Source organism: Pipra filicauda, unplaced genomic scaffold (assembly GCF_003945595.2).
Source record: "Pipra filicauda isolate LSUMZ 115617 unplaced genomic scaffold, ASM394559v2 scaffold327_size997775_pilon, whole genome shotgun sequence".
Taxonomy (NCBI): domain Eukaryota; kingdom Metazoa; phylum Chordata; class Aves; order Passeriformes; family Pipridae; genus Pipra; species Pipra filicauda.
In genome coordinates, this window is record NW_024104451.1 from 343009 (window position 1) to 458491 (window position 115483).

Genomic DNA, 115483 nt, shown 5'->3' on the forward strand with positions numbered 1-115483 from the left:
GGTGCAGGCAGTCTCCCTTGCCCCATGGGAAGGAGCAGAGAGCTGCTTCCAGGGTTTTGGCAGCAGGATGGTCCCAAGCTGGAGCTGGGCTCCGGTCTGGTCTGCGCACTGCCCTCCTGCCCATGGGCACAGCCAGCAGTGGGGCACAGCCAGCAGTGGGGTACAGACAGCAGTAGAGTACAACCCAGCCTATCACTGGGGATTTGGCTGCTAATCCTCTCTGGAAGAGATGGCTGTAATTTAGCAATATTGGCTCTGGCTTTTCCTATTAACTTCTCCCAGGCTGCCAGATGCTCCTGGCCAGCGCATCCAGCAGTGAGGGACTGTACTCCCACACCTTCCCGAACATCTGAAGGGGGAAAGTGGGGTGAACTGCCCAGAACTGGGGAGGTGTCAGGTTAAGTGGGGTGATGCTGGGGCTCACTTCTTGTCAGGGGTGAGACTATTTGGGAGCAAGCCCTGTGCCCCAGGGTAGGGTGAGTATAAGACACGAATCACTTGGAAAAAACAGCATGGGGGCATTTCTCCCAGGATTGAGAGGCAGTTGGGACTGGCAGGAGAGCAGGCATGGGGAGCGCTATCAGGAGCAGACAGGTCTGCGAGGTACAGGAGCTCTTCCTCGCCTTTGAGGAGCCACCTGTGTGGGGCCAGCCAGCTGTCAGCAACCACCTTGCCTGCTCTGGATGGAGCATGCACAGTTCCTGCTCCCAGCACAAGCAGGTTCCCACCCAGCAGTGCCAGTGAAAGCAGTGATCCAGTTGGGTTTGGATCCGGCAGTTCGCAGGCCCCCTGGTGTTCCTGATGCTCCCTCCCACTGGTTCGTTGTCAGGGAGAGGCTGTCCTGTCCTGGGAGCTGCAGACCTCCAGTTTCCATCAGACGTGGACCAAAGGCTGATACTCTCGAAGGCTGGAACAAAGCTGTAGGAGTTCAGCAGCTGCAGATTGCCTGGGAACCAGTGGGGAATGAGTTAGGTGGCCCCCAGGAGAGAGACTTCCCTGCCCTGCCTGTGCCCTGCCTGTGCTTATCCTGCTTGTGCCCCTCCTGCCCCGGTGATGAAGTGTGATGGTGGCTTTTGGGAAAATGTGGCAGACTGGGGTCTTTTTATTCAGGAAAGGCTGGGGCACCGTCCAGCTACACTTGGGGCGCTGGGATCTGCTTCTGTCCAGTGTGGTGTCTCTGGGTCAATTTCTGGCATGTTCTCTGGGATATTTGGTGGGAGATAGGAATCATGTGAATCCCGCATCCAAATCCATGAGTACCATGCCAATGTCTGGACTTCAGTACCGAGTATTTAGAACCAAATGGGGCTGTAGCAGAGGTTTTGCCCTCCCCATGTGCTGATCCCAGACTAGAGTCTTTTTTCATTGTCCCTGGCAAATCCTTGCAGCACAGCCCTCACCCCAATGTCACTCAGCCCATGTGTTGTATCCAGGGAAAAGTTTTCCTGGATTTCCTTCATTCAGAAGACATCCCAGGAAGGCACCATCAGTAAACACAGGGTGTACTTGAATATACTGGAGGAGCCTCTGCTTGGTGTGACCTGCATCCCTTCAACTTCCCTGTCTCTCTCCATAAGCAGAGAAGGGAATTGTGCCCACCTCTTCCCCAGTATGGAACACAGGTATGAAGCACAAACTGCTGAGGACCCTTGGGAAAGAAAGCATCGTTCTTCCTACACCCATTCCAAACCTTCCCTGTATGAAACTGAGTCTCAAATGTGTCTTAAGCTCACAAACATTTACTGTCATCATGTGTGAAGCTGAAAGAGGCCCAAGAAGTCTACCAGCCCACCTGGGAAGAGAACCCCCCTGACAGCAGCAGAGTGAACTTCATCTTGTTGGGTTCATCCAGGAGATTGCCCACAGAGGTGTGTGGGAGCCACAGGCACCAGCATGGGAAGAAGCTCATGAGTATATGAGCACTCTGTAACCAGACATGCAGCAAGACCTAGTAATTAGGCTGCTAATTAGAGATGAAAGATGACTGGGATCCTGCTCACACAGTGAAGGTCATTATCTTCCTTAGGCCTGTGGCCAGCTGACCATCACTCCTCAGCTGGATGTCCCCCCACGGACATATGCCTGCTCAGCCACCAGCCCTGGGCCACATGGGAGGCTGGGGGACACTTCTGCAGGCTTGGCTCTGCAAGTTGCTATAATTCTGCATGGCTTGGAGCCTTTTCCACCTAATCAGATCCTTACATCATTCTTGGTTTGTTTTCTGCCATTCCAGTCTTTAGGTTTCACATTTTACTGTTGTTCATTGAGTCCTAGAATCACTGAGGTTGGAAAAGGCCTCCAAGTTTAAGTCCAAACATTAACCCAGCACCACCGTGGTCACCACTAAACCATGTCCCTGATGTCACATCCACACACCTTTTGAACGCTTCCAGGGATAGCACTTCTGGTGCTGTGCCCAGAAGTGTTAGAAGCTGAGATTTTCACATGGTCACCTGGCTCCATGCAATGGGACACTGGGGACTGTAATCGGTCATCTCAAATCCATATCAGATGGCTTCTTTCTTTTTTTTTTTCAGGCATTCCCTTCATGCCTCTGATTCTTAATAGAAAAATCCATACAGTTTCAAGATGCTTGCACTGAGAAGAAATAGCTTGGGCAGCTCAAAAGGTTATGCAGGACAAAGTCAAGTTCTTGGACAGAAATGACCTTTCCTGCTGGTGCAGTCCCCCGGGTCAACACTCCTGCTGCAATTAGCACTTCAGCCTCCTCTGGGGTCCCCAGAGCAGAGGGATTTGGGACAGGCAGTGCAAAGGAATATCTTTCTCACCAGGGCAGCTGAGGGATGCAGAAGCCATGGGAGGGGATGAGATGTTTTGTTCGGGGTGCTGTGACATCACCCTCATTCCTCCTGCCCCAGAGAGGTGATGTTGGCAGGATGACGACGTTGGCAGAGTGGGTTAAAGGAGCAAACATCACCTCATCCACCTCCCTCTTCACACCTTGTTCTCCATCTTTCCCTGCTCTCTCTCTCTGGTGCCATGGTGCTCTGTTGGGGGTTCTCAGATGCTCTCAGTGGGGCAGGCTGGCATCACTCATCTTCATTCAGACCCTCCCATCTTCAAGCTGGCAGTTAATTATGCTGTCAGAGCTGTCCCTTTAATCAGAGCATGGCAGACCTGTGCCAGGGGCTCCCCTCAGGAGAACTGTACTTTCCTGGCAGCCTCAGGATGGGAAGACACAGGATATCCCATTGCTCTGTCTGTCACACAGTCTGGGGCAGAGCTTCAGCTGTGCTGTGTTTGCAAACAGGATGGGACTGACACTCTCCGGGGGCAGGTAGCCCAGGATTGCATCCAGCTGGTGGGTGCAGGAAGGAGAAGATCCGGTGGGCTCAGGACATGCACCACGGGCTCAAGCTGCTACTGGAGCAGGACCTGCCTGGCCCTTCTTCCTGCCCCTCACACACCCCAGCACAGCAGGAACCCCTCACGAGTACTGTCACTCTCTTTGCCAGTGGCAACTACCCCCATTGCTGACTGGCTGGGGAGCCCCCTGCTCCCTGGATCTGCTCTGGCCACTGGAGCACCAGTGCTCTTTGCACCTCATTACAGCTCTTCTGGGTGGCATCAGGCACCCTATGTCTCACCCTGGATCTCCAGTTCCCTGGCTGGAAAGGGGGCAAATGTTCCTTCCTTCCAGTCTCCCAGGGCTGCTGCAATGCTTCCCACTGTAATCCTCCTACCCCTACAAGGCAGCAGGTAGGATGTGTCCTAACTGTGACACGGGTCATTAATCTCTTTGAATAACTAAAAAAAGGCATTTTCTGCCCCTTTTATCCCTGTTTTTCCACCATGCGCATAACTATCTGCAGTATCCCAACTGTCTGAAGGCCAGCAGGTACTGATGGCATTTCGGGAATAGGTCCTTGGTAACCTTTGGGAAGCAGATGATGAAGGCAGTGGGAGGCCTGCTCATCCCCCAGGACTTCAGGGGTCCAGACATGCAGGGATAATAAGGGCTTGATCATCAGACCTGGTGACAGTCTCTGACAACATCTCAGTCCCAGGGACTTCTTTGAGCTTGGGAGTCTACTCAAACAGCCTGGAGGAAGATGGCAACAAGAGCTGGAAATGTTTTCTTTGGATGGAAACATTTGACTGAGCTCACCACCTTGTTCCCAGCACCCAAAACATGTGAAGGGTAGAAGGTGCCTAGGAGCTGGAGGCGAGGAGCTGTGCTCCCTCTCCTGCAGGGTGCCAATTTCAGCAGCTCTCCTGACCCCATAGGCACCCCCATTCCTCCCTCTGGGCCCAGTTTTGCTGGGGGGGGGGTGATGGAGCCGAGGAGCACACAGGGAGCGTCTCACTGATCCCAGCTGGCAGCCAGAGTCCGGAGCTGCACAAAGGGCCTTTTCATTCCCTGCATAAACAAGCGAGAGGCATGAAAGGTTGTTATCACAGAGCATCAGCACCAGCAGCAGCTCAGGCAGGGATTCCCAAAATAACCTCTTCCCAAAAGCGCAAAGATAGGCACACCCCTTTTTCCATGCTGCTAGGCTTTATGGAATAAAGGCTTTGGGTGCCCCCAGCACCTCTGCAGAGTCTGAGCTCTGGCTCACAGGCAGCTCTGGAGCCCTGTGCCGGGCAGGGCCTCCTGTCCCAGCACGCACGTGCACCTTCACCTGGCATTGATAGTGAGGAAGAACACAGCTCCACATCAGCTTTTGATGCATCCCCGTGTCTGTCAGTCTGATGAAGAATCCTTAGCAGTGATGGTTAATAACTGGAGATGGGCTTCTCTAACACCAAGATTGCAAGGGCTGATTAACAGTTTACTTTGGGCTTGAAAGGTGGTGATCCAAGGTGCTCTTCCTCAGAGGAGGTTTCCTTTCCATAGCTGCACCCAGAAGCCGAATCCTGAGCTGCACCCCTCTTATCTATCTCCTTCAAGGAAGAGCAGGTTTCCCTGTAGAAATACATTCCAGAGGTACTACTTGAGGATGTGCCGATCGTCTTTGCTTTCCATCCCATAAAGCCAAGCAAAGTCACTGCAGAGGAGAAAACTTGCTGGAATAAAAGAGCTTGGAAGCTGTCAAGGAGATAAAATCATAGAGTCCCAGAATGGTTTGGGTTGGAAAGCCCCCTACACCTTCCACTAGACTGGGTTGCTCCAAGCCTGGCCTTGGACTGTTCCAGGGATGGGGCAGCCACAACTTCTTTGGGCAACCTGTGGCAGGGCCTCGCCACCCTCACAGGGAAGCTCTCTCTCATTTTTATGAGCCTAAACCACTGGAAGGGGCTCTGAGGTCTCCCCACAGCCTTCTTGTCTCTAGGCTGAACACCTCCAGCATTCCCAGTCTGTCTCCAGGGCAGAGGGGCTCTAGCCCTTGGAGCATCTCCATGGGCTCCTCTGGACTCACTGCAACGGCTCCATGACATTCCTGCGCAAGGAGTCTTAGAGCTGAAGGCAGGACTGTGGGGGGGGGGTCTCACCTGAGTGGAACAGAGGGCCAAACTTCCCTCCCTCTCCCTGCTGCCTACTCCTCTTCTGATGCTGCCCAGGATGCAGTAGGCTTTCTGGACTGCCAAAAATCTGGCAAAAGCCTCGTGTCCAAACCTGTCTTAACACTGAACCATAAAACATCTGCCAGCCCTTGCAATTTATGCTGGGTTCTCATTCATTTGTGTTTTCTTATGCTGTTTAAAGTTGATTCTGCTGGACAATGGGAATCTGGTCAGGACATCCTCACTTGGGTTCCAAAAACCACCTGACTCCCAAGAGAAAGAAGGTTTTCCATGGAGCTTCCCAGGGCTTGCAGCTTCCTCCATTCACATTGCTGTTGCGTAAGGCTCAAAGGTCTCCCTTGTGCACCACTGGGCACCAAAGGTCCCCAGTGTCTGATGGACAGGCAGAGGGCCAGTTCCACCCAGCTGCATGACGGCTGCTTTTGGGGTTTAAAACAACTGTTTCTTCTGGAAATGTATTTGACATAGCTGAAAAAAAAAAAAACTGAACAAATGGCAGCTCCTTTAAATTTCTTTAAAATTTCAGTTAAGCTCTTGAAAACCTTTTAAAGTTTATACTTCTTCAGTGTTTTCTGAGGGGAAAAAACAATTCTTTCTGTCCCCTCCCCACCACTCCATCTACCACATGTGACTAGAGCAGGTATCTCCATTGCTCCCATGACAGCAGCAAGAATTTGACAGGGATGCGGGAAAAGTCATTTTTTGTTATTGAATAGCCAAGAGAGAGTCCAGCACAGCTGGGGTGACCAATAGCTCACAGGGGATTATTTTGCCACTGAAGCTCTTTCCCTCATCTCAGGGGACCGAGGGCTGTGCAGCCAGGTATGGGCATGGATTGCATTTTCCATGTCTTCATGACTGTTGGAGAGTTTCAGGCTTTTGCTTGGTGCTAACAGGAAGACAGTTCAAGCTGGGCTGTTTGCACCAGTGCAAGAAGAGAGTGAAGGATTCACTGAGGAAATTTGTTCTATGTGTTCTTCTTCCAGCTCCTTGGTTTCCCAAGGGGAATGTTCTCTGTGGTGGGCAGCAATACCAAGGATATCTGTGCTCAGAACCCTGCCAGTGTGGTCACCCACTGACTTATGTGATCTAAATTCACTTAAAGTGGAATTTAACATTTACATTTCCTAGATTTTCCTTTGGAGAATGACAGAACCTCCTGAGCAGCCATCACTATTTTCCCTTTGAAGGCCTGAAAGATGAACACAGACACTCACAGCAGCCTGCACACACCTACAGTTGTAATTGTTTTTTCAACAATACGGTGCAGCTTTTCTCCTATATAAGTTCCCTATAAATTCAGTGTAGCGTGATACACCAGTGATGTCCTGTGCAGCACATGATGTCCCTTGCAGCACAGTCACCTCGACAGCAGGTAAAGCACCTCTTCAGCATTGCCCCTTAAAGATCCACAGCAGTGAAGGGCCAGAGGGGAAAGCCATGCCTTCATGAGGGATCCCAGCAGACAGCTAAAATATCATTTATTTGTAAATGAATGCCCTCCCTCAAGTTGGCTCCCATGCAGTGGGGTGGGGTTTTTTCCAAGAGGTTCCTGCTATTTACCCAACTTTCCAGCTGGGCTTCTCCGCAGCACAAAGCGGCAGGACCTGCCTGAGTTTGTACAGTGAGTCAACAGCTCAGCAGGGGATTAGAGCCCACAATCCTGCTGGCATCGCTGCCTTGCCTCGAACCACTGGACCATGCAGCCTCATTTTGTTCCTGGTACTCTCCGCTGGTATGTGGTTTGTCAGGAAAAAAGCCTCAGTGTGGCTGATAAAGGAGGCACTTTCTAACGCAGTAAAACAAGGCCTGCCTCGTTCCAGTACTTCATCCCAGCTGTGGTGGTGAGGGGTCAGGCTCTCTGTGTGAGCGGGAATGGCAGGTTTCCCAAAGGCCGGTGGGGAGGAGGCTGAGGAGCAGCACCCAGAGGCAGCAGGCACAGAGCCCTGGCACCCACCGCTACCAGACAAGCAACTGCATACTGACACACTGTGACAAGCCACCCCAGGCCAACCTGGCTTGCAGAGAACAAGCAGAGGCAGCCAGGTTGGAGCTTTCCTGCTGGGAAGAGTCCCCTGGCCTCCTCTGTGCTGCTGGAGACCTGCTTTTCCTGGAGTCCCACACAATGCTGCAGCCTTCCAGCCTCAGAGGCCCAGGACAGTCACTGAGGGCAGATGTGCCACCAGGTAACAGAGCAAAGCCAAGCCTCGGCAGGGCAGTCCAGGGCATAATGTGCTGCTGGGAGCCCTGCATGGCGCACAAGTGCAGAGGGCACTGGGTACTGAGCTGGAACTTGCCACAGGCTCTGGGAATGAGGAAACCAGACTCATTCCTCCTGTTACATCCATGCAGAGTGGCCACTGCATCCCTGCTGTGCATTTGGCGCATCCCTGTGTACCCAGCGCATCCCTGCAGCCAGTACATCCCTGTTGTATGTCCAGTCCGTCCCTCACCCACTGCTTCCTTGCTGTGCATCCAGTGCATCTCTACTGCGCATTCAGTGCACTCTGCACCCCGCGCATCCACTCTGTGCAATAGTGCATCCCTGCATCCAGTGCATCTACGCTGTGCATCCAGTGTGCCCATGCACCCCGTGTATCCGTGCTGTGAGTGCGCTCGTGTCTGTCGCAGCAACAGCCCCCTGTTCCATCTGCATCTCCTGGGGGGCGCTGCTCGCCCTGACAACCCCAAAATGCACAAGTCCAGTGAGTCGATGTGAAGATCTCCAGGGCCTGGCTTATGGGTGTGCCCCCCAAACAGGCTGTGCACAGCAAGTGGGCTTCCCGGGATGCTCCGGGAAGGACCCTGGGAGCTGGAGAACTCGTCGCATGTCCTGCGCCCGGGGCCCGGGGGTGAGGGCGGGGGTGGCAGAAGGAGGCTCTGCAAGGATGGGGAGTCTGGGACGACACTCCAGGTGTCTCTGTGGGCCCCTATCCGTGGGCGGAGGATCACGCGAGACGTCCCTGGGAACTGCCTCGGTGGCCCCCAGTGCTTCGGGGGCGGACAGTGCCCGGCACATCCCCACACTTCCCGCAGCCCCCGCAGCTCCGCTGCGGCCCGAGGGCGGCTCCGGTGCGGCGGGGGCGGGGCGTTCCCGCCCCCTCCGCGGCGGCGCGTCCCGCCCCGCCCCGCGCTGCGCCGCTCCCGCCGCACGGCGGGCAGGAGCGGGCAGGGCGGGCAGGCAGCAGGCAGGGCGGGCAGGGCGGGCAGGGTTGCGGGCAGCGGCCGCTGTGGCGTGGGGCCTCGCCCGGTAGACGGCGGCGGAACGGAGCGGGCAGAGCAGAGGTGAGCCGGAGGAGTGCGGGGGGCGCGGGGGTGCGGGGCTGGGCAGCCCCAGGTGCGGTGCTGTGCCTGCGGGGGAGAGGCGGGCAGGTTGCGGGCAGGGCTGCAGCCCCACCGCCGGGAAAGCTGTTCCAAGCCGGGCCTCCCCTTCCCGGCACCGGCGCATTCCGCACCGTGTCCTGCCGGGATGCTCCCGCCGGGGCGCGGCTCCCAAGGGGGGTCCGATGGCATAGGGTGTGGGTAGGACCGCGCTTCCACCCGCCAAGGAGCAGAGCGGAGTGCGGGGAAGCAGCAGAGGCAGCCGGGTCCTTAGGGCAGGATGAGCCGGCCCCGGGGATCCGTAGCCCCGAGCTGCTGTAACACATTGAACTGCCGGCCTGCGATTTGAGGGAGATGATTTACATTAGAGGGAGAATTGGAGAGAGCCAGGAACAACTTGGAATGGGTCCTCGCATATTTCTGTGGTTATTTTTGGAGTACTGTCATATGGCAGGAGGTGGGCTCTAGAGGTATCCTTGAGCTCAGCATTTTCTCCATAGGCTGGTTACCCGGGAGATCGTACTAGAAGACCTGCGTGGCCCTTTCCCCATCAGTGGTTTCTGTATTTCCTATCTCGTTTTCTCTGGCTGTTTCTCGGGATATTGTTCCCCTCTAGTGTGCTCAGCCCTCAGCCTGTCACGGTGGGAACCCTCCTGTGGGCAAACAATGGTCAGGGTGTGCGTGGCTGGATAGTCACAATGTGCTGCAGGCGATAGCAAAGCTATATTTGATTCATCTGTGGATGGTGTGAGGTGACTCCTGATCAGCTGGTTCTCCATTGCTGTAGATGAGGTGTGGCTTCTCCAGCATCCTCAGAGAGATCAGCCCATGCATAAGCCTCTTCCCACACTTAGCTGGCACTTTCCCTCCAGCTTTCTCATGCTAGACTTGTCCAAGGGGATTTTTGCTTCCAAACCACTGGAGATATGGGAAGCACATTGTTACACGGTCTGCTCTTGAGGAGTCTCTGCATCCTTTTGTGTCCCACGGGAGGACTCTTGGTGTCAGGCGCCTTGGACCACGGCTGTGAAGGCTGGAGAGCTGCTCTGCTGGCCTTCAGCTGTATGTCCTTGTTGCCATCACATGAGTTTGGAACTGAGGGAAGGTCGGCTGGGTTTGGGCAATGGTCCTTGAAGAAGGGAATTGCTCTTTAATTCTGTTGGTTTAGAGTCTGGTTTGGTAGGCATGAAGCCTGTCTATGGGGGGCTCCCCAGGGTGCTCTCCATGAGGACCCGTCTCTGTTGTGTGCAGGGATGCAGGGCATGGTCTGGAAGCCGCGGCTTGGTCCTGGCTGTTGTAGCACATGTCCAGAGTGTTCCTCCCTACAAAGGGATAAAGCTCCATGTTTGGAGTCAAGGACCATGGTGTGGCCATCCCTTGATGTGGCGTGAGCCGCCTCCCTCCCACAGCCCTGCTGAGAGGAGACTATTCTCATCTCTTCTCCTCTTGGCCCCGGGGATGGGGCAATGTCAACTGCTTTGGCCAGGATTTCAGCTGGTGACACCGCCATAAAAGCAGCAGTTGCTGTTTCCAGGAGAGCCCTGGGCAGGGCTGTGGAACACAGAGCCTGTGTTTGTGCTGGGGTAAGCTGGCTTTGGCTGCAGGGGGTGGGTTCTTCTCTTGCTGCTTTGGTGTCTTGTTGATGCTGTGCCTAGAACTGTACAGGATTTTTTATTTTTATCAGTTTCTGAGAAATTAGCATTTTCCAAATCTCTTAGGTTTTGGTTTGGAGGAAGCATCTAGAAAGGGTTTTTGAAGTCCAGTGTTGTTTTTCTGGGCTTAAAGACATGAGTGGAGCAGAGAGCCCATGTTCCTGGCATTTGGAAGGGGAAGGTTTTGGTAAATCCCCTGTCCAGTGCAGACATGGAGCATGCTGGGCCCCCTTTCCTGGGCTGCTGCCGTGGTTGCCACCACCATAACAACCTTTCAGAGTAAGTGTCTTCTGGTGTGTGTTTTCTGTGTGGCCAAGAGGGGTGGCTGGGTCAGCTGAAGGAGTCACTGCAGTGTAGAATGGGGAAAATCGTAGAAGTCAATTTTCTTCCCCCAGGCAGTTATCTCCCTGATAAGCTCTGGGTGATGACCTTGGTCCTGGTGAGGAGCTGGATCTCTCATTGATTTACAGAATAATGTTTTGGGCTTTCTGCCGGCAGCACCAAGCCCTTGTCCCGTGAGTGACTCCAGCATCACTCCAGGCTGCCTGCCTTCCTCCTTGCTCCAGCACTGCTGAGGACTTCTGCTTTCCTAGAGGAGGCTTTCAGAGACAGACAGACCAGTCAGGTGCCTGACTAATTTTGTCCCTAAAAGGAGAAATCTTTCCCATAACTAATTAGGATTTCTAAATTAGGAAGCCACAGAGAATGACCTGTTCATTAAAGGGCAGGGAGTGAGCTTGGCTGGTCCCAGGCTTGCTCCGAGCTTCCTGCTCAGACTCGCAGACATCACTTGAGTGTCCTTTGCCTTAATTCTCTTTGGCCGTGGACTTGGGATATTTCCCTGCTGCCTTGGGCACAGTGCTATGGTGCCAGAGTGACAGCTGGGATGCCGATGGGGAAGCAAGTGTGTGCAAAGAAATGGGCTGAGTATTGGGCTTAAGCTTTGCACAGAGCAGCGTGGGAGGCTGTAAGGCCTGTGTATAGTAGACTTTCATGGGGTGCCTGCCACTTAGAGGTCTAAGTTGAGCCTGGAGCTCTGTTTTAAGCAGAGATGGCAAAGAAGAAACACAAAACAGCGGCAGTTCCTGAGTCCCTGGATTCTGGAAGCTCCTGTGCAGGGAGACCTGTGCAGCTACAAATACCTGACTCTCATACGGGCACCTAAAATGTGCTTGTGCTGAGGCTGTGACAGTGACGGCTGCATGGCTTATTGTTCTCATTACAGCAGTCGGTGGCTCTGAGTCAGCAGGTTTGGATTTGTCGGAGCTGGGGTGGTTGCACCGAGGAAGTCTGTGCGGGTCTGTGGTGCTTAGTGAAGGGTCTGACCCCGATTCTCTCCTTCTGTCAGGGGTCGTTGGCTTTGAGCCTGGACCCACAGTCACTGTTGGCTTATGCTGTCGCTTGAGCCTGGAAGGGGTTGTATGTGTGGAAGCTGGAGAAGAGTCTCCCTTGGGAACTCCTTCCCAGCCCCTGCCCTGTACTTCTTGAGTCTATAAAGTCTAGCATCACTGCTGCTGGTGAGGCACCATGCTGACCTGTCCAGTCCTTCATCATCACCTTGACTGAATTACAGGTGGTGGAAAGGATGGTGGAAAGAGACTGTCTGATGGAGGAGGCATGTTGCAGTATTTCCTTAAGCCTGAAGATCCATCCTTTCTCTCTTTCCAGCCCTTGGGTGGATGTTTGTGGGTTGTCCAGGACCTACGTGTGCCTTAAAGTGAAGAGTGGGAGATCTGAGCAACCATGTCCTTCACCATGGGAGCAGTGTCTGCTTTCTGCAGCATGTCTCCTGTCCGCACAGTGTGTCCCTGGTACAGAGCAGGGTGCTGGGCCCAGCCTCCATGGATGTCCCTTGTCTTGGATGACAGCTGCTTCCTCCGCCCTGCCTTGCTCCAAGGAGGTGAACTGTTTGGGGGTGCGTAGTGGCACGGAATCATGGGTTTGGGTTGGAAGGGACCTTAAAGCTCATCTCATTCCAATCCCACTGCCACGGGCAGGGACACCTTCCACTAGACCAGGTTGCTCCATGCCCCATCCAACCTGGCCTTGGACACTTCCAGGGATAGGGCAGCCACAGCTCCTCTGGGCAACCTGTGCCAGGATCTCCCCACCCTCACAGGGAAGAACTTCTCCCTAATATCTAATCCCAAGACAAGCTGTTGGGCTGAAGTTTTGTATGACTGGGACAGGAGTCAAAGTTCGCTTTCCTTGCACTTGGCAGGGAGCTGTGGGACTGTGTGGAAAGGGTCAGACATGTACTGGGAGAAGCAGACATGGGTGACTTGGTACAAATTCTCATGTCTGCTTGTCCCAATACACAGCTGAGGGGGCTCTGAATGCAGCTGACAGTACCCTGCCTGGTGTGCGCACGCCCATGAACATGCTCATGTAGACTCCTCAGGGGTGGGAGCAGCAGACAGAGCCTTAAAATCTGGATTATAATGCTCTGGAAGAGGATTTTCTTTTCATCTTCTGCTGATGGTCTGGGTTTTGTCCTCTGTAGGGCAATCCTGGCTCCCCAAGGGGCTTAGCAGTGTCCCAGGCGGGGTCTGCCCTGTGTGGGAGCTGCAGTGTCTGGGGGCAGCTGGCTCTGGGTGCGCAGCATCCCGGGTCCAGCAGGATCACAGTGCCAAGAGGAGACTGGGCTGATTCTTTTGTGCTCAAAACATGAGATAAATGAGGCTGAAGCTGCAGATCTGCAGCTGCCAGCAGGTCAGCAGTTTTGCTTGGGCACTTGGCCTCTTTGTAGTGATGAAATGAGGTAGCAGGTTGGTCCATCCCCTGTTCAGAGACCAGCCCTCTGCCCACCAGCTGTAACTGGACCCTGTGGCCATCTCAGTACACTGAGATATGTCCCTGATGCCTCCTCAGTCTCAACGCTCCTTTGCAAGGTGCTGGCGATGGGGTGGAAACCAGGAGCAGGTGCTGTGCTAGTGTAAAGCTCATCCTGCGTCTGAGATGATGCTGAATGAGGATTCACAGCCAGGCCCTGCTGCCAGGTTCCTCCCACCGACTCCTTCCTCCCTCTGCTCCTACTAACCCACTGCCAGGGCCCCTCGCTGCCTGGCAGCAACAGAGATGTCTGCTGGTATCCTTCCCTGAGCATCAGATGGAGAGGAAAACACAGGGTGGAGTCAGCTCTCGCACAAAGGAAATGTTGAGGTATCATTTCTGCCTTCGATGCATTTTTTAGGTGGCTGGGGAGAGATTAAACAGGATCTTAACACGTTCGCAGCCCCCTTCCCACCTCGTTTTCCTGTGAATCTGTTGCTGTCGTGGTATCTTTCAGATGATATTTTTAGCTTTGCCTTTTCCTTTTTCTGCCTCCTCTCCTCGTATCAGGCTTTTGCAGGGAAACACGTTTCTATGGGAGAGCAGAATGAGCCATTTCATGAGACATTTTGTTATGGGCAGAAGGGCCGGGAAATCTGATTGTGTGTTTGAAATGACACATTCCCCTTTGTAATCAGCTAATCGGACTTGTCAGGGCGAGTGCCAGCAGCGAAGGCCAGGCCGGAGGCGGCTGCAGGGTGGGAGGGGGATGGACCAGCCTTTCGCATCCTCCTCAGGCCCATCCACAGGGGACCATCACCCAGGTGGCCACATGTGAAGGACACCTGCAGGTTTTTCCCCTTAATGATCCTATGGGAAGCACTACTCTATGCATAAGAGAAGCAACTGGATTTTCTAATTAGGTGTGCTATGGATCTGGCAGTGTTTGTGCCGGCAGAAGCCTTGCAGAGCACAGGGTGGTGTAGTACCTGATAGAACTTTGGGGATCTGCTTTAATGGTGCTGACAGGGGCGTAGCAAAGGTCTCAGGGTGGGAGAGGGGTGGTCGTACAGCTGGGTCTGCTGCTCGCTGACCGTTTTTGACAAGGTGCCGTTTTTGACAAGGATGCAAACCTAAAGTTGATGGTGAACTTTGGTGGGGGAAAATTCCAGCCTGAATCCTCAGCAGTGTTTCCCTTTAGGAGATTTACTGCAAGTCCTGATAGATGAAGGTCCTGTGGAGTGAACTGGCCAGAACAAGAGAAACCTCCTGTGAGGACTGATCTGGCTCTGGGTATGTGCATCCGTATGTGGGGCAGGGGCTGTTACCTCTGCCAAATCACTGGAACTGTTCTTCAGGGAACCAAAGAATGTTTTCCAGTGCTATGGTATGGTAGCATGGCATCTCTGGAAGTGTCCAGGGCCAGGTTGAACTGGGCTTTGAGCAACCCGGTCTAGTGGAAGGTGTCTAGTGGAAGGCTGTGGAACAAGATGAACTTTAAGGTCCCTTTCAACTCACGCCATCCTATGATTCTATATGATGATTATAAATCCCTGTTGGTCACCTTGGTCTCATGTGTGACCTATCTGTAAGAAATGCAGGTGACTTCAGGTGACTGTGGGAAGTACCACAGGATGCAGAGAAGATGCAACTGCCCATGCTGTGTTTTGGGAGCATTATCTGCCCCCTCAGTATTGCTGTAAGAGCTTTGGAGCTCAATCTCACCCTGGTGCGCTGCTGCTGGCTGTGGGTGTGGGCAGGGCAGCCTGGAAGCCCATGGTGGTGTGGTCTATGGGCCTCTCCTGCTGGGCGCTGGCTGGGCTGTTCCCTCTAGGCTCACTGAGCTGCTGTGATGCTGAGTGGGCAAAGCTGTGCGCAGCTGGACTGCTTCTCCATATGTGCTGCTGCACTCCCTGCTCCGGGTGTGCTCCTGCTCTGGTGCTCGTGTGAAGGGGACAGTGCGAATCCATGCTTGACCCATCAGCATGTTTGCAACATGCTGGCCCAGATTTGAGTGAGCTGGGCCAGTGCAGGGCTCCCTCCTAAGCCCAGCCAGCAGCTGAGCTGGCCCATGGTGCCAGCTGGGCTCTGCCCTAGGCACAGACTGGAGCCTTCATCTGTCTGCTGCCGTGTCCCAGCGCCTATTCCCCAGCCAGCACTCACACTGACCCATCAGGACCAGGCTGGATGATTGTGATGATGATGTTGTGACAATGTAGGTCACTGTGGGATGTTTTCGAGCCTGGGGCAGTGTCTGTGGCTGCGATGGTGTACTCACTGGCCTGGTGCTGGCAAAGCTGCGTGGCAGGAGGTCAGGATACAATCCAGCATGGATTTTCTCTTGCAGGAGTGTGATGGGGAGCTACTGTTTGCAGGCAGAAGTGAGCAGGGTTGGGGAAGGTCTTGCTCCCACTGCCTGTATTCTCAGAACACTTCATTAATGATACTAATTGATGTCTATAGCTTGGAGCCTGCCATAATAGTCAGTCCCAGTGAATGCTGCTCACTCAGGGAAGCCACAGTCAGTGGCTGATGGAGAACACAAGGGCTTTGTGTGACAGCATCAACACAGGCAGGTTGGGGAGTGTCGAGTGCGACTGCCCTGCCTTTGGTGGCTGCATCCTCCATCCTCCCTTGCAGGAGGAACAGGGTGCAGGCTTGGGAGCCCCACGTGTCATACCTCTTCTTCTGGGTCTGTGGAAAGGTGGCTGCTTTTGTACCTGGCTGTGAACCTGCCTGCCCATCTCTGCTTGGCTTCTGTTGACTCGCCCTTGAGCTGGGATAGGAGACAGCTGAGCTTACAAACCTGAGAGCAACACAGAGTACCCACAGAAATTGCTGGGCTTGACAGAGAAGGAGCAGGGCCACAGAGGCCAAAGGAGGGAGAGAGCTCCGCAGATCCTTGTGTGTCTGGCCAGAGCCCACAGGGGAGCTGCCCAGCTGTGGGTCAGTTGCTGATGTTGCCATGCTGTGTGAGGACTTGGTCCACATGGAAAGTGGAGCAGCTTTTGTGCCTCTTTGGGAAAGCTGCTGTGGGTCAGTGTCAGGGCAGGCTGTTGGCCACACACAGCTGTTGTTTGCTTGTGGAGAGTGAAAGGATTTTTCTGAAGCCATGGGAGAGGTGGGAGCTTTGCATAGGTGTGTCATCCTGCCTGCTTTGCTTCTGCACTGGTGGGAGGCTGGGCCTTGCCTGTCCAAGTATGTTTGAAAATTAAACCTTGGAAAAGTGGGAGGTATCCCTGCTGTGCTGTGAGACCGTGCTTCCTCTTCCATGTCACTGTAGTGCCTGCTGGGCAGATTCTTCTCTCCTGTTAGATGCAGTTGTCATATAAAAAGTGGCCCTGAAAATGCTGTTGCAGGATGGGGGCTGTTCCTGTTCAAACTGCTCATTTTCCTCCTGGTGTGCCAGACCCGCCAGTGACTCCATGGATGAGGGATTGGGACTGCCTTGTGTAGGTCCCGCATCACTGACCTGCATCATTGCCTGCAGCCAAAGCCCTGCTGACCAGATGTTACCCTTGGTGTCACTGTGGAGGCCATGCCACGAGCCGGAGGGATGGATGACAATGGGGTGGTACAGATGGCCTGAAAGGAGAACACTTGGGTCACACCCAGGGGATCAGTGTCACTTCTTGGAGGTGTGTTGGCTCTGCAGCACTGCTGTAGTAAATATTTGCTTTTATCCTGGAATGAACAGAGCTGGCCTTCACATCAGGCTCTTGGAGAGCAAAATGACATCTGACACGATCTTGAGCTTCCATTCTCCAGCAAGGAGATCTGTATGGAATTTAAACACAGTGCTCGAGCTAGGCAGGCACCCTCTTGTGACAGCTGTAGCTGTCCTTCTGAGAACTTGCTATCATCTTCTTTTTAACCAAATCTGATTTCTTCTTTGCAGGTTCTGAATTGTGCCTGAACCGAGCACTGAGAGCAGCCCCCGGAAGCAGCGTGAGTTTATCCTGAAAGCTTTTGTTCTCCTTTCCAGATCCCAGATGAGGCTGAGTGGGTTTTGCAGTGTAGAACGGGCTGCTCAGCATGGAGGCTTGTCTGCCAGGAACCCCCAGCAGGACTGGAAATCTAGCCTGCTCCCACCAAAGCACCACACTGCTGGGCTTGGGCTTCTGGCTTTGTGTTGGGATTGTTTCCTGGTTTAGTTGGAACTTGGGCCCCTTTGCTAACAGAAAGGCTCCTATGGGCTGCCCAACTCCTTGTCTGCTGACGGAGCGGCTTTGGGATATTACTTGTGGTGTTGAGTTTCCATGCTCTAGCTTTCCATGCCATCTTTTGTATGGAGGATCTGAGGAAGGCGGTGTGTTTAAAAACTAGCTGTGGTGTTTTGCTGGCTCAGGTCTTTGGGCTCATGAGGCTGGGCACAGCTGGCGTGACTTGCCTCTGGCACTGCTGGGCAGCTGGGAGCAAAGTACAGGAGAGGTCTGAGCTGCAGGATTAAATAGCTGTGATGCCTGAAAGAGTTAAGGGCTTGTGGTCCAGGCTTTCTCAGAGGCCCCACGGTTCTTCTGGCTGGAAGGGCTGCTCTACTCCAGGGCCCCACTGCACAGCACGGTGACATCCATGTGAAACCAGATGTGAGGAGCTGCTTCTGTGCATCCTGCAGCCAGTGTGGGGCTAGTGATGGTTGGGAGGACAAGGTCTGGCTTTTGCTTTTGCTGTCTGACCTGTGAGGTGAGCCTGGGCAGAGCTATACTCCAGTATGATGCTTGCCCAGGACTGAGATGGGAGCACGGTTTCATCATCTAAAAATGGGGAATGAGGAACTCCATAGCTGCACCCTGCTGTCCTGGCTCTTTCCCAGGCAACAGGGCCATGTGGCAGTGGAACCCTGCTGCCCGTGGGTTTGGCTCCTGCCCACATGAGGCAGTGGGTGCAAGTTCTTCCCCCAGAGGGTGGTCAAGCACTGGAACGGGTTCCACAGGGCAGTGGTCATGTCATGGCCCCAAGCCTGACAGAGTGTAAGGAGCATTTGGGCAACGCTTTCAGGCACATGGTGGGATTGTTGGGGTTGTCCCTGTGCAGGGCCAGGAGCTGGACTCGGTGATCCTTTTGGGTCCCTTCCCACTCAGGAGATTCTGTGACTCTGTGGGCACAGATGCAGATAGGGGATCCATGTCCCTGCTGAGGGCTGTGATAGGCTGCTGTGATGGGCTCCTCAGGGCTAGACATGTCTCTGACTCTGAACAGGGCAGGTCCTCATGTTTTATGAGCAGTTTCTCACCATCTGGTGTCTCACCAGCTCTCCTCCTCCAGGCATTTTGTGCATCCAGTGAGATGCCAACTCCACCCGTACCCTGGAGTGCATGTCTGTGGGGAGAGTAAGGAGAGTGACTGGGTTTCCTCTCCTGTCTCTGTATGCTGAGGAGTTTGGGTGCTGGATGACCAGTTTTGGAATTGGTTGAGGCAGAGGTGCAGGCCCAACTTCAGTGGTGGATTACATGTGCTCCTGCATTGCTGTGTGCCTCAGTTTCCCTGCAGGATGGGGTCAGGGTGCTGCGGGCTCCATGCTGGGGCTCAGCACGAGGAACACTGCATGGGAGGCTGGGCACCAGCCACCGCTGACGTGGCAGTGTTCGGCTCCTGGGTGATGCCCTGCAGGAAGCTCTGCCCTTACATGGGGATGCAAGTCCCCGTTGCAGTTCCCCACACTGGGGTGGCATGAGGAGCAGGAGGACATGTGCCACCTCTGCAGTGAGCCCTTGCTTTTGCTGTTGGCCTTGGTGCCCCAGGTGTAGCTGGGGGCAGCGGCCTAGGTCTGTGTCTTTGGTTTCATGATTTCCCCTTTCATCTTGTGAGCTGGTGCTGGGGACTTGGGGCAGCTGTAGCACAGCAGAGCTACTCTGTGTCTGTGCATTCCAGGCAGGCTCACCCAGCCTGTGCCAGTCACCTGCAGGTCCCAGCTCCCTAGCAAGTCTTGGCAAGCAGATCCTTCCCAGCACACCCCAGGCCAGCTGCTGCTGTGTGCCGAGGGAGGTGTCCCCCTGCTTCGTGAAAGATTGGTGACACTTTGGTCACGGCACAGTGATTGTGCTGGCAATGAGCTTCTCCTTTTTCTGTATTCCTTCAGCTCCATCACAGCTGATGCTGTATCCTACTTCCTGGATGTCTGGAAGGGCTTGCTGCTGGGATCGGGTAGGCAGCAGTGAAGGGAAAGGGGTGGTTCCTTGGGAGCTTGCTCAAAAGAGGTGGTCATCCCTCATTTGGACTGATGGTTGTTGTAGGTCTCTTCCAATGAAACTACTCTGTCCTCCTCAAAACTGGTGACAAGGTGTGATCATTACCCTGGGGAACATGGCTCTTCATACTTTGGACCCAAACAGGTCCCTCCTGGGACTGCAGAGCAGAAGAAGATAACTGTGGGAAGAGCCCTTGGCCCTTTGGAAGGAAAGAGATGATGGGAGAAGGCCAAGCCTGTGCCTGAGCTGGGCTTTCTTTGGGGGCTCCCCTTCATCCAGGTGCTCTTCACCTCCTTCATCCAGGTGCTCTTCACCTCCTCAAGCTCCTCTCCTCTTCCAACACTGCTTCCCAGGGTGTTCTTGCACAGAGAGCAGCTGATCTCTCCTGGCTGCCACATCCCAGCACAGGGTGGCTGAACCCCTGGTCTCTGCCTTGCTCTGAGGGCAGTGGCTGCTGAGGCAGCAGAGGACCTGCAATAGGATGGGAGCAGCTCACTACTGTCACCAGTGGAGGAAGAGCATTCCCTGGTGGTGGGTGGTCCGTGTGGTCTGCCACACCCCTGCCTGCTCGTGTATCTGAGGTGCCCTGCTGATGCCCCGTGGTGGTCAGCAGGAGCTGTGTTCACAAAGCCTTTGGTTCAGTCTCCCTCCTCTGCTGCACCAGAACATTCCGGGGCTCTGCTCCAGTGCTGTCCCTGTGTGAGGGTTGGAGTAGGAGGGGAGGGATGTTCTGCACTGCTGGTGGTGGTCCCAGGGTCTCCCTGGAGAACCTGGTCTCTACCTGGGCTGACTGCTCCACTTGGCTATGGCACCTCTTGGACAGCCCCTTCCCCATCCCAAAAAGCACAGGAGGCCAGCAGGGCAGGGCCAACTCTTGGGCACAACTACCCTGTCCCCAGGCAGAGCTCCTAGCACCGTCAAGATGTGTCACTGAGGTGGCTTAGCCCCAAAGCTCTGTTTATGGGCGGTTTCTAATGGCTGCAAAGTGCAGGTGGGCACAGAGCAACTGCTGGGGTACCTCCCCAGCACCTTGGGCAAGATTAGATTTTTATTAAAAAAATTGGCCCAGGGCACTGCACAGATCACCTTAGGCCTGAAAAACACTGTCAGTCTGTTTTATGGAGTAGTTGAGAAGATGAAGCTGTTCTGTGCTCCATGCCCCCCGCCCCCACAGAGCGGTGGGACCCCAGCAGGGGGTGGGAGCTGGCAGTGCTGCTTACAAGGTATTGGGGCAGTGCCCTGCCTGTCCCCCACCCTGCCTTGGGGCTGCTGGTGCACTTTCCTCTTGATTTGGGGCCCATCCTGGCTGCAAGACATGCCTTGGTCAATGAGCCTTGCTCTGTGCCATCCCAGCTGCTTTGGCTGGGGCTGAGCAAACAGATTTGTGATATGTGGCAGTGTGTGCCCTGAAGGCTGGTGGGAGCTCCCTCAAACTTGGGAAAGGCTGGCTGCTGGACAAACACCCTGCTTGCCTTGGCTGATCCTTTTAACCTCTTCTGCATCACACCACTTAGGAGCTGAGCTTCCCCCGTGCTGTGTCATGGTGGGGTGAGCTGGGGCGCCCACCCATCTCTGACACCTCTGCCCAGCTGTTGGAGGCTCCTCTTTCCAGAGCCGTGCTGGGATCTTGCCCCACCTTTGACACACAGGGCTATCTGCTTGGGCAACAGGAGATGGGGCTTTCCAGGGAAGATGCAGCTTTGTTGTTCTGATGACCACAAGCTCCCCCAAGTCCTCAGCAAGTCTCAGAGTGACGGAGACCTCTGTTCCCATGTCAGGTAACACCCCTCTCCCACCAGTGCTTTTGGCCAAGAGTATGAAGGGCTGGGATGGGCTCCTTCCTTGCTAGACTGGTGATTCCACTGGGGCTGGATGGAAAGGAAGAGCTGTCTGTTCTTAGATCCCTGTGGAGGAACTTGCCACCTGGGACTGGTGTTTCAACAGCTTTTTTGGCACAGCAGGACCCAAAGGATTTGAAGCTGTAGGCAGCATCTGAGCAGACATGGTGTGGGCTGGGGACCTGCATGACTTGCTCCCAAGGGTAATGCACAGGCTGGGCCATGTTCAGGAGAGCACCTGGCCCTGCTGCAGGTATGCTCTGGGCCACCATCTTCCAACAGCCGGGTACTGGTGGTGGCACCTCTCTGGGCTTCTTCCAGCCAATTTTCTTGACACCCCTTGCTGCTCTCTTCTTTATTCTGTGACAAATTTTCCTATCTTGGCTTTCCTCTCTGTTGCTGAAGGGGTTGAACGGTGTTTGGGCCACTTCCCATCCTCAGCAGCCTGAAGAACAGGTGCCAAGCACTGCTTGGTAGGAGCCAAGCAGGTTCTGCTCCCCTCATTGCAGCTGAAGGGTGCAGGTCTTGGGTACCAGGGCTTACCTTCCTCTTGGTGCCTCCCTAGGGGATATTCAGTCTGGAGGGGTCAGGTGTTTGTCATGCCTCAGTGCACAGCATCTCAGGCTCCTGAAAGTGTCCTCAGCATGGCTGGTGCTTGCTCTACTCTGGCATTGCTCAGGGACCTCTGGGCTGGTTCTTCGTGGAGCCATATGCTGCCCTGAAATTCGAGTCTTGGCTTTTGTCCTTCCCCCTCTGTACAGCAGGCAGGATGCTTGGTGGGGTGATGGGGATGCTGGTGAGGCATTGGAGGGAGCTCTGTACTGCAGTGAGGAGTTTTGGGAGCCTCTGAGGCCACTGTACTTGCTGGATGGAGAGTGATGTTGGGTCTCACTGCCACTGGTGTCACCTGGAGATGCTTGTCCAGCTCCTGTGTGCATGTAGTTATTCAAGGTAGCTGGCACTGAGATAGTGTTGTCACTCCACATGTGGCTGCTCCACAGGTCCCACTTTCCTCCAGCCAAAAGGCTAGTGTTTCTCAGTACACCCAGTGGTGGTGGTGGTGGTAGGCAGGGTGAGCAGGAGCACTGCTACTTCCCAGGACTCTGGTGTGATGCTTCTTGTTCCTCACTGCAAGGTTGTGTTTAATGATGAATTTTGGATGGAAAATTTGGAATGGATGAATTTGGGAGGATGACGGAAGCAGAGGGCTGCCATAATCCTGCTACAGATTGAGCATGGCTTTTGTGCAGAAGCCTGCTCGGCTGCAAGTGAGAAGGCCAGTAGCCGGGTTGCCAGGGAGACAGAGACGTTGATGAGGCAGATGCTGCGGCCATTGCGGGCAGTTTGTGTCCCACCCTTTTGCTGCCACCAGTAACAGTCCCAGTGACGGTCCCTGACTTGTTGGAGGGGACACAGTGCTGAGCTATGTGTGTGCTGCCCTGTCCCAAGGGGCCTTGATGATGGAGCACCCTCACCATTGGCTCCTGGTGGCTGTGGCTGCAGCAGTGGATGCCCTGAGGCTGGGGCAGGCTGGGTAGAGTTGGATGGATGTGGATGCTTCAGCAGTGGATTAGGAGTCCATGCTTCAGAGCCATGTTCAAGTAGGTCCCCCTTGTGCTGGTCCCAGTGAGATGATGCTGTCTGGGGGGTAGGTGGCCTTGCCACCACTTAGCTCATCCACCTGGTGACTGAGATGGGCAGCTCCATCTCTGTGAAAAGTCCAGGCTACTCTCCTCCTCTGGAAGGGACCCGTCATAGACCATCTTCAGGTCTCTGAGGAATGACCAGGAACTGATAAGCAGAGGCACGCAGGGATGTACCAGCCCAGGATTGTGGGCGACGTGTTGCCTCTCTGCCAGGGCTACAGTCCTGCCTGTGTCCCCACATGGCCATCACCCATCCAGTAGCTCTTCCGGGCAAGACCACCATGCTCCTTTCCTTCACACCCAGCCCTGGGCATCCCCTGGCAGCTGCCCCCTCTCTTCCTCCTAGTCGCAGGAGGAGCATCCTGCCCACCATCTGAAAGCCACATGGGAAGTGGTGAACATCCATCGGGATGGCTACGAGGTGTAAGAGGCATCTTGTTCCCCTCATATGGTGGTGACAGCTCTGAAGCCTCGTGCTCCTGGGAGCTGTGATGTCACTATTCCATGCTCAGCAGCCCTGCTGCCAGGCTAGGCTGGGAAGGACAGAGGGCTCAGCCTGGGTTCGACCTGGCTGAGCCTGGAGACACCACTGGCTTTGTGTCCCTTGTCCTGGCTGAGGCTTTCCCAAATCAGCTGGGAGGCCAGGAGCCATGCCATCCTCTGTCCAGGTTTTCTTGGCCTGGTCCATGGTCCAGGACCTCCTGGACACAAATTACTCCGTTAGATAGTGCTGTAGTGGGGCCAGCCCAGCTGTGGGATCCCAACTCCCAGCCCGGCTGTGGTGATTGGATCTCAGCTCCTAGGCTGGCTGTGGTGCTGGGAGTCCCTGTTCCCAGTATGGGCCTGGGTGCAGCACCCTGGTTTTTTGGGAGCAGGGCTTTGTGCTCAGGGTGTCTGGGTTAGGACCTTCCTCTCAGAGCTGGAGGCTCTGCCCACCTTGGGGCTTTGCTCACCTGGAGCTCTGCCCTTGGGTGGGGTGGGAAGGAGGGGCTTTGCTCAGGTTTCTTTTTGTTTCCCATTCATTTATTTATTTATTTTTAAGCTTCTCCTGCAGCCCTTCTTTCTGTTGTCATTTAATTGCCCAAGTTCCCTGAATATTTGTCACCTGCCTGGGGATAGAATTTGAGACACATCAAAGGTAGCTGAGCTTCTGCAGGCAATGAGTGAACATCCTTTGGGAGCTGGGGAGAGATTAAACAGCCAAGAAAAACAACTGCTCTGCTCAGGATTGTCCAGGAGGTAAAATGGAAAGGTTGGGGGAGGGGGAGGGACAACCAGCAATATTTGCTTCCCAGAAAATGTCTGCCCAGTGCCTGGGAGGAGACTGATGTGATGGGTCCCTCCAGGGGGGAGGCCTAGCGGGTTCTGGATGGGGGAACATGAGGCTGGAGCAGCTCTGCAGTGGGAACTGAGTGTCTCTGTTCATCTCTCCCAGTTGACCCTGGAATGGGTTTGTCCAGCTGTTTGTCAGAATTGTGTCTGTGCATTGTCTAAATGACTCAGCTTCCTGCCACCCCGCTGGCAGGGCTGAGAGCTGGGCCAGGGATGAAAGGGACTCCAATGAAGTGTCAAACCTGGTGTCACACTTGGGCTGGAGTCCTGTCTGGGGTCAGTGTGGGCAGAAGTGTGGGGAGGTGGGAACGGTCTCGTACCCACCTGGCTGCCTGTGGGCACTGGGGGCTGCTGCCAGGGCTGCTGGGGGCTGCCTCCACACAAAGGATGAATCAGACTTGAACTGCCAGTTAAAAAGTGAAAAAAAAGGAATTTTCAGCTTTGTCTTTGAGAGTAACACAAAGCAAATGGAATAAATGCCAAACAGTGGCATTGTTCTTAGTGTCAGGACTGGATCAAGGCTGCGCTTGGAGAGGGGTCAGCACCTCCGTCTCTGGCAGAAGCCAGTGCTGGCTGCATGTCGTGCACCACTGTGAACCTTGGCAGAGCAGTCTGCCAGGCTCCTGGTGGCTGCCCTGGACCTGCTTGGGCCTGTGACCAGCCCCCTGAGCCCTGTTGAACCTTCATTCAAAGAAGAATGTGTTTCTGGGGTTTTTTTCTTTGGTTTAAAATCCCTATGGCAGTGGTCATTTTGTAGCATAAAATATCTTACAAAAAAGAAACCAGACAAAAACCCCACCACCTAAGATATTCTCCTCCACTTCACTGAAAAACCTTTGGTTTTGATGGTGCTGGTGAGTGAGCTGACATGGGATGCTGTGCCCCAGCATCCAGTGCGTCAATACACCAGCAGGGAATGTCTCCCCTGCTGTCAGCGTGGCCCTGGGAATGTAAGGGAAGCTGGGAACTTTTGGGGAGCAGCCTCTGGAGACCCAACTGCAGGTATTTCAGGCTCCTTTCATGCACAGGGTCACTGCCAGCAGTGCCAAGGTGTAAGGGGGCTGCTACCAGAGTGGGAAACTCATGGAAGCCCCTCCACTTTTTTAACGAGGCCTTGGGGCAGTGTGCTGGTGGGTGCATTGATTTCTCGCAGCGCTGTTGATTAGTTAGATTTTGGGGTGCCAAGTCAAAGGGAGAGTTTGGTTTTATTCTCTAGCTCTGACCTGTGAGAGGTCAGACCTCTGCTAGGGACACCAGTGCTGGGAATAGTTTAAAGAAGCCCCAGAAGGTCTATTTTCCAGGTATGATTTTCCATGGTTATTATGGCAATTTCCTGCTCCTCTTTCCAGTCAGGCAATCTGTCTTCCCTTGGAAGTGAGATGAGCAGCAGCATAAATTGCAGGCAGTGTCCAAAAAGGTGTTTGCAAGAGCAATTCTCTTTGCTGAGCTCCTGCCTGTTTCACTTATTGATCTGTTGCTCTTCTTCCTGCGAACTTGTGGCATTTTCTTCCCTGGAAAGAAATTTTGAGATGTTTGGAGGGATTTTCCCAGGCATATTGGCCTCTGTCAGTTAGTTGGGAAGCAACAGTGATGCTGAGGTTTGTGATTTGCCCTTTGCAGCTCAGGGACTTGCAGGAGGAAGCCAGGTGTGAAGGATGATGCTGACCAGAGCCCAGGGAGGGCTCAGACACGTGTCTCTGGGAAAGCAGGTTGTGTGGTGCTGGGGGAGAGCCCTTCTGCCCTTCCAACATGGGGTTACAGCACTGATGGATGAGGAAAGAGCAACCGATGTCATCTACCTGGACTTGTGTGAGGGATTGGACACTGTTCTGCGTGGCATCCGTGTCTCTAAACTGAAGACGCGGATTTGACAGATGGGCAACTTGGTGGATAAGGAATTGGTTGGGTGGTCACACTGAAAGGGTTGTAGTCAAGGGCTCAATGTCCAGGTGGAGCTCAGTGGCAAGTGGTGTCCTCAGGAGTCAGTGTTGGCACTGGTGCTGTTTGATTCTCTGTCGGTGACACGGGCAGTGGGATCGATGCGCCCTTGGCCAGTTTGCCGATGACACGGAGCTGTGGGGGCGGTCACGGGCTGGAGGGAAGGCACCTGGGCAGGCCAACAGGTTCAACAAGGCCAAGGGCAAGCTCCTGCGTTGGGGCAATCCCAAGCACAAATACAGGCTGGGAGGAGAGTGGATTGAGGGCAGCCCTGAGGAGATGGACTTGGGGGGGCTGATGGATGAGAGGCTGGACAGGACCCAGCCATTCTGTCCCTCTGCTCTGCTTTGGTGAGACCCCACCTGGAGCAGTAGGACGTGGAGCTGTTAGAGTGAGTCCAAAGGAGGCTAATAAGATGCTCCAGGAGCTGGAGCACTTCTGCAATGGAAACATGCTGTCCAGCCTGGAGAAGAGAAGGCTCCAGCAGGACCTTAGAGTCCCTTCCAGTGCCTAAAGGGGCTCCAAGAGTGCTGGAGAGGGACTTTGGACAAGGGCCTGGAGTGACAGGACAAGGGGGAATGGCTTCCCAGAATGCCAGAGATTTAGACTGGATATTGGAAAGAAATTTTTCCGTGTGAGGATGGTGAGGCCCTGGCACAGGTTGCCCAGAGAAGCTGTGGCTGCCCCATGCCTGGAGGTGTTCAAGGCCAGGTTGGACGGGGCTTGGAGCAACCTAGTCTAGTGGAAGGTGTCCCTGCCCGTGGCAGAGGGGTGGAACTGAATGATGTTTAAGGTCCTTTCCAACCCAAACCATTCTGGGATTCTATGCTCATTCTCAGTCAACTGGGCTGGCTGCTTGAGGTGTGCTCAAATGGCATGAAGGCATTTCCATGCGTCCTTTTCCTTTCCCTATCTAGCACTTATCAGCCTGTGAAAGCAGCAGTTGGATCTGGAGTGGGAGGTCTTTCTCATCTAAAAGCGTTGCTCCCTTTCCTGAAGGCCTTTGTTCCGAGGTGGGCCTGGGGCTGAGCCATGGGGCCCAGTGGGGAGCAGGGACAGACTGAGCGGAGCACATTCCCGGTGGAACCAGGTTCCAGTGCTTTAGTGGGAAGGGGGTAGCTGGTGGGTACTAGGTAGTGGTTTCTGGGCTCATGTCTGCTGCCAGAGCTGATACAGCAGAGCTGGTGCTGCTGGCAGGGACATGAGGGCGAGGTGGCTCCTGAGGGATGCTGGTCGCTAAGCAACCGGCAGAGGTGGAGCTTTCTGGGTACCATTCCCAGCACATCCCTGCCTGCATCCCTTCCTGAACCGCTCCTTGCCTGCTCCAGCATTGCCCACATCCTCCCAGGCAGTATAATGGGAGCTCCTACTGCCTGCACCACACTGTCCTGGGGCAGAAGAGCACCCTAGGGTATCTCTGGGTATCGCAAACCTTGATTTGGAGTTTCTCTGCCCAAGATCACCAACACCTTTCCCTGAGGAAGGAAGGTGTCTTGAAGCTCTGTTGACTCCTGTTTGAGGCTTCTACCTCAGCGCTGCTTTTCTGCCTGGTTCTGGGAAGAAGGGCCAAAAGTGGGAGCCTCAAGGCTCCTGCACCCTGAGACTCCCTGCAACTGGGCTGGGAGCTGTGAGTGTGGCTGTGGAATGCTGTGGGAGCCTGTTTCCCCTCCGGGGCAGTTGTGCTGTTGAAGCCTGGATGCCTTCGGTCCTCCTTAGGCAGTGGTTATGTTGGGACAGGACGTTGAGGCTAATATGGGAGGGCTGGGTGGTGCAGAAGGGTTTGGGGAAGTGTCAATGGCTGCACTGCTCATGTGTCCCTGCTTGGAGCTGTCCCTCAGGGCAACCGCAACCCTGTCTGGGTATGTTGTGGTCTTGGGTCCTGTTTCTTTATGACTTTCCCAAGGATAGGTGTTCATAAGGCACTTGGAGAGTCCTTGGTTCAGACGACATCCCACAGCAAGGGAAGGAGCTGTTGGTGGCTGCTTGGGGGCTGGCGGACAGGGAGGTTGCTCTGAGTGGTGGCTTAAAACCTTCAGTGCCTCCACAGGGCTGGTTCATCATGTACCATTGCATTGGAGGATGTTGAGCGCTGAGTGTTGAGCAACCTGCTCTACCAGGCCTTCTCCTGTCCAGCCAGTGCTTCTTGCTGGACTTTGCTGGAAGAGCTGAAGCCCCAGATGCAGCATAGGATCATAAATCTCTCCACTCCTGGTGTGCTCCTAACTCTGCATTCCTTTTGAAAGGTCGGTGTTTGTCTGGAGGAGGCACATTCCTGGCTTTACAGGGCTGCCTGGAGTGACAGAGGCGACAAGCTGGGCAGCCTTTTTCTGTGCAAGAAGCCTCAGTGGACTTCCAGACCTGCCTGGGTTCTCTCCCAGAGCAATGCACTGTATGATTTCAGGCACAGGGGCTGCTGTCAGATCCTGCCATGAGGATCTGTCCTTGATGCGCCTGTTACTCCTGAGTGGCAGAGCTGCCACACTGCTGGTGAGATCCTGTGGTCTGGGATGAGTTTTGGGGTCCCTGTGAACCTGCAGGCTGGTGTGGCTGTACTGGCAAAAAGGTGCTGCATGGCAGTGTCCCCAGTCAGGGAGGGGATTGGTGAGCAGCAGGGATGGCTCTCAGGGAGCCAAGGCTCTACCTGGGAGCAGGGGATGGTTTTCCACCACTGGTGACAGGGAGACACTTCTGCTTGTACTACCAAGTGGGTGTCACAGGGAAGGAGCTGAAGTGTGAGGCAATTGGACTGAAAATGGAGAGCTCTGGAATAGCATCAACCCCATGGCACCTCCTGGGACTCCGAAGTTGCTGCCCTGGCTGAGCTGGGCAGGTGCAGGCAAGGCCCTGGCGGTGCTGAGGGCATCAATAAGGCTTGGCTTCTTTAGGGGAATGCAGGTGAGACTGGAGGGACCCATGGGTGCCAGGGAAGGTGGAGAAGTCCCCAGAGCACTAAGCAGGCAGGCTGTGCTCTGCCCTGAGGATGATGTTGCGGCACCCAGGCTCAGTGGTGGCACATGACATGCTGTGGCAGTGCTGCTGGTCCCATCCCATGTGCTCCAGGGGAGCCTGTGGGTGCAGGGAGAGAAACCAGGGGACAGGGGGACTGGAAGCTGCAGCGTGCCCTGGCTCTTTCATCTCACAGTCGCATGGTGTCTGGGCTGCCCTTCCATGTGGAGAGGCACAGGCTGTTAGCAGGGGCTGAATCACTGCTCTCCTGGCTCACCTGCTACGAGATCTTGCTTTCCACGTTAGTGAGGTTGTGGAAGGTGTTTCTTGGCTTCCAAGGAGTCACAGCAACTTGTTCCTGAACCTATTTACTCAGCTGGGGCGCGTCATTCAAAACCTTGTTCAAAATGGCCCCAAATTTCCTAGGTCTTGCAAAAGGACTGTGTCCTGCTGTGCAAAGGGGAGCAGGAAGGAGAATGCTCCGCCTTTGCATTCTGGCAGGCTTGGAGGAGGAGGAGGCACCTCAGTTCTGTCCCCTTGGGATACAGCAGAGGTCATGCTCCTCTTCCCTGTTTTTTCCTGGTGCCAAAAGGGCTGGGGCCAGAGCGCAGCGGGAGCAAACTGGAAGGAGGGTTGGGTCTCTCAGGACAGACTCTGCCTCAGCTGCTCTCGGTGCTGCCAGCCGAGCTAAGTGGTGGTGAGTTGCCATCTCTGCCTGACTCCAGGCTAACTCAAGGGACAACTCCCGTCAACTTGTTGGCTTCTTTTTCCCCCCTCCAGCTTTCTCCTGATTCATTTTTGACATGCGGCACAATGCCTCTGGAGCCGCAGGGATTCTGATCTCAACTCCCAGGGTGTAGTTTTGTGAAATAAGCTCAGGCTACTTTATTAACTCTGGAGCAGGGGATGGCACCGTGGGCAGTAGGTCACTGTCCATCCCCCACAGGAGATGCCAGGGGAACGCAGAGCATTTGTGAAGAGAGGCACTTTACTGCCTGTCAGCTGTGTGTGCAGAAGGCCAGCATCCTGCTCTGGGGTCAGATGTCTCTGCGATGCCTGACTTGGGCATGATGAGCAAGCAGATGTCTGGGCTGTTGGCAACTGCTGACATAATATAAATACATAATTGCCCAAACAAGGATTGAACACTTGTCAGTTAAGGCTGAACTGGCTGCAGCAGAGCAGCTTCACCAGCCCCACGCAGGGAGGTGGGGTAGCCTCACACTGCCGGCTCCTTCCATGTGGTGGATTCCAAAGCTTGTGGAGGTGTTACACAGGACCACTGCACTCATTTGAGTGTGTTCCCACAGGATCATCCCATCTTTGGTGTCTTTGCTTTCCTTTTTTTCCCGAGTTGACCCAATTCTTCACTGGGCAGCTCCAGCCTGGCTGTCATACTCTGTGTCAGTGATGAGCCACTGTCTGCTTCAGTGGTGCTCAGTGGCTGCCTCAGCCCTGGATTTGGCTCCTTTTCACCAGCTTGGCATCCATCGGGAACTCCAGGTCTGGTCAGTGGAGCTGAACATACCAGCTCAACCGCCTGAGCTTGCCAGGCTGGCTTGGGGCTGGAGAGCAACCACCTGTTTGGACAAAAGTGTCTGAAGTCACTATCAAAGCTCTACAGTGAATTAAGGGACTCTCCCCAGGAACGGACTGATCCAGACAGCCTGGATGAGCCCTTCCTGCCCTCCATGGCCAGGCAGGCTCTGGACTAGGCCCATCACCTGTGCAAGAGGGACAGGAGTGGATGTGTCTCTGCTGAGAACAGCCTCCCATGGTCAGTCCACTGGCAGGTTCAGACCTCATTGCTCTTCCCTACTTTAATTACAGAATCATTAAGGTTGGAAAAGACCTCCAAGATCATCAAGTTCAATCTTTGACTGATCACCACCTTGTCACCCAGCCCAGAGCGCTGAGTGCTGCGTCCAGTCATTCCTTGAACACCTCCAAGGATGGTGACTCCACTACTTCCCTGGGCAGGCCCTTTCCAATGCCTGACCACCCTTTCTATGAAGAAATTCTTTATGGAATGTTCAACCTGATGTTCAACCTGAACCTCCGATGGCACAACTTGGGGCTGTGTCCTCTTGTCCTGTCACTTATTCACTGGGAGCAGAGCCCAACCCCCACCTGGCTCCACCCTTCTGTCAGGGAGTTGTAGAGAGTGTAGAGGTCCCCCCGAGCCCCCTTTTCTCCAGGCTGAGCCCCTCCAGCTCCCTCAACTGGCTTCTCATCCGGCTTGTGCTCCCAACCCTTCCCCAGCTCTGTCTCCCTTCTCTGGACAAACTCCAGCCTCTCAATGTCTTTATCGAAGTGAAGGGCCCAGAACTGAACACAGGACTTGGTGAGGAGCTGGCTCCTCCTGGTACTGTGCTGCCATGGGGTGGGACAGCCGTGGGGTGGTTGGCAGGACAAGGTGGCACAGCTCACCTGGGCCAGTGAAAAGCCCACTCACAGGCTGGGAAGAAAGGTGTCAGGTGAAGACGGACTGCTCACACTATCCTTCATGTTGCTACTGGGATGTTCTTGAGCTCATATCGTCCTGCTGGGCAGAAGAACATTGTGTTCTGTTAGTCTGACATCTCCTTTTCAACCGCTCCTGGCAAAGAGTTGGGAGATAGCAGGCTTGGAGGTGATGGGCAAAGGGTGAGTTGGGGCAGTGGGGCTTGTCAGACTGCATGTGTGCAAGGGGGGACATGGATGGACGTGTGGTGTGAGGCTCACGGAGGTACAGAGGGACGATGCCTGCAAGCGCCTTGTGGCTGCAGGGAGGATGGGATGAGGTGGTTGATGGTATCAGGGGAGCAATAAAGCTTCTCCCAGCACCCCAGTGCTCCTGTAGGAATTGAGTCCTGCCTGCAGGGTGCCCGTGCTCTTGTGCTTCAGTCCTTCCTGTTGTGTGCATGTGTGTTTGCTGGGCAGAGGAGCCAGGTGTGTAGGAATTGGAGGCAAACTGCTTTACTGTAAATGAAGAACATCAGAAGAAATTGTGACTGTCTGGAAAAAGACCTGGAGGCTGAAACATCTGTCAGTGTGACTGACTTGAGGAACAAAGAGAAAACAGTGGGATGTAGAGAGGGGGCTTGAGGCAAGTGTGTAGGGATGAGGGGTGTGAGAAAGTTTTGCACCAGACGATAAATCTTGGTGCTGCGATCCCAAAGCTGTGCTGTCCCAGCTAAGAAGGACCTGCAGGAGCCAGGCTGAGAGGAGAAGTGAACCCCAAGGTCCATCCAGCTACAGGCAGCAAGGGCAGGTAGATCAGACCCTCAGGGAACAGCCAAGACACTGAAGGCAGGAGGAGGAACCAAATGCATCCGGTTTGAGCCCAGCAGCGCTCTGTGCCCAGCTGCCTCTGCCTGCTGGGTTCTGCTCTTTCAGGCTGAGCCGAGAAGAGCTGCTGGGCCTGGCACAGGGGCTGCAGGGACCTCCCTGAGCAGCTTTGCCGTGCTGCACTGGCTCTGGAGGTCTGCTGCTCTCGAGGGCCTCCACATCACCACTGGGAAGGACCAAGGCTGGAACCTGATGGACCCAAGCAGGCACTTCCCCATTGGGGTGGAGGCAGGTCCTGCTGATTGGATGGTGGCTACAGAGAGCTGTTGTCCTGGGCTGAGTGACCCACCCTGAGTGTTGCCTTCTCCGGGTAAGGCTGAGCTGCCACTGATACTGGAACTGCAGGGTTGGTACTGTGGAGGAGTCATGGTGGCCTGGGGACAGTGGGGAGCTGTGAAGCTTGAAATAGTGGGAAAGCAGAAGGAGCTCTGCCCTGGCTGCTCAAGACAGGGACAACCACAGCCCAAAACTAGGGGGAAGGAGGTTTGGTGAGATGATGGAGAACACCTCTCTAATGGGATGAGGATAAAGCCCTGGTGCAGGTGACTGTGTGTGAGAGGAATTGCAGAACCACAGAATGGTTTGGGTTGGAAGGGACCTTAGAGCTCATCTTGTTTGGAACCCACTGCAATGGACAGGGCCACCTTCCACTAGACCGGGTTGCTCCAAGCCCCATCCAAGCTGGCCTTGAACACTTCCAGGGATGGGGCAGCCACAGCTTCTCTGGGCAACCTGTGCCAGGGCCTCACCACCTTCACAGGGAAGAATTTCTCCCTAACATCCAATCTAAATCTCTCTTCTTTTAGTTTGAAACAGTTGCTCCTTGTCCTATCATTATTTCTCCATGTAAAAAGTCTCTCCCCCTGTTTTTTATAAGCCCCTTTTTGTTATTGGAAGGTGATTTAAGGTCTCCCCACAGCCTTCTCTTCTCCAGGCTGAACACTGACAGCCCTTTCAGCCTGTGTCCATAGCAGAGGTGCTCCAGCCTTCAAAGATCTCTGTGGCCCTGGGAGAGGAGACTTATCCCACTCTCCTCTCCATCACAGTCACTATTAAAGGCTTGTCAGGCCGGTATGGGTGGAGCTGCTCCCTTTGTTGAGCTGAGTCCTTTAAATGATCTTTTGAAGCATCATATCCCTTCACAGTGGGGGGCTGCTGCTGCTGCCCCCCCGGGGCTCGCAGAGGCATGGGGGGGCTGGTGGTGGCTGGATGAGGTTGGCAGAACTCCCTTGTAGGAGGTTGCAGGGCCCGGGGCTCCCGCATCAGCTGCATCCAGAGCCTCACCTGTGAGTCAGTGTGTGGCTTATGATGATTCACAGCAGCGCCGCAAGACAGCCACGGGCTGGTGCAGGGCTGGGATTAATGGTCTGGAAGGAGGGCAGTGTGGGAGGAGGGAGAGAATATGTTTTCCCTCATCAGCATTTCCTAAGTCTAACTGTCAGGTATGTCAGCCCTGAGCTGGAGAGATGTTCTCAGCTTGCAAAGGAAGCTCCAGCTGTTGGTCCCCTCCCTGGCAGCACCTGGGCACAGGGTTTGGTGCCCTGGCACCTTGACAAGCTGTTGGCTGCACCCAGCCATCACTGTCCTAACGTGAGAGCATCATCCCTGCTTGGCTGGACCTCCTGGAAGCTCATGACATGCTGCTTCAGGCACAGGCAGCCCATGCCATGCCCTGACCCGACCTGGCAGGAGGATGAGGTGACATCCCTCCCAGAGGGAGGCATCTCAGGAGCTGGGGGCTCCTGATTGAGCAGGTGTTTCTGTAATTCTCATTGAAGGTGAGGGTCTCCTCCCTCCCTTTTCCAGGGATGACCCAGCACATCTGGCACAACTGTGAATCATAGAATCCCAGAATCCAGCCCCTGCTTTCCTTCTGAAGGACTTTTGCAGACCATGTGTCCTGCAGCAAACTGAAACCTGATGGTGGGGGGTTTTTTGTGTTGCATTTTGCAAGTCATTGAGGAGTTTTCAGTTTGTCCCCAGTTTGGGTGTCCATAGTGTCCAGGCACTTGGTTGCCAAAGGCTGGATTCTCACCAGTTCTGTGGGGACACAAATGCTATTGCTGTAAATTTGTACGGAAGTGAGACTGGTGAAGTATTTTCTTAGCAGAGTTGAGCCAGAGCCGGGTAGGAAAGGTTGTTCAAGTCTGTGAACCTCTTGCCCTCTGTCTCCACCAAGGCTGCTTTGGGGCAGCCTGAGGTGTGGATCTGGCCGCCCACGCTGTGGCCCTTCCCAGCGCCTGTAGCCCAGGCTCCTGGATGCTATTCTTGGCTCCTGCTCAGCCCTGTGACTTGTTCAAGCTCCTTTGACACCTTGTCGATTCTTTTGCGTATCTGCGAGATACTTCAGAGGATGGAAATTTCCAAGTTCCAGTTTCCCTGCAGCAGCTGGGCCACACATGTATTTTAGGACTCAGGTGTGGGAGTAGGCACTGCAGTGCTGGGCACTGTGGGCACCTCTGGAGACTGGGCTCAGGGTGGCTTTGGGACTCAGACCGGCTGAAGTGAGGGTGCAGGGAGCACTGGGTGCAGGATAGTGACACTGCACTGATGTGTGTAAAACATACATTATGTATACATCCTGAATAGAAATCAGGCAGGGAAAGCAGCCTGGGCAGGGCTAATCGCTGCTGAAAGACAACCAGGCTCCCTGGTGTTCCTGTCCTAGTGGAACCAACCTTGTCCTGTGGGTCTGTGCCCCTGACTTGGCTCCTTAGTGGGATGTGTAATCCCAGGATGTGCTGTGTTGTGCGTGCTTTTGTTATTCGGTACCATGTGGGGACACTCTGGGGTTTTTTAGGGTCCTGATTCTGCTTCAGTCTGTCACCAGTGGGGATAGGGCTCATGGCTGTGTAGCCACAGGGGTGCTGTTGGTCCCCTCTCACCAACAAATGCTCCTTGTGGCTGAGAGAGGGTCAAATGGGGAGAAACCAGAGGGAAGCCTGCATTGGTGTCTTTAGGTGTTCAGAAAGCATGAGCCAGGCATCCCAAAAGTGGGGAACTGGGTTAAACTCAACAAATATTCAAATAACAGCCCCTCCAATGCTTGGTTTGAGGTAGGTGCCAAGGACGGAGCTGAGCTGATGTTGACAGGGACACGTGGTCCAAATAGGGTGTTTTGGGAAAAGACTGTTTTGGGCATAGATCAGCTGTGCCATGCCATAGCCCCTGACCCTTCAAATCCTCCCTCCTCCTGCTTGGACTGGGGAGGGCATTAGGAGCACACGTGGCCATGGTGTCCCCATGTGACTAGGGTGCCAGCAGGTGCCTCTGATGGCAGGAGGTTATGAGGAATGATGAACCCTCACCTGGATTTAAACCCTTGAGGATTAATGACATGTTTTCCCCTATGCCTGTCCTTCCATGCCCTCTCAGGGGGCTGCCAGGCCAAAAGAGGCAGCTGGATGCGGGATGAGGCCGGTCCCAAATACCAACATCCAGTGCTGGGATGTGCCCAGTGCTATGTGCCCAGTTCGGATGATATTTTTCAATTGATTTTCCCACCTTTCCAGTGCCGGAATTGGCTTTGCCAGCCCTCCCCTTCCCCCACCTCAGCTCAATTTCTACCAAATAATCAGAAACATGTTGATGCTTGAAATCAGAGGCTCTATCTGGGATGGAAGAAATGTTGAATCAGCTTGTAGCTTGAACTGCTCTGTGCAGCAGCCACCACCCTGCCTTCCTCCAGGTTCCCGAATGCCTCCAAAAGAATACTTGGCAGCCAGCTTTGCCAAGGTGGTGGTGGGAGGGATGAGACCGGTGCCCCTCCACCCCCACAGCATCCTTCACTGGGATCCAAGGACTTATTGGAATGCTGAACTAAAACCTAGGCCCAGCTTAGCCGTGACCTCTTCCAGGACTTGAGCTGTGTCCCACTGTAGTCCAAGGGAGCTGGCTCCGTTTCCCTGCCTGAGTCACCAAATCGTGCTCCAGGCGGCAGTGGAGGATGCAGATGGTCCCCTCCTATACTGGGTAGGATCACAAGGATATGAGGAAACCGTGTCATGGGGTCAGCAGGAGCAAGGAGGGACTCTCCAACAGCACTGTCTTTGCAGGAACTTGGCTCAGTGCTTGCTTAGGGGGCATCTCTCTGGCAGGGGGGGCGCGAGTCTGGAGTCCTCAAACTGCTCCCTGTGCCAGGAGGCACTTTGGTGTGGTTTTTTTGTTGGGTGAAGAGGTGCAGGATCAGGCTCAGGCCACGAGCCACATCTCCATGGGATAACTCAGGCATTAGCTGGGTCCTTGCTGAGCCCACTGGCACGACAGCAGTTTTGGGGGCTCTTCTGGGGGTGGTCCTGTGGCTGATATCTTTATGCTGGCCCGAATCCTGCACTGAAACGCAGATGAAGATCTCTTGGGCTCTGTCTCTCCCTCTGATGTGCTACCTGAGTTAGCCTGTGCCACCCTGAGAGGGGTTAATTTGTTTCTCCTTAGATAAGTGAGGGAGCTTGTCCATGGGGTGACCTTCCCCTGCTCCCAGCAGAATGTGCCATCCTTGGCCACTGACAGGCTTCTGCCAAGAGGGTGGAGCCAGGCTCTGCTCAGCAGTGCCCAGGGACAGACCCAGGGGCCATGGGCACGAACTGACACACAGGAGGGGCCCTCTGAGCATCAGGACACACTTTTCCACTGTGAGGGTGGCTGAGCACTGGTGCAGGTGCTCAGGGAGGTGGTGGAGTCTTCAACTGTGGAGAGACTCGAAAGCCGCCTGGGCACATCCTGGGCAGCTGGCTCTGGGTGGCCCTGAGGGAGCAGGGACTGGGCAGGGTGACCTCCAGAAGTGCCTCCAACCTCACTCAGCCTGTGATCCAGTCCCCTGAGCACAGCCTAGTGGCCTGGGCAGTGTGCATGGGGTTCAGCACAGTGCAGTGGGGTCCTCGATGGGCTTAGAACAAGCACTGATGCCACAGGGCCCAAGTGCCAGCAGGACCCTCTTTGAAACCTGTTGCTGTTCAGGTCTCCCCAATCCATTTGCACCCTGTGGGTCTCACTAGTCATGGAACCACTGAGGTTAGAAAGGAGCTTTTAAAATCATTGAGCCAGTACTGCAAAGACCACCACTAAACCATGTTCCCAAATGCCTAATGTGTCTTTTAAATCCCTTCAGGGATGGTGACTCCTGGTGTGCCAGTGACTGACCACCCTTTCCGTGAAGATTTTGAAGCCAAGAAGGGCATTTCTGTAGGCACTTCCGCAGTTAGTTGGTAGTGGATGCAGTGGGTCCCTCCCACTCTGACACCACAGGGCCTGAGCCATCATTGCTTCTTGCCAGGGATGGAGGGAAAATCCTTCCTGCCCTTGTTTTCCTTAGGCTGCCTGATGGAACCAGCTCAGGGTTGCTGTTCAGTTGTGGATGCTCAGAGATGGGTGATGTCAGCCCTGAACAGTGGAGAGCAGCCAAGAACTGATAGCCCCCAGCCCCAAACCCCTATGGCTTCACCCTCATGGAGAGGGGGTAAGGGGGAGATTCAGGGCTGGAAATGCCACTGAGGACACTTAGGCTGCCGACGCTGGGAGTCCCTTACAGGGGCATTCGTGAGTGCTGCTCCCATGGGAGCTGCAGAGGCCAGGGAAGCTGCAAGCCCCACTGGTCCCTGGCCTGCCGAACTCATGGGGATTGTACTGCCAAGGTCGGGGTATCCGGTTAGGGTGCAAACAGACCAGGCAATGATTTCAGAGGAGGGGAGCTTGCTGGGAATTATGGGATTACTGATTCTTCCTTGCTGCAGATTTCTGTGTTTCAGAGTGAGATCCCCCTGGGCTGTCCCAGTTCAGTGGCTCAGGAGTCCCTGTGCAAGGTGACCAGCCCTGAGGAGGGCTCATGGGGAGGTCCCTCGAGGCTCTGACCTAGTCCCTGCCCATCTGGTTCCCCCGGGGCAGATGTTCTTGGGTGAGGGGACAGTCCTTGAGCATCCCAACCCATGGGTACTGCTTGGAGAGCTCATACTGATGAGCAGCTGGGCAGTTGGGGCTGAACGGCGGTTTCTCCCTCTGCATCCGGCACTGTCACCCGCACGGGTGGGGTGACTGTATCCTGACAGCCGGAGCCTGCCGGGAGCCCCTCCCAGCAAGTCCCCAGACTTTGTCTGGCTTGTGCTTCTTCCCCTGTGGTTCTTGATGGCTTGGTGTGCCTGGGAGTTTCCATCAGTATGTGTCCAAACTACACTGTGGTGGGTCCTACCTGGACACTGCTGCTCCCAGCAGGCTACCCACACCTGGTCAACATAACCCAGCCCCTGCCAGCCCCCATGGGCTACCTGGGTCCGGGGTGTTGGGCAGCACCTGCTGTCTGGCCAGTGTCCCTGTGGGTGTTCCTGCCTGTGCTCTGGCTGTCCCCGCTGCCTGCTGATGGCAGGATCATTCCCTCTGCACAGCAGGGTCAGTGCTGGGCTTCCTGGACCTCCTGTGCTGCTGTGTTGCAGGGTATGAGCACCCCTGCAGTGCGTGGTCCCAGTGCTTGCTCTGTGGTGTTGTCCCTTCCAGGGGACAAAGGAGGGATGAGGAGCTTCGTGCCCAGGAGACAGGGATGTGCTGGGTGTCACACTTGGCACTTCCCCCTGGACAGGGCTGATGAAAGAGCTTTTGTTGAGCCCCCGCTTCTGGGACATCTCAGAGCAGACTGGTGCTAACACGGTGCTTGGGGACGTGGTTTGGAGGGTCACAGTGTTTGCTGCCACAAGACCCATGGAAGGGATGAGTGGGATGCAGGACTGTGCCAGGTTAACTTGGGGCGAAGATGTACAGTGGATCCAGTTCCCATGGAGGAGCTGAGCTCTCCTTCCCTGCCAGGGCATACACGGGGAAGGATCCTTGCAGGAGCGCAATCTGGTGCCTGGCCTGGGATGAGTCAGGTGTTTGCAGGCAAGGGAGGTGATGGGGCTGGTGCCAGCATCCCAGTGGGACCCTCCCACCATGCCAAGGGCACTGGTGCAGGCCCAGAATGCCTGGGAGTGGGGAGCCTGGCAGAGGGCTGGGAAGGCAGCCCAGCTCCCAGCCCAGCTGCGGCTGCAGTGCACATCCATCCGTCACTGCGGGGGAGGGGGGGGGCGGGAAGAGGCGGCTCTGTATAAAGCACTGCCTCGGATGCAGCACAGCCCAGCAGGATGAGCCATGCTGGAGCCATGGGGAGCTTGCACCAAGGTAGGGCCCCACCACGGACACGGCCACTGCACAATGCTCGGCACTGCTGCTGATGCTCTGGGCTTTAGCCAGCAGTGGGTGCCCTGGGGAGAGCTGGGTGGGGTGCGAGTCGTGGAGCCTGGGAGGGGAGATGATTGGACTTGCTCTAAGCGGTCTTTTCCAAACTTAGTGGTTCTATGACAGGGCATTTTACAGCTGGGAAACCACTCAGGGCACTGCAGATCTCTGCCTCTGCCAGTCACCGGTGAGGATAAGTGGGGTTCGTTCTTCAGGAGCTGGGGATACTCTCTGTTTCTGATCCCCCTGCTTCACCATAAACAGCTCATGTGATTCTCTGGCCCTGCTGCAGAGCAGCACAGGAGAGCTTCGCTTCGCTGCAGAGCATTTTGGGGATTTGCACGTCCTGTGCCAGGGGATAAGTGCTGGGGGGCAGCGGGGCTCAGGTTGGCAGCAGGGCTCAGTAGGGGCAGTGGGGCTCAGGGTGCCATATATTGCCAGGACTTTGGGGCTATTTTCCCTGTTTGCTCTTTCTGTGTCCCCAGAGGATCCCCAGGACTCCTCGCCAGGCTCCTCTCAGGTTTCCAGGATGGCTGCAAGGCACTGCCTGTGCTCCTATCCTGCCTGTCCCCTGCCAGCTCAGCCCCTGCCTCATCAGGGGTGCTGGGTTCCACAGCCCTGGTGAGCACCTCTGTCCTTGGGGGCTGGCAAGTACCTGGACCCCCTGACCTTTGTCACACAGCCACTGCCACCCCTGCAGGGTGCTCCTCATCTCCGTCCGTCTCTGCAGCAGCCATCTGTCCCACAGCACAGTGGGGAGCTTTGCTGCCAGGATCAGCCCTATGGGCCCTCAGTGGTGGTGAGGCAGGAGGGTGCTGGGGTGTCATCCAGCTCTGTGCACCCTAGTTATGCTAGAGCCTGCAAGGCCCCATTCAGGCACTCAGCATGGAGCTAGGATCTGCTCAGGACTGTGATGGTCCAGAGGTTAAACTTCAGGGATGGGCAGCAGCCTCGGCAGATAGTGGGGGGGAAACAGAGCCAAGTAGCAAAGGGGGATGGTCAGCCCTGGAAACCATCCTGGCAACTGGGAGTGACTGGGCAGGGGAAGGGGAGAGCAGGCTGCAGCAAAACCAGCTTGGAGGTGGCAGGGAAGGGAAGGTCCTGAGTGGGGAGCGTTTTGGACGCTGGAGGCAGGATGTGCTGGGGCAGAGCATTTGGGAAAGCTGTGAATCCATACTCTGGCTTGAAGGGGGAAGAAGAGGAAAACACCAAGGGAAGGAGGAGCAGGCAGGGAGATGAGGGGAGGAGATTCCAGGCTTGATCAGCAGGTCTGCCTCTGATCCTGCTAAGGCTTTCTTTGCAGTTGCCATTCCCACGTGCCTGTTCCAGTAGCCTGGAGCTCCTTTCAGCTCCAGCCATTTCCCCTTTGGAGAACAACCCCCAGTCCATAGGGGTCCAGCGGCAGCAGAATTGAGCCAGCCCTTGCTGGAAACTGGGCTTGTGCTGAAAACGTGGCCTTGCTGAAAACTGGGTGCATGGCACTGGGGCCAGTGGGTGCCGAGGAACCCTTCGGCCATCATCCTGCACAGGGAAGGGTCTGGGGGGACGGTGTCCGCTGCCTCCTGCCTTCTCCAGCTACTGCCAGGCAGCTGCCAGCCTCAGCATGGGAGCTGCTCCAGCCTTGGCTGCACTCCCGAGGGGACGTGCACGAGAAAGGCTAGGTACTGGGAAGGGCTGGGACAGCCTGGTAAAGGCTGGCACCCAACGGAATTGGGTCCTGCTCCTTCTGTGGGAAATATTTAGAAAAAAATTATTTGGGACAGCATCTCTACTTGTCTCTACCCAGTTCGCTGCAGTTGTGGTGTATATCTCTTTTAAAGGTTTGTGGTGGAAATCGTCAATGAAACTATCCCTTTGGCAGCACGCTGGGACCTGTGTCCTTTCTCAACCCATGGTCCCCCACACCAGAGTCTCCTGCATAGGGTGGGCAGCAGAAGCTGAGTTCTGCATCCAGAAGGTGCTGTGTGATGGGCAACACTCCACGGCTGCTGCGTGCTGTCTGAGGTTTGCTTGCCACCTCCACATCAGGGGCAGCTCCTGTCTGAGCCACAGAGCTGCTCCCATGATAACCAACATCTGCTTCTGGAGCTCTTGAATGCCACAGAAAAGGCCATGGGGAAAAAAGTGGGGAGAAGGGGCTGAGGCAGGTTGCAGTGGTTGCCTCACTGTGAATCTCAGGTCCCTTCAGAGCCTGCAGGTGCCCTCAGGGTGCTGAACACTCCCAGCCTGGCACAAGGGACAGTTGGGGTGCTGGTGGTCATGTTGGCCTTGGTGTCCTCCCACAGCCCCGGGAGCAGATGACCAGGCTTCCATGGAGGGTGGCAGCATCCTACTGCTGGCCAGAGCTCTAGGGGCTGGTGCCACCATCCCCAGGGGCTTGGTGCTGCCAGGCTGGTGCTGACCTTCAGTGCCAGCCAGCCCTGAGCCCCCTGGCTGCCAGTAGCATTGGGGTGAGTGGCAGTGCTGGCAGAGCCCTGATTCCATGCTTCCGACCTCTCCACTCAGCCCCACTGTGGGCAGGGAACCCTGAGCAGCAGCACTGCCCACACAGCTGTGGCACCCACACCCACCAGCCCCTGAATGCAGCATTGTGGCTGTGCCCAGGAGTGTGGCGGTGCCAGTGTGGCCCCTCCATTGGGGCTGTGCAGCTGCAGGGCTCAGCTGCAGTAGTGTCATGCCCAGGGCCACTGCCCCACTGCCAGCCCCAGCTCCCTTGGGGCAGCTCCCTGACCCTCATCCCCCAGCAATGACCCTGTGTGGGGACTGGAGTCTCCCCACCATGGCTGCAAGGTGAGAGATTGAGGGGCTCCCTGCTCCTCCTGAGCCCATCCAAAGTTTGGAGGGGGGCTTGATCGTCCCCGCTGTGTTCCACACTGCTGGGGCAGGAGCAATGCCACAGGGATGGGCTCAATGGGCCCTTTCTGGGCTGGGATCCATCGGAGCTGAGGTTTCCTCTGTGGCTGTATAGAGCCCTGTGTCTCTGCCCAGGCACAGAGACACGTGGTGCTGCAGGAAGGAAGAGCGTGCAGTGGGAATTACTGGGACCAGGGAAGGGGGATGGTGGCCAGGGTTCCAAAGCAGGGTGGCAGGAGAAGCAAGGTCATGGTGTGAGCAGGGAGATGGTCCCTGGGGGTTTGCCAGCTCCTTTACCAGGGGTCTGCCACCCCGGCACTGCTGTGTTGTGCTCTCACGGGCTTCAGCTGGTAGTCAGGGTCCCTAGGTCAGGCTCCTTGCTTGGAACTGGAGCTTAATATGCAAAAGTAGGTCTGGCTGGGCAAGATGGGATGAATTCCTAGCCTACTACCCTTAAAAAAAGGCCTCATTTCCTCAGGGATCAATGCTTCCCACTGCAGAGGGAAAAAGTAGTTTGGAAGAAAGTTTAGAAACCTTGAGTGAAAAACCCAGCGTGTTTTTGGCCTGAAGGGATGGTTATCATTTTAGAGATTTCATATTGATTAAAAAATTCACACACTGAGATCCAGGCAGAAGCACTTAGGAATGATCCACCCAGGGATTGGAGCTGGGAGCATGCAACTGCTTGAATTTGCAGTGGAAAAACAGCAGCCCTGTTTTCTCTGTGGAAAAAACCAAACCACTGGTGACCCTTGAAAGCTTCTGGTGCCCTTGGCCAAGCAGTGGGGTCTGTCAGGAGGAGCTGAGCTAATGCTCCTCAGGGGCCTGTGGCAGGTTGTCCTGCCTGTCATGGCCAGAAGAGTGTGGCCCTGGGGCAGGGTGGTGAAGTCCTGGGCCTGTTGGTGTGAACAGAGTCCCTCTGTGGTGACCACACAGCCAGCATGGCCAGCAGCAGTGTCACTGACCTGTGTGCATGGAAGGGGGATGCTCCCAGATGATCCTGCACTGCCGAATTGGGTGGCAGGAGGCACAGGCTGACTCCTGTGTCTTCCCTGTCACCTCCTCTCTGTTCTCTCTCACCCCTGGAGTCAGTTTTAGCCATTTTTATGGGTAAGGTTTCACATTTTCCCACTGCTGAGGACACCTGAAGGGCGGTGGAGGGACAGGAGCTGTGGCGTGGGATGGGTTTGCTTTGTAACAGAAAGTCAGCAAGTCCGTGGGTGACACCGAACTGAGCCTGAGCAGTGCAGCAGATTCACCAGGGATGTGGCATCCAGAGGGACCTGGGCAGGCAGGAGGAGTGAGCTCATGTGAACCTCATGCAGTTCAACCAGGCCAAGTGCAAGATCCTGTATCTGAGTCAGGGCAACCCCCAGCATCAGCACAGGCTGGAGGCTGGGTGGGTTGAGAGCAGCCCTGGGGAGAGGCACTTGGGGGTCCTGGTCAGTGACAAATTGGATGTGACTTGGCCATATGTGCTGGTACCCAGAAACCAGTCGTGGGCTCATCCCACACTGTGGGCAGCAGGTGAGGGTGGGATTCTGCCCCTCTGCTCTGCTTGGGTGAGACCCCACCTGCAGTGCTGCCTCCAGCTCTGGGATCCTCAGCACAAGGACATCAACCTGTTGGAGCAAATCCAGAGGAGGCCACGAAGATGCTCCAAGGGCTGGAGCCCCTCTGCTCTGGAGCCAGGCTGAGAGAGCTGGGGGGGTTCACCTGGAGAAGAGAAGGCTCCAGGGAGACCTGAGAACCCCTTCCAGGGCCTGAAGGGGGCTTATAAGAAAGATGGAGAAAGACTTTTTACCAGGGTCCGGAGAGACAGGATAAGGGGCAATAGCTTCCCACTGCCAGAGGACAGGATTGGATTGGATATTGGAAAGAAATTCTTCCCTGTGATGGTGGTGAGGCCCTGGCACAGGCTGGCCAGAGAAGCTGTGGCTGCCCCATGCCTGGAAGTGTTCAAGGCCAGGTTGGACGGGGCTTGGAGCAACCTGGTCTAGTGGAAGGTGTCCCTGCCCATGGCAGGGGGTTGGAATTGGAATGGGGATCAGAAATGTCCTGTGTGGGCTTACACACTCCACTAAAGTGCAGGTTTTATGGTGCTGCAGGCATTACTCAGGGCTGCTGGTGTGGCTGTTCCGTGGGCAGGGTGGGTGATGTGACCCCAGGGAGATGCTCTGATTGAGCCGCCTCGTCCAGCCACAGCCTTCGGACACTCCAATGGGGGCGATCCCAGCAGATCTGGCACAGACTGATGGGGAGCTGGTGGGGCCTGAGCAGCCTGAGTGACGGGTGGGTGATGGTCCAGAGGGTGCTCCATGACCTTGGTGCATGGATCATCCCAGGAGCTCTTGCCAGCCCACACTACATTGGCATAAAAGGTTTCAAAAACATAAATGTTCTAAAAACATGTTGCTGAGCACCCCGGCATGGAAAGTGCCTTCCCCTCGCTGTTCCTGGCCCTGGGTTTGTTTTTGCATCATGCACTGGACAGGCAGCTGGGGCTGGAGGCAGGAATCTCGCCGCTCCACAGGGTCCCACGCTGACCGTGGGAACATGTTTGTCATTTCCTTTGTCAGTGCAGGCTTTCCCGTGACTCACAGCCTTGTTTTTCCTCCCACTCCTAAAAAACATGAGTGAAGGTACCTATGGGTGCAGCGCAGGGGGGAGCAGGGGGTCAGGGCAGCCTCACTGCCCGCTGTGAGTGCAGAGATGGGGCATGAGCCAAGCCCTGCCTGTGGTGGGTCCCTGTCACTGGGCAGCAGATCCATGAGCGGACAGGGAGCCGAGGTCTGGCAGAGTATCCGTGCAAGAACAGGGAGCTGGGATCTGGCAGTGGATCTGTGCATGGACAGGGAGCCGCGGTCTGGCAGCGGATCCATGAGTGGACAGGGAGCCGGGGTCTGGCAGCGGATCCATGCATGCAGGCAGTGGGGCAGAGATGGGCTTGTCCCAAGGCTCCCGTGCAGCCAGGGCATCCCAGCTGCTGGCTGCCTAGCCAACATCGTCCATGCCCGTGTGACCTCAGTGACCCCTCCTGTCTCTTCCTCGGGTGGCGGTGGCAGAGCGGGGTGACCAGCAGCCATGACAACGGAGACGGGCCCCGGGTCGGAGGTGAGGAATGCGCAGGAAGAGGCTCCGCAGCAGCAGCTGGAGGCGGCTGCCCACGGCCCCACCGCAGCCCCCAACCCCACTGGCCGGGACAGCGACGCCAACGAGAAGCCCGGGGCACAGTCCGATGCCCGAAATATGGAGCCAGTGAGTGGGTGACAGACGGGTGCCACGAGAGGCAGGAGGGGGAGGCGCAGCAGAGGAGAGGGTGTGCCACCGCTCACTGCTGTCAGTCACTGTGGCCTTGCTGCGGTGCGGGGGCTGCAGGAGCCCAGTGAAGTGGGCACATCCCTTGTGCCCGAGGGGAACGTACTGGAGGGGAGCCCCCCCAGCCAGGGTGGTGGTGGCTCTGCCAGCTGCTTGCACAGCTGCCCAGCTCCTTGCCCACAGCTCCTTGCAGGCAGGGCAGGACAGGCAGAAAGAGCCATGCGGCAGCCTGGAATGCTGACGGGGCTGGGAATGGCAGTGCAGGTCGGGGCACAGGGAGGGAGCAAGTGGTCCCGTGTCCCCTGCTGAGCTGCCCTGGGCAGGGCTGGGAGCAGCGGCCACACCCGCTGTTGGCTGCAGAGTTGCCGCGGAGCTGAGCTGTTGGGCAAGGAGGTTTTGGGTGCTGAACTGGCCCCAGGTGTCCATTTTCCAGGGACCTGGCTTGTGCTGGCAGTGTGGGTTGGGAAAACTAGGCTTGACTGAGGACTCCTAAGAGGTCATCAGCCTCCCTGCCACCGGCTGCCCTCTTCTGCCTGCTGTGGAGGGCTTTCCCCCTCTGTGTGTCCATCCTGGCGGTGGTGCCAGGTAACATTCTGTGTCTCCCCATTCCAGGGCACAGACATGGAGGACAAGGACTACAGTGAGACAGATGGGCTCTCTGACAAAACAACCCCCAGCAAGACCCAGAAGTCACCCCAGAAAACCACCAAGAAAGTGAAGAGTGCCCTGTGCAGGGTGACCCTGCTTGATGCCTCCGAGTATGAGTGTGAGGTGGAGGTGAGTCTTGGCTTTGAGGGGCTGTGCTAGCACCAAGGAGGGGACACTCTCAGCCCAGGGAATCTGCCCAGCCCAGCGAGTCCCCATGTCAGGGCTCTTGCAAGTGGCTTTGTAGTACCTCTCTCCTAGGGAAAAGTATCCACAGAAATAGCCATTTAAGTTGAAATTTCAACATAAGGAAAAAATCTGGAAAGACAGACCCCAGCAGGGAATTTCAGCCCAGTGAAGGCAAATTTGGCAGCTACTCACAACAAAAAACAATGTCTAAATTGGAAACTTTATGGCTGGGGGTAGAGCTCTGCCTGACAGTGCGTGCACCACACACCCGGTGCCAGCCTGGCTGCGGCACCTCCAGGTGTGTTGGCTGTCCCATGTGTGCACACGGGTATCTGTACACGTGTCAGTGCAAAGGAGGTGACATGCAGGGGCCCTCCTGGCTGCCCCAGGTGGTTTTGTGTCCATCTTCTCTGTGTTCATCTTCTTCTCCCTTGCTGTCCCTCCCCATGGAGCTGGTGGGCCAGTGAGCACACGGCGAGGTAGTGTCACGTGTGTGCATGTGCACATGAGGGTGAACACATGTGGACATCCTTGTGGCTGCATCTTCGTGCATGCAGGCAGGGCAGGGTGCACAGGCAGGTGGTCCAGCACCCTGCTCTGGGTCTGAGGCCACCTGCTCGTTAGGCATCATCACAGGCACATGGCATGGGCACACACGGGTGTACGTGGGTGTGCACTGTTCCCTGGCAGTGGGTGTCACGGCAGGGAGAGACAGAGGGGACAGACACCAGGCAGTGCCTGCAGGGAGGAATGGAGGGGAGAGGTGCCTGGCAGTGCCTGCAGTGAGGGACGGAGGGAGCAGCTGTTCCATCTCCAGCACTTCCTTCTGTCTCCTGCCTGCAGGCTGGGAAGGCAGTGGTGCTCCAATGTGCGCCATGAGCCCGGAGGGAGGGAGGGACATTTTTAGGGACTAGCAACTTTGCTTAAAAAGGAAAAGCTGAGGTTGTTCAGAAGCAGAAATCTGAGAGCCTTTTCCAGGGAGACCTTTGCCCTTGCTCTGGCAAGTAGGTACACGGGTGTTTGCTGTCAGTAGCTTGAAGCTGGCTGCATGGAGAGGATCTGTATGCAGGTCCTGGCTGATCCAGGTCTCAGCTGCGTGGGATTGATGAATGTAGGGAGTGTGGCTGCCTGAGAGGAGGGAACACCCCGAGGAAGCCGGGGGGGGATGTCCCTGCCCATGGCACAGGCAGCAGAGCCTTTGATCTCTGTGCTCCAGCAGCCCTGGCTGTCACTTTAGTGGTAAAATTGTTCACAGAGCTGTAGAAGGATGAGTTGGCAGCAAGATAAAAGACTTCCCAAAGGAGGAAAGGAGCAGAGCACCTCAGGGAGCTGACAGGGCACAAGGGTGGCTCATGAGCCCCAGTGGGGTCATCTTTCCCCTGGCTCTTCCCAGAGCACTAGCCAACCAAACGGGGATGCCAGGAGAATCTCAGGTCACAGGTGCTGGCAGAGCAGAGCAGAGCAATACCCCTTGCCACATTGCCCAAGAATGGGGTCAACTTTTAGACAGGTGCTGCTCTCCAAAAAAGCCATCTGGGGCACAGAGGACAGGGTTAGAGGTAGAAGGTCCAGTGCTGCATTTCTTCTTTTTTCTGGCAGACACTGTTGGAGTAGTTGTGCCTTTTCCCTGTGTTTTAATTAAACCTTAATTCAGTCAAAATCAAATGGGGGAGTAAAACTGTTGAGTGTGACACCCCAGCATGTGCCATGGGTGAGCCCCTACCTTCAAACCCAAGTTGGAAGGAGGGAGGAGACCCAGGAAAGTTGATGGCAAGTACTGGAAAAGCTTTGGAGGGCAAGCAGGAGCCTGTGCTGTGCTGCTTGCTGTGCTGTGCTGCCATCCTAGGGGGCATCTGGTAAAGGTGCTCCAGTAAATGGATGTCTTGGAGAGGGGAGATTGGAGATGGGAGCTGCCAGGCTGGAAATCGAGGAGATACACACGTGGGAAGGGTTGTTCTTCAGTGTCCATGAGGGAGCCTGGGCCTCACTGCCACCAGTAACAAAGAGAAATTCAGGGGAATTCCCATCCCTCAAAGTGTTCAAGACTGGGTTGGATGGGGCTTAGAGCAACCTGGTCTAGTGGAAGGTGTCCCTGCCCATGTTAGGGGGGTGAAACTAGACAATCTTTACGGTCACTTCCAATGCAAACCCATTCTGGAATTTGTTTATACCGAGGGTGCCCTCCGTTGCTGCACATGGCCTGGGCTCTTAGTGGCTCTCATTTGTCCGTGCTCTGCTTGGGAATCCCACCACTGCTGCCACCAGCAGCCCATCCCTGCAGCCCAGGGACCACCTGGGTGTCCTTAAAGTGGTGCAAAGCCCAGGTGATCCCAGGGCTACAGGGATGGGGCATGGTGAAACCCACTGCCAGATGAGAGCACCTTTTAGGGGTCACCTGAAGGGTCTCCCTTGAGCCAGCTCACCATCAGCCTCTCCATGTCTCTGACAGAAACACGCCCGAGGCCAGGTCCTCTTTGACATGGTGTGCGAGCACCTCAACCTCCTGGAGAAGGACTACTTCGGCCTCACCTTCTGTGACTCAGACAGCCAGAAGGTGAGCACGGCGGGGTCCCTCTACAGCTGCCCCTTGCATGGTGGGGACCCCCCTGACCAGCTGTCTCCTTGTTGCAGAACTGGTTGGACCCCTCCAAGGAGATCAAGAAGCAGATCCGCAGTAAGTGCCCAGGGAAGGTCCATCCTTCCCAGCCCGGGGGTATCCCATGGAGCTCCAGGATAGCTCAGCTGTGGCTGTCCTACAGTGTGTCCCCTTCTCACCTGCTCTAGAGAGGACCTTTGCCAGCTGGCCTGGGGACAGGGATGCTGATGCTCATTCAGCTAAGTGTTACCCACCTCTCCTCTTACTCATGAGAGGCGCTGGGGGGCAAAGGACCTCATCTGTGCCACCAGAGCTGAGACATGGTGCCTCTCTGAGCACCACTTGCCCTGAGCAGGGAGGAGAGGGACGGGGGGAAAAAGTGGGGGTCCTTGCTGGGACAGGTCCTGGGACCTTTGCCCATGATGTTGCATTGCTGGGATGGCAGAAATGACACCTATAGTCCAAGGTGTCATTTTCTGGGACAAAGGAGGCTTTTGCTGTGACAGTGATGCTGTGATAATGATCAGGAGCTGATGGCTTCTGAAGCTGTGATGCTTTTCTCTCCCCAGCCGTTTGGGAAGGACTAACCAGGTCATGCTGGTATCCCGAGGGCTGTGCTCCAAGCAGCTTCTGCAGCCCTCTGTCCCTGCCTTGTGCAGGCTTAGGAAATGCATGGATGCTTCTACACCCTGTGTGCAGCCCTACAGGTGCTGTCCTGACTGCCCTCTCCCCTCTCTAGGTGGGCCCTGGAACTTTGCCTTCACTGTGAAGTTCTACCCTCCAGACCCTGCCCAGCTCACAGAGGACATCACAAGGTGGGGACCACACACCTCCTTCCTGGGGAGCCCCGGCCTGCATTGAGGGGCACACGTCTCCCTCCCAGGTAGCCCCAGCCTGCTCAGGAAGCACATGCCCTCACCCTACTCTCACCCTCTCCCCCCTCCTGCAGATACTACCTGTGCCTGCAGCTCCGTGCAGACATCATCACGGGGCGCCTGCCCTGCTCCTTCGTCACCCATGCCCTGCTGGGCTCTTACGCTGTCCAGGCCGAGCTGGGCGACCACGACACCGAAGAGCACGTGGGCAACTATGTCAGTGAGCTCCGCTTCGCCCCCAACCAGACACGGGAGCTGGAGGAACGCATCATGGAGCTGCACAAGACTTACCGGTGAGCTCCAAGAGGGGATGGCACTGGAGAGATGGCCCTCACCTGGTGGGGCACCTGCCTACGTCTCCCCCTCTCTGTTTCCCTGCAGCGGAATGACCCCTGGGGAAGCAGAGGTCCACTTCCTGGAGAATGCCAAGAAGCTCTCCATGTACGGGGTGGACCTGCACCACGCCAAGGTATTGGGGCCATGGGGCTCCCAGAGCCATGGTCAGCACCATCCCACCCTGCTCCTGCACACCCCTCTTGCCCACCCCTTCCTCCTAGAGTGAAGGCTCAGTGAGGACATGCTCCTGGCATGGCTCTAGGTGGCTCTGAGTGTCCCCGTGTTGGACCAGAGGAGCTCCAGAGATCAACCAGCCTGGTGTTCAGGGCCCCCGTAGCTCCTAGCAGGAGGGAGCACGGCACTATTGGCCAGGCTGGTTCTTACTTCGCTAACTGAACTGTTCCCTCCTGTCCCCTTCCCTCCTCCAGGACTCAGAGGGCATTGACATCATGCTGGGCGTCTGCGCCAACGGCCTCCTCATCTACAGGGACCGGCTGCGCATCAACCGCTTCGCCTGGCCCAAGATCCTTAAAATTTCCTACAAAAGGAGCAACTTCTACATCAAGATCCGCCCGGGTGAGGTGGGTGCCAGGTGCCCATGCAGCCCTGGGGCACAGCAGAGTGCTTGTCCTGTGGGACTGGGGCTGATGGTGGGCACTGGGGCTGATGGTGGGGATGTCCTCACCTGGCTCCAGCCTCTGTCCCAAGGGTCCCACATGAATGACCACACTGTCCAAGAGAGCACATCGCCTGTGGTGTGGATTTTCTTGTCTATGCTCTCATGACTTCAGCAGCTGAGGGACCCCAGGTTCCCATCCCTACCTGACATACACCATGACCCTGCTGGTGTGGGGAGTTTGCCCAGGAAGGGAAGTTGAGGGCCATTTTTGGCGTGTCTTCACAAAAAAAAACATCAGGAGATTTTTTCATTCATTTTCAGACTTTATTTTTGCTCTTCTATGTGCACTGGTAGGAGAATGCATTTCCACCCAGGTCTTCCAGCAGGCTGGAACGGCAGCACATCTGAAAGGGAGAGTGATACCCTCACACCAAAACAGCTGTAAAAGCTTTTGTTTCTTGGAGGAATTCATCTTGCACTGAAAAGCCATTTACAGCTGAGGGAAGTGCTTAGGCCAGAGGCGTGGGCAGTGATCCCATCACCATGCTGGTGGCATGGACCTTCCCAGCACAGCTTTGAAGAAGACTTTTGGGGTTTTTTTGTATGGTCATGGCTCCTGCCAGGGGAGCCTGAGGGCTTTGGCAAGGTCCTATCCCATCATGTCCCCTAGGGCAGGATCTGCCTGTAACAGCCTATATCCGTCTCTCCCAAGTATGAACAGTTTGAGAGCACCATTGGCTTCAAGCTGCCCAACCACCGCTCAGCCAAGCGGCTCTGGAAGGTCTGCATAGAGCATCACACCTTCTTCAGGTGAGGACACCTTCTCCAGGCTTCCCTTCTGGGAGGCAGGCATGCTTCTGCTTCTGTTGCCGTGGGTACATGTGGGGCACAGTGCCGGGGGGCCTGACCGGGGTTTGCTGATGCCCCTCTTCCCCTCTGACCCCTAGGCTGGTGTCCCCAGAGCCACCCCCCAAGGGCTTCCTGGTGATGGGCTCCAAGTTTCGGTACAGTGGGCGGACGCAGGCACAGACGCGACAGGCCAGTGCCCTCATCGACCGCCCAGCTCCGTTCTTCGAGCGCTCCTCCAGCAAACGGTACACCATGTCTCGCAGCCTTGATGGAGGTATGCCCCAAATTGGGGAGGGGGAGGGAGATTGGTCCGCTGGCGGGAGCAGTGGGGTGCTGCTCGGCTCGGTTCTACTTTGCCTCATTGAGTTGAGCAGGGTCACAGCAGCATTGGGCTTCCTTCTAGGGGCTGTCCCCAGTTGCATCCCCATGGCAGAGGGTCTGTCCCCACCCCAAGTGGTTGCTCAGATTGTGTGTGAGCAGGGGGATATGGCAGGGTTGGGGTTGGGCAGCCTGGGGACACCTTCCCCCCGGCTCCCTGTGCCTTAGGACACCTGGGACCATCTGTCCCTGCTGCAGGGCGTCTGGGGCTCCTTGATCCCCAGGTAAGAGCTAGCAGGGTAGGGGCAGGGGGTGAGGGAATGGGGGAGGAATGGGGGTGGCAGGGCTGCAGTGACCCGGGCTCTCCCCCACGGGCAGAGTTCTCACGTCCAGCCTCCGTCAGCGAGAACCATGATGCTGGGGCGGAGGGTGAGAAGCAGGAGGAGGACGGTGAGTTTGGCAGCAGGAGGCAGTCTGAAATGGAGGATGAGGAGGTGACCACCCCGACGAAAATCAAGGAGCTGAAGGTACAGCCGAGGTGGGCAGAGGAGGGTGGGGGTGGAGGGGTAGGCAGACAGGGGACCAAGCACAGGCAGCAGGGCTGGGCTGCAGGCAGGAAGGGTCACCTCGGTGCGCAGTACCCTGCAGCCCTGCCTGTGTCAGCTGAGCCCCAGGCTGGTGGGACCCCTGGGATATGGCTCTTGGCCCCACTCGTGGAAGTGAGGCGGTCAGAGGGGTTTGGTTTAACTGAGTCCCCAGAGCCCTCCAGGTGATCTAAAGGCTCCTCCCCAGGCAGAGCCAGATCTGGGAACAGTCCCGGTTTGGGACAGGGATGGGGATGGGGACAGGCCAGGAACATGGGTGCCCGCTCATTCCCCCCACTGCCCGTGCACAGCCCACCCACTGCCTGCCCTGGTCCTTGGGCTGTCCCAGCCCATTTCAGCCCCACTTCGAGGGGAGAGGGTGTCCCTACCAGCCCATCAACTTAACTGTGATGTTTGTGACAAATTCCTTCGTAACCTGCTGGTTACTTTTAACCCTCTCTTTGCTGCCAGCCGGAGCACGAAACAACCCCCAGGCACAAGCAGGAGGTATTCTCTGTCTGGAGTATCTTAGTCCTCATTGGTGCATCATATTGTCCATCCTTCCCAAAACAACTCCATGTGTCACCCTATTTACTGGAATACAAGATGCGTCAGGCAGGGGGTTGGGTGCTGGAGGAGCCCAATGAACAGACAGCTGGGGATCAGCCCAGCGCACGTGGCATCTTCTATCCCACTAAGTAAGGTGGTCCTGATCCTACCTGTGAGCCCTCCCAGGGGCAGGAAAACCCTTGACCCATTGGGGTGACCTGGCTTCTGTTTGTGTTACTGACCCTGCCATATCCTTGCCTTGTGTCTCCTGTGCAGCTGGTCCCATCGCTCCCGCTGCCACCCTGACCCATGCTCTGCTCTTGCCTGACCCAAACTGACTCATCACCGCCCTGCCTAGTGGCTCCACTCTCCTGCAGCCCCCCACTCCCCATGAGAGCCAGGCTGGGGCTCCCCACAGCGCTGCAGCTGCCATCCCACCCTCATGGGGCAAAGGGGCTCTGAGCTGCCCCAAGGGGCCAGCACTGGCACCCACCCAGTGTCTGTCCACCCTGAGAATGGGCTGAGCAGAGAACAGGGAAGCTGAGCCCTCTCTGTACAAACTGCCATGTCCCCGGTGGCCCCATCAGGAATGATTCATCCTGGCCTAAAATCCACAGTTGCTCCCTGGGAGTTTCCCCTCCAGTTACAGTGGGATGTAGATCCTCGCTGCAGCTGTTGATGGGAGCAAGCATGGCTACATGATGTGGTTGTCCACGCTGGCACCACACAGCCTCACCATCCTGCTCAGCACCACAGGGGCAGACCCCGCCAGGGCAGTGGGCAGTGGGCACTGGTCCCAGCCCCCCACCCGCCTCATTGCTTCCCCACTGCATGTGCATGTGCTGCGCCCCGGCCCGGCACACCCTGAGCCCAGAGGTGGGCACACTTGAGCTCTCCATGGCTCACACATGTGGGCCCAGGTCGGGAGTTTTCCTGAGTTGTGCTGAGCCTTTGGGATCTGGAAAATTTGGTGGACTTTTTCCTGAGACTCTCATGGGTCTCTGGGCTGTTGCTGACGAGGTACTAGGGAGGTATTTAGGTGCCTCCTTTCAAACCTCAGAAGAGGTTTGAATTTGAGTTGGAAGCAGAAACCAGGGTTCCTGCTCGGAGCTGGTTTGCCCACCTCTGTGGCAGGACGAGGGGGCCACCCTGGCGCCTGGGCCCTCGCTATGTCCTGCTCTAACACCTGAACCCCACCTTGCACTTGAACAGTCTGAGCTGTCCTCTCTCCACAGCAGGTCAGACCCACCCCACCCCAGGCTGGTCCATGGGGATCCAGGCTTGGATCCATGCTGGACATCCCTGCCCAGGCCTTGACCTCCAGCCCTTTGGCAGAGCCCATTTCAGAGCAGCTCTGCTGGAAATGTTGGTCACCTGCCCTGCTGGGACAGAGCCTGGGGCTCCCTTTGAGCCTGGTGCCAGAGAGGAGCAGAGGAGACTGCTGGTGTTTCCAACGGGGCCCCATCCCTTGCTGATCCCAAGGGAGAGCCCACTCTCCTCTCCAGGAGGCTTAGTTTGTCCTCAGCCAGGAGGACGTGGAGTCCTGAAGATGCTGCCAGGACATGCCATGCCCTTCCCCTGCCATGTGTATTTGGCTCTATGCTGCCTTTCTGCTGCTTCCTGCAGTGAAAGAGCTGCTCCCCCTGCAGTGAGACCCGCAGACCAGGGGTCTCCAACACGCTCCTCATTTGGCTACTGAGACTAAATTCTAGCCCAGTGCCCCTGCTCATCCCTTTGGCCTTGGCTGCTGCTTTAATCACTGCTCCTTTCCTCTCTCCTTCCCAAGTTTTTAGACAAGCCAGAGGATGTTTTGCTGAAGCATCAGGCCAGCATTAATGAGCTGAAGCGGACCCTGAAGGAGCCCAATAGCAAACTGGTTCACAGGGACCGGGACAGGAGGCTGCCTTCCTCACCAGCCTCTTCCTCACCCAAGCATGAGGATGAAACGCCAAAGGGAACACCTGAAAAGGCCAGTGAGGTTTGTTCTGCTGCTTCTCTTACAGAGGGGATCAGGATCCAGTGGGGAGGTGTCCCTCAGCTCTGGGGCTCTGCTCCTGTGCTGCCCCGAGGAGGGACGGTGGGAGTGCCGTGCTGGGGACACAGGGTGCAGGGAGGGGTGTCTCTAAGTTTTGCATCACACTAACCATTTTTACACTGCTGGCGGGAATCTCCCTGTGTGCCTGGGCATTGCAGGGGACCGAACAGCTCTTCCTCTGGGGGTGTTTTGGGAGTACCTGTGGCTCTATTGGCCCATGAGATGGGGTTTTCCTCACCCCTCACACCAGCAGCCTGCAGGGCAGTGCTGGTGCAGCTTCTGCCTGAGGGTGTCTCGAGCAGAGTGGGACCAGGCACCTGCACAGAGGTGCCCTGTTGTGCTCTCAGCAGCAGGACCTGGGTGGTGCGAGGAGGTGGAGGGTGAGTGGTGCCGTGCTGGCATTCTACATTCACATCTTCCCCTTTGGGTGTTCTGCCTGCTGGCTTTGCACTGGGACCGTGGGAGTGATAGGAGGGTGCTGGAGTTGGGGTGCCAGGACAAAGCCCCCAGTGCTGCATGAGTGATGTGGATGTGGCACAGTTGAGTGCTCTGTGGCCTGGGGTCCTGCTGGGCTTGGTGCAGGCAGTGTGTGCCAAGAGTGTCCCCACTGCCACTCTGGATGCTCTCTCCCTGCCAGGGACCCTTCCTCCTTGCTCTCCCCTCCAGGAGCATCTCTGTGCCCACAGCAGTGGCATGGCTCTGGGCAGGGTGGGTGCCACATAGAGAGGCTGCTCTGCCCTGGCTGCCCCTCACCCCGAAACAGCCTTGCCATGGGGCTGGGCTGCGGGGAGGGCTTGGGGCACTGTGGGTGGCTGGGCTGGGGTCTCTCTGCAGGGGATTTGGGACATGCCTGTGTGCCTGCTGGTGCCCAGCACTGACCGGAGACCCAGGGCTGCAGGGTGGGCTTGTGCCCCCCCTCATCAAAATGCTCGACTGTGAAGAGGAAGAGGGACTTCACCCCACATCTCTTTTACTGTCAAATATATCAAGTGCAGAGATGTGAATGGAGCATCTAAAGCTGGCACAGCTGTGACCTCTGTCTGTCTATCTGTCCATGCATCTACCCATCCATCCACCCACCTACCCACCCTTTGTTCCTTCATTCCTTCTCAAATTCTCTCTTTCTCTCTCTTTCTTTGTCTCTGTCTCTCTCTGTCTCTCTCTCTCCCCATGGGTGCTGGGGTTTCCGTGCTGGCACAGACGATGGAAGAGGACACCCTAGACGATTTTGCATCAGAGCATGGACCTTCCCTAAGCATGGAGTCTTTCACGCAGAAAAGCCTTGTCTCCTCTCCTGAGGTTGTCACTATCCTCTCTCCCCCCACTTCTTGCTTTCACATTCTGCCCCTGTCACTGTGGGAGTCCCCAGCCTGCCAAGGGGGCTCGTGCCCTCTTAGCAGAGCAGCTGTTTGCTGCCCCCCAGGGTGGGTCCCCTCTCTGGTGACAGGCAGGACCCCTCACAGGACAGGGCTGTTGGTGAAACCTGCTCCCCTGACTGTTCTGGCTGGGATATGAGATGGGGCCCTGGAAAGACCTCCCAGTGCAGCCCTGCTGGGTGTGGGGCCATGCTGGAGCCCACTGTTGAGGGTCCCAAGGCAAGGGTGACCCAATGACACAGGCACTCTGTTGGTGGCTGCTCCAGGTCCAGGCAGGCAGCCTCAAGCTGTTCTTAGCAATCCCTTGTGCTTTCCTTCCACTTTGGCTGCAGTCAGAGTTCCCTGGGCCCAGGAAGCCTGAAGAAGGGCATCTTTGGAGGCATCAGGTGTGTTGGACTCATCCCTGTGCACAGCAGGGTCATACTGCCATCCATGTCCTCACGTGGTGCCCATGGGTGAGGAGCGTGGGCTCTTGGCATTGCTTGTGTGCCAGTTTATCTCAGATGAAGGGGTGTTTTCCTGGACCTTCAGAGACCAAGAGTGGTACCTTCACTGAGCAGAAGCAAGCTGGTGTTTGAGCCTTGGTTCTGGTGTATTGGCTGCAGGCCCCAAGGGTTGGCCCAGTGGTGCTGGGGAGCACGTCCGACCTGAGCGGCCCAGGGAGGGGCAGAGTCAGTGTGGGAGAGGGGGCAGATGGGGCAGGGGCAAGGCTGAGTGCACTCTTGCTCCCTGTCATCGCCCGTTGTCTGTGCAGAAATTGCCAGCGTGGGCAAGAGCCTGAACCTGGGCTGACTGGAGCAGTCCCCAGGAGACAAGATGGGTGTGAGGGAGGCTTGGGCACAGCCTTGGGCTTCAGTAAGGGCTCTGCAGCAGTGTCTCCTGTTCATTGCTGGCACTCTCTGTGTGCCAGTATTTCAGAGCTGGAGGACAGAAACAGCAGCAGTGAGGTGCACACACATCTCTGGATTCAGAGTCTTGTCCTCTGCTCCCCGGAAGCCCTTGGGGTGCCAGGTATCCATCTACAAGTGCCATGGTGGCCTCACCGGTGATTTCTCTCCAGGCGTCAGTGACTGAGACTCAGCAGTTGATATGTGGGAACTTGTCCTCCCCTGACCGGTGATCTCCATGAGGAGTTCATGGCCCCAAGAGGGTGATGGCATGAGGACAGCACATCTGCAGAGCTTGGATCTCTCATGACAGCCAGAAAGTCCCTCAGTTCCCATGGGCTTCAGGCCCACTGAGGTTAAGCGGTCTATCACCCCTAGCCATACGTGTTGACTCTTCCCTTCATCCCTCGATCCCCACTGCTGCTGCAGGACTGGAATGTTGTGCTGTGAGGTGCCAGGAGCCTCTCCAGCTTCAAGTGGTAAAAGCAGCCCAGTGTGTTGTCTCAACATCTCAGATTCCCTCATTCTTGCCACAAGGCTTGTGCTTTCCTCTTGGGTGAGCTGAGACTTCTGAGAGCAAAGAACAGAAGAGACATTGAAGGATCTGAAGGGAGAAGCCTCCTGCATGCCCTGGGCTCTCCCAGGTTGTGGCCCTCATTGGCAGGGGCAAAGGCTGTCTCTGCTCCCTGATATCACCTCTTCCCACTCTATCAGCTTACTCTCCTGTGATGCATAGGCCACAGTGGGAATGGCCTTCCTGTTCCTAGAGCAGATGATTTGAGGGGAGAGAGGGCAGGGAAGTGTGAAAGTAAATTATCGCTTGGGAAGTCAAGGTTGGTCTATGGACAGACCCTTCCCAGTATCATCACTTCTGAGCCTCAGCTCTGCCTTGGCACATACTCTGTCTTGCCAGCCCATGGACCTCCAAAGCTCCACAAGTTCTCTGCTTTGTTGGAGGACATGCCCAAGTATCCAGATATTTGCTCTAATAGTCCTCAGGCTCTGGAGACACAAGGGCTGCCACAAGCTGTGGAACCAGAGCTGTGGCCAGAGCTGGCATTGAGCCCTCCAGAGCAGAGTTCAGTCAACTACTCCCGCACACCACAGAGTACCTGACTGTTCCCTTGGACTGGGCTCACCCAAGAGTCTGAGGAGAAGGAAGCTGGTTTAGAAATAAATCTGAAGCTTTGGGGTATTCCTTACTGGTGAAGAGGTGCTGTCATGGATGAAGACACTGTTCCAGGCTTCAGCAGAGTTTTTGATCTATCTATCTCAGGCCTTAACTCAGAGAAGCAGCCCAAAGAAATTCATCTTTGCCCAGGGAAGGTCTCCTCCAAAAGACTGGTTTGCAGCTGGAGAAGAGGTGTGAGAGGGCTTTGCTGAAGAAATTTGTACGTATGCCCACAACCTGTCCATCCTTGTCCTGGCTGAGAGAAGGTTCAGCAGTGGGACCACAGGGCAGGAGCAGGAGAGAAACTGCTGCACCCTCAGGAAAGTGAGCAGTCTCCTAGCTGAGTTGCCCATGAGCATCGCTGCTGAATGGAAGAATGTGCTGAGGGAGTGCCAGAGACCAGCCTGGGCATCCCAGCAGCCCAGCAAGCTGCCCGGTTAGGGATGATGCTGCCGTTACAGGTCAGACCTGGCTGTGAACATCCAAGGTGCAGCCTGGTGCTCGTGACAGGCACCAACGTGCTCTATTGTGATTTCCACAGACTAAGAAGAAACAAAATCTGCATTGGAGGCAGGTCTGGAGGAAGGGACCTGGAGAGCAGATGGTGCTTGAGAGCGCACCGTGATGGAATATGGGAGAGGCTCATGCGAGCGATGCTGTGGGGAGGTGGGAGGGATGGGTCTGCTTCAGACCTGGCTGCTCAGCAGGGTGGCCTGGCCATGGCAGGGTGCAGTTGCCATGGCAGAGTCCCTGGCAAGGATCCATCTGCCACCGGTGGAGGAGGGTGCCCTTCCTGCCCTGCGAGGAGCACAGCTGGCAGTGCACAGGGCCAACCCCATACTTGTCCTGGCACTGCAAGGAGCCAGCACCTCCGCACCCTCAGAGGGCTGGGTGTTTACTTGGGGACTAGCAGGCTGTACCCCAGCACAGCCCCCTGTGTGCTTCTCTGCAGGCACTCAGGGGGATTTTCAGGGGCTGCCAGGCTCTTGGCAAAGCCCAGGGCATGGGGACAGACAGAGGGGCTGTTGCAGGGTGCTGCAGGGCAAGACCTGGGGCACTGTGCTGAGGGATCTGTGCTTCCTTTGGCAGCTGGTAAAGAAGGCAGGAGCTGGGAATGGCATTTTTCTGCCAGAGACTTTCACCTATTTCTTTGTGGAAGCCCTACCACTAGTATCTGGTTTTCCTTTCTTTCTCTTCTGATGTTATCTTCTCTTACCTTCCCTCTGGCTCTGCTCCCCTCTGCCCGTGTGTTTCCCATTATCCAGTATAAGTCACTAGGTTTCCATTTTGGGTGCAACTGCTCCAAACATTCTTCCTGAATGGGTCATGGCTCACATTTCCATGGATTATTGTTCCTGATTTTAGCAGGGAGTGGGCAGCCAGCCCCCTCACTGGGACTGGAGCGCATCCTGGTGCCCCCAAGGGCCATCCTTGCCTCTGCTGCAGGCAGCTCTGCCCGGGCAGGCTGTGCCGTGGGCAGTGCCAGCCCCACGATGAGCCCCCAGCATTGCCCCCATGTGTGCTCCCTGGGGCAGCTGCGGAGGCCGCTGGGCTGCCTCATGGTGCACACGTTCTCCTGCCACTATATTCCTGTGGTTTATGTTCTACTGGCTGTTCCAGAAGTGGCTGGATTTTAACAGTGCTTCGTTCTTGGCACTCGTGAAGCCTTCTGCTGACCTGCAGGACAAACATGGGATGTACTAGGTGTCCATAGCAGCAGTGACCTGGTATCCCCCCACCAACCTCACAGATACATGGTGTGGTGTGCCACATTCCTGCTGTGTCCATGCTGCAGGACGCTTCACAGCCTTTGCTTGGTCCTTGCTGCAGCCCCCATACCTGTCTCAGCTGCCAAACCCGTGGTCTTTTACACTTGAGAGGTAACCTTTTACAGGTTACATTTTCTGAACTGCTTGGTTTCAGCATTGCTGGAAACCTCTGCTCAGTTATGGCTTCTGGAGATGTCCCTGATGAGCTGGAAAGGAGGGATGGACTTTGGGGGGAATCTGAGCTGCAGCATCTGGTAGGAAGGGGAAAGGGCCTTTCTGATGGCTCAAGGTGGTTTCTTTCCTTGCTCATGCTGTTGGCAGTCTGACATATTCTTAGGGCACGTGGATGAAGCTGAGAGTGAAGCTACCCAAAACACAGACCCTTGCTTCCAATGAAATCTCACCCCTGGGAATTGCTATAGCCAGCTGAAAACAGGGGGTGCCAGCTGGAGACAGTGGCTTATTCCCTATCATGGCATCAGCCCCTTATTTTCAGTCCCTATCTCCATCAGCAAGTTGCCAGGATCTTTGTATAGACCCTGTTTCAACTATAGCATTGAGAACACTACTACTAATACTACTAATTAGAATTATAATAATAATGACGTAGCCATTGCTGTGTGAGGCAGACCAGCCGTGCTACTTGTGCCAGCAGCAGTTGGGTGCGGTGTGTCTGATGCATTTAACTCTTCTTGCTCCAATTGCAATGCAGGGCTCAGAGCATTGGGTATTTATAGAGAGAGAAGCCCCTAGGCTGGAAGCAGTAGCTCTGAGGAAAGTTCTGGGAGTCAAGAAGGAAGAATCACGTGCAGGTACCTCGGAGGTGAACACAAGTGTGAGCCTGTTGAAGGTGGAGGTGGCAGTAGGGAAAGCCAAGGAAGTGACAGGCCAGGAAGAGCCCTCAGCTGCAGCCCTGGACACACGGAAGAGAGCCAAAATGATTGCCAGTCCCGAGGATTTTGAGTCTGTCTGGGAGGATGAGATCTATGAGAAGGAAAGCAGAGACAGCCCAGAGACAGCACATCTGCCCACTGACAGCACAGAGAAGGAGCCCCAGGGTGAAGGAGCAGCCAGTGGTGAGCCGGGGCTGCCCAAGCCCTGTCAACAGCCTGAAGAGAGACAAAGGGCCAAGATTTTAGGGCCAGAGCATCCCAAGGGAGAAGGCAAGGTGCTCTCCAGTGAGCATGCTTCTGCAGCCTCCAGGAAACAGGAGGCCAGAGTGCCAGGCACAGCCACAGAGCTCCTGAAAACCAAAGTGAAGGCTGGAGATGACAGCTCAGAGACTTCTGCGACCCAGAGGATCATCTACTTAGGAGATCCAGAGGGAGAGGAGAAGGACAGTAAAACACAACTTACCTTGGACACTAGTGAGTGGCTTGGCTTGGAGGAAATATCAGAAGCCACAGTGAACACGTCCAGGGAGGGATCTGGGCACGCAACACCTGCAGCAGAAGGGTTCCAACCCCCTTCTTCAGCAAGTCACCAACACAGGGCAGTGTCTGGAAAACCTACCGGAGCACCAGAGCAGCCCAGGATGGGCTGTGACGGGACCAGCCTGGTGGGACGTACCCTCTCAGGGTGGGAGAAGGAGTTGTCCCTGCAGCCAGAGAAAGCATCTGCTGGGATGCCCAGCTATGGAGCACCTGCAGGAAGTGAAGCCCTGCTGTGTTCCCAGGAGGTGGAACCAGAGGAGACAGAGCTGCAGAGCCCAGTGAGAGGCCTAAAGCCATGTGGCCTGGCAGGGGATGGCCACGGGGCTGAGGAGCGCAGAGGGAGCCCAGCACAGTGCACAGCAGGGGAGGAGCTCTTGGGAGCAGATGGTGACAAGGAGGAAAGTGCCAGAGTGGTTCTTCAGATGGAAGAGATAGAGACCAAGTCTCCTCTCTCAGCTGTGTCTTGGCCAGGCCATGCTCACACTGTGGGGTTGGAGGGAAATAAACCCAGTGCTCCTGCCCCTCCACCCATTCCCCAGCAATCCAGCCCTGTCCCTGTGGATCCAGCTCCAGGCACCAAGCCCAAGGGCACAGAGCTGTCCCAGAACACCAGCCCCGTGAGAGGGGTGGGCATGCCCAAGGGTATGGGCCCCTCCGTGGAGGTGGCACTACCCAGGGAAACTGATCCTGAATCTGCAGAACAACACCAAGATACAGGATTTACCTCATGGAAACCACAACAAGGAACAAGTCCTGGTGCAGCAGAACCACCCCAAAACACAGATATTGCAGCAGAGTCAGTCCAGGTCAGAGACACAGCCACCAGGGAGGTGGCTCAGGACATGGACCCTGCCACAGCACAGAGCAAAGTCCCTGCCCCCAAAGTGCCACTGCAGGAGGAGAAACCCATGATAAAAGAGTTCTTCCAAGGTTTGGGGCCCACATCAGGGAAGCTGACTGGAGATGAAGGCTGTGAGATGGAAGAACTGCCCCAAGATAAAAGCCCTGGTGTGAAAGAGCTACCACCCCAAGCAGAAGAACCAGAAAAACAGACAGAGGCCATCATGAGAGACCTGCCCCAAGAGGGTTCCATGGCTGGGGAGCTGCTCCACATTGCTGATCCCAAAGCACAGGAGCCACACTGGGACTCAGAGTTTAATGTGGGACAAGATCTGCAGGGCAGGAGCCCAACAGTAGGAGAAACCACCAGGGCCAGTGACCTAGCTCCAGGGCAACCACTGCAGAATGACTCTCTTCCCAAAGAAGCTGCTGACGTCTCACACTTCCAGTCCCCTGTATTAGGATTGTGCCAAGGAAGTGAGACGTTCCGGCTCTCTGCCTGGGTGGATGAAGGTGGAGAAGAGCTGCAAGTGAGTGGTGGGACACATCAAACAGAGCCTGAGTCGCTGGTGTGCGTGGCTGGGCAGGCAGGTGCTGTGTCCCAGGGGCACAGAGATGTCAACGTGGCCCCAGGAAGCTGGGAGGACAGCAAGAGCTACGGGAAAACCTCTGTGGCCTCTAAGATAAAGATGTTCGAGCAAAATGAAGTGGAGCGAAGGGAGGCCCAGGAGGGACAAGAGCGGGTGCCTGAAGCTGGGACATCAGCGAAAGCGAAAGGGAAGACAGGTCTGGCACAGGACATGCCTTTGAGCACCTGCCTCGCCTCACCACCAGCAGTGGAACCTGTGTCCAGTGTGAGCTCCTTGGCCCTTGGGCAAGGGGCTGGTTCAGGAGACATCTCCCAGCCTCACTCCCCGAAGGAAGATCTCTCTGTTGATCTGGAGCACAAAGAAGACAATGCTGATCTGGCCTCCCCCGACTCTGGCTGCGAGCTCACCCTGGCTGAGGCCATGGTAACTCCAATGAACTGTCCGAACGGGACATTCATGCGCATGTTTTGTGGCTCTCTGACTATGTCCAGTGGCTCCTCACACATCCATTGACTGACAGCAGGCGCTTTGCATCCCTGTCCTTTCTGTCTGTGTGTGTGGTCAGGCTTACTGGCTGCATGCAGACCTGCTGCCCGGTTGGTTCATCAGCTTTTGTTTTGCGATCCCTGAACATTTTGGCTCCCTGGAGAATGCCGCTCGCTAAACCCAAGAGCAGGCAGCCAAGCTTCATGTCCAGGAGCCGAAAAGGGCGACGGTGGGTGGCTGAAGGAGCTGCGACTGTCACGGGCACGCACCCCTCGGCAGCAGCGTGTCCATGCTTTCAGCTTCACCCTTGCATTTCCTACGTTGATACCCCTTCTTGCTTGGCTCACCAGCCTCCCCACCCTTCCCTGTCTTCAGCAAGCCGGTGGCTGGGTGATGAAGTAGCTTTCCTTGTTCTTGTGGGTGCTAGATCAGCTCCTGCAGAGTTCATTTCCTTACAACTAACCCTTTTCTCTAATCCAGAGCAAATTTCAGGAACTAAATGGGAGAGAAAAGGATTTATCTGACCCATCAGTAAAATCCATCCTGAAAGAAGAGAATTTAAAGAATGCTGTTCCAATGGTCTCCCAGGTCTCAGTGCTGTTTTACTAAGTGCTTCTCTCTGCAGTATGAGTGCAGCCGAGGGCTGTGCTGCCAGCTCCGCTCCTATTGCAGGGCTGTTCTGTGTGTATTGATACAGACACACACACACACGAATGTGTCTGCGTGTTCCTCCTGGGGCTCTTGGACACCCTGTTTCTCATACCTCTCAACCTCCCAGCTCTGCTGAGGGAAGGGTGTGCCAGCACAGCCTGGCCCATAGGGGAGATGGCGCTGGCTACAAACACTTGGGACCAAGGTCAGGAGGTGGGTTTCCACTGGGATTAGTGGGCTTAGAGGTGTTCCTAAGGGAGAACTGAGTCTAGCTGGGTCTAGATTTCCCATGGCTTTATGGCAAAGCGTGGCGAGGGGATACATACCCTCTGATGGTGGAGTTGAGAGGTATGTCTATGTCTAGAGCAGAGCTGATGGAGGGAGGACATCCCTTGGCTCTGACCATGCTGTCAATTACACTGACCAGACACTTAGTCAGGTCACCCCTGAGACTCCTCTGAGGCCTTTGGAGGGGGAGGTGGTATCAGTGGGGAAGACTCACCCTGGGGTGATGCTCTGCAGGGCCAAGTGGATGTTCAGTGGAATTAGCACGCTACTTTCCTTCTCCCTCACTGTGCCTGGCTGATGGGCCCTTTTCTTTCAAACTCTTCTCTCTTTCTTTCCCTCGTTTGTTTTTTTGAGTCACCGATATACAATAGCCCCAGCATCTGAGCTCCTTCTGAATGTCTCCTAACAGACCCATTGTTTTGCATCCATCTGCTTCCACTGGTGCACTGATGTGCCTCCAAGCTGGCCGAGCTTTCTTGTGTGACTGACCCTTTTTGAGATGATTAATTAGCAATAGATTTTTGGCACCATCAAATTGAGTAGCCTTCTGTCCCCACCCCGCTGCAAAGCCGCCGCTGTCAGAAAGGTTTCGGTCTCCATGCTTGAGTTGTGTTTGACTCTACTCTGTGATGTTTGCTGCAGCCTTCCTCCTCCTCCTCCTACTCCCCTGCCCCTGCCAGCACTGCCAGCGCTGCCACGTGGTGTTCATGGGCTCCGTCTCTCTCCGACATTGTGTCTCATTCAGAGAGCGGGTGTGAGGGAGGGCACCGAGGAGAGACCTAAACCACCTCGGCACAGGGCCCCCGAGAGCGACACCGGCGACGAGGAGCCTGACCAGGAGAAGGACTCAGTCTTCCTGAAGGACAACCACCTGGCCATTGAGCGCAAGTGCTCCAGCATCACGGTCAGCTCAACCTCCAGCCTGGAAGCAGAGGTGGACTTCACTGTGATCAGTGACTTCCATGGCACAGCCTTTGAGGACATCTCACGAAGCCTGCCCGAGCTGGACAAGGACAAGAGCGAAATGGAAGACGAAGGCCTGGTTTCCTTCCAGCACACTGACAAAGTAGTTCCTGGACTGGAAGAGGATGTCAAAGGCAGGGAGAAGGTCTCCCAGCCTAGCCCAGATGTCTCCCATCTAGAGGTACCCAGGAACACCATTCACCAGGACGGTCCCAGTGTCATCGTGCCTCCGTGTTCCTTGTGCCGGTGCCTGGCACTGCCTCCCTGGAGTGCACTTCCAACTGGTTTGGAGGAGCATGCTGGCTTCCAAACCCCTCCAGTTCCTGGCCCGGTGTATTTCCCCAGTGCATGCTGTGTCTGTGGTGCATGGCTCTGTTGCGTGCTTCCTGCATCTGCTAGCCAGGAGAAGTCACTGTCACCTCTTGGTCCCCTGTGTTTGGCTGCCCTGTCCCTTGCCCCACGACAGCATGTCATGCCATGGGAAGGGCACGTGGCACTAACCATTGGCACTGGCCTCGTGTCTTGCATGAATTCAGTGACCAGTTTGTGTAGTGAAGAGCCATGTGCTGCCCACTAACCTCTCTGGTCATGCTGAGGCTGGGAGGGATTTACCAAGTGCCTCATGGGAGTCACACCAGAGCTCCTGGAGAGTCACTCCTGTGCTGGGAGGGATTATAACAGGGCTAACAAAAATGCATGTGCATGCATGTGACAGATGAGTGTACACACAGGGAGAGGATGGTAGAGCCAGCTGCAGCGCAGTGAAATGTGGCCTTAGCTCTGTGCTGGGCCAGGGCCACTTCCTGCCTGGTCAGCCTGGGGCAGACTCCAGCCCTGGCAGGTATGTCCCTAGCCCTGCCCAGAGCTGCCAGGGTGCTGGAACCAGGAAAAAGCTGCAGAATTAAAGGGAGCTTTCTCTGAGACAGCCCAAAAACCTTGTGCAGAGCATCTGATGCCATAGTCATGGGAGATCTGCTCCACGTGCCCCACGGCCAGTGTGGGCAGGGGGCTGCTGGCTTGGGAATGCTGAGCACTGGCTAAGCATCACCTGTGCCCTTGGTAGTGCCGGTTTCCTGTAGTGGGGAAGTGCTGGAAGCCTGTCTCTGTTCCCCTGAGGCTCTGACACCCCAGGTGTAACCAGAGCCTCCCAGAGCTGGTGCAGATCATAAACTGGCTGCAGGACATGGGTGAAACAGATTTGATGGGTCTCACCTACCTTTTGAAGACCAGTTTGAACTAACCCATGGTGTCTCTATAGATCTATCCAAAAAACCCCAGAAAACCCCAGACAGAGGGCATCGGGTCTCATTTGGGGTGTGTGGGTCACAGGGCACTGTGGGTGGTGGCTGTCTGCCCAGGGCGGCAGCCTGGCCCCTGCTCTTTGCAGGGTAGGGCTCAGTGGGACACTTGCAGGACATCAGATGTGCATGACAGGGTTGCTCTGCTAGGGGGCCTGGTGTACAAGGAGCATAGAATCAGAATGGTTTGGGTTGGAAGGGACCTTAGAGATCATGTTGTTCAAACCCCCTGCCATGGGCAGGGCACTCAGAGCTGCTGGCATTGTGCCCCAGGGCCTGACTCGCTCTGTTTCTCCTGCAGCCATCAGCCCCAAAAACAGATGCTGTGATGGTCGGCCCGGGGCTGGGTGTGAAGAAGCCTGAAGCAGATGGCTCTACTCCCCACCGGGTTAGCACCACAGACACAGTCCAGGTGATGTGGTGGATCTGTCTTCCTGTGGCCCTGCTCCCCAGTGCCAAACCTCAGGCAGCTGGGAGGGTGGGCGGGCTGAATAGGGTGGTTGGGGGCCTCTGATCACCCTTGGCTTGCTAAAGTCCCTGAAACACTAACCAAAGCCCACCCAGAGATATTTTCTGTGTCTCTGGCCCCATCTGCCATGCTGCTGGACAGTGCTGGCACACGGGAACATCTCCAGAGGGTGACAGCCACCAGCTGCGCTGTACGTGTCTGTGGCCTCATGGCCCTCCCTGGCATCCTCTGGCAGCAAGGGACAGCCACACTGTCACTGTGAGTGTCACTTACTCCATGGCACCTTCAAGCTCACCTGGTTTCCTTTGCCCCAGCAGGTGGACGGAGGCACCCCAGGCAGCAGGGACACCACTGCCACTGCCCCGGCTGGCACCACAGAGATGGTGCTGGTGACCTCAGTAAGTGGGACTGGCCTCTGGAGGGGCAGAGGAACCACTGTCTCCTGTGGTCCCTCTGCTCCAGCAGGGGCAACTGGGGCCAGTTGTGCTACGGGGCACTCTGCCCCACCAGGGGTGTCTGTGCAGGGTGACCTGCCATGTTTGCCCCCATGTTGTGTCTGAGCCAACGTGCCTATCTGTTCTTCTTTCAGGATCACAGCACCAAGGCTGGGAAAGGGGCCACTTCCACCACAGACCTTCGCTCCCTCTCACCGGTGAGGGGGGGACATGGTGCCACCAGCCAGGCCAAGACTTGGGGGGAGGGTGGGGGAAGGAAGGCAGCCTTGTGGGGCTGTGAGGAGCCCTTCCCATCTTCCCAGCACTGGCACCCTTGGCTGATATGTTGGCACTGGGAAGAGCAGAAGGATGCTCAGAAGGATGGGGAGCAAGACAGCAGGGGACCTCAGCCTGTGGCCTTTTTCCTATGCCAGATACACACCTTGAGTATCTGCCTGAGAAGGATAACTCCCCAAAAATACCCGGCCCCTGGTGCAGTGGGCTGCGATACTCCTAGCCCTGGGTGTCCTGTGCAGCCGCCCAAGGCCAAACACAAAGTCTTCTGATTCCCGGTGGAGCTGATGGCCACCAACACCCTGCCCAGCAGCAGGCCTTCCTCTGAAAAGGGAGTTCTTACTCCATCACCTTGTTTCAATGAAGTCCAGGCTGGCCAGACGCTATATGCTGCCCCAATTTCATCTCTTGTGTGCTGCAGGGAGAACACAGCCAGCACTGGGGCCAGGGCACCAGCGCAGCATTCCCAGCCTTCCCAGCCCTCAGCACACACAGCAGGATGAACAGAGCTAGAGGCAACCTGAGACCTGTGTGCTGGGGTGGCCCTGGGGGTAGGTGGGGAAGAGCAAAAAACTGCCATGAGACCCTCTTGCCACTGCAGAGGCCCTTTTTAGGAGCTCTGGGCCTGGTGTACCTGTGGAAACATCTTCCTTTCCCCCCAAAACCTCTTGGTCCAACTGGAAGCACAATGCAGTACCTTTTCCCCTTGCCACTCTCCTCTTCCATGCTTGGCTGAATAGGTACATCCCAATGGGAAGGTCCCAGCTCTTCAGGAGCCAGCACTGGGGGCTCCTCTGTGACAGCCCCCTGATCCCACTGCTCTGTGTCCCGCAGATCTCTGGCGGCTCCTCTGGGAAGGAGATGCTCACCAGCATATTCAGTGCCACTGCAGAAACCCTCTCTACTTCCACCACCACCCATGTTACCAAGGTGAGAGCAGCTCTAGAGGGAGCAGCCAAAGGGTCCTGAAAGTCACTGGAATTAGAGGATGGGTGGATTTATATTGTGACTAGTACAGCAGAAAGTGCCCCTCTCCTCCTTACAAGCCAAAAGGGGTGTGCTGTCCCATGGGAATGGGGAGCCTGCACAGTGCCCCGCTCTGAGTGCCCTGTCCGTGGCTCAGCCCTGTGCACTGCCTGTCCCAGCCAGCCCGGTGTGACCACAGGGGACAGCAGGCAAGGACAGCCAGGTGTCAGGCGGGCATGCAGCCCAGTGTGGGCCATGGGCAGTGAAGGAGACAAGGCTGCAGCAGAGGATCTCACCCATAGCCATTTCATCCCCAAATTAAGTACACACTCTTCTTCCAGGTAACAATCGCAGAATCATAGAATATGCTGCGTGGGAAGGGACCGACAAGAATCAGTGAAGTTCAACTCCTGACTCTGCACAGAACACCCCCACAATCCCACCATGTGCCTGAGAGTTGTCCAAATGCTTCTTGAACTCATACAGGCTTGGGGCTGTGGCCACTGCCCTGGGGAGCCTGTTCAGTGCCTGATCACCCTCTGGGTGAAAAACCTTTTCCTGATATCCAACCCAAACCTCCTCTGACGTAGCTCCAGCTGCTCCCTCAGGCCCTGTCACTGGTCAGAGAGAGAAGAGGTCAGCACCTGCCCCTCAGGAAGAGGTTGAAGACCCCAGTGAGGTCTGAGCTCAGTCTCCTCTTCTCTAGGCTAAACAAGCCGAGTGACCTCCAGCCGCTCCTGACATGGCTTCCCCTCAAGACCCTTCACCATCCTTGTGGCCTCCTTTGAATGCTCTCTAATGGCTTTTTATATTGTAATGCCCAAAACTGCACACAATATTCAAGGTGAGGCCGCCCCAGTACAGAGCAGAGCTCAACGGGCTGGCATTGCTTTGCCTGGTGCCCTTCAGGACACAGTTGGCCCTCGTGGCTGCCAGGGCACTGCTGACTCATATTCAGCAAGTGACAGGACAAGAGGAAATGGCCTCAAGTTACATCAGGGGTGGTTTAGATTGGATATTACGGCAGTTTTTTTAACTGAAAGGTGGTCAGGCACTGGAACAGGCTGCCAAGGGCAGTAGTGGAGTCATCATCCCTGGAGGAATTCAAAAGATGTGTAGCTATGGCACTTGGGGACATGGGTTAGTGGTGGCCTTGGCAGTGCTGGGCTGATGGTTGGACTTGATGATCTTAGAGGGCTTTGCCAACCTAAATGGTTCTGTGATTCTATAAATGATAGCAGAAGCTCAGTGAGGGACCTGAGCAGAAGGAGGGGTGCTTGGTACCTGCCACCCAACCCTTTTCCTTCCTCTCACCTGTGGCCAGCTCTGTCTCATTAGTTCTCACCATGCACTGAGTCATGGATAGTGGGAGATCTGCTGAATTACAGGGTCAGTTCCCAGGATGATGCTGGTGTTGTCCCTCCTCACGTGGGCATAGCTACGCCCGTCCAGAGCTGGCTAGTGGCACAGCTGGGGTGAGTGCTTTCTTTCTCCTTGTGCAGACTGTGAAAGGGGGATTTTCTGAGACCCGGATAGAGAAGCGCATCATTATCACAGGAGATGAAGATGTGGACCAGGACCAGGTAGGAGCAGGACACCCTGGCTTTGCCTAGCTCTGGCTGTCCCCAGATGCTGCACCGCATAGTTCTACTTCTGGCTCGTACTTCCTTACTCCTTCTCTCCAAAAACTGACCCTTGAGGCCCCTACCTTTTCCAGCAGGGCAGGTCCCCATGGGTGCAGCGACACCCAGCCCAGCTCCCACAGTGACACAGCAGTAAAGGTCACATCCCAGCGCAGAGCCCAGTGAGGGCATCACCTTTTTATTGTCTTAAAACACATTTCCAGGTGCCCTTTCTTTGTTGAAATACTCCAAAGTAACCCAGGTGTTTTCTTTCTTCCACCACAGTCTCACTCCAGGTGATGCCTCTGTGAGAGGAACAAAAAGTGACACACTTTCACGATGAAATAACAGAGACTGACAGAAATCTCTAGGGCCATGGGGTCATTTTCCTGTGGCCTAACCCTTTGGGATTTGTTGCTTAAGAAGAAAAATTATAAAGTAATTAAAAGGATCTAAAATAATTTTTAGAATTATAATAATAAATTCGATAATTCTTGTAGATTTTTCTAGTGTTTTGCTGCTGTTCCTTTGCCCAGGCTTCAGCAGGAAGCCTGGGATGAAGCACATCTCTACAGAAAAATCAGCAAGAGAAAGACAGCGCACGAGGGGTCCCCATCAGTGCTGGGCCCCAGCCTCTTCTGCCAGGCTGCTGTGGGTTCAGCTCTGAACCCCTGCATCCTTATCCTCCTGGAATCCCACTCAGCTCCCTGGGATCCCACTCAGCTCCAGCTGCTTTCTGGTTGCAGTCAGGGTACCCGATTGCAGGGGAGTGAGTATAAATGCTTTAATCCTTCTGTTTTCTAGGCACTGGCTTTAGCAATCAAAGAGGCAAAACTCCAGCACCCTGACATGCTGGTAACCAAAGCTGTGGTATACAGAGAAACAGATCCCTCTCCAGAGGAAAGGGACAAGAAACCTCAGGTAAGTGAAGCTGCCAGGTGTGATTTATATCTGTTGGGTAAGGAGGGTAACTGCTTACATGTCTCTGGTCCCCACCAGCAGCAGGTGTTGGTGCCCCTCGGCACTGAGTGGCAGCTCTTGGCATGGTGGCTCTGGGTATGGCCACCTGGTTGTGGTTAGAAAGCAGATGCCATTCCACCAAAAGGCACCTTGCTCTCCTGCTCAGCACAGGGCTCGCAGTCATTTCTATGTAAAGAGAAAAGGACGTGCTTGTCCCCCTGGGGCAGGGAGGGAAAGAGGGGACAGCAGCTTTTTTGGATGAGCTGAGAAACTTGGCTACAGGTTCTGCAAAGCAATCCGAAGTATCAGACAAGCATTTCCAAAAAAGAGGTTTTAGTCCCATTCAGATCCCCAGGCTGTGTTTTTACACACACAGGTGTAGGCAGTAGCACCTGAGGTTTGCCCCAAAGCTGTCACAGCCCCAGACACTTTTCTTCAGGGCTTGGGGAGTCCTGCCCCACTCCAAACCCTCCGCTCTGACCCCATTACCCTCCATCAGCTCCTCGGGGGTGGCACAGCCACCAGACCCCCATGTCAGAGCAGTGGGAGGCAATGGTGCATGGTGGAGAGGAGAGGGAGCCTCACTGCCAAAAACTGTGTGAGGGGCTCTGGCAGCAGCCAGGGTGCAGGTGCATTTGGAGAGGCTCCTTGGAAACGGGTATCTCTGTTTCTTTATCATATGAATATTTTGATTGTCAGCTTTTAAGCCTGGAAAAGCAAAGAGCTCCAATGCAGCTGAGAAGGTCAGGAGAGCTGCCTAATTGTATGTCCTGTCCCACAGTGCAGACAAGCAAGCCCAGACACTCCCTTGTCCCATAGGAGCCACCCAGTTTTAGTTGAATGGCTTAAAGTGAGGGAGCAGTGACTCCCCCTTATCACCCCCATACACCAACACCAGCCCAATGACTGAATGCCTGCTAATTACCAGAGCTCCTGCTAATTAAGTGCAAACTGTGGCCCCAAGTGTTTGCAGTTACTGTCCAGTGCCCTCATACAAAGAGGAACCTTCATGGATTTGCACTCCATGGATTGGCACTCCATGACTGGTCCTTTCCATCTGCCTTGTACAGGAATCTTGACCAACATGTTCCTTAAAGTCAACATCTGTATTCCAACCTGGAGAACAGGGGAGAAGGAGCCTTCATGCTGGATTTGTCAGCAAGACATAGACATCCTAGCTGCAATGTTCATGGCGAAGAGACAAAAATTTTTAAAAAAGGAATAGCAAATATATTATATATATATATACATACATACATATATATATATATATATATAAACAGGAAACAAAATGCATCCTTGCACTGCTGCTATATGCTGGAAATGAATAGCAAAAAACACCACCAACAAACAAAGTCAACCCACTGCAGATAAATTGAAGAATTTCGTGGATTGGTGATCAAATAAGATTTAAAAAGTAATAATAATAACAATAGTATCGGTAACAATACAATAAGCCACCATCTTGCATGTTACATTAAAGGATACACAATCATGAGTTCATTTGTTGCACACTGAATGGAAAGGAAAACTGCTTTGCAACAAAGCAAGAAGTAAGCAAACTGAAGTAAAAAAACACAAGCAGAAGCAAAACTATTCCCCACCTCTGGAAAGAAGAGAGAAAAACTCTGAATTTATGACCATAGAGTTATTTTCCAATTCACAAGTGTCGTTTTGCCCTTCTCCTCATTCCATGCTGGTTCCTCTGCATTTTTTTGGGTTCTGTTAACTCTTCCCCTTCCCTTCCTTATCTTCTCTGTGCACTTGTCCAACCTCTTGTTCTCTGAAGGTATTTAGGAATGGATTTCATTTCAAACAAAGAAAATGATATGTATATGGTTTCTCATCTCTAAAGAGCAACCTGTGGGGTTTCATATGGATGTGCATTTCAGTTATGTATATTATTATATATAACAAAGGGGGAGGGAGGGAACAATGCTGAAATAATTCAACAGTGCTGGTAAATATGATGCCGACATTTTTAAATTATTAACTCTTTGATTGACTGTGGTTGGTGTATTTTGAGACTCTTAGATCACACATGGGACTCTGAGTCCTGCAAGAAGAGAACTGAGAAGGTTTCAGCTGCTGCTAGTTGGGGGGGGAAGATGAAAGGGCAAGAGACAGGAATGTCCCTCCAGCTGATCTGCAGTGTATGGTGGTTAGATTTGGAGGGGCAGCAGTGACTCGGAGGGGTAAGGAAGGGGGTTGAGGCTCCAGCTGCAACAGCTGTTGGCAGAACGGTCTCCTGGCCCCCAGCTGGAGCCATGGGATCAGCAGGACTGTGTTCATTGCTCCCTTCCAGCCCTGCCAGTCGTGGGGGTGGTTTTGCTTTGTTTCTGGATCCCAGTAATGAAGTTACTTGAGCTTTGTAGTAGTGTCAAAGGCAGAGAGGCTGTTTCTGCCCTGTCTGCCCTGCTACCTGAGGTGTGATGGCAAGGGCTGCCCGAGGCACTTGGGCTGGGGACAGCAATGGCAGGGCCGTGGCAGTCCTCCCCTGACCTGCCTAGGAGTGGGCAGTGGAGCGACCGTACTGTGTCCATCACTGCAGAGCGTCCGCAGCATCCCAGGCTGGATGGGGGAGCCCAGGCCCTCTGCATAAGCAGGTGCGTGTTGAAGAGGTGTCAGTGGAGCTGCTCCCAGCTCAGCCCAGCTCAGCCTTCAGCCACAGGCTCCCCCCATGGCTGCCTTTGGAAGGGGATCATGGACCTAGCCCAGGCCTCTGTACACTGTGAACCAGGCAGTTAAGGTAGACTCAAAACCAAAACCAGAAAGGAAAGGAAATAAATGGGTTTCCTTCTCGAAATCATCTCTAGCTCCTACAGAAACAGAAGGGCCCATGATTCTGCACCATTTTGCCTTTAGTCTCCTACCCGTCACACAGACCATGCCCAGAAATAGGCATGTTTTGTCAGGTCCTGCCACAGCTTGGAGGATGCCATGGACAGACCCTGCTCACCACCTTCACTGTCCCAGGTGGGAGCTGCTCCCTGGCAGTTGCACTGACCGGTTGCTCACCAGGACGTCCCTGTGAAGTCTGTTCTCCTGGCAGAGTGGTTTCTCCTGCAAGCATGGAAGGCATGACCACAAGCAGGTAGGGCTGCCAGCTCTTGAGGGTCTCCCCAGCTTCCAGCCAAGCACCTTCAGCTACTTTTAGAGAGCAGACCCCCCCAACCTAAAAGAGTTAAAGCAGTTGCGTAGGCTACTTTTCTCTCTGTTGTTTTTCCAATGCACCCAAGCCAGCCATGACCACCAATGGCACTGTCAGAGGGTAAGGGGGTGCTGGAGGGCCAGTGGTCTGCCCACTGTGCTGGTGTTCAGCAGCACACAGCATCTTTCAGACCTGGAGGAGCCCACCCAGCTTGGACACTGCCCTTGGACACCTCCACAACCCCCTCAGGGCCACTGGGACCCTCGAGACTTGCTTTTGGCGTTGTGCAGAGTCAGGAAACCGAAGGTTCCTGTGGAAGCGAGAGGCCTTACACAGTTAGACTTCACGTGTGCTTGGACTGAAGTGAGTTCTGTTTGCAGTGAGCAAACCCAGCCCCTGGCTCCCACAGCATGTTTATGGGTGGCAGTGTCTAAAACTTTTCTAAAAAAAAAGGAAAGAAAAAAGCTCACTGCTTGTTCCCTGGGTGAGGTGTGGTTTTCTGATGCTCAGCTCAAGCCCACCCATCACTGCGCTCTGTTTTTAATAGCTGGTCACTGCTTGTTTTCTTCCAGGGGCCTTTCTGTTGAAAGGGGTGGGAGACATGAGTGCCTGTTTTTATCCAATCCCACAAATTCATTCTGAACGTGGCCTGCGATTGCATGAGTAATATAACAATAACAATAATAATATTTATTTTTATTTGAGAAGCACCTTACCAACCAACTGCAATGCTCTGTTGTTCCTTCACTAACTCTCCTTTTCTCTTCCCTTGTTCTCCCTCTCCCCCTTTGGTCATACTCCTTTTCAGTGCTCAGTGGTGTATGCGTGTGTGCTCACTGTTCTTGTATTCAATAAAAGTGAAATAAATGTGTTTGATGCTAAATCAACTTGGGGCCTTGGTGACCTCTTTCCTACTCAGAGGACGGAGAAGTGAAGGGAAACCTTGCAGCTGGGGTCACTGCACATGGAAATACAGAACTCTGTCTAAAGAGAAGATCACAAAATCATAGAATCCTCAAATGGTTTGGGTTGGAAGGGACCTTAAAGCTTGTCTTGTTTAAACCCCTGCCACAGGCAGGGACACCTTCCACTATCCCAGGTTTCTCCAAGCCCTGTCCAACCTGGCCTTGGACACTTGCAGGGATGGGGCAGCCACAGCTTCTCTGGGCAACCTGTGCCAGGGCCTCACCACCCTCACAGGAAAGAATTCCTTCCCAATATTCCATCTAACCCTGCCCTCTGTCAGTCAGAAGCCATTCCCCCTTGTCCTGTCACTCCAGGCCCTTGTCCAAAGTCCCTCTCCAGCTCTCTTGCAGCCCCTTCAGGCCCTGCAAGGGGCTCTAAGGTCTCCCTGGAGCCTTCTCTTCTCCAGGTGAACACCCCCAGCTCTCCCAGCCTGTCTCCAGAGCAGAGGTGCTCCAGCCCTTGGAGCATCTCCGCAGTCTCCTCTGGACTCACTCCATCACTCCACATTCCTTCTGTGCTGAGGACCCCAGACGTGGAGGCAGCACTGCAGGTGAGGCCTCATGAGGGCAGACAAAGGTGCCACCAGGTCGGGAATTGTGGCTGGTGGAGATGGAAGCAGCTTCATGTGGGGGCTGCTGACCCTCATACAGTCAAAGGTACTTTTGAGGTTGCTCAAAATGCAGAGGCAATGTGAGCTGCCCTGCTCTGGGGGACACTGACTCTGTCTGTCATCCTGGGAGGGAGAACAGGGTGCTGCGGATGGTCTGTCCTGCTGTGGGGTCTGCGTGTCACTGCAAGGGTCCCCGTGTGTCTGTCCTGTGGGGGCTCCTGGTCCATCAGACCCAGGATCTTGTCTGTCCGTCCTGCTGCAGGGCTGGGAGGACAGGAGGAATGGCTGCCAGCTGGGGGAGTGGGACCCGTTTTGGGGTCAGCGGGGAGTAGCCGCCAGGCATGGATGGTCAAGGGGTCAAAGTGGAACAGCACCGGGCAGGGGAGCTGGGGATGGACGGGGGGGAACAGGGACCGGGCAAGGGCTTAGGAGCCGAGCCGAGGGACAGACGGAGTGATAGGGACCGAGCCAGGGGTGAACGGAGGGACAGGGACCGGGCTGGAGGTGAGCGGGGGGTCAGGGACAGAGCCTGGGGGGCAGGATCCAAGCCGGGAGATGGATGACGGGGACAAGTACCGAGCCGGGGGGACAGGGGAACGGGCAAAGTGATGGATGGGGGGAAAGGACCGAGCCGGGGCCGAGTGGGAGGCGCCCCGAAGGACACTGAACACCTCCGCAGTGATCGGCCGGAGAGCCCCGGCCCGGGGGTCGGGCGAGGCCTGGTGCTCTCCCACCGCCTTCCCGGAACCACCGCCCCGGATTTCCGGGAAGGGCCGCTCCATCTCCGGTTCCGGTGGCGGGGGGCGGCTCGTCCGGCTCGGCCCCGCCCGGCCATGGCGGCCCGGTGGCCGGACGCCGAGCTAGCCCGGCAGCTTTTCTTCGAGGGCGCGGCCGTGGTAGTGCTGGACGTGCCCGAGGGCACCGAGTTCGGCATCGATTACAGCGCTTGGGCCGTGGGGCCGAGATTCCGCGGCGTGAAGATGGTCCCGCCGGGGCTGCACTTCGTGCACTGCAGCGCGGGCAGGGCGGGCGGCGGGCGGGACACGGGGCCGCGCTCCGGCCGCTTCTTGAGCCTGCGGCGCCGCGAGGTGCGGGTGCTGCGCTGGGACCCCGCGGGCGAGGCGGTGCGGCCGGAGCCCCCCGGGGAGGGCGAGGCTCTCCGGGAGAGCCTGCGGGAGCTGGACGCCTTCCTGGGCCCGTACCCGTACGAGACGCTGAAGAAGTGGGTCTCACTGACCTCCTTCATCAGCGAGGCGGCGGCGGAGCAGCTGCAGCCCGAGAGCGGCGAGATCTGCGCCTTCGCGGAGGTGCTGCTGGAGCCGGCGGGGCGGCACACGCGGGACCGCGCCGGGCAGCACCGGCCGCCGCTCGGGGCCGAGTGCCAGAGCTACGCCGAGGGGCTGGCGAGGCTGCCCCGCATGCGGCCCCGAGCCGGCACCCAGATCCGCTTCACCGAGCTGCCCAGGCAGCTGTACCCCGATGGGGCCACTCCCGAGGAGATCACCCGGCACAGCATGGACCTCAGCTACGCCCTGGAACGGGTGATGGAACAGCGCTATCCCGGCCGCCCGCTGGAGCTGCTCGGTGAGCACCGCCCGGGGCACACCTACTTTATACCCTTATTTGGGTTGTAGCCCATTTGGGGGTATAAAGTCATGAAGGCTGAGGGAGTTGGGCCTGTTCAGCCTCAAGAACGGAGGACTGAGAGGCGACCTCATTATTGTATGTTAATATCTAAAGGAGTGCCAAGAAGGTGGAGCCAGGCCCTTTTCGGTGGTTCCCAGCAATAAGATGTGAGGCAACAGGCAGAAACTGATACCTAGGAAGTTCGACCTGAATGTGAGGAAGAACTTCTTTCCTGTGCAGTGACAGCACACTGGAATAGATTGCCCAGAGAGGTTGTGGAGTCTCCCTCACTGGAGATATTCCAGACCCATCTGGTCACAATCCTGTGCCACATGCTCTGGGATGACCCTGCCTGAGCAGGGAGGTTGGACCAGATGCCCCACTGTGGTCCCTTCCAACCTGAACCATTTTGTGATTCTGTGACTGTGAAATGAGAGCTCTGGGATGAAACCTGTGCTTGTTCCCTGGTGCCCTGAGGCATCTCTCTTTGTTGCAGGACAGAAGTTGGTGTAGTTTTTAGCAGCAACAGGGCCTGTTCCAGTTGCCTGGGGAAGAGACCTCATTGGGGTCTGTAGCTTCTTCGCAAGGGGCAGAGGGGCAGCATTGATCTCTGCTCTCTGTGATCGGTGACAGGATCTGAGGGAATGGCTGGGGCTGTGTCAGGGGAGGTTTAGGCTAGATATTAGGAAAAGATTCTTCCCCCAGAGGGTGGTCGAGCACTGGAACAGGGACCCCAGGGCAGTACTCATGGCCTTAGAGCTTGAGGAGTGTTTGGACAACACTCTCAGGCATATGGTGGGGTTGTTGGGTGTCCTGTGCAGGGATGGGAGTTGGACTCGATGATCTTTCTGAGTCCTGTCCAGCTCAGGACATTCTGTGATTCTGTTCTACAACTCTTGTGGTGTAAGGATGTGATGCTGGAGGTCAGGAGCTGTCAGCCTGCTTCTGGCCTCTGGGTGCTGCTCTTGGAGCCCAGATTGCCTCAGGTTAAGTCAAAAGCAGCAGTCACAGGTCTGTCATCTGGCACTAGCCTGGCACTTTGCCTGTTAAGTCAATCTCTTGAGGACAGGTCTTACAGAGTCCTGGGAGTGTTGAGTGGGGCCGAACACCCCCAGATCCTTGTTCCTGATGTGTGGGGAGGGGGTATGGTTCTCCCAGCCAGTGGTTCCCGGTGCAGCAACTGGTCCCTACCAGGCTGGCACAGTGGCAGCTCAGACGTGTGCTCTGTGTGCTGTCCGTGTGCATGTGTGTACTCTGTGTTTGCTCCATGTGCTGCCAGAGACTTGCCATGGCAGCGTCTGGGCTGTGCCAGTGCTGTGATGTGGAAACCCCCTCAGCCAGGGCTGCATCTCCCAGGGCTCAACTACTCCTCAGCCTTTTATACAACCTGTGATGCAAATAAATACTGAAGCTGTGGAGGTCCTGCAGCGGGGTTTTGTTCTGTAGTAGGATGGAGGGAGAAGCCCTCCCAGTTTTACAGCTGAGGCTACTGAGCTTTTGTTTTTCCCTTCTGTTTTTTCTCTATTAATGTTATACAATTTATTCTTTTTCAAAATTGTCGAAGACAACTGTAGAATAAACAATGAGTTACCATAGGAAACAGTGGCAAAATAGCTGATGCCAAGCATCCAGTGAGATGGACTGTGGGTCTTAATTCAACAAGGCAAACACATCTGTGAATGTACTGCTCAGTGTTCCATGGCAGTGGCGTTTGCAGTCCCATGTGGCTCTGGACACCCAGGCTCAGGAGGACTGAATGCTCACAAAATAACAGCAAGGTCTGGCTCATTGTTTGGGTTTGTAAAGTCCTGTGAAGTCCCTCTACAATGATGATAATCACAGTTACAGGTGACCTGCCCCATTCTTCTTTGAAGAGCAGAGCAATGGTCAGTGTTTAGAGTATCAGTCACTGCTGGCAGGATGTGCAAAAGTCAAACCAGCACTTATCAGTCATTTACAGAGCTTTGAGGAGGACACATACCTTGGATATCTGTCTTATGTGTGTTTTGTTTTCTGAATCCACACAGGTGAGCTGCAGTTTGCTTTCATTTGCTTCCTCATTGGGAACGTGTACGATGCCTTTGAGCACTGGAAAAGACTCCTGAACATCTTGTGCCGATCTGAAGATGCCATAGGGAAGTACCAAGACCTTTACATCAATCTCATTTCTGTGCTGTATCACCAGCTCAATGAAATCCCAGCAGATTTTTTTGTGGACATTGTCTCCCAGGACAACTTTTTAACCAGCACGTTACAGGTACATTTGTGACTGTCCCCTGAGATATAGGAGTGGGAAGCAGGGCATACAGGGCATCAGAGCAAATCTGGGGAAAAGCTGCAAAAGGAATCAAGCTGCTATTGAACTGTGTGGGAGATAGTGAGCCTGTCTAAGCACACAAGGATTTTCTTTTACTTTTTCCCTTGTTATTCATTGAGAAATGCCATTTGCTTCTCATCTCAGCATTTGGTCTGCTCAAATTATGCCTTGAAGAGCCTAATGCAGTGTAAAATTGAGTTTGGCAGGGAGAGGAAATGTTGCAAATAGTGCTGGAAGCAACGTGCCACAGTGCCATGGGTTTGGAGTTCTGGACTGGCACATCTAATGCAACTGGACTGCACCAGCAGACTTGTCCTAGAAGGTTTTAAGACCTTTGCCTACATTGAGCTTCAAGAAAGGCTGAGCAAGTGCAAGATGATGTCTGTGTATTTTTGCCCAAAGCCATTCATTCTTTAAAAACAAAACCAACAAACCAACACTAAAAACTCCTGCTTAAAGGACTGATGATGCTGATTTTTGAGCAGCTTGAATGGTTTGCTTAGTATGCAGGGAAGCTGCAGCAAAACTTGAGCTTAGGGCAGTGATAGTGTTTTAGAAGATTTTCCATTCCAGTTAGCCTTAAGCAAAGCTGAAGATTTCCTGTAGTCAAGTTCTTATCCAGAGGGAATTTATGATTATTCCAACATGCAGCAAATGCTGCTTCTGCTGAGACAGGCAGGGGCAAATATGTGATTCAGCAGTGAAACCAGTTACTCCCACTGGCTGTGACCATACTGTGGCAATGCAGCAAATTGGCTAAACAAAACTTAGTTTAAAAAAAAAAAGCCAAACCCAGACACACTGATGAAGTTCAGCAATGGAAACAATCCCTGCAGTAATTAGGGGTAGTAGTGCTTCAAGTGCTTGATGCCTTCTCCTTTCCCAGAAAGCAGGTGCATTCCTCTCCTTTTAACTCCCAAGTTCTTGCTATAGATTTGGGGAGGGTTGAGGGTGTTTGGTTTTAATTTGCTGGGTAAAATGGTATGGGAAACATTGCTTTAATCAAGTGACTTTTTTTAATTTGGATTCTTACAAGTCTCACTTTTTTAATTAATATTTTATTTCTCTTGGTAGATTTTTTCCGTCACATCACAGGACTGAAAAACCCAGCTCTGTTTGCAGTACACTCAGAGCAACTCTGTGCATTGTCACAAAGTCAAAGTACTACAAAGAATATGTCACCCAGCCATTCTCTCTATCTGAGGGGAATTTGGGAAGCACCCTTATTGCTCGTTATCTTTCCTTTTTGGCTGCCTGAGTCTTGTCCGCCCCTGGGTTCCATCAGTCTGTGTTTTACTTCAGCAGCAGAAGCTGTGCTGGCACAAGGGACCACCCTTAAGCCTTGGCAGGAGTCATCCATTCCTAGTGACAAAGAACAACTTTGCCTTGCTAAGTGAACCTCTCCTCACTCAAAGTTCTCTGCTTCTCTACTCTCCTGGGATTTCCCTGGAATAGTGCAAGGGAACCCCTGGGACTTGCCTTACCCAGTCACTTGGCACACACCCCTCAGAGTTAACTGGGTGTGGGCAGGTGCGCAGAGGTGTGTGGGGAAGTGTATTGTCTGTGGAGCTCCTGCTCAGCTCTGAATACAGCAACTTTTTATTTTTGGAGTTTGATCCAAGGCGAGGAGAATACAGCACAACCACCACTGACTGTGCAGCCCTAACAATGTTTAAAGAAAAAAAGATCTTGATCAAATAGCTAATTTAATGTGCAGTTCATGGAGGAGAAGTGGGAAATATAATCTTTTAATGTTTTTTCTTTAACAGCAGCCTTGTTGTGTACAAGTTCTTTTAGAAAGAGGTAATGTCACGGTACAATGAACAAGGAAAAGACAAATGATCACTCACAAAGCAACAAACTTTGCTGCTTGTTGTCGGTGTTTTATCCAGCTGTCAGTAGCTCTCTCCCAAATATGAGGCTGCATTTTCCCCAGAGGAAATTTCTTCTTATGGAAATTAATTCTGAGTCACAAGTTCAGCAGAGGAGCAGAAGCAGGTTGATGAGAGATGAGCTCTGGGGCTAAATGCCCTGTTAATCTTACACAGATACTTTCACTCTCCAGGTGCCAACCGAAACTGTGACATGTTAATACATTTGTTCTTGGATGATGGAGTGGAGAGGTTAGTCCAGATTTCAGTGCCCTGTCCCCAAGGCTGTGCTGGGGATAACTGGACTTTTCCCAGAGAGCTCTCATTCCTCTCTTACCTTCAAGGTCTTTTTATTGAGTTTCCTCTGTATCTAAGGTGTTGGTGATACCATATTACAAAATTACTTTGAGAGATCTGTAACCATGGAAACAATGGGTACAATTACCTGTTGGCCTTTTGGACACATGCTGGAAAATCGGCTACTGATAATGCTTTTTTTTTAATTCCTTCTGCTCGGACATTTTCCTTAGCTCACACTTAAGCATATTTCAGAATTCCATAATACAAATTCAATTACATGCATATACGTGCTTCAAACAGAGTTCTTACCTGAGTGCACCTACTCAATGTCGTGAAGGCAGGATGGGATGGGTTTGGGGCTGTGAAATCAGAGGTGTGGGCTTTGGTTAGCTAGCTCCAAAGCAGGAGTGGTTTCAAGTTGGTGCATCCCTTGCCAGTGGCCTAACCTGACTCTCTTCCTGGTGCTCCCGGGAATGTTGATGATGTCCTTGTAGGAAAGAGATGCCCAGCTGGTGCCATATCTGGGCTCTTTGTGACCTCTACTCTTTCTTTTAGGTGCTCTTTTCCTGCATGTGCAGTGCTGCTGTTGATGAGACTCTAAGGAAAAAGGCTGAAAAGTTCAAGGCTCACCTAACGAAGAAGTTTAAATGGGACTTTGAGGCAGAGCCTGATGACTGTGCTCCTGTTGTGGTGGAGCTGCCTGAGGGGGTGCAAGTGGACTGAGCCAAATGCTCCCTTGGCAGCAAACAGCTTTAAAAATAACTCATTCCTTCTCTTCTCCAGCTGTGCCAGCTTCCTGAATGCAGTTTCTGAAGCTAATCTTTCTGCTGTAGAACACGGGAGGATGCTGAACTTTGCGAGGAGATCAGTTATTGGAGGAGTTTGAGAGTTGTCACATGGACACCTTGGTTTTTTCCCCAGCTCCTCTGTAGCAGCTCCTCATAGAATACAAATTCAATACAAATTCAAAGAATCATTTAAGTTGAAAAAGACCTTTTAGGATCATCAAGTCCAGCCATAAATCTAACACTGCCAAGATCATCCTGCACTCAGCTGACTGGGCTCGTGTTACAGGGGTGTGACGACGACTGTTTCAGTACTGTGTCAGATGCTCATGCTGCTCACTGTGATTTGTCTGTTGTGGAAGAGGACTCAAAGCCTCAGCAAAATTCCTCCCATTGCATACCCCTAACACTGAGGTATCTTATTCCTCCCATTCTGTTAAAACCTTTTGTATTTACTGCTGATGCTCTGTTTTGCCTGAGGTAAAAGAAAGTGAACAGTTTTGTGACGAGAAATAGTTACTGGACTGTAGTCACCCAGGTCTTGAAGAACAGAGCCTGCAAGATTTAAAGATCAGATTTCCACATGAACTGGAGCCTCTATTTTGTTGTAATTGGAAATCTTATATATTTTCCCTGGTGACAGTCTCTTCTTTGTCCCCAGTTCCCAGGGACAGGCTGTAAGAAGCTTGCGTTGTTTCTGCAAACCTGCACAGGGTTGTACCAGTCAGTTGTTACTTCCTTGGCTGTCACCCTCAGGAATTCATCTGTGTGCATGTTGAACAGGATAACGCTCTTTGTTAGTCTTTTGTCATTTAAAATAAATCTCAAAAGAGCCTTGTCTACAGAAAACATGTGAATGAATGGGGTTTAGTTATTTAGTCAAAGCTTATAGTACAGTGACACTGCCTTCCCTTCCTCATTGGGATGTCCAGTGTCCCTGCAGATGATCTATTACATCCAAGGGTGGAAGAGGATACACGGTGTGGCAGAAAGCTCAGTGTGTTCTTGGGAAGAAGGTGTGTGACAAAGTGTTTCCAGATCATCAGGAAATTCCCACAGGGATGGGCCACTGGAAGCCCTCGTAACTGCTGGGGGCCTTCCCTCCTTCCCGCAGAGGCTCTGCACTCCATTCCTGTGGTGTCCAGGTCTATCTGAAATGGATTCTGGATTGACCACAGGCCCTATGGGGAGGTTACTCTAATTTGGCAAGTTACTCTAGTTTGTTCTTAAGTCTTCTCTTCCATGCTTTCTTGTCCTTAACATCTTGAGATCTTTTGCATGGCAATGTGACTGTGCTCTCCCTGCCTCCTTGCTCTGTGTTTGGATCCACAGGCAGAGCTCTCTTTCAGGTTGCTCCCAGTTTTGATGGACGAGGCCTTTTTTGGTTTGTTGGCTCTTTGCACCGCCCCAGTGACTGGTTCTGATGCTTGGCAGCAGAACACAGATCCCTGATGTTGGTAGGGAAGGGAGCAGGGAGCCTGGGGCCCTGCCTGCCTGGAAGGGAGAGAGGAGCAGTGCCCTGTGGCTGCACAGGGCTGACCAGGCAGTGTCAGTGGTCACAGTGGCCTGGCAATGCTTCACTGCTTTGCTGGACAACAATTTGAGTATGTGTTTGTTAAATCTCAAAACCGCTAACTGAAAATTAACTGTTTGTAGTGGTCAGGTTTCCATGATGAACTACACTTTTATCAACTGAGAAAAGAGAATATAATTGTACTTCCATTGTGTTTTTTTTTTTCTTTTTGTTAGATGGTAGTAGGGACAGCTAATCCCAGAATGGGTTGGGTTGGAAGGGACCTTACAGACCATACAATCCCACCCCCTGCCATGGGCAGGGACACCTTCTGCTAGACCAGGTTGCTCCAAGCCCTATCCAGCCTGGCCTTGAACACTTCCAGGGATGGGACAACCACAGTATCTCTGGATAATCTGTGCCAGGGTCTCACCACCCTTACAGGGAAGAATGTCTTCCTAATATCCCATCTAATCCCGGCCTCTGTCAGTTTAAAACCATTTCCCCTTGTCCTGTTTCTATCTGCCCATATAAAACATTGCTGTCCCTCCTTTTTATAAGCCCCCTTATATCTCATTATCTCTTATTATTATTTCTTATTAGACCACAAAACAGGTGGGGAAGAGTCAGGCCATGGGGACACTGTCCCTCTGTTGGACAGGACACAGAAGCAGCGAACTTTCAGCTAAATGCAGGTTGGGATGTTCAGAATCCAACTCCATTACGTGACTCCGTTGCATACTTTGAAGGAAAAGGGAAGCAAGCACATGGGAAGAAACTTGTTGGATGTTTGCAAGGGGGGGTTATAAATTTGGGAGGGAAAAGAGGGTAGTTATTCCTTTTGGAGTCATCAGGAAGGAGGCTATAAAAGGCAAGTGGTACCATGTAATATTGGGATATTTTCTTCCCCTTCTATAGCCTTAGGCCAGCTCTGGTGATGATGCTGCCCCTTCCTCCAGCTGAGGTGTGTCATTATCAGAAGGCAAAAGAGGGATTGTGGTGTGTGTAAATACACCTTGCTGCAAGCTAATGAAGTGTAATTTGTGATGTGTTTGCAGCTTTGCTTCAGCACTGAATTCAGGTCAGGACATGCAGCTTTCCCTGTGTTGTGCAGTGGCACTGAAGCATGAGGTACATTGGACTCCTGCTTCTGTGGAGACTTGTCCAGTTGCCAGAGCTGTGCCAGTGAGGAAATCGGCATCATTCCTGCCCTGTGACATGTGCCTTCACTGCAAATTGGATTGGAGCAAGGGCCCTGCTCAGCCCCAGGTGAGGCTGATCCCTTGGGAACCAGCAGGGGCATGAGCTGACCACTGGGCACCCCCAAAGCAGCACTGCACCCTGCTTTCCCTGTGCAAAGCCCAGAGTGAGTGCATTGAACCCACAAAACTGCTCTTCCATTCCTGTTTGCTGTCCCCACGGGCTCAGTGACGTTGGACAAACCAGAGTTTTCAGTCTCAGGGATAATTTTCCAGTGTGGGGCCTCTGTGTTGCCCGGAGGGTTGCTTCTTGTTTCATCGACCCTGCAAATTCAAAAATGAGGAATGTGCTGCCTGAGGCTGTGGGAAGCTGCCTTCCTGTCCCAATATTGCACTACTCCCTCTTTTTTTGTTAGGAAGAGAAATGGCACATCTTGCTCTGATAGTTCATGTGGCTTCATTTGTGATTTCCACTGCCTCCTGCCCACTGCCAAAGCAACAGCCAGACCACTTCTGTCTGCTTTCAGGTGGATTGGCACCATGGCACTGGACGACATCTACAGTGTAGTTCTGCAGCTCAGGTTGGGTTTGTGGCAGCAGTGCCTGCAGACCTCCAACAGCACCAATTTGTGTGCTATTAGATGTCACCCAGAAGTGTTCGTCGTGTGCTCTAAATGGAAACTAAAGGTGCAAGAGGGCAGGTGGGAAGGTGTAGAAAGTGATCAGTAGCTTGTTAGTGCTGTAGTTTTAAAGCTGAAGTGAGCCCAGGGTTAATGGTTATTTGAACCAGCAACTCTTCATTGGGGCTTTCGCTTTTACTGCTCAATGGTGAGTTGAATTTTTGATTCTTCTCTCAGTGTTTTCTCGTGGTAACCCTCCCTGTCTCTCAGCATTGTGGTTCAGCTCAGGTCTTTTTCTGCTTTTATTAGGTTTTTCTGTTGTTTGTTACTATTGTACCCTTATTTTTCTAATCCAGAAATAACATGGTAGATATCCATTTGTGCCTCTAACAATAACCAGGAGGTAGAGGTTTTTCAGGGTCTCTTAGACACACACCACCTTTACTTGGAGTAACGTTTATTTCTGCTACTGCTTTGGCAGCTGGACACAGCCTATACCCGCTGCTGCAGATGGAGTGGCTGGCACCAAGCTCCTGGAATATGGAAAAAGGTGGAGTGGAATGCCTTGATTCCTTTCTCTGAAAAAGGAAATCATCTTCCCCTGGAATTGCTGTTTATTGTCAAACAGCTACGACAGTGGTGTGTTCTGCAGCCCTGTTACTGTAAAAGGGATGTGTTGTGAGTGGTCATTCCTTCCCAGTGTGCTCAGCTATTCCATAGCCAGTTCTGCTCCCCTCTAAAACTGTGCACCTCCTGTCCTGATGTGGGCTGGAACACATTTGGGAGCGCCGGAGTCTGTCCCAACTGGTGTACAAGCCCCAGAGTGGAGCTGGAGTAGGTATTGGGGGTTGCTCCATAGAGCATGGGCTGTGCTAGAGCCTGTAGTTAATGCACAGGAGACATTGACTGTGCAGGAGCCTCATTAGGAGAATGCAAATGAGATGCAACGCAGGCTCAATGCAAATAAACTCCAAATGGGTTAATCAATAGCAGGAAAAATCCATATGGCAGGCTCTCAGAGCCACTGCTTTCGGTGTGCTGGTCCAGCTCCTGCCGTGCCTTGGTGGGTCTATGGGTTCATGAGGAAAGAGCTGCAGCAGAAATATGTCCTGCAGATGCAGCACGGCCAGATTGGCACCTTGTCCCCTTCCAGCGGAGCCCACAGGTTCCAGCGGCGCTTGGCCACTGCAGCTTGAGGGGCCCCACAGATTTGAAACCAAAAGGCTGAGCTACAGCACCTGCCAGGTCTCAGCTTTGGGCAGACAAGAAGCAGGAGGGGGAAGGACACAACAAGAGGGTTCCCTTTTCTCATGCCTCCACCCCCAGGAGCATCCTCACCAGGCCACTCTCCTCAGTGGCCTGGCTGCAGGCGGTGACTCCTGTGTCCCACATGGACCAAACAGGTTGCTTAACTTCTCTTTGCTGAGAAGTTGCCCAGATTATAGATCCCTGAAGTGTTACCACTGGAATGTTTTCCCCCTCTGTGGGGGAGTTGCAGCTCATTCACTCTCTCAGGTGCCATGCAAGGCTGACCTGGTAAGAGGAAGGTACCAGCAGCTGGGAGTGCTCCTGCAGTGCCCCTCTCCAATTAACTTACTGTCTCTGCCTGTAAAAGTTACGTCTCACAGTCATTAAATTCAGGAAATTCAGATGGTATCGGGAGGAATAGAGGAAAGTGCAGGTGTTTCTGGATCCCCTTCCCCACCCACGACGTGGTGGAGCCCAGTTCTAGTTCCTTCTCCATCTGAAGAACCATTCCGACGTCTTGAAGGGACGGGGAAAGGGGACTCCAGCGACAGGGTTTTTCAGGCCCTGAGCCTGGAGGGGAGAGGTGCCCTCCCCTCCCCCCAGCACCTACGTGGCTCCATGGCAGGCACAGAGACAGCACACCGGCGTGGAGAGGAGGCAAGAGAGAGTTTATTGTTGGGGGATGTCACATTTATAGGGTTAGTGAGAATCACAGGTTAACCAATTAGAAGTCTCAAGGGGCTTACAGGAACACCCAATCACAGGAAGGGGTTAACAAGGACCAATGGGACACCTCAGGACACCTTTCCCAGGACATTCCTGCATGGGAGATAACAGTTGCTGTGGGGGGTGTTGGGAAGAAGAAACACGTGTTTGCAAAGGGACCACAAAGAGCCATCCTAAGACATGTTCAAACAAGTTTCTCATCAGACTTAGTGCTACAGGTGTTGAGCAAGGAGTGGGGACACAAAGGGCAGGAGCCTGGAGCTCCTCAAACCCCCTGGGCTGGCAGTTGGGGGCCAGTGATTGCCAGGGCATGTGTGGGGTTCCCCAGAATGTGTGGTGGTTTTACCCTGTGCTACAGGTTTCAGTAATTTTAAATCTTTTTTTGCCCCCAAAGGCAGGTTTAGCCACATTTCTTTTGGAAGGAGTTGATTTTTCAAAGCAAAAGCTGCTTCTCTTCCCCAGCTCTGATGGCTGTGCTTGCATTCATTAGGAGGAGGGCAGCATAAAGGGAAATGCTGTAATATGGATGGCAAGTTTCAAGCTTAAATTTATTAATAAATAAATAAATAAATAAATAAATAAAAGGAAGTTGTCATTGGTTTATATTCAAAAATCCCTGATTTCTCCCTCAGCTGGGGAGCAGCTGAAAGTGCGAAGAAAAGCCCACGGTGTCCAGGAAGGCTTAACCCAGGGGTAGCTGCGGGCTCACAGGAAGCTGCTGAGGTTTGGAAAAGAGGGACATCAAGGATATTATTACTAAAAAACTGGGTTTGGAAAAGACATCCCGTTCCAGCAGTGAAGCAGACATGGGTTTGTCCTTGCCATGAAGGTATTGGATGTTGCATGAAACAAGAGGTGTTTCTTTTGACAGGACAGAATTTGGGATTCTTCTTTGCACTGAAGCGAGCAAAGGGGTGGCCATGTCTATTGGGAAAGGATCTCCAATGGACAGGATTTTCCTTGAGAATCTGACCTGTTTCATCCTGTGGGGTTTTTTCCCTCTCTTTTTTTTTTTCTCCTTTTTTTTTTTTCTTTAATGAAATTAGCTTTATTTAAACAAAGGCATGTAGTGACAGGCCAAGGGGGGGACGGCCTTAAGCTGACAGAGGACAGGATTAGATGGGATATTAGGAAGAAATTCTTCCCTGTGAGGGTGGTGAGGCCCTGGCACAGGTTGCCCAGAGCAACTGTGGCTGCCCCATCCCTGGAAGTGTCCAAGGCCAGGTTGGACGGGGCTTGGAGAAACCTGGGATAGTGGAAGGTGTCCCTGCCCATGGCAGGGGGTGGAATGAGATAATGTTTAAGATCCCTTCCAACTCAAGCCATTCTGGGATTCTAAACAGTGGGGGTTCCCGTTAATTGTGTTTCAGGCATCACTGTGAAGTGCCCCAAGCTAATTCTGCAAGTGGAAGGTCAGCAGAGACACAAATTATCTGTGGGACTCTGCCTTTACTGTGAAAGTTGTTCATCACTTCACTGGCCTGGTAAGAAACTCGTGAGTTAATGTTCCAGGAGCAGTCTTGTTAACAGTGGGAGTTTTTACTGCTTCCTCCAAAAAGACCTTTACCTGTGTTCTGGGAGGGGGGGCTGCTTGCTTGGCCCTCCTGGTGGGGTTCCCATGAGGAGCATTGATGGCAGCAGCACAGCCTTCAAAACAAACTTTACAGAGCAGGGGTTTCAGAGCAGGAGAGGGACCTCTGGGTGGCTCCATCCTCACAGGTTTGGTGTCAGATGTTGGAGTTTCTGCGTCTGTGCTACATGAACAACTTTGTGTTCCTGATCCATCCATATGTTTTAAGTACTCAGTGACAGTGAATACTCATGCCTGGCTGGAGACAGTCCTGCTCCAGTCAGTCCAAGGAATCCTTTATAGCCCGTGGTTATTCCTGGGAGCATTGCCTCATCAGTGAACACTGTGACATCCCAAGTTGTACTGGACATCCCAGCTTGAAGCTGATGCTTCACACATACTGAGGCCCTGATTCCTCATGATCTGAAAGGGACTGGCTGCTCCAGCACCCAGTATTGCCCACTCCATGGAGCAACAGAGCAGGCTGTGCACCGTGTAGTTCTGCGACAACCTGCATTTCAGGGATGGTTGTTCCCTTCAAGCAGAGGTTGACTGTTTTTTACAGTAACAGGAAGTGAATTGTTCTTTAATACGGTTTGATGGAGGATTTTATGTGGCCACATTAATGTGTATTCACTTAGCATTGCCTGATCCTTCTCTGCACAAGTTCTTGTGCCCTTCAGGCTGATGTGAGCTGCTTAAACACATACAATGACCCATTCTTGTGCCGAGGGGACCCTGATGGGATCTCCTGCTCTGCCTGTGGGGGAATTGCCCTCTCCAGGGAAGAGCAGTGGCTCTAGAGCAGAGTAGTGACAGAGTGGGGTACAGTGACATGGGTTCTCGCCACAGGGCTGCCTGACCATCTCTGTGAGATCCACAAATCTCGCTGAAGTGAATTCCTGGCATCTGGGCAGGAGGAGATGGAGTGAGGATGAGCTGGCAAACCTTGCAGCAGCTGGGGAGAGGAGTCAGGCAGAAGTGCTGGGTGGCCTCTTGGGCTCACTTCTTCCATTTGTTTAAAACACAGCCCCTTGTCTGGGGGTAATTTTGTTTTGTTTTTCTAACAGCCCCTTCAGGATTTAAAAAGCATCACTTGAGAATCTGCTGAGATTCACAGACTTCTGAGAGACCTTCCACATGCAGTCAGTGCAGCAGGGACTGGTTAAACACGTCACCCAGCTGTGCTGGGTGGTCACTGGGGGCCTCTACTGGCCTTATTTCATTAGCATGAGCTCACTGGAAAGCGCTATGCATGTTCATCGCTGCTGAAACTTCACAGTGCCCAAGTGTGTTCATTTAATGGACTTATTTTCTTAACAAGACCAATAACCAGTGTGAACTAATGTTCCTTCTGGGGCTCTCACTCATTTCATTCCTCAGCAGAATTGGGTAAGTCAAGAGCTCTCCTGCATTAGCAAGAAAATGTTCCACCTTCCTTATTATCCACCGTTCACTGCAAAGATTCTTTTAAACTCCCAAAGAAAACCTTTGATTTACATTTTTCCTCCCTCTTCCTTTGCTTCTTCAGTGACAAAACTTTTATTGCTACTTCAAAAGACCAGACAACTCCTCTGATTGTGTCAGGGGTCCTAATCCAACTTTAATGGGACTTAACTCCATCAGTATTCCCATGCTTCAGGACTGAGAGCAGACAGCAGGTTTTGTCTCATGTCAGCAGTAAACCACAGTTTTTTCCATGTTCCTCTGAGGTAAAAAGCATCTTTTGGTGGCTTTACCAGTGTCCCCAAGGAGGGTCCCTCAGAGTTGATTGGCATGTGTGTGCAGCCTTAGGTGTGTGGATGCTCGCAGAGGTGAGCTGCCAGTGTGCGCATCACGCAGCTGAAGGTGCTCAGCAACTGGGTGGGTTTGAGCTCTGCTTCTTCCCCTGGTTCCTCCTAGTGCTCCTCAGAACCTTTTCTCTCTCTCTTGTCACATGGTTGGTGATGGGGGGACTCAAGGCTTGTGGTTTCTGTTCTTGCAGGGCAGGAGGGGAGGTTTTGGAGAGAGGCACCCCTAGGGAGGGGCTCTGGGGCTGCAGCCAGCCCGGGTCCTTCCCCAATGTGCTGAGTGGGCACATTGTTGTAAAGCAGATGTAAAGTGCTCCATGGAGGAAGGAGTGAGCGTGGCTGAAGCTGGATGTTCTAAGGATGTCTCGGAAATCAGAGCACTGTTGCAAGGCAGTGAAGTGGGTTTGTTTGGTGTGTGAGCAGGGGTTGCTGCATCCAGCCTGGCTGCTGGGACAGAACCCGCACAGCCCTGACTGCGGTGCTCATGGCAAAGGCTTGTGGCCATAAAGTGAAGCCGGCAGGAGCTATGCTTGTCCTGCAGGTAGTAGAGGTGAGGCAAGCACCAAGGAACAGGATCTCCTGCTCAGCTGCTGCATGACAACTGCTGTTAACCCATACCCTGTGTCTGTGCCTGACTTTCAAAGCTGTTTCTCTTCCTTCCCACCTGACCAGTTTTGCCCAATGCTGCTTATCCTGACCTTCCCTGCTTCTACTGTGAATTGATGGGGAAATGCAGTAGATGAAAGCTTTTCATGACTTTCCTGTCTCCCTGACCTGATTGCTTCCCAAAGGGAATGGGAATGAGTGGATAGATGAGTGCCCAAGGTACCTGCCCTCAACCACTGGCTCCTGCTGGTATGGTGGCTGCACAGACCTGGACCACAAGATGTGACAGGAACCTGTTCTGTGTGATGGGGTATAGATGTATAAGCAAAGTGCCCAGAGTGGTGTGGCTGGTCCTTCACTGACACGACATCAGCAGAAGAGCTCTTTGCCCTGGAGAACCAGCAGAGTCAAAGCCAGGGATGGAGACTGTGCCTGGGCTGAGGGATGAGGGCACTGATTAGATCTAGCTCGTCAGAGGTGTGAAGAAGGTGTAGAGATGCTGAGGTGTGTGGGGCTGAAGGACTGGAGGGGCCATGGACTGGGCTGAGAAGGTGTTGGAAGTATTCCACTCCCTCCCAGCTTTGGAGCCCAGCACCCAAGAAAATACACAGTGGGATCTCCAGGAGAGAGAGCACTGTGCTGGTTGAACCTGCACAGATCTTGGGAGGAGAGCAGTGGTTTGCTCTGAAGGCTTTCCCCTTTGTAGACAGTGGCCTCTGTGTTTGGGAGATGGATCAGTAGCAGGTTTTAGGAGATGGAATGTGAATGCTTGCTTGGATTTAACAGGAAGACACAAGGAACACAGTTTTTTGAGATGTTTCAAGAAGGTGAGGGGTGCTGCAGGTAGGATGGATAGCTGACTGTGTGATTTGGAGGAAGCAAGGTTGTGTCTGGTATGAGGAAGGACAGCAAAATCTGACTGAGTTGATGGCTGGAGAGATGGGATGGAGGAAGACAATCTCTGCCTCCACCTCCACAGCTCTTCTTCCCTGTGATGTGCTGGGAACAGAGCTCCAGGCAGCGAAGAGCTCGATCCTGGGTCTGTGAGTAGCCAGAGCCAGGGAAGGGTCTCTGCAGCTCACAGCAGGGAACAGAGCCAAGTGGGTGCCCATGGGAGGTCCCAGTGAGGGAACTGTGCTGGTGGGAAGATGACTTGGAGTGGCAGGATTTCCCCCAAAGCACAGCAGGATAGGGGTGGGGGGGAGGGTGCTGCAGTGGGGCAGAGCTGGAAGGACATCCTTCTTCCAGCCCTTTCAGCTGGATGTGCTCCTGAGCTGGAGGGTAACGTGTGTGAGGAGCAACCTGCCCAAGGGGTACCTCGATATTGCCCTGAACTCCACCGTATGCTGTGGGGGAGATGGATGGAAAGCAGGAACAGCCCATTTGTCCTACAGGCTGCTGGCTGTGCTGGGGCTGAGGGATGCAGGCTGCCCGGGGGGGCACCTCCTGACAGCATACGGGGCATTGGTCCTTCCCTGGGCCCTGCTGAGGCTGTGTCACCCTTTTGGTGGCACTGCTCTGCTTGTCAGTCCCTGTGCAGCTGCCATGTGCTATGAAGACTTCAGGAAATAATCCTTCTCCCCGTGTCTTTCCAAGCAAGGAGGGCTCGTGTAGAGAACAACAGGAGGAGTTTTTCCTTGAGGTCACCTTTCCTGGTATGGTTCTGCTTTCCTTCTGATCCTGTCTGGACAATATCTGTTCAATTATCTGTTCTCTTGCAGCAGTGCCTGAAGCTGCTCATGGAGGAGTGTCGCGACGAGGGAAGAGAGAGACGCTCAATATGAGAATCAGCAAGCTTAGTTTATTGATCACTGCTAACAGCTTAATATATGCTTTATAATTAGCTCATACATATTGCAAAAGCTAAGCTCATTATTGGTTCTTGCTTAAATGTTGATTCAGCCTTTACTCCCTTCTTTTGTTGACACAGGTGGCTCTTAGTTGCTTTTGTTTTGCTAATCACAACGTCCTGTTTACCAGCCAACTAGCACGTACGAGGACACTGTAGCTTTGCTATCTCAGATTTTCTCACCGGCTGGCCTAGACAAGCCGTGTTCTATATTCTAACAGCTCGTCCATAGCTTTAGCTATATCCATATGCCCTTGTCCTGCTAGCCAATTCTCCATAGAGGAGCCCTGCACTCTCTTGTGATGCTGCTGGAAGCCTAATATTTGAGTGTGGTGTGAGCTGGGTGCTGTCGTCAGCCCTGTCCCCTTCCCAAGGGACAGCATGGCTTGTGACCAGCACTGCTTCTGACAGCCCTGCAGCAAGTGCCTTCACAGCAAGTTCATTTTTTTATCTGTCCCTGAGCCCTGGTCCCAGGCAGGGCAGGATCCAGCACGGGCAGAGCAGGAGGAGGTCGTGGCCACCCCTTCAGGAGCAGGACCAGGGTCCTGCAGGCGCGGGTGAGGACTGCTCCCCTTCACAGGCTATGAGCTGGCCCTGACTGTGTGAGAGGCCCTGTTCTGAGGGTGGAGTTCACAGTTGTCCCTGGGAAGTGTTGTGGAGTGTCCCAAGTACTAAGAGCTCTGTTTGTCAGGAGGTAGCAGTGAGTTATGCTTGCATTTCACTGAGGAAACTGGGTGACATGATCTCAGCTGGTGCAGTGGGAGTGTGACAGAGCCAGAAGGAGCCCAAAGGCTTCTTCAAACATCCTCCTGGCTTCTCCTGCTTCTCCCCTGCCAATGCCCCAGCCAAGCTGCATCTGACTGTTGGACAACACTGGTACCTGCTGTCTGCCCACTGCTGCGTGTCCTGCTCAGGACTTGCGGTGGCATTGGGAGTGCAGGTGGCTTGTGGCCCAGGGGTGAGCCTGGTGGTGGAGCCCCGACTCCTTGGTGTCACATCGGTCCTGGAAGAAGTTCCTAGCGCTGGCTGAGTGCTGTGCTGCCTGCCTGGCACAGTGGGAGGAGCAGTGAGTGTCCTCTACCCACGTGTAGGAGCCCCAGGTGCGGAGGAGTTGAGGAGCAAGTAATTGCTGTGCTTCATAAGAAGAAATAAATAAAAAGGACTTTGCAATGGAGTGTAATCTCCTGGGGAAGAAATTGTAGCTCTGCTCCACCCACACCATGCATGAGCGGCCTTTGTGCACTGACTCATTCCTCTTTCCCGGAGATCGTGGGCAGGGCTGTCACCTGCTGCTGGGGGGCCTCTGCTGTCCACCACGGGCAGGACCAGGGCTGTCTGCCCCCTTGTCCTTGTACTGGGCTGCTGGGACAGCTGAGGGGGCCTGCAAGGGACCTCAGAATTTCAGCTCTGGGTGACTGTGGTCCTCCAGGAGCTCTCGTGACTTCGCCTGGTCAGGTAACTCACCTGGCCCTGCCAAGGCTTCCCCCTTCGTCAGTGCTGTCAGTCTGTCTGCCTCCTCCTTAGCCCACATGTCCTGCGATCCCAGGGTACCCAGTGTGTGTGTCAGTGTCCCTGCACGTGCTCTTCAGTGACAGGTGGGACTGTGGTGGGTGATGGGATGATATCTGGGAATGGTGGGGGTGTGCCTGTATCTCAGGTAAACAGGAACTGCTGAATAGTCTCTCTGAAAAACCAGAGAGATGTGAAGGAGAGGTGGGACCTGGGAGAGCTTCCATCGAGCTTCTGGGAAGTGCCTGATGACCTTGAAACATCCTTCCACCAGCACCCAGTTTGCTTGTGAAGCGGCTTCTCGAGAGGTGTTTTAAAGACCAGAACTATGAAAGAGAAATGCACAAATATCTGCAACCTCTGGCAGAGGAAACTCTCAGCATGTGGCTGGCCAGGGGAGTGCAACATCTGCCTTGTTCTCATGCTGTGAGCCCTGATGGGGAGGGATCTGTGGGTTGGAGGTGGCAGCGTCCTTGTTCCTCCCTCCTTGGTGTGCTCAGGGTAGCTGGAGGAACAGGAGGGCTGTTCTGAAAGGTGGCTTGCCCACTGGGGACTGAGCAGTTCTTCTGGAAGCCTGTGTCCCACGTGAGGGTCTTGTCTCTGCTTCTTGCAACTTCTGTGTCTTATCCATGTCAATCTCCTTCACTACAGACACCTGTGGGGAGCATCCGCACCCACAGTGCTGAGGCTGGAGACTATCTCTTGGCTAAAGGTCTTGTGCTCCAAGTGTGGCACTTGACACCACTCCAGGGATTTGGGGTGAGTGGTAGACAGGCTGTGGCTCCCGCCATGATCTCTCCCCACTGAGCACTGACACTGTGAAGTTTCTCAGCCATGAACTCCTTTCTGTCTGTGCCTCCATCCTTGTCACAGGTCAGGCAAGAAGGGAGCTCCAGGGCCCCGCTATGGCACCCTGACCACCTGGCTGCGTGGGCAGCATGGCCACATGTGGTCAAGGGGGCAGTGGGGTGCTCCAGTGGTGCTTTGCTCTCTGTATAGAGTGTCTTGGTTCTGGTAGCCTCAAGTTGTGCCAGGGGATATTTAGATTGCGTATTAGGGAAAATTTCCTCACAGAAAGGGTGGTCAGGCATTGAACAGGCTGCCCAGGGCAGTGGTGGAGGCCCCATCCCCGACAGTGTTCAAAAAAGTTGTGGATGTGGCACTTGTGGACATGGCTTAGTGGAGGCATTGGCAGTGCTGAGTTGGACTTGATCGTAGAGGCCTTTTCCAATCTAAACAATTCTGTGGTCCCTCGCACATGCCCCAGAGGGACATGATCACAGCAGTGATGCGAAGGAGAAGGAGCAGAGCTCCCTTTGCAGCTCCTGCTGCTCGGCAGCACAGCCCTGGTATCTCAGGATGAGGCTGTACCATGGGGTGTGGGACATGGAGCAGAGGAGCAGTGTGCAGAGCTCTGCCCACAGGAAATCTCTGTGTGTGACTTGAGAGTAGGGGCTCAAAGTGGCCATCCAGGTCCTGTCCATGGTGCTGTGCAGGGTGTTGGGAGCATGTAGAAAATGAGAGAGAGGAATGTTACTTTGCTCATGGCAACACAATTTCCCTGGCTCCTACTGAATGGAGCACTGGGCTGCACGGAGCCGCCTCCCAACGAGGACACAGTGTACCAGAAAATCAGGCGCATAGCTTGGTGATGATATGATGATGTGATTTAGGCTCATATGAGCAGTAACAGGAGATGAGCAGAATTCAAGGAGCCAAGCATCTTGTGAGAAAAAAATAGAGACAGATGTGGGAAGGAGATAGGGAAGACTAGATCTAGGCTGCGATAGGACTGTGGCCTCTAGACCAGGCTAAGGATCAGTTCGTCCTGGGCAGAGGATGGGTGATCTGAAGGTGGCCTTTTCCTTACCCTCGGCCTGATCTACCCTGCTCTTTTCAAAGTTCACCTGGAGTACTGTGGCCGTCTCTGGGGTTCCCAGCACAGGCTGCCCAGAGAAACTGTGGCTGCCCCTTCCTTGGAAGTTCAAGGCCAGGTTGGACAGAGATTGGAGCAACCTGGTCTCATGGAAGGTGTCCCTGCCCATGGCAGGGGGGTGGAGCAAGATAGGCTTTAAGGTCTCTTCCCACACAAACCATTCCATGATTCTATGGTTCTGTTGGTGGAGGGACCCTCCTTTTGTCTTCTCTGTCACACATATGATGTGTGGTGATGGGAGGTGATGGTGCTGTTTGTCCTCCTGTCATCAGACTCTACTTTCCATTGGCAGGAGGGATCGACTCCCCAGGCCAGGCTGTTTTCATATTTGCTTTGAGTTTTGTTTTTTTAGTACAATAAAAAGTTTGAACAAACAGCCCCAGCTCTTTGAGCAGGCTGCTGGTGCCACTGGTCCTGCTGGTGCTTGGTGGGGGCTGGCTGACAGTGCAAAGAGCATCGCTGGGGGATGCTTCATGCAAATGCACAGCGTGCGTAATTTACCCAGACATTAATATTAATGACTGACCTAGCCTAATCCCTTGTAAAACCAATCAGTAACACAACTGCTCCTGTGGCTGCCTGGAGGGCTCATTTCCTCACCGGTTTTGCTGGGATCCTCAGCTCCTGTCTTGGCACCAGGTGAGGGGATGGAAGGCAACTCTCAACAGCCCATTGCTGCTCCCCAGGGCCTTGCAGGAGCTTGGCCTACACCTCTGCAGCACAGCACAGCCTCAGGACTCACCTTTCCTTCCAGACACGTGGTAGATTTTCACAGAAGTAGCTTTGTGACTGAATTTCTTTTGTTTATTTTTTTCTCTATCTTGGGCCCAGCTTATCCAGATGTCTCTTTTCCACCCTAGTGCTGTAAGTTACTCTCCAGTCTCCATTCAGATTGGCCCAGCTGGCATAGCATGGTGTACATGTCAGTGTTCTGGCACTAAGGGTAGGTTGGTGTTTCCCGAAAGGAACCTCTATTCCCATGTTCGGCTCTATTCAGACCCTTATGGATTGCTGCCCTGAGTCTATCCCAAAGGAGCTGATCCCATGGAAATGGAGCCCAAGTCTGACCCCAAAGCCAGTGGCTGCGCCAGCAAGGATACAATACCCTTTTGGAAATTATCAGACAATCTTGGAATCATTAAGGTTGGAAAAGACCTCTAAGATCATCAAACCCAACCATTTCCCCAGCTCTGCCATGTTCACCACTAAACCACGTCCCCAGTTGCCACAACCACATGGTTTTGAACACCTCCAGGAATGATGACTCCACCACTGCCCTGGGTAGCCTGTTCCAATGCCTGACCACCCTTTCTTTGAAGAAATTTTCCCTAATATCCAATCTAAACCTCACCCCAACTTGAGACCATTTCCTCTTTTCCTGTTACTCCTCACCTGGGAGGAGAATGCAACCTCCTTTTTTGCTTCAAATTGTGGCCACTTCTGGAGGCAAAAACATCTGAGAACTTTGCTGAGGGCATCTGCAGGGAGCCTGATCCTTTGAACAGCCAGAGCCTCATGGGCTGACCACCCTGCCTGTGCCTGTTGAGCAGCACCTCAGTGTATTGGAAACATTCTCCTAGTTCTGGCTCCCTCATCCCCAGTGACACGGTCTCCCAGCAGCCTGGGAGAAAACGTCGCAAGTAGTGGCACTATCAAAGTTCAGGAGGGGTTGGCAGTGTGGAAGGAGTGGATGGAAAGAAGATATTAAGAGAAGTATAATGCACCAGCTACTTTCCAGCCTGTCCTCACTCCAATGCCACTTCCAGCACATTTACATACATGCACATCATGCAGGAAGACACAGAGAGGGCCCTGCAATGCCTGAGGCTGGGCTTTAGCAGGGCCCTGTGTGCAGAGCAATGTTTTGCCTGTGAAGTAAAGGTGCAGTAGTCATGTCCCCTTGGCACTCCTGCTCTGACCTTCCGTCCTTTCCTCTGCAGTCAACTTGGCCTTTTTTTCTAGGAACTCTTGAACTGTTTAAACCTGAGTAAGCCTTCCAGTTTGGGGGCTGGAAGGCAGGACCTGCTTTCTTCTATAATGGCTGCACTTGAGCAATCTTTCCTCCCAGCAAATGGGAGACTGAATGGAAACCATCAACTCCTAATGCAGCTTCCCTTTGATCTCCTAATGCTCAGTTCCTAGTGAGGAGGGAAGCTCTGGCTCCTGCCAACCAAGTGGTGCACTGTCATTAAAGCTCTGAAGCAGCAAAATGCTTAAGAATATCTTTGAGGTGATTTCCAGAGCCTGGACTGAAAGTTCACAGATGCAATGCAAGGCTGAGACCTACCAAGTGCTTGGAGGAACTCTCCTTCCCCAGTTCTGTGCCAGCAGATGGGACAGCCAGGACACCTCTCCCAACCCTGGACAGCCAGGACCAAAGTCCAGCCCCTTCCCTGGGGATCGTGTTGCTCACTGGGGTAGAACACATCCCTGAAGAACCCTTGGGAAGTGAGTAGGAAGGTGTCTGTGTGTGGCAGACAGGTATTCTCTAGAAAAGCTGACCATGCACTAGGTTTTTCCATTTATGGCCTGAGACTTTGAACCATGGTGGGGAACACATTTGGAGTGGGCAATCTGGTTGTCTTGCAGAGCATTCTTACCTTTCATTGATAAATTAAGGACTATCATGTTCGGGATATGCGTGGGATGTGCTCGGGTCCTCATTCACATTTCTGGTGGGATTTGGAACTCCCTGGGTGTTTGAGACACAGTACAGGGCTGGCCCAGGACTTGGGGGGGGGGGGTGCTGTGGCTGCTGTCAGGGAGTGCCAGAGGTGCTACTTCATTGCCTGGTGGAAGTGACTCAGGAACCCCGACTCAGAGCTGTGGGTCCACGCTCAAATCCTCCTGCACAGCCCTGATGCCCTCCCTGCACCCCACGGCTCCTGTTCCCCACACATCCCTTGCTTTCTCAGGGCAGAATGGGCAGTGGGGAAGGGCAGGAGGCAGCAGGGCACCCTCTTTCCAGCACCTGCTGTGCCAGGGAGGGAAGAGAGGCTGTGGAGTGCAGAGGCATCGGCTGTGCCTTGTGCTGCATTGCACTTCTCATCCCTTCTCCTCCCTGCTGCTGCCCTCATTTGGTTGCTTTTTGTAGATGAAAAGTGGCCTTTAAAATATAGGACAAGGTCACCCTTCCCTCCCTGTGCACCCCCCTGCGTGGTGCCTGGTGTCAGCAGCTCTGCAGAGGCAGTGCCTGCAGATGCCCACCAGGACATGATGCCATGGGGGCCTCTGGGTGGGCCCTGCAGTGGCAAGGGGGCAAGGTCATGGAAACACAGAATCACAGAATGGTTTGAGTTGGAAGGGACCTTAAAGACCATCCACTTCCACCTCCTGCCATGGGTAGGGACAGCTTCCTCTAGACCAGGTCACTCCAAGCCCTGTCCAACCTGGCCTTAGACACTTTCAGGCATGGGACAGCCACAGCTTCTCTGGGCAACCTGTGCCAGGGCCTCACCACCCTCACAAGGAGGAATTTCTTCCTAAGATCTAATCTAAATCTCTGCTCTTGTAGTTTAAATCCATTCCCCCTTGTCCTATCACTATCTGCCAATGTAAAAAGTTGCTTTTCTTCTTTTTCATAAGCACCCTTTAGGCATTGGAAGCCGGTCTAAGAGATGCCCACCCTTGCCAAGATGTTCTCCAGGGTCATGGGACTAAGGTAGGTGAGTTTGTAGTGACTCCTGACCCAGCATGGTCTGCTGTGGAGGAAAATTTGTTTCCCCATGAGAAGGAAATATTCCTCCTGGTTAGCACTGGGCTTGCCTGCTCCTTCTGACGCTGCCAGGCTGCTGCCAGCTTTATTCTCCATGGTGTGAGCTGGTGAGGGGACCAACACACCAGCAGCCCAGCAAGGGTTTGTGGAGTTTATGCAGTGTTGGGTGGGTACACTCAAATTTCCTTGCCAGGTGCCAGAGTGGGACTCAAGGGCGCTGTCTGGAAGAGGTCATCTGCATCAGGGTGGCCTGAGTCTATTTTATTGTACCCTTCTGCTCCCTTAAATTGCCACAAGACACCGTGGTCTGAGCACCTAAACCCTCTGTGGTCTGACTGTCCTGCTTGATCAAGCCAAGTGTGCAAATGAACTTCCTTGGGAAGCCGGAATTCCTCTGCTCTCCTTCCAAGCATAAAGATATTGAATATAAAAGGTTTGTTATTTCAAGGGGAACCAAGGGTCTAGATCAAAGCCTCACAGGAGCAAATGCTGAGCAACAGAAGCTCTTCTTGACGAGAAGTTTCCTCATGCCTGTCCTTGATGGCTTTCCAGGTGGATGCCAGCACTCCCATAGTGCTTTTAGCTAATGGCCAAAGATAATCCTGATGTCCTGGCCAGCACAGTGTCTGTACAGTGCCCAGGGCTGTCCAAGCTGCTGATGACTGTTCTGTTCCTTTGACTGCTATGTGCTGCCAGTATCTGCTCTCTGGCTGGAGCTCCTGGTGCCCCCAGGAGAGGACAAGCTGTTGATCAAGGCCTGAGGACCATTCTGTTCTCAGGGATGCCTCAGTGTGCAGGTGGGGCTGAGCCAGAGGTGAAGGGACAGGAGGCCAAAGGCAGCACTGCTCCACCGAGGGGCTGGCAAGGAGCCTTCTGCCTGCAACCCTTCCATCACACTCTCTTGGCAAAGTGCTGCTGTTGCTGAAGAGAGGAGGAGGAGGCAGGTGGTCAGCCCAAAATAACCAGATGGTGCTGTGCCTCTGAATGTAGGACAGGGGGGACCTGTGGCTCCCACTGGTCTTGGGCAGTGTCTGAAGGCCTCCTTTCAGATCTCTGAACAGAAGTGCAAGACCTGGGCTGACACTTCAGCTCCTGCCCCAGAGAGGTTCTGCAGGACCACAAACCCCACATGGATCTGCAGTCTCACCGGTGAGTGGCACACTGCTGGTGCCCCAAGGGTGAGCTTGGCCCCTGGGAGCCAAGGAGCTGTTCCTGTCACAGCAGCACAGCAGATGATGGTTTTGCTCTCTGGGCTGAGATTATTTCCACTCTGATTTCTAAGGGATGAAGCTGCTGGTGCAGCAGATCCCAGTGCAGTGCTCATTCATCCCAGAGCGTGGGGAGAAGGGGAAGGTGGACACCAGCAGCCTGTGTGTGCTGATGGCACTGCACGCCTGGGCAGGGTCCCTCCTGTGCACACCAGTCAACTGTGCTGTAACAGAAGCACTGGCTCTGCACATCCAGTGTGAGTGTCCCTGTCATGGACCTGCCCCTCTGAGTGGAACCAGCTGAAGCCTTGATTGATCATTCTTCAGCAGGGACCTCCCCTTGTGTCTCTCGCTGAGACTGGGAGATACTCCCAGTCTATCTGGGAGGTGATGGCACAGTCCTGGGGTAGCTCCCCTTGACTAAGATGTGTCTACTTGCTTCTTTGCCTCGTGCTGTTCTCAGGGATGCCTTTTGGTCTTGCAGCCCAGAGGCATTCACTATTGAAATTTTTCGAAGCCAAGAACTCTGGATTCAAGATCTATAACTCCTTTGGGATATTCTGTTTGCATCCTTCCACCTTTCCTCTAAGCAGATAAGCCCACGGAAAAATGTGCCATGAATAACTGCTGTTCGGTTCCTTGGCAGTGCACAAAGCTGGCTCCTATTCAGTTGCATCCTGATGTGTGAAGCAATGGTCCTAGTTGGTCCCCCAGCTTTGGCTGTGATTCCAGCTGTGGAAGGGAAATGATTGCCTTGACCCTTCCCCACCATCCTGCTATCTGTCTTGATCCACAGGAATTTGAAAATAACAAACTTGGTGTCATATCTGAGCCCTGGGTGGTCTTTGTTATCCCAGTGACTTCCAATCTCCTGAACAGACAAGGTCTGAGGTCCCATTTAGGCTCCCAGATCTCAGACTGATGGCTCTCAGATCTCATATGTGAGGTGCCCAGGAAGGCTCCTCCCCACCAAACTGGGAGTCTGCCGTGCATTAGACAAAAACACAGTCCAGCCCTTCAGATTGATGTTTCAGAGCAGTCTCCAGAAGCATTCTGGATATGCTGGGAGCAACTGTCAGGTGCTTATGGAGTGTTACATGTGGATAGCCTGGTGCTTGACCCAGAGCAGGTGTGAAGTGGTTCTTAAAGCTGTAAGTGGCTCATTGGTGCACTTGGTTCCAAGCTGGGCTGGGTGGACATACAGGTCTGGACTGGGGTCCCACTGTCATTGTGCTGGAGGCTCTGCTCAGGCAGTCCTGGGGTGCTGGTGCAGCTGTGTGAGAATTGATATGCACACAGGTACCCCAGATACCAAGCCACAGCTAAGGTATTAAGGGAAAGTTTATTTCCCAGAGTTAAAAACACTAAAATACTGTGCTAATTCACACTGGGCAAAAAAGCACAGAGAGCTTGTTCTCTTTTATATCAACACCTTTCATGTGCATAACATCAAAGCTGAATTGTCCCCTGCACTTCATTGTCTCCCTGTCCCCAGCAGCGGCCTCAAGCATGTCTGTGAAAACTTTATCTCTTCTTGTAAGAAGCAATCAGCCTCCCTGACAGGCATGGAGAGAGAGACACATATAATGCTATCTATGGGAAAGAATCTTCTCCTATGCTGAGTTTCTCCTGGCAGCAAAGTTTCCTTGAGCAAAAACTATGCTTTTCTTCCTCAAGCAACTCTTCTGCAAACTTTGCTCCTCACAAGCTGTTTGGTCTCTCAGGTGAGCGCTGACAGAGCCTGTTACACAATCACACTGGGTTGTGTCCTGTGTAGTTCTGTTGGCTTTACCCACATCTTCTTATACTATCCACCTGCAGACACCTCCTGAGCAGAGCATTTTGCTGGATCTCCAATGCAGACTATCTTGATTCAGCATAAAACCTGATAGTATTGGGGTTTAAAACTTAGAACACATATTTTGACCATGCTGACTCATTTACACAAAATATCCACAACTACAGGCTGTTTGCTCTGCTGTCTCATGAGCACGGTTGCCACGTAGCACACAAGAGCTTGTTCCTCATGCTGACAAGTCAAGTGAAAAAGATAGTGAGGATGAGCACTCCCTCCACCAGGGAGTCTGTGAAGAAACTCTGCTGTGAAGTTCAGGAACCATCAGCCTTTATTAAACATCATTAAACTTGTCCCCACAGACTGACAACATGAAAATTTCATGTGGCTTTCAAGTAAGGCTTGGGTGGAGCTTTTTAAACATCCACATTTTGAGAAAAATGAGGAAGAAATCTGCCAGGCTGAGCAACTAAGAAGGAGTTCACTGAAACTGCAGCAGGACAAGTTCAGGATGAGAGGTGACCTGTAGTGCACCTCTGATGACTCTATCAAAACCATCTTATTTCTTAAGCATGATCCTGATTTTGAGGCAGGAATTATAAAAAAGTAGCTGCTTGTTAGAGATCTGTTGAAGCAAGTCCTGAGGCCACAGAGATGCTCCAAGGGCTGGAGCCCCCCTGCTCTGGAGATAGGCTGGGAGAGCTTGGGGTGTTCACCTGGAGAAGAGAAGGCTCCAGGGAGACCTTAGAGCCCCTTGCAGTGCCTAAAGGGGCTGCAAGAGAGCTGGAGAGGGACTTGGAACAAGGGCCTGGAGTGACAGGACGGAGGGGAATGGTTTCTGACTGACAGAGAGCAGGGTTAGATGGGATATTGGGATGAAATTCTTCCCTGTGAGAGTGATGAGGCCCTGGCACAGGTTGCCCAGAGAAGCTGTGGCTGCCCCATCCCTGCAAGTGTCCAAGGCCAGGTTGGACAGGGCTTGGGCAACCTGGGCGGGTGGAAGGTGTGCCTACCTATGGCAGGGGGGGTAGAACAAGATTGTCTTTAAGGTCTCTTCCAACCCAAACCATGCCATGTTTCAATGATTCTGTGATCTTAGAATCTGTCACACAATATGACCCTTTTATTCCTGTACCTGTGAGGGTGGAAATGAATGTAGAGAGTCTAAAGGATACTTGCTGTCCGGGTCCCACTGCTGCTTACAGCAACAGCTGGAAACAGGAACAAGCCGACTTTGGCTGCAGTCTGCTGGAATTTAATTCCTGTGGGCAACATTGAAGGAACCAGTCGGTCCCTCTGCATCGTGTGTCAATGACCATCAATTCAGTGAAAGGGGAAAGACCAAAACTTGCAGCAGAACAGAGTTTCTGTCACACAGGCCAGCCATGGGCTGTATTCTGGCTTCTGTAAGAGGTTAAGACATGAGAGGGATTTGTCCAAACTCCTCTCCCAGTTTTGCAGCTTCCACTGGCACTGCCAGCCCTACACTCTTCTTTGGAGAAAGAGCCAAAAGCTGCCATTCCTCAAAACTATTAGCCTTGTGCAAAATGCTTGAACACAGGGATGTTCTCAGTAGTCCTTGGGTAGGAGGGGTTTACATCCAGACAGCCCGGCCCACGGTCAAGGATGCAGTTCTGTATGGCACCAGGACCACCATGGCACAGGTGGGAATGCAGTGAACCCAACCCAGTGGAGTCACACGGGAGCTGGATGGGCTTAACTCCAGCCTGGAAGGAGAGCAGACAGGCACAGGTAGGGAAACATGGGACAAGCTGTGTCCAGGAGCATCTATGTCCTGGCAGCCTCAGTGAAGGCAGTTCTGGAGTTGCTGCATCCTGATATCACCTCCTGCTTTCCAATGCCTCCGTAGTTTTGGGAGAACATGCTGGTTAGGCATTCCCCATGGTCATGCTGGTCCTGAACCCCCCTGTAGGTCTCTGTAGGACAACTCTCCCACACCACATGCTCCATGCTTAATGACCTGTCAGAGCTGTGACGTGCTGGGGTCTCTCCCGGGATTTGGTGCGGGGCAGGAAGAGGGGCAGGGGCATTTGGCGGAGAGAAGCTGTCTGGCCTCTCGTGGCCTGTGGTTGGTACCCTCAGGCAGCGTGTCTCTTTTTAATTCTCCAGCAAGGAGGAGGGAGCACACCTGGGATGGTGCCCATGCTGCACATATCCCCACTGAACTCCAGGGCTCCGGGAAGTTCCCAGAGTGGGAGCCAACTCAAGTGTTAGTTTTGCCAAGTGGCAGACCTGGAGGTCAAGCTGCCACCCATCAATAATTAATGTAGCACTTATTTTAATGAGTGCCACTAATTGCAAAAGCTCAGCACCTGTGTGACACTGCAGCTCTGTATATGATCAGGGCTTCCTCAGGCCAAGGAGTGAGAAATGGGGAGCAGAATGCCTGGATTTTTCTGCTCCTGACACTGGGTGATGCTTCTCTGCAACAGCGGTCATACAGATGATCCCCACTCCAAACTGCACTCCCTGCCACAGACGGACAGTAGGACTGCTCTGTGGTCCAGCTCTTTGGACACCATGGGGAGGTCATTACAGGGTGTAGGGCACTGGTGCAGCTGGAAGGCAGGTCATGGTGATTTCTGAAAGCACATATGACCTCCGGACCCCAGGAACTGCCCCTTAACCACAGCCCATCTATAGCCCTGACACCAGTTTGTTTCTTCCACCTCTTTGAGTTCTTCCCCTGCTTGGGGCTGTGGGCCAAAATCCCGGGATATGAAACAAATGCTCATGTGGGGAAGCTGAGAGAGATTTAGCATTTCAGGTACACAGACGAGTTTTCCTTTAGGGCAGAAGAAACAGGGGATGAGACCCTCTGAGCACAGTGGGATCATAAAGGAACCTAGAGAAATGGGGAAGAGCCTGGGAACCAGGAGGAGGGTCTCTTGCAGCTGGGCCTTCCTTTCACTCCCTCTGACTCCTGTTTTTCTCCTTGCCTGCAGAAAGCCCCTTGAAAGAAAAAATCATTATTATTTTGTTTTTCCAACCTGAGCTTTAAGTAAAAAATAGCTAAATAAATATTCCTGATGCAGCAGTGGTTTCCAGCAAAAGGCAGCACATGACTGTAGGTTTTGCCATGGGGTGGGATGGGGATGTGTGGAGGGTAGGAAGTCATCCTGGAGCCTTCCAGGATGTTGGTGTGCAGGATTCGTGTCTTACCAGCCAAGGCTGTAACCTTGCCACCCAAACTGGGCATGCAAACCTGGACATCGTGCTGAGGGCACCAGCCTGTGAGCACAGAGCTGAGTCCTGGTGAGTTTTCAAACCTGGTGAGCACTGCTGCTGCTGGAAAGGGAAACAGGGCTGGGATTCGTCAGTGATCTCGGCTCTTGCTTTGTATAAAACCCCCGGGTAGTTGTTGAGGCTCATGGGCTGGGCTGGGATGCTGGTGCTGGAGTGGGATGCAGCTCTGCACTCCTACCAGACCCTGCTCTGTCCCTTGCCCTCAGGGACAACCCCAGCCCAAGGCAGTCTTGTTTGCCCAGCTGGCTGCGGTCCTAGGAGGTCAAATCACTGTTTATTCCAGGGCTAAATCTGGACATTGCTGTAAGCAGTCATTTGCCTGACCAAGACCTTGTTCTGCCTGCGGTGATCCCTCAGCAAAGCAGCTCCTCTCTGGCTGGCACTGGTGTGATGGGCAGAGCTATCTCGGGGGGTGGAGCTCCCCTGGGGTACCCTGGGGTAGGGCACAGGAGCTACGACTGAATGGCAGGCTGGGAATGGTTCACTAGTGAGAGGGAAGCATGGATGCTCCAAGCAGGGCACCCCCAAGGAGGGCTGAGGGCTGCGATGCCCCAGCTCTGCACCTGTTGCTGTGGGCATCAGGTTCTTTCCTGCCCATGTTGGGTTGGCACCTCCTGTCCACACACCTTTCTGAGGGGATGCACCCCACAGCCCACCTCCTGCTGCCAGGCAAGTGCCCATCTCCTTCTGTAAGTCCCTTTCTCAAAATCCTCGCTGGAGTGTGCTTGATTCCAGGCATTTGGAAATCCTGGCCTTTGCCTGCTCCATGGCCGCCTGCCTCGCCCCTGTCCCCTGGGATCACTCGTACCCTGCCTCATGCTGGCTCCAGCACTGATGACTTTTTCATGTCAAAGGACAGAGACGGTTCAGTAAACCCCCCTGAGATGGGTGTAGGAGGGAGACAGAGGGGGAATCACAGTGCCTGTGGTCATCAGGTTCCTCAGCCAAGAATTGAAGGATGGCAGAATCCTTCTGCCATGGCTCTTCCTGATCCCAGCCCCAGCACTGCAGGTGGACGGGGCTCCCATTCCCAGTGCTATGGTGATGGGTTCAGGGTGCTTCTCAGGGAGCTGCTGTCCTGCTCAGTGTCCCCTGTCACCCTGCCTGGGACCCCACCACCCTCCCCAGCCCCAGGGACCAACCCCCGTAGTGTTCTGAGGGCATTTGAGCCTCCCCAGAAGAGTGGTTGGGTTGGGGGGGGGGGATTTATTTAGAAGCTCCCCAGCTTCTAAAGAATCCAGGGATTCTTGGATCCCTGGGAGTTGGGTGTCTGGGTTTGAGTGGTTTGGGGCAAACAGCCTCTGCACTGTGCTGCTGTGCCCAGTCTGTCCCCAGAGAGATTGGGGCTGTCGCCAGCTGGTGGTAGATAAAGCAGGAACAGGCTACAGTGAGCTCAGCAAGGCCCTTCACCTCCTGCAGTACCTCTTCTCTCCCACACTGGCAGAGGGGGAAACCAACCCCAAAGCGATGCTACTCACCCAGGAATGGAGCTGCCTGCCCAGCACACACACGAGGAGATGCGAGGATGAGGGAATAGGTCCCCTGGGACAGGGATGCTGTGGGGACCCTTGGTGGTTACACCGATGCCTGATTTACCACCAGTGAGAGATGATGCCCATGGCTGGGAGCAGGTACCCAGCTTGGCTGTAGTGGCAGCCCCCTGGCAGCCTGCAGGCAGGTTGCTCTGCCAGGTCCCTGCCTCAGTTTCCCCAGTTGTGCTGTTCCTGGCTTTGCTTTAGGGGCCCACAATAATCTGGATCTTTCTAAGGTTGTGAGCAGATGTGATGCGAGCCCCCATTCCTCTCATCAGTCCCCTGAAAGGTCTCCAGTTCTGTGCTCCCATGGCAAAACCAAATACTTCCTCCTCCTCACCCATCTCCCAGCTGCTAAAAGAGCCCATGCCCTGATTCAGGACCTCAGCAAGCTGCAATGTTTCTGGGCATCATCTGCCCCAGTGCTGGGGCTGGTGCTGTGCTGGCCTTGCAACTCCCTGAGTGGGGGTGGGGTGGTGAGGGGTGGGGGCTAAGGACTGGTAGCCCCCCACCTGCCCTCCATGGGCCTCCCTTGATGTGAGGTAATTTTCCCATTAGATATCACTCATGGTGAGCCTCTCCCTCTATTCATGGACCTTTTGAGCATCGTTCGTTTCCTAGGCATTCTCCCCCCACCCCCTTTATTTTTAAATTAAAAAGAAAAAAAGCCATGTTTCCATAGGAACTTGGAGAGAGGCTGATCCCAACCTCATTATTTGCTCAGTGAAAGGAACTTTATTTTTATCTGTTTGTGTACATTGTCAGATTTTGGCTAAACCTACTTTCCTGACTTTGTACAGTGAGTTCTTTTAATCTTCATTTCAGATGCATTCATCCCGGGGCTTAATTTATCCTGTATTGTGATCAAATTTAGCTGAAAGTGATCTGCTTTGCCAATCCTGAATATTCATCTGCTGCCTCATTCATTCACTGGAGCAAACCCTGCTCCTAGGGGGTGGCTGCGGCTGCAGCGCTCGCCAAGGGCTGGCTCAGGGCAAAGCCCTGTACCTGCCCCAGGTGCCACCTGCAGCCTGAACACACCCACATTCCTGCTGCGTGCCCGGTGCTGGCAGTGCCCACCAGCAGCAGCAGCAGCAGGTAAGTACAGGTTCTCTGGCACCATCGACTTTGAATGTAGCTGAAGAGAAAGGGAAGGAGCAGGGAGAATTGCAGGAATCAAGGGGAAGAAGGATGGATCATAGAATGAATGAATCCCAGAATGGTGTGGGTTGGAAGGAGTGTTAAAGCTCATCTCCTTCCAACGCCCTGCCATGGACAGGGACACCTTCCACTAGACCAGGTTGCTCCAAGCCCCATCCAACTTGGTCTTGGACACTTCCAGGGATGGGGCAGCCGCAGCTCTGAGGGTTGGAGCACCTCTGCTATGGAGGCAGGCTGAAAGAGCTGGAGTTGTTTGGCCTGGAGAAGAGAAGGCTCTGGAAAGACCTTAGAGTTCCTTCCAGTGCCTAAAGGGGCTCCAAGAGAGCTGGAGAGGGACTTTGGACAAGGACCTAGAGGGTCAGGACATGGGGGAATGGCTTCTGATTGACAGGGAGCAAGGTTAGATGGGATATTGGGAAGAAATTCTTCCCTGTGAGGGTGGTGAGGCCCTAGCACAGGTTGCCCAGAGCAGCTGTGGCTGCCCCATCCCTGGAAGTGTCCAAGGCCAGGTTGGATGGGGCATGGAGCAACTTGGGACAGTGGAAGCTGTGTCTACCCATGGCAGAGGAGTGGAATTGGATGATCTTTAAGGTCCCTTGCCACCCAAATCATTCTGTGATTCTATGATGAATGACCACAAGCAAATGTCACTGCCATGGGACCCACCAAAGTCGGAGGCAGCACTTGGCAGAGGGACCAAGCACCTGCTGCATCACCTTTCTTTGCAGAAGGGCGGGTATGAGATTCCCAGGATGAGCCAAAGCAGATATTCATGCCTAATGCTAGCCCCAAGCCTCCCATTTAATCCATCCCTCTATATGAGTGCTACTTTACAGCTCTTCCACTAGTACTGTCCCTAGAGACTGCAGAGATTACGGCGAGGGAAGCCCTGGCGCTGTGTCCTGGTCCCCCAGCCCTGTCCCACCTTCAACCGTCCAAGCATCTGCCCCTAATCTGGTTTAGCCACATGCAATTCAGCAAAGCCCCTAAGTGGATTGGCTTATCTCTCCTCACTAACCCAATCTGCCAATTGGATCTCGCTGGGTTTGCCTGGTGTAAAAAGTCTGTCCTGAATTATTCAGGAATTCTCTACAGACTGCCTTGGAGGCTCAGTGCCCTCCCTGAGCCAGCTGGTTCCAGCCACCTGATGCTGTCACTGCCAAGCCATTGGGAGCACTGTGGTGTGCCGTGTCCTGGGCTGCTAGGCAAGGTGACACACACCTTACCCCTTCTCTGCAGACCCACATCACCTCTCACCCATCTCTCTTGGGTGGTTGCAGCAAGGAGAGCAGCAGGACAAATCTCTGGACTGATTAATTTTCTTCTCTACAGCCTTGTCCAGGATGACAAGACTTCAAAAGCCTGAGCTGGGAATGCTGCAGGGGCGGCTGGTGCTGTGCTGTGGCACACTCCATGGGAGGGAGGAATAGGGGGGGTGAGCAGGGTTATAGCCATCAGAAGGTGGCTGAAGGCACTGGTATGTGTAGCACAGCTTGTGTCTGTCCTGAGTCCAGTGGGACTGCTCCAGCCTCTCAGATCCTTGGGGATACTTGGCGGGCAGTGTAGCACAACCACTGATGCTCCCAGACCACATGCACCAGGGTCAGCAGCTCCCAGCCCTGGGGCACAAACATCCAGCTCTGCCTGGACCTCACTTTGCTCTGCCACCCCAAGATCGCTGGGATGAAGGGCAGGGGCACAATGGCTCAATTCGAGCCAGAGACCCTTGGCTGAGCTCCCTCCAGAGGCACAACTGAGCCACAGGGCTGTGCCCCCACAAGTCACCCCATGTGCAGGGACCTGGCAAGTGCGGGCAGTGTGACACAAACCAACCTGCCACCACTGCTCCAGGCTCAGGGCAGCAGCAGCACTGTCCCAAAGCTGAGACCAAGGTAAAAATCTTGAACAGAAATCCATGATTTGTGTAAAAAAGTAAGAGAAACTCAAAGGATTCGCCCTCCCAAGGCAAATGGTGACAGAGGGCAGGTTAGCCTCCAGAGTCCTATCTCACCCTGTCACTGTTCTGTCAGGGAGAATGGGGTGCCTTAGCAGAAAGGAGCAGATGACTGTTCTGCCTCCTGTGTGCCAAGAACAGACTGTGTCCATGACCAGCAGTGCACAAGATATGCAGTTCCCTCTGGAGCCATGTCCCAGGGAGAGGGCCTCCTGCAGCCAGTGTTGTGGCTCCCGACTTTTCCGATCACTGAGCTCATGCCTGTGCAATTCTTGTCAGTGGCTGGTGCTGGCTTTTTGATTTCCCAGGCTGCTTGCTGGGCAGGAGGAGTACATTGCTCACTGGAATCAAGTGAGTTGGCTATATGTTCTACCACGACAGACACTTTCTTGGGTGTTCTTAAAAGAAAAATCTTTAAGAGACAGGTTAAAAGTTGCTCAACTCCTCAAGGCTCCAATTTAGATCATCTTTTTCTTGCTCTGAGCATAAAGGTCAGAAGGGGAATAATTTCTGACCATGTCGTGAGACCTCCTCCCAGATGCACGCCTGCCACAGCTCACATCCAGGCCCAGCTGCAGGTGTAGCCCATTAAGTGCGCATCAGCTGCACAAAGGGATGCAGCAGAGGGGAGTGTTAGCTTTGCTTTTATTGCAACGACACTAAAACACATTGAGAGAGAGTGGCTGCTCTGAGGGTTCGTAATCTGAGCTGGGCATTTAAGGCTAATGCTGGTCTCCGCTGGAGACCACCACTCCCCCTTCCACCTGCGCAGTGGTGCTGATCCTGCTGCCAGTGGTGCTCCCGTCTCTCTCCAGTGAAGCCTGAAAACAGGGCTGACAGAACTGGGACCCACAAGTCCCTTCTCTAGCAGACAAGATAGGGGGAAGCAGTACAGCTCCAAAACCACAGGCTACCTGAGACCTTTGCACCTCTTAGTGGGTGCTGTGTGTCCCCTCATCCCTCGTGTCCTCGGTGTGGAGGCACACGCAGTGCCCTGTGCACCGGGTCTGCTCTCATGCCAGCCCAGCGCCAGCACTCAGCCCAAACAGCAGCTCATCACTGCCCTGACGTGATGTTTAATGGCAGAATGAGGCAAGTGCTGTGCCTTGGCAGGACCTCACCTGCCTTCCTCAGCAGTGCTGACAGGAGGAGGCAACAGGGGTGGAGGAGGAGGGGAAGCTATGCTCCAGAGTGTGCATCATCCTTTGCTGTTCTGGTGGCAAGCAAGAGTGGAGAGCTTGCAGTATGGTGGTGGTGATGGGCGTTTGATGCATTGGGGGACAACTAATCATAGCAAGTCACAATATTTAGCAAGTTTCAGTCATTTTAGTGACATTGCATAAGGAAAAGGTGGGGTGTGCTCCTTGGGAGGATTTGGGATCCTCCGTGAACAACCTGTGGGCAGAGGAGGTTTGCAGGGTTCAGCCTCACCTGAGGTGGTATCAGCCCTCGTGCCATGATGCCCTTGCTTTGAGCAGGACTGGGGGAGCCAGTGCTGGGCAAGGCTGCAGGGCTGCGATCAGCAGCACTGGTGGCTCTGAGAGCTCCTTCGCTCCTCCACAGTCTCTGCACAATGACTGCCATGTGCCCTGCTCACCCTGACATCAGCTGCTTTGGCCCCTCTCACCAGGGCACCAGGTGAGGCTGTGACAGGTGACAGATCTCCTCAAAGCAGATCCTCAGATCATCTCCTCCCGTCACATGCTGTGCAATGGCTCTGTGACTCAGCTGGCTCTGAGGGCACTGGCATCTCTGAGTCTTCCAGCCCTGGGCTGGTGGAGGATATGAAGACTTTGGGACAGGCTCCATCAATCCCAAGAATGAGATGGTCACCTCAGCACTTCAGCACTCTGAGTCCTGCGTGATGGGGCATTTGTGTCATTGTTCCGCTCTGCCTGTTAACATCTGTGTGTGTGTCCTGGTCCTCAGAGTCCTTATGGCCACCCAAGCTGAGATGATGGGCTGTTCTGAGGGAGGTGGATGATGGAGGAGCTCAGGTGTGGTGCTCAGAGGAGCCCCTGGCTGAGGCTGCAGATGGTCCCAGTCATGCTGCTCTTTATGCCCAGGGACAAAGGCTTTACTGGTCTGTGCCCCCCATCCTGGATGGCAAGAAGGAATTCAGGTGTATTGAGTGAGTCTTCCAAGACTCTGGAAAGGCATCCTTCCAGGACAGCATGCCCCAGGATACCTTCACTCAGCCCATCCCAAACCCTTCCGCTGTGGTATGGCACTGCCACTGCAACCACGTGCAAGACCCCCAGGGCATATGAGCAGGGAGCCCCAAACCACAGGGCTGCCCTACAGGAACAAGCAGAGAGGGATGCCACCATCTCTAGGCAAAGGAGGAAGCATCCCTCAGCTCTGCCAAGCAGGGTGAAGGCTTCAGGGTCTTCACAGGGGCTGGGCTGCCATGCTGTGACCAGGCCTGGCATTAGAAGGTGGGTATCAGATAACTGTGGCTGACACAGAGGCTGGAGAGAGACCCCAAAGGCAAGCACGGAGCTGCTACAGTCCTGTACAAGGCACAGCTCCTGGGAAGGGGGTGGGGTGGGTGATGACTTTCTTTCTGCAAGCAGTGAGTGAGGAGAGGGAAGGCTGAGAGAAGGCAGTTTCATGCCTCACACAGAGGACCAGAAGCACAGGATGTTTGTGATACTCTCAATCAACCCAGGCAGAGGAAGATGATGATCACAGGGAATTATGGAAAATTGAGGAGTTCTGCGCCCTTCATAAAACCCGAGGAGCTGAG

The 115483-nt window shown here is 54.2% G+C and overlaps 2 protein-coding genes across 13 annotated transcripts; both read left to right on the forward strand.

Moving 5' to 3' along the window:
• The first annotated feature begins 8677 nt into the window (after positions 1-8677).
• On the forward strand, positions 8678-75948 carry EPB41L1 (erythrocyte membrane protein band 4.1 like 1). Of its 12 annotated transcripts, none has more exons than XM_027740395.2 (25): positions 8678-8772; positions 17131-17180; positions 45566-45758; positions 46431-46595; positions 49102-49206; positions 49284-49326; positions 49988-50063; positions 50198-50416; positions 50505-50592; positions 50888-51040; positions 51791-51888; positions 52026-52201; positions 52624-52772; positions 53301-53336; positions 55165-55356; positions 56614-56712; positions 61329-63902; positions 65650-66048; positions 67467-67577; positions 67949-68032; positions 68224-68286; positions 69197-69292; positions 70831-70911; positions 71755-71871; positions 72981-75948. In XM_027740395.2, exons 3-25 carry the CDS (start codon positions 45585-45587, stop codon positions 72987-72989), a joined length of 5307 nt encoding a protein of 1768 aa, XP_027596196.1. In that variant the 5' UTR covers positions 8678-8772; positions 17131-17180; positions 45566-45584; the 3' UTR covers positions 72990-75948. The 12 variants fall into 12 exon arrangements, with proteins under 12 accessions (XP_027596196.1, XP_039239774.1, XP_039239777.1 ...); XM_039383840.1 differs by having other exon boundaries at positions 67952-68032; XM_039383843.1 differs by lacking the exon at positions 67467-67577.
• Positions 75949-77439: 1491 nt separating this feature from the next.
• Positions 77440-84387, forward strand: AAR2 (AAR2 splicing factor). The gene is made up of 3 exons (XM_027740445.2): positions 77440-78221; positions 80291-80520; positions 83307-84387. The coding sequence occupies exons 1-3, from the start codon at positions 77471-77473 to the stop codon at positions 83472-83474; spliced, it is 1149 nt and encodes a 382-aa protein (XP_027596246.1). The 5' UTR covers positions 77440-77470; the 3' UTR covers positions 83475-84387.
• Positions 84388-115483: the final 31096 nt, after the last annotated feature.

Bases quoted from the DNA above. Each gene is read 5' to 3' on its own strand.
- EPB41L1 (XM_027740395.2), top strand. From the start codon at position 45,585: ATGACAACGGAGACGGGCCCCGGGTCGGAGGTGAGGAATGCGCAGGAA. The intron at 68,033-68,223 runs GTAAGTGGGACT...TTCTTCTTTCAG, and splicing joins AGATGGTGCTGGTGACCTCA to GATCACAGCACCAAGGCTGG. The intron at 70,912-71,754 runs GTAGGAGCAGGA...TCTGTTTTCTAG, and splicing joins AAGATGTGGACCAGGACCAG to GCACTGGCTTTAGCAATCAA.
- AAR2 (XM_027740445.2), top strand. From the start codon at position 77,471: ATGGCGGCCCGGTGGCCGGACGCCGAGCTAGCCCGGCAGCTTTTCTTC. The intron at 78,222-80,290 runs GTGAGCACCGCC...GAATCCACACAG, and splicing joins CCGCCCGCTGGAGCTGCTCG to GTGAGCTGCAGTTTGCTTTC. The intron at 80,521-83,306 runs GTACATTTGTGA...TCTTTCTTTTAG, and splicing joins TTTTAACCAGCACGTTACAG to GTGCTCTTTTCCTGCATGTG.